This window comes from Lissotriton vulgaris, chromosome 6 (assembly GCF_964263255.1).
Source record: "Lissotriton vulgaris chromosome 6, aLisVul1.2, whole genome shotgun sequence".
Lineage (NCBI taxonomy): Eukaryota > Metazoa > Chordata > Amphibia > Caudata > Salamandridae > Lissotriton > Lissotriton vulgaris.
In genome coordinates this window covers 1,116,756,959-1,116,901,137 of record NC_141694.1, presented here as the reverse complement: position 1 = coordinate 1,116,901,137, position 144,179 = coordinate 1,116,756,959, and the positions used below count along the sequence as shown (strand labels likewise).

The window sequence follows — 144,179 nt, the reverse complement described above, 5'->3', positions numbered from 1 at the left end:
TGGAGTCTGATAGAAGAGGCCTTTGTTTACTCAACTCACGCTGGTAATGCTATTGCTAATGCATTGGTAATGCTAAGTAAAGTGTGTCTTCTTCAACCGTTGTATAATGTTCAGTACAACTTCAAGTTCATACTTACTTAATAAGTCTCACAGTACAGTGAGGGAAGTGTTCCGCTTCCAGCTAGTAATGTCAATAAGTAATGAATATAACTTACCACCGCCGACCGCTGCTGTTTCCTCCCCCACTGATGCTCCTGCAGGTGCCACATCTCCTGCCCCCTCCTGAATGGCAGCATTGGCATCGCCGCTGGCCCCGTCGGCACTGGTGGTTAGTATTGGTAGTGCACCTATAAAAACAAGTACACCTTTTTAGATGCCTGTACACCTTCCCCTATTTTACTCGTTTTTTCACCAGGAAGGAAGATTGAAAAAACAGGTAAAGTACAACATAAATCATCACTAGTCCAAATTACGTACTACAGTAGAGTCAGTAGACAGACATTAGTAGTATTAATTTATTGTATGGTCCCTAGGGTCATCTCATCTCTACTCCTACTCTAGTCTTTGGAAAGTTAGCCTGAGCCATGTAACCATTTTAGATTCAAGTCTACTGTTTTGCGCATGTTGTTACCTCACAGCTTGTTGCGCAGTAAGACGCCTTTGAGGCCAGATGAGTGTCATACAAGTGAAGAGGTTGAAAAACAAGGCACTTTTTTATGGAGTTTGGTTAGCCCCTATTTCTTAGCCATAATGTTACACTTTTTGGCATGACTGCAAAAAGCTTGCATAATTGTATTTTATACTGTCTAACGTGCCCCATTTTTCTCATAATAGGCAGATGAGAAGATTGCCTTCTACGAACCAGAGATTTGGAGAGCTTACGAAAGATGCATGTAACCAGTATACGGTCAACGGTGAGGGGTCTCCCACAATTCCCACAGTTCTCTATCGTGCTCTAGTTGTACAAATGTTTAGTTTTAATCTTATTTATTTTGCATGTCGGAGCTAGATGTATTTCATGGAACAACTTACAAAGCTTGTTATTATTATTTTTTTCACAGCACTTTTTATTAGTCTGCACAAATATAAATGCAAAGCCCCAGCCACCTAGTTTTTTTGCATACATCACTGAAGCAGGCACAGCAGTGTCAGACATTTTTATATAATACAAACACCCACCCACCCCCACTACCCCCCCACCCCCCGGTTGCGCTGCTAATATGCACCAGGTTACTAAGACCAATAAGAGAACCAATAATCACATGCCAAAACCGTCGGAGCACTACCATCGTGCTCCAGCACTCCCTAGTGATTAAAATGTCAGAGTGGAGTCATTTTCTGGGGGGGGGGGGTCAAGGTCCAGCCCCCTGTAGTCCGCCCACCTTTTCCAGATCCGAAAGTGCTTACGGGGGAACCCTCTGGCTAGGAAGATAGGCTGCTCCAATCCCATAGAGAAGTCCATGCCGTTCCTCCAGGTGGCCAAAGACGGGGCCAGGGGCGCCTTCCAAGCTCGTGCTATGTCCCGTTTGGCCAAGGTCAAACCCAGCAACAATAGGTGACGTTTATATTGATTGCCTCCAACCCCCTCCATAACATGCAACAACGCCAATTTCGGTTCCCTAGACAGTTCCCATGCCAATACTTCTGATAAACATCGAAAGACCCCGATCCAGAACCTATTCAGCCCCAGGAAATCCCACGTTGTGTGTAAGAGTGTGCCTACCTCAAAGCCACATCGCAGGCACTCAGGGGACCCTATCATACCCGCCTTCCACAGACGCTCCCTGGTGAAATATGTGCGGTGAAGGTATTTGAATTGTACAAGCCTCAGATGTTTGGAAATAGCCGCCCCCATGGGACTCGCCAGTGCCTCCATCCAATCCTCCTCCTCTAAGTCCCCAACATCCCCCACCCACGCCTCCCACAACGTCTGTAGGTCCGAGGAACAATGCAGCACCTGGGACTGGTATATACGGGATAGTTTTTTGTCAGGTAAGTCCCCCATGAACACAAAGCTTGTTATTATTTGAAAATAATATAAAGCTTTTGAACTTGCACATGGACTCTGTGGTATATTTGGAGTGTCTGTGGTGTTGTGGACTTACATGAGTGAGTGAGCGAAAGGGTGTTATGTTCTGGGTTGTGTAATAAAATCATTGGGTATCTTCGTGTGGGTGGTCGGGACAAATGACTAATGACTGAGACACTATAGCTAGTCGGTCAGTGAATTGTGGGTTCTGAGTTCTGTGACTGAGGTGTTAGTAAGTTCCAGTCTCCCATCACCAACATCCTATTTTCTTGTGCATAGTTCTGTATGTGGCTGTGCAGAAGACCACAACAGTAGTAGTAGTATGTACTACTACCCTAACAAAAAATACTAGACAAACATCTGGTTGCGCATTTTGTCGGTGGGAATTGTCAAAGCCTAGAAGAGCCTAAAAGAGGACAACGCAAAGGACAGGAGTGGACCCAGTGGCTACAGCTATTCTATCACAGCTTTATTCAAAAGAATACCTTAACTAAAGAGTGGCCAAGAGGGCAAGCTTTGCTACAGACAGTCTAATAGTAGTAGTACAGAGAGTCATAGCAGAGGAAGTTTGAAGGATCTGAAAGGCAGGGATACACAAACGTTGGAAAACAGATAATGGAGATCAAAGAAGCTTCTGTTAAAAATTGAATTAGGAGGAAGCTTAATTAATAGTTTGGAAAAAATAAGGTGTGTTAAAAGTTAGGGAAATATAATTGTTTGTAATATAAGCACTGTGGGACTTACTGGGGCCAGCAGCAGGATCCTCGGTAGAGGAACGCTCCTCTGGTGGCTGTTGTCCCACCGACTTGGACCCCGTCTTCTTGCCCCTGGGTGCTGATCATGTAAGAAAAAATGAAGAAAGAGAGAAACATTGAGTGCTGTGAAACAAAAAAATCATTTAAAAAAACTTTCAAACATTTTAGGAAACAACAAGTGCAATCAAATTGACCCATCTAAACGACTACTGGCTTTCAGGATTCATGGACCGTCTACTTATATGAACACTAATCAAATGTTCCATAATCATTCTGATTGCAGAATACTAGTCAGTCAGTCAAAAGTTTACTTTATTTGGTATTTCATAACCATAAAGCATACATATCCAAAAAACAATTTAAAATAGCAAACACTTAAAAGTTCCTTTGGTAAAAATGTCTTTTCTCGTTATTTTTCATTTACAAACTAACCCAATCATTATCAGAGATCTGATTCTGCTTTTTGGAGCTTGATCTCTACAGAATTCATAAACTTTACCCCGCGGCATATCAAGATGTTTGAACCTGCTCCCATCCAGCTGGTCACAGCTTGCCTGCAGGTACGGATCTGTAGCATATTAAAAATTGGTTTCAATAAAATTTTCCTTTCTTCTTTAGAGGACTCACACGTACACAGGAGGTGGTACAAGGTCTCACTGTGATAATCACATAATCTGCATCTTCGTTCCTGGTGAGTAACCTTCCATGACGGAATCAAGTCTTTTGAAAAATGGTTGCCCATTCTGAAGGCCATAAATTTTGTTTTTAATGATAGCCGGAAATGCGCAGTGAGATAAGGTTGAGGTTTTAGTCGTTTGTACGAATTTAGAATGGTCCATGCATGTCGACGTTTGGCCAAAGTCTTTTTGTCTTCTGCCAAAGATAAGGCTTTTGCATTTAAATTGCAAATTTTTTTAAAGGACGTTGTTTCCGGTGGGTTGTTCCAGATCTCCACTATTTTTAGGGTATCTAGTGATACTCTCAGGCCGTAACCCCATGAGTTGGGTTCCTGTTGGTCATGATGTTTTTTAATTTCTTGCCAACATAAGTTGTTTAAAGATCCTGTTTCCGATAATCTCAATTTCCAGCACCATTTCACTAGAGCTGCTTTCCTCTGGTAGATTTGATTTTTTAGACCAAATTCTAGCCTTATTTGGGCAGGAGCTGCTCCTTTGTATATATGAAAGACAGCTTTGTATATTCTTGTCTGGAGTGCGTTTAGAATAGCTGCTTCTTTCCCATGCCATATTTCCAGTCCATATGAGAGGGATGGTAAGACTTGGGCTGTCATTACTTTTAACAGGTGGTCATATGATGGGCATTTCAATTTCTTTTGCAAAACCTTGTAAGCAAAACTCAGCGCTAGTGCCTTTGCGGCAATAGATTTTTTATGATCTGTGAGGGACATGTTTTTACTTATTGTAACCCCCAGATATGTATAAGCAGTTGTTTCCTCAATGGGTTTTCCTTTTGTTTGCCAATTGAAGTATTTTCCACTGGAGCCCGTCAATCTCACCACCTTTGTTTTTTTGATGTTTATTTCCAATCCTTCTCTCTCAAAATAGTCTGTTAATCCCGATATTACTCTTTGTAGGCCTATTGGAGTTTGGCTTAAAACTACAATGTCATCCGCATATTGGAGGCACTGGATGCTTTCATTAGCCAGTTTAGGTGGGTGTCCATTGACATTCTTGAGTTGATCTTTCAAATCGGCCAGATATATATTGAAAAGGCTTGGGGAGAGCACGCAGCCTTGTTTAAGGCCATTAGTGATTTTTTGTTCAGCAGATATTCTTCTTCCATCGCCCAATGTTACCTTGGCCCATGTTCTGCTATATAAAGCCATTAGTGTTTCCATTAGTGCCGTTGGGAGACCCATGAGATCCAGTTTTTCCCATAGTCGTTTTCTAGGAACTCGATCGAAGGGGGATTTCAGGTCTATGTAGCAAGCTATTAGACTGGTCTTCCTTTTCCTTGCTCCTTCGATTAGTAAAGACAGGGCTGTCAGATTGGTTAAGCAGCCCATGCCTTCCCTAAAACCGGTTTGAAAATTGGGTATTATTTTGTGGTCCTTTATCCATTGTCGTAGTAAAGACAATATGCAGGATGAAAAAAGCTTTGCCTCCACTTCGATTAGGGCTATTAGTCTGTAGTTGCCAGGGTCCATTCTGCATCCACTTTAAAGGAGAGGGTGGAAGATGTTTCCTTGCCAAGATTCTGGAATCTTTTTTTCCCTATAAATATGGTTAAACAATGGAGTCAGGTAGGTTGCCCAGAAGTCGATATCATATCTGAATAAGGCATTAGGCATTCCATTTGGGCCAGCTGCTCCCTCCGCTTTTAACTTCCTTATTAGGCCGGTTAGATGTTTGATAGTTGTCAAGGCCGTTTGATCCTCTAGGGCAGTGTCTTCAGGCTGGATCTTTTTCCACTGTCCGAGGGTTTTTTCTTTTTGTTCTTGACCTTTTTTTAGGTATTTCGATGTTACTGAGTTAATTGGGGGGCTCTGGATGTTATACAGATTGTCGATGTATGCAGCCCATGTTTCTTCACTTATTCCTATGTTGTATTGAACACCTGCTCCTTTCGATAATTTATTTATAATTTTCCAAAAATCTCCACTGTTGGTAGTTTATTTGTTCTTAACAGTTCTATCCAGATTTCCTCTGTGTAAGATGTTTTTGCTTTTCTGCAATCTTCTTTATATTCTTTCCTCATTTTTTGAATAGCGGTATGATCTACTTCTTTTCCTGATTTTTTTCTGCGGCCATTTTTCTCAACTTTTTCGAAATTTCTCTTTTCTTATCTCTTAGGTTGGGATTATACCACGGATCTTTATTTACTTTGTATCCATAAATTGTCGGAGTTTTTACCGCAAATTTTTCTAGTACAAATTTATGTAAATTCTCCCAATTTGTTATGGGTGATTGGTTTATTATCACGTTCGTAAAATTTACGTATTCCAATACCGAGTCCATATTTCCTTTTTTATATTACCTTTACTTTGGATTTTCTTCAATTTGAATATCTCAGGGATCGCGGTAAGAAATTCTAAGTGAGTTTTCTCTTCGATGTTTTTCCTCATTATTATCTCTTGTGGGGAATGGTCACTCTCTGGTCGGGTTTGGATTCCAAAAGAATCTATGCTCTTTTTTAGTTTGTTGCTTATTAAAGTGAAGTCGATTATAGAATTCCTTTTGCCGCTGGTAAAGGTAGTTTTAGCAGGTATATCTCCCTCTGTGTTTCCGTTGAGAATTATTAAACCTAGAGATTCCAGTTCGCCCCAAATATTATGTGATTTATCCTTGGACATATAGGCTTTTATTAGGTTGCTGTTGAAATCGCCGGAAAGAAATATCTCATGTGATTGCTAAGTTTTGCGTAGGGATTTTATCAATTTTGCTAATGTTAGTGCTTTATTCTTTTTTGTTGTCTTATCTGGGTGGATATATATATTTATAATTATTAAATTCAATCCTGGACTTTTTTTACTTGCTTTTGACTCTATTTTAATCAGTTGTAACCAATTTTCCCCTGCATCGAGCGGTTCGGTTTTCCAGTCTAGGTTGTTCGTAATAAAGATAGACAGGCCACCCCTTGGGTGTCCAAACTTTGCCAGTCTTTCTGCCAGTATGTGATGTTCCTCGTATCCCATGATTTGCTTCGGGGTTAGATTCCATGTTTCCTGAAGTAGTATTATTTCGAAGTTGCTCAGGTAGTCTATTGTCTCTTGATCTTGGGACATTTCTTTGAAGCCGTGTACATTCCATGAGCAAATTTTTATTTTTATTAACCGTTTTGAGGTTAATTTGATGTTATGTTTTTGATTTTTTGGTACCAGTTTCACTACATCAGGAACGATGAGAATTTAGTGCCTGTGCTACCCAAGACCAGTCTTTATATTCATTCTGACGCTGGTATTCCTGCTTTGTTTTGATACTGCTCAGATCTTGTTCGGGGATTGTTTTATTTTTTGCTCCCATTAGGATTGATTGCGTTTTTTGCTTTGTATTATTAGATTGGGAAAATGTATTACTTAACAGTGGGAATGGATATTTTATTGGGGTGTAACGCTCTAGAGTTATTCCCCATTCTGAAAAGTGAGTCCCGGTTGAAAAAATGAGATCTGCTATTTCTTTGGATCCCCAGATGGTTCTACCTATTTCCATGTCTGTTTCTTTGTTTCCTTGGATGAATTCTAGGGCTTTTAGATCGCTTGTTGTTATACTCCTTAATTTTGGTATCACTTCAAATAATCGCAGGATGTTTCCTCTGTTCAGTGTATCTGTGTTTCCTTTTGTTTGATATTCCGGCTTAAACAATAATGTACATTCTGTTTCCATACTAATCGATTCACGATGTCGGGTTTGGTAGACTCTCCTTTTTCCCTCACTTGGAACAACATGAATATGCGATATGTTATCATTCTGGCAGACCATAGTTGTTGAGTGAGTCCGGTCGGATGTAATCTACCATAGATGCCTCTTTTGTGGGGTGCATTTCTTCTCGACTTATTTGTAAGTTGTTTACGTTTTGCCCTATTTTATCAGTAGGCTCATTTTCGAGACTATCTTTGCAAGTTCTTCCTTTATTTCCTACTGTGATGGTCAGATAAATATTAGATTCCCTCACTTTGTCTGCCTCTGTTTTTTGTCTTTGCTCGTGTTCCGTTTTTTTCTGGTTGAAAAGTGGATTTCCGTCTTTGTAACAACTTGATCCTTTTTCGGCCAGAGTTTCACAAACCGTTTCTTGCATGATATCCTGTATTTTTTGTTGTTCTACGGCTTCTCTACGGGTTGATTTTAGTGATTCGTTTTTATCATTAGTTTTCTTTGGAATTGGCTTTTCCTCATCTGTTGGTTTCCCTTCTGTGTTTAATGTTGTTTTGGTTTGGTCTGAGGTTGTTGTTTGTTCTTCTGTTTCCTCTGTGTTTTTTGCTTTTTTTCCATCCTCTCTGGTGGAGGTACCTGTAATCTGATTAATTGGGGCATCTTTTGCCTTTTGTTCCAAGATAGCAAAGAGTTTGTTTACCTGCTTACTTTTAATGGCTTTTTTTCTCGCTTTCCTTGCCCGTTTCCGTTGTCTATTAGTTAGGGGTTCTGACATGCCCGACGAACTCATTGTTTTGTTTTCTTCCAGGCCTCTCGTTGGTGGTTCATTTTTGTCTGTGTCATTTAAAGTGTTTTCTTCTATGATATTTATGGATCTCTTTTGATTTACAAGTTTCTTGACCTCTATGGCCTCTGAATTAAGGTTTTCACATTTGTTAGGTTTCCCACTTGTTACCTCTAATATGTCTTTCAAAATATCTGGGAGGGTTGCTAATTTATCTATTATTTCCTTGCAGACACAATTTTGGTCTGTTAGTTTCTTTTTCCATTGTTTTTCCTCCTCCTTTTCTTTTATGAGGTATAACGCAATTTTTTCCAGTTTCAAATGTATCCCTGATATGTGGGTTGCAATTAGGTTCATTAAGTCTACCTGCACATCCAGTTTGTTGGATTGAAAGTTCAGTGCACTAGTTGCTTGTTGTAGACTTTTTAGGAGCACATCCCCCCAGAGTGTAGATTTTCCTTCAATTTGTTCTGACCGTATCCCTGTTGTCCTGTTTAAACTTTCTGATGAAGAAATAGTTATAGGGTGTGCGTCTTTTATTGAGTTTTCACCTATGTCAGGGACCTGGCTTTTATTTCCTGACTGTTTGATTGGACTTGATGTAAGGATTATTGGGGAGGATATTGGTTTCATTTTCTGTCCAGTTATTTTCCTTGTATCAATGTTTTCATGAAATTCTAGTTTACTTAAGTTTTCAAGACTCAAGTGCGTTAAATCGACTTCCTTGTTGATGTTTTCTTCGAGCATTCTCCGCAATTCTGTTTCTTCGAAGATCGAGTATGATTTTGACCACTCTGTTTTTTGTGCGCTTTTCTGTAGATTTGTTTGAGATCCCAAGTTACTCTTCGTAATGTGTATTGGATTATTTTTGTCAACCTCATCTGGTGTGTTGTTTGGTATTGACTGTATTTCATTACATGGTTTGTGCACTTGGGCCGATGTTTTTATCAACCAGTTTTTTATTGTCGATTTTTCTTTGAGATTAGGGCTCGTACATATTTCAGAGTCGTTACTCATCTTGCGTTTTTTGCGTGTTGTGGTCAGACCAGTTATTTTATTTTGGCTTTTTTGAGATTTTGCGCCAATGCTATTGTTTGGTGTTATTCCCCCTCGCTCTTTTAAAAACTGGAAATTATACATCACTTTATCGTCTCCAAATTTGAAAGGCTCCACTGAGGGGGTATATGCCTGGTCTGACTGTTCATTCCCGGTTTGCTCTTTTGGATTGTTTTTATTCCCTAGTTCCTTTTTCCCCTTTACTGCCAACCTTCTTTTTGCTTTCTGGATTCGAGGTTGTCGAATTTTTCCTGACCACATCTTTGGTGCTTCAAATGCCGGAAAAGAGTTTCCTTCCTACTCCTATCCTGTGTTATCTTTTCCGAGGGCTTCCCTGGCCCGTCTGCCACTAAAGCGACAGCTGCCGTCTGGGTAAAGCACTTTAGGAATATGATCTGGGATTGGATTGGAAGGAGGGTTCTGTAGATTGCTCTGTTGGCGAGATCAATGAAGGTATGATTCTGAGTCATTAAACCTGGACTCGGAATGGGTAGTTCAGCTCTCAGTATTCCTTTATATCATACGGTGTCTTTGCTATCCGTAAAAAAGTGCGTTTCTCTTAGGTGCTGCTCCCCAGCTCAGCTGCTCTTGCTATGTTCGGAACTGAGTCGACTGGGTTAATGCAGGACAAAGACCAGGCGAGTGCCGATATTTTCTGCTGCCCCAGATGCCCCTGAAAGCTACCCCAGAAATTTCCAGCTGGCCCTTAGCTACTCCCAATGCTACTCCTTATGGGTTTGTCTGCCTCTTATGCCTCCTATGCCTCTTGTTAGTTAAGTCTTTGCTGCTATGCAAAACCACGTGGCTCCTCCAGCTCCAACACCTTCAGCCTTCAGCCACTCTCTACTCCTCTCCGTAACCAGAGTCTTGGGGTACACTGGGGATGCTTTAAACTTTTTACTTCACTTCGCTGACATAGCTAGCATAGCTTTACTCCTCTGCTCCCCTGCTGCTCTGTCAAACAAAATCCTCTTCTCCGGCTCACGGGCTCGAGGTCTCAGTGGTTTTCAAAGCGATCAGGGCACGCAGAGGGCTACCTGATGGCCAAAACCCCTCTGCCGCCCTCTTGGGTTGTATAATTGCTTTGGCTTATCTTGAATTGACAATATATCTGTTTGGAAGCATTGCAGCCGCTTACTCTTGCAACCCCCACATGGCAGCTAAATGACTCCACAAACTCCACAAACACTACAACTGCCAGCAGCGCTATCCCACGCTACTTGCCTCAGCTCTTGGCTCAGCTCGGCTCCGCTTTTTAACCTCCTCTGCTGGCTGCTGGATGTGGACGGCTTGGACGGCTTAGGCGGCTGCCAATGGACGCCTCGCAGTTTGCGGTGCAACACCGCTCCGCACCGCCTGGCGCTCCTGCCTGCCTGATTACTTAGGTGCCCTCTCCAAAGCGCCGCGACCCGTGACTTGTGAACTGGTAAGCGGCCTCACATGTACTCGGGCGCGGCAACTGAACAGCCCGCTGCCTTCTCCTCTACCTGCCGCCGCCGCCGCCGCTGCTCCCGAGCACTCTCTGGTCACTGCGAAAACTCGCTGATTCTGCTGATACAGCTCTCTGGCACCACCTTCTGGACGCAAATCAAAGGCAGTCTTCAGACTTGCAGAATACTAACTATCGAAGCCAGTACCACCTGACCTACACCACCTATTCCAGACGGGCCAATTGTTCAGTGAGTCAGCATTTCCATGTTATTTTTGCCAGCAAAAATGCATAGATGCGATGGAGGACACATGCATAAATTTGTGCAGACACCAAATTGTTGATTGGTTGCGTCATATGATGTTCTGCTACTGACTCAGTGACAATGCTATTGCTAAGCCTACCACTCACTAAACAAACTACAAAAAGGTTCTATGGAGGAATGGGGTAAGAAGCAGAATTCACTGACAGAGGAGGCGCCACGCAGATCGTAAAGAAAATATGAACTAATACTAAGTAAACCTATTATCCATCCACCACTATTTCACTGAAGGACAATGGAAGGACTAGACTCTAGCAATAACTAACTTCAGTTCTCTAAAGTAAATTCTAACATCAATAATCAGCCCAAGCTAGCGCAAAGTTAAAAACAAGTAAGAGAAGTGCCGAGCAGCACCTGTGTCATACAATCACAGAAGATTTTGGAACGGAATTGATCTGCAATGTAACTAAGCGCACTAATCGTGTTATTCGTCCAAGAATTATACACAATACTTATACTACTATATATTACTATATATTACTAGCTACTCACCAAGCCCCACAACCTTGACAACTAGCAGGTCCAATAGGTCCTGCTCCCGGTCCAGGATGTCGGACCACCGGTGGGCCAGCTGCTGGTGGGTGCGCCGGATCCCAGAGCAACGAAACACTGCCCGGTGCACTTTCCCCACCGCCGGTGACCGCTCCTGGATAAGGTACCCAGAGCCTGGCCTGCCACCTGCTGCCAAGGCCAAGGGGAGGTGGTGCTAGATGAAGAAAACCAGGGAGGCCACCTCCGCCTCCCCGAAAAGTTGCCGGCCTGCACCCCCGCAGGGCGCATTCTGCTGCAAGGCAACCGGCTCTTGGGCACAGGCGCCTTGCCCTTGGAGCCGGTACTGCTGCCCTTGGCCATGGTTCTGGGGTGGAGACAGAAAAGAAAAGAAGGTAAAAAGAAAGTTAGGGGGAAGAAGTAGGAGTTTGAATAAAGAAGTAAAATAAAACAGCAGAAAAGTAACAAAAACAAAGTGAAAGTAGAAATAAATCACAAAATATAAACTTAGGGACAGAGAGACAGAGATGATAAATAAAAAAATGAGAAAAACTGTGAAAATAAGTAAAGATTGCAAAGATTAAAGCTGGATAGAAAACTAGGCCCAGAACCATAGCATAGAGTGAAAAATAAGATAGCCGCGCCCATCTCAACCACGTGAGTAAGTTCGCGCGATATTTCTCGCTAACACACACTTGTCGTCGCGAACAAGTAAATGTTGTTCCCGAACATGACATGCACAACTCGAACACATTATACGCGACCTGGAACAGGAAATAAGGCAACACGAGCAGGTGGGACAATTGAAAAACAAGATGGCCACGCCTTTAGCCCACCGCATGGGTAAGTTCGTGAGCTACGATACCCCGAGCACGCAGACAGCGCCCCGAACACGAACAATGCGCTCCTGAGCAAGAAAAACACCTAGAGAACGGGTCTGACAAGCTATTACGCACGCTGATAAGGTCGTGTAGTGCGAGAACATATTCGCTTAGCTTTGCGTAGCGTGACTACGCGTACTACGCCCACCCCTAAAAAAATGCTTTGGACGAGGACAGCTGGGACCTAAAATGAAATCAACCAAATCAATGTCTCCATCTAAACGTGAGGGAAGTTCTCTCACAGAAGTTAATGATGAGTGTCCCAACCACTGTTGACACAATTTACCCACAGAATATGTAGTAACTGTATGTGTTTGTGGAAAGCGAGGGTCAGGGCTACTGAGCATAAATCTCTGTTAAATTTGAAAAACACAACTGACAAGCATTAGTACTAAGGGGCCATATTAACCAACCCAACGGGGAACTAGTGGATGAATTGAGGGTACTGTGTAGGACCATATCCTGTAAGTCCTCCATAGAATGATTTGTATATTGCTGCCAGTTGTCATAAACTGCTAATGACTGGAACAAAGGAGAATTACATTTTTTAGCTGTAGCCAAACCAAAACATGTAGTTTGTTGCACAGTTCGATTCATGAACAACAGCTGTGATGGTATCAAACATGCCCAAGGAAATGATTCAGTTCCCTCTACCTGTCAATTTTTGGTACCCCATATTGATTTTAAATCAATTGTGTCTTTCCAATAATCATAACCTTCCAAGGATAAATCGGTTATGAAAGTTGAAGAATATACCAATTTAGTATGGGTCAGCATGAATTTCGTGTGTGTTTGAGCACTCAATTTATAATTTTAGGATCTCGGATCAGATGGATTATAAGAAGAAAAGTAGACAAACTTATTTTTCTGTGTTTGCGAACTGCCATCGAATGGGGCAGGACAATGTTCCCATTGTTTATAATTAACCAGATTGTGAAAAGTGTTTGATGAACTCTCGAACTTTTTATCTGAACTGTCGACTGATTCATACTATGTGGTGGGTGGGGACTTTAACTCTCACTTTGAGCCACTCCCCGGCCTCCATGAAGGGTTCTTATCGGAAGAAGAAGCTAGGTGGGCAGTACCATGGGTTGATGCGCCATCTCCGAAAGCTTGGACCCCACTGGCACTGCAAATTACTGCCCTCACGCTAAGGTTTGGACTCAGAGCGTGTAATGGGCGATTGAAATCCGATATACCCAGCAAAAACACTTACAATCGACGGGGGAGAGAGTCTCATTTGGACTATGTCTTGGTCCAATTAGCGAGGTGGTCAACAATACAGGATTTCAGGGTGATAGACAGGATGGCAGTGACCACAATGCCCTCGAGTTAGACCTTGTCCACCCAGGCCCTCAGGCCCCAGTGACCCATGAGGAAGGGAATCACCCCACGCTCCTCCTAGATAACAGTAGGAGAAGAATTAGGTGGGAGCATATGGTCACAAACAAGGATAAACTCCCACTGCTTTATGCAGAGATTACTCCCATCCTGGAAATTGTTGGGACCCTTGACAGTGTGGCAAATAAAAAAGACATAAGGAGCAAATTGTTTGATGCCCATGAGGAACTCATAAAAGTTGCGGCACCCCACTTCACTCGCAATTTACGAAAGTCAAGGGAGAGGTGCCAAGGTAAAACACAATGGTACAATGCAGCCTGTAGACGGGCCAAAACAGAACTCCTTGGAGCAATTAAGGAGGGCACAGGAGGGGAACGCCTTAAGCAATGCAGGCAAGCCTACAAGAAGCTTCTTGCTCAGGCTAAAATAGAATGGGAGGAAAACCAGTGAGAAGAACTCACAAAGGCCCTTGCAATACAAGATCAACGCCTGTTCTGGAGGATTGTGAATGGGGGATCAGGGAGCCTCCATTTGGCAGTGGAGCCTAATATAGCTCCTGGAGTATGGCAGGCCCACTTCCAGTCCCTATATAGTGTTGAGTCCGGAGAACTTCCTGCGCCTATTGACCCGGAGAGGCTGGGCCCTTAGGCGGATCCAATAACACTGAGTGAGGTCACTGCTGCTATTTCAGGTCTGGCTTCGGGAAAGGCGCCTGGACTGGATGGGCTACCGGGAGACCTGTTCAAGCAGGAGCCCACCGTCCGAGCGCCTTACCTCGCTGCTCTTTTTAACAGTATCCTCGGTGGGATGGAAATCCCTAGTACTTGGCTGGGGGCTGAGGTGGTCCCAATTTTCAAAAAGGGATCCCCCCTCCTCCCAGCCAACTACAGACCGATTAGCCTGATAGATGTAGCACAGAAGCTGTTCGGCAGGGTTCTCCTGAACAGGCTTCAGGAATGGATAGAGGAGGTGGGCGCCCTCAGTCCCTATCAGGCAGGATTTAGAAAAGGGGTATCGACTGTGGACCAGGTCTTTAGACTGAATCTGGTCTATTGGAGGACAGCGAGGCTCGAGGGCGGTAGTTTGTACACGATTTTCGTAGACCTACGGGCCGCCTTCGACCTAGTGCCCAGGGGAAAACTTTGGATCATCTTGGCAGGGATGGGCGTACCACCAGATATTTTATTGACCTTGCAGAGGCTGCACCAGAATAATTATGCCCAGGTGAGGTGTGGGAGGTCGGGGGAACTGACTGATAGATTCCCCGTTGGCAGAGGGGTAAGACAGGGCTGTGTGCTGGCGCCGACCCTGTTTTGCCTCTTCGTCAACGGGGTAATCGCCCATCTTAACGCCACCGACTACACAGATGCTCCCAAATTAAATGGCAACAGGGTGCCCGCAATAATGTTCGCGGACGACACACTGTTGCTATCTAAAACACCCATGGGCATCCAAAGGATACTCGATGCCTTTGTGGCCTTCTGTCAGGATAGAGGGCTGGAAATCAATGCCACAAAAACCAAATACATGGTATTGAATCCGAGCCCCAAACAGCGCCCGAATCCCCAACTGGGAGCAGTGCGGCTGGAAAGAGTAGCCACGTTTGAATATCTCGGCGTGACGCTCAACGAAACTATGACCTGGGGGCCCCATCAGAGCAGGGCCAACCTTAAATTAATACAAATTACCGGGGGTATATCCCGGAGGATGACCGGCTCGTCCTACCGCCCACTGGGGGCCTTAATTCAGATATACAAGGCCCAGGCCAGGGGGGCGATCATGTATGGGGCTGAATTGTGGGGCCACATCCCATGCCGGAACCTGTCTTCCACAGAAAATAGGTTTATAAGACAGATAGCCGCACTTCCCCCTAGCACTCCACTCCTTCCTCTGAGGCTTGACTTAGGGCTACGGCCACTTGCCGACGAGATAAGTTTAAGACCCATTGCCTTCTGGCGCAGGCTATGGAGCGGCGATGATCTCGCCGATTATAGGGCGGAACTGGTCGAACTATTAAATCACCCTAAGGCGCTCAGTATTCCCTGGGTCCAAAACATCCAATCAATTTGCACCGATCTGGGGCTCCCTGAATTGTGGACTGAACCGGCAAATGCAGCACCAAGAATCTCCAAGAGATCCCTGGCGAATCTGTATCATGAACACAAAAGGGCAAGGGCCTTAGCTACCCAGACAGAGGGGTCCCTTTCTTCCATATTCCTGCAAACCAAGGATCTCTACAGATTTGAGAAGGCTTTCGATCCTATATATCCTATACTTACCAGAAAGTTATTTCTCCAGTGGAGATACGGTACATTGCCTTTTCGGTCCTTTTCAAGCACCTGGTCACAAGTCCCTTCCACCAAGCACTGTCCTCTTTGCGATGATAAAGAGGAAAATGACTTGCACGTGGTCTTTTTCTGCCCAGCCTACAAGGCAGCCAGAAAGCATTGGCTGCTTCCCTTGATTAAGAATTTGGGTGGCAGGGAATACACACCTATGTACAGGATTTTAAAATCCGATGTTTCCGGCCCAACTGTTTTTGCACTTTCCAAATTCTTTACGAATGTTTGGTACATGCGCAATCGCCTTTTAAAAAATGCTGGGTAGACTTTAGATTCGCTTTAATTCTTAATAACTGTTTTTATTGTCTGTGTTGATCTTAAAATCATGTATTGATGTTTTATCAAATTTGACAGAGTTCATGTGATTTTATTGTATGTGTATCTTTTATGACCAAATGGTCGAAATAAAGATTGGAAATGAAATGAAAAGTGTTTGACTTATGTAAAAAATGATGACCATAATGTTGGAAACAGAATAAATCAGCATAATTGGCAGAATTTAAATACAAATCTTCAGGTTTGAAAGCAGTATAATATTTCAAATCGGAAAATAACAAATGCATGGCATTAACATCCCAATCATCGGAATGCAGACCAGGGGTAATGACATCACCTAATGAGACCGGAAATACGTATGGCATTCGAATACTTTCTGTCGAGCCATAGATTTCTTATTGAACTTTATCCCAAACAATGCGATCTACCACTGGCACAAGACACACAGCAGAAATATTAACATGGGATTGAACTCTTTTCATTATATGTGAGGAGGTGAGCGGGGATAAAACCCCATCAACCAAATCTACATCACAGCTATCAGGCAAATAATGACCTTTAATTAAAAGGAAAAAAACTGTCACAAACCCAATCCCGCTTAAGAGGAATATCACTGTAAAACACATCCACATGTAAGTCCATGGAGGAACTAGTTAAGTTCTGTGAAACCACGAAAATAAAATAAAAATTTGACTCGGGGGGTTCCTCCGTAGTTGAACTTGATAAAGAGGGTGATGACGTTGAACAAAAGTTTCCTCTGTTCATGTAGTAACCCACAATTCCTATGTCATACAAAGGTTGTCGGTCAGCATGAAAAGATGATTGGAGTGCACGTGTAGGAATGTCCATCGTAAGCTCCATAGGCGGCGAGACTGGATGTTGCGGTGTACTGTCGAAGTTGATGAAAAAACGCCATCAATTGCGGTTTCCACTTCGTGTTCCTGGTGTACCTCACAAGAATGAAAACCTCTCTCGACGGGACGGTTTTGGGCATGCTATTCAGTATCTGCCAAATGGTGCAACTTGACATGTTCAATGGAAATGTAAAAAATTTCCGTGCAGCCAGCTAGGGGAGGCGAAATCACAGTTCTGGTGCCCTTTGATCCAAGAACAGGGACTGGTGTACGGTAGGAGGAACCAAATTCTCTTTTCTTCTCAATCTTCTCCCAGACCAAATCACCAACTTTAGGAAACCACCCCGTGACTGGGATCATCACCGCTGTGTCTTTAGACGAGTGCAACTCAGCTCTAGGAAGAGTGTCACGATTCCTTTGTAGATCCTGTAACATAGCACAATGGTTATCTACATCAAACGTTGTGGCAGCCGTCACAAGATCTAGACCATCAATGTCTGGCACAGAAATTTGGATGCCAAAGAGAATTTCGTATGGGGTACGCCCACCCAGAGATCTTCTCAGGAGATTGTTAAGTGCACTCCTTTTTAATTGATTTGGTGTTTTTATTATTAAATGTACCGTCCTCTATATATGTTTCCCTATTTTTTAATTGATGTAATGTGTACATAATAAATTGTTTTATACTTTACTTTTTTGCTAGAGTGTTTTCACATATATTGTAATGTTTACATTGCTTCCATGTCAGTAGTTTGTTTGTTTGTTCTGTGAGTATTTACGTACCTTTGCGAATTTACCCAAAGGGAATTTCTTTTTGACTTGCGTCATTCGTGGAACCCTATCCCTTTGGTTTTTGGGGTCCCTCTCTCTTTTATTAGAGATACAGTATATAAGGTACCACAAGCAAATGTCCTGATAAAGACGTGCAAGTCTCTAATGACATTTCGAGCGTCAGCCCCATGTTGCGGCCAAACCCAAAGGAATCTATTGCATGAATCCACTTTAACCAGAATATGTTAATAGGCAGTGTCGGACATCAAAGGACAGCAGTGTTCACGATAAATACATTTGAAGGGTTGATTCGAGATCTATAGCTGCGCGTGAGGTGGACGTGCAACCGTTGATGGTTTAATTTGTTGACAAATGTCACAAGACAGTACATAATTACCTGTCTGTGCATACAAACCATGCCACCAATAACGCTGCTGCAAAAAAAACACTGTCACTGAAACCCCAGCATGTGCAGATGCCTTGCCTTTGTGAGCGGCAATGATCAAAGGAAGCCTGCGGCCCTCGTTGGGAGTCAGCCGATCTACAACGGATGGAATGGATGCAAAGGGAACATGTTCCATGACAAATCATAAGAATACTTAGAAGGGAAACCTTGTGGGAACACCGTCCCATCCCTTGGAGCAGCTATAGCCGGCAGAATCTCATTATCAATTTTAGTAATGGACATTGTAACTGCTGCTACTGAACATGTGGCAACTGCAGATTTGCCTGCTTCATTAGCCAAAGAATTTCCAACAGCATGTGCTCCTACACGCTAATGGCTAACAGTATGTATAACATGTATGAGCGCAAGGTTTATTTAAGACCTGCCCGGAACCCAAAGTGTTTTATGCTTGATTGCGCTACCTTTATAGTCCCGATAATCGTTTTGAGACCCAAAAAATAGATTGTCATTAAAGGACTGTACACAATAGAGAGAATCACACACCTTAAGTGTAGGTACATCGGGATCAGTGAATTCGAGAGCCAATACTAATGCCCTCAGCTAAGCCAACTGAGCCGTGCAATCTCCAAAGGATTGTGTGTGAACCAAAGAAGACTTAAACCCACCATCAACCGTAGAGCCTGCCACAATAGCACAGGTGGCCGAGTAAGCATGTTTGGAACCAACGTCTGGCTGCGCCGATCCATCGGTATAAACAATACATTTGTATTGGTCAAGAGGAAGCAAAAACTGAGGTGCAGGATGAACTTGTACATATTGTAAAATCTCCTGCATCTGCAAGGATGGGTCAAAGATAAAAGAACTCACCCACTGAATCCAACGCGGGTGTAAGGCTTTAGAATTCAGTATGCTCGCTTTGTGACCGCCTCAAGAGTAGACACAGGCGATAACATAAGAATGCGTTTCCCCTGAGCCAAAGAGCATTTCTTCAGGATCGCCATCTGTACTGCTGTAACAATCTTCTCAATATGGGAAAACCACATCTCTGCTGATGTGTACAAATGTAATAAGTAGGCAATGTCGACTGTATCTCCGTAATTGAAAGTCTGGTAAGTGAAACCCATTGTACCTGGTACAATCCGTATCACTAGGTTAGTCATGTTGTCACAAATTATTAGGAAGTTGGTCGCAAGCAGATCAGACTGCAAAGTCCAAAGATTTTCTGTATGTTCCGGAAGCCAGCTGGAAGACAAAAAAGATGGTTGTATCAAAGCATAAAGTTGTTTGATACGCAGAGCATAATCAGGAATCTATGTCCTCCCAAAATTAAAAAGAAACAGCAAAGATTGTAATTTCTTAATAGTGGTAGGAGGCTGTAATTGTGCACATTTCTCTAGAAAGTGAGGCGCAAAGCCCCTCCCTTCATTGTTGAGTTCGTAACCCAAAAACAGAACTGCCAAGTAGCCTGTGGGAGGGAAGATCGGATTAACAGACGCAGAGGCTGAATATTTTTTCCAAAGGTGCGCTTTTTATTTTCAGTGATAGGGGCGGTAGATGGTACGACTGGTATTCCTTTTTTCTCTTCTCTCTATTCTGTCCTCATTGAGCTTGGTGGGAATTGGAGGTGGTTGGTCCTGGCTCCTCGGTCTTGTTGGTGTCACCCCGGAGGCTCATAAGAGAGGAGAAAAAGGGAGCTGTCAATCACAGTGGTGGGAATGTAACTAAAGTTTAACTGTCACCCCACCAGGAAGTATTTGCGTCTTTTAAGGGCTCAACACCTCTTTCTAAACCAGTTGTTCAGGGGATGTGGGTTCTAGGTATGTGAGGGAAAATGACTAACGCAATTGGACCTTTAACCAGGATTAGAGGTACAAACAAAAAGAAAACCGGACTTAGTGCAAATGACGATGTTCAGGACGTATGCCGATACTAAAGAAGGTCGTGAGATCCTTATTTCCTCTACCGGTGCCCTTTACTGTGTTCACCTTCCACCTCCCTCGCACCCTCCCCGCTGTCCCCAGAAATGCTGTCACTCACCGGCTCTGCCGCAACTCTCCTGAGTTGCGGCCGCTCTCCAGCCTCCTCCGGTGGACAACACCATTCCTCGCTCCACCGCGCTCGTCCAGTTCCTCACCCGCTCTAAGGGCGACTTTGTTCCTTGCGTCGTCCTCATCCTTTCATCCGTAGTCACTGTCTTCTCTCCTTTATCCGCCTTCTCGCTTGTTTAGACTCTGACATTGGTCTAAGACCCCTCCTCTTTGTGCCGCCCTCCTTTCATTGGACTCGGAGAAAGACTTCTGGGTTCATCTCCGCCTACTTCTGGTCTTGGGTTATAGTCCCGCTGTGGAGAGACAGTATAGGTAGGTGTGTTTCGTAGTTTTGCGCTGGCCTCCGTCTTCTGAAATGCACCTCTTGGGAATTGGGTGTCGAGAGAACCAAGGTTTCTATGGGGAAGGTCTTGATATGCAGGTAATAATGTGAACCCTACGTTCGCCTTCTCACATAGCCTATGTGAGATTTAGCAAAATTAAAGTTGCACTCCAAGTCTGCAAAGGACGTAATGATGCGGTCAACACACGCAAGATGTGTAATCAATTTGGCAACAGTCAAAGAAATGTTGTCGACGTAAGAGAGAGGATCAGGATCAATGTTGTGTAAAAGTGAAATAACACGTGCTGCAAACGTACCAGGGCTATCTTATAGCCCATGAGCAACCTTGTAAATCTTTTCTGATTGTCGACTGCAGTAAATGTGGTCCAGTCACTGCTCTCAGGAGCCAAATTGTGACCATAAAACCCATTAGAAATATCTAAAGTGGTTTTATATTTTTTACGGACAATATTATTTATTATCGCAGAGTTGTGCGTGATCTGTAAAGCAAACATACCAACATGACTGTTCAAATTTCTATAACACAAAACTATGCGATACGAACCATTCAGTTTTGATATCGGAAAAGGAGGATTAATTATTGATGAAACACAGGGTTCAATTACGCCCTGATATTCCGAAAGGGCTAAAATGTCACTAACGGATGCTTTCACCTCTCGTTCGATCAAATATTGTTCCTGAGGCTGTTGCATTGATCGCAAAGGAATCTCATGTGCCAGTTAAACTCTATCCTAGCCTACCTGATTACGATACACAGCTGTGCTATGGGTAAGGCCCATTCCGACGCATAAGCCTGTTTAGTTTCCTCAAATACGTAATATGAAAAACTCGGAAGTACCATGTCCTGACCTCGAGAAGAAGCCAAAACAAATGGAGGAGGCCAGTCCGCCTCCGCCAACAATATGCCGTATGAGGAGGTAAGGTTATTCCAAAAGATACCCTTAATTGTACATTGTACATCACTTTCAATTTGGAGGACAAGTTCATGAAGTCTATCTGGGGGTGCAACTCTTGTGTCAGCTGTTTCCACTGTAATAAATGTGTCAGTTGCTCTCATCTCCAGACAAGGACCTAGTACCTCCCGTACTATGGCAACTTCTGCTGCGCTTTCGGGAAGTGTTACAGCCCGTCTCCAATTGACCGGCAGGGTTCTCACCATCTAAGACATACTTTGCTGTTAAAGCGGCAACTTTTTTCTTTTAAAACGGAGCACAGTATGTCTGTTGTCCCTCCAGTTTGGCTTTAGCGTCACACTGCATGGCGGATCACGTCTTTGTTGCGTGGTCTTGCCTTGTCTACGATCTTGATGCTCTCCTCCACCGGACTGTTGATCTGGTGAGTCCTGCAGAGAACGAGGAGAGCGAGGATCAGGAACCTGAAATTTCTCTGGTGTCTTAATCTTAGAGCGGTCACGCAAATCATACCTACACTCAGAAGCGTCAGGTGTAGGAGAACCAGCATGCAAACCTTGCTTCTGCTGTTGTAGTTGCTGTTGTTGTTTATTTAACTGCCTCCCCTTTAATATTGGCTAAAATCATAATAGAGACTATAGGGAATACCCCCACCAGTCTCATCCCCAACTCCAGAGTGGCCTCCGCCCTGTGCTCCTCCTGAACATTCTTAACTTTTGAAAGCACTGTCATGGAGGGGGTGCCAAAGCATAGAGAATACAGCACAGCAAACACCTTCCCTCAAGTGATGCAGTCAGCTAAATTGGCAATCAGGCCTTTAGGTAAACTCATTGTAAGTATTCTGTGTTTATCCAAAAGAGTAGTATTAGGAAATACAGCTTTGAGATGCTCAAATCTCTCTGCTAACTAGAACAATAAATCCTCCCTATTTTGCGGACGCTTCGCCATCACTGAATTAATCATGATTGGGCTAATTACCATTCCTCCATGTGCCGGGTGCTGAGGTGGGGCCACAGCCGGAGCCACCTGGACCATTCGTGACACATATTGTATCGCGCTTCTGTGTATACGAACTAAAGATGCATGTAATTCTCACAGCTCTGTGTGTATAACACCACGATATTTTGGGTGTGTTGTAAATCCCGCTAAAACAGGCCATGTGGCCCCGTCTACCTATAAGGGGGCTAAAAGGACCACGGTAACAGGGTGAGGTAGAGCTCCATTTAACCAGATAGTGTGCTGCCAAGCTGGCAATCAGAACTTTAAGAGACTGATAAGGTATATACTCCCAGGGAACCACGGCATACTCATAATCATGAAACAAATTATCATTCCCATTCACTGCTGGAAACTTAATCCAAGAATAAAAAAACCAGCGTCTGCTTCTATCACAAAGATAATGTTTGCTCCTGCAGCAGGGCCTCCATGTTGAGTCAAATAAGCAGTTACTGCCGTGACATTATGATTAGCAATAGCGATAGCCATTATCTAAACAGAGTTGAGAAAAAGAAAAACTGTAGCGCAACACTGAGTATCAAAGAAGAAACAGATAAACGTTTACAATCCAACCTTGAAAAACCTCTAATCTCTAATCTAGGAGGTATATCCCTCACACCACAGACACGTCCGGTAAATAGTGAGAGGGTATTGTGGACAAGCACAAGAGCTACTCTGGGGTCTCGCGAATAAGTACCCGACCAAACATTGGTGGCACCATGTTACAGGGATTCTGCACATACTCAGAACTATGCGCAGGATTATGGGACCTCGGTGTATAGGGGCTAAACCTTCCAACCATCTTAGTACCCACGAGCCCAGGACTGACTAGCTATAGTGTCTCATTCGCTCTCCTACTCACAAATGGAGAAACCAATGATTAGACCCCAGGAACCAACACTCCTGGATCTCTCAGGAATTGCGGTAACAAGACACACCTTTTTGCTCATTCTCTCATACTTGTCCACAAAAAGATATGACAGAGACACTAAAATATTATAAAATATTTATTTTACCTAGCGTGCTCTAAAATGCAGTATACGAGCCACAACCAGCAGCAAAATGCATAATATCAATACAGTTAGCATTGTAGCAAGGTCATATATTACAAAGGGAGATGCCAGTGTATTTAGTGGATAAAGGAATATAAGGCCTAACCACTCTCCCCTTGGTAAGCAGAACTGTTATAATATAATACAATATCTCTGGGCCTTGTCATCAGACCCCATACCTCAGGCCTTCTCCCTGGAAAGGTCCCTCTCCAAGTGTCTGTTACCTAAACTTACATCCCATAATATTAAAGTATGATTCTCCAGCAAACACAGCTGCTGTGGTATGTTATGTCTAAATGCTAGGGCCTGAAAAGAACAGAATAACAATAGTCAGTGTTTATCGACCTTGCTCACAATGTTCAGACTAAACTCCAGGAACATTCAGAGAACGAGCACAGCAGAGTGTCCTCATGTGAAAGGCATACACAGAGTCTTGCAAAAATAACGAAATGCAGTGTTGTGCGCAAAAGCAGCATCATGGCTACTGGCTTCCTGCTAACTTAATGATGCCAATAATGACTCTAGCATGCACTTGACATATGTAAATGTAAATGTATAGGCATTTATATAGCGCACTACTTACCCGTGGGGTCCCAAGGCGCTTCGACCGCTGCGAAACCCTTCCTGGCTTCCCTGAGAGATAGTCCCTTAATGGGTATCTCCAGGGTGAGACCAGGCATCCCCGGCGGTCTGGTGGGGCCGTTAGTGAAGATGAGGCAAGCTAATGCCCAGAGTTGCCGAGTGTGATCGCTGATTAGAGTGGGCACCGAGGCGAGAGAATTATCGAGTCCGCTGACCCTGGTCCAGAAACCTGCCGCGCCGGGAATCGAACCCTGGTCCCGGGCCGTCCTCTGCTCTCGGGTCTGCTGCCTCTAACCAGTGAGCCACACTACTTCACATATCCCTCAGGGGCTCTACCTCAGTCCCAATGATGTTTGGCCCTTGTCTATACTTCGCCAGGATTGGAGGCAAAACGGCCAGAGCTTCAATATCCACCCTACCCAGGAAACTAAAGTAGCCTCAGTGTATCCTTTGGTCTCTCCAGAGTACACTTTTATCCCCACTACTATGCTAGCCAATCCCTTGGATTGTCCACTACTGGAGAACGTTTTGGAGTATGCTGCATCTCCTTTCTTATGACTGCCTGATGACAGTCATGACATAACCCAGAAGCATTTGCTGTATCACATTTCTTACCCTGATACTATTTGCTTTTTATCTGGGAGACGTCTGTGGTCCCACCCTCCTGAGAAGAATTTTGGGGACCTTTAGATCACTTTTTGTTTTTATCTTGGTTGTTGCTAACCTCCTTCCCCTGCTGGGAAGTCTGAGTACCTTTCTTGTGGTCACTCCCACCATGGGTCTTCCTGGACCCCCTGGTTCATGCCTATTTGTTAGCTATCTTCCTCAGCTCTGTGGGACAAGACATCTTGGAATTTTCCCAAATACTTATGCAATTTCTGTGTGGAACAATTAGTTTAAATGTGCTCCTTCATAATGAAACTATACAGCCCATCATAAGTGTCCACCACATTACCTTTTATCCAGCACTCTATTATTTTGACTGTAGAGTCAAAAAGGTTCACCAATGTCTGACTTTGACCTTTCTGGGTGTCCCTAAACATCACACTGTATTTCTCAGTAGTGAGTCCAAAACCTCTTTCAAGGTCTCCTTCGTATGCTGATAGGACTTAGCTCCCTCCTCATTCAGGGTCAGAACTCTATCTCTTCCCTTCACTGAGAATAACTCACAAAGTAGAGAACCCCAGTGCTGGTGACAAAACCTTCTCATTTTGCAGGCGCTCTCAAAGGCTGCAAAACATTTATAAATGCCATGACTATTCAAGTTATTGCTTTTCACCTGGCACTTTATAGCTAATGTACCTTGCTTTGCACAAGTGCCTCATATCACTGATCATCATGGTTGAGATGACTGACCAGTCAAGAACCTTACCATCCTACATTGTGCCTAAGCTTTAACTTGGAAGTTAAAACCTTTTCAAAATTTAGAAACCTGATTTAAACATTTTCCAAACTCACCTAAGTCTTTTAAATGTAATTATTGTAATGGGGGTCTACACAAGGCCCTAACAGTCCAATTAGAAAAATCAAAAACATTCTGAAACATATATTTTTGACGCTAAAGTGAAGTAAGTGAATTTCTTGTGCAAAATCACTTATGACCAAGTGGTTCTGCGAAACACAGATTCAAGATCCCCACCACTGCCACCAATATATGAAAGTGGAGTATTGTGTGGTGTGGGGGTTAAACCACCCCATGTAATACTATGGTCCTTGGATTCACACTAAAAAATCCTTAGCTCAGTCCTGTTAGTGTGGCAAAGAGCAGTCAGAGTTTACTAGATGAACATGCATTAGGCATGTCAGAATACCAACATGGCCGAGAAGTAATTGACAACTCAAGAGAAATCCGCCACTAATTTTTAAAAATAGAATGTTTTGAAGTAATTCCTAAAGGCACCTGGTGTCCTGCTCAAGAGTGCAGTTGGGCTGCTGTGAACCCACAGGACTGCTGCCTGCTATTGTGGTGGGGAGCTAGGACACTGTCAGTGGGCTAAAGCCATCTCAGGACACAACCACTGGGGACTACACGTCCCAGGATTCCTCTTTATACCTCTCCTGTTTCCCATCGGCTGCACCACTTAATGCATATAGAGCCCCTGCTCTGTATGCATTATATGGACGCACCCGGTTTCCTGCTTGGGGGTGCACTTGGGCTGCTGTGAACCCCTAAAATTGCTGCTTGTTATTGCGGCGGGAGTTGGGGCACTGTCGAAGGGCTGAAGCCATTGCAAGCAGTGGGCGCTGGAGACTACATCTCCCAGGATTCCTTTTTGTCTCTCACCTGTTTCACATCGGCTGCACCACTTAAGGCATATAGAGGCCCCGCGGCACTGAAAGGTGTGCTTTGTAGTCCTTCCTGAGGCAGCTGGACATTGCTAGTGTTCTGTAACCAATGTTAGCCTTTGCACAGATGTCTAACAAGGGTCCCCTGTTACTTGCATTTACGTCAAGGGCAAAGTGAGGAAGAACCTTTTATCACTTGAGTATAGAAGGAATTTAGAATAGTATTTTTTTCTATTTCTTTTTCTATGGCAGGCGATGCATGGTCAAGGGCTAGTTTATAACATGGGCATGAGGAAGCCCATGGCACCTGAGAAGGGGGTGCACTTTAATGGCGCCATGGGTGTATCAAGTAAGGAGATATTAATTTATATAATACAAAAGGGAGGGAAGAGGGCCCAAGGGGAAGTTTAAAGACCCCACACTACTATAACCCCTTATTACAAACTTTCAAAACAAAGAATAGTAGTGGGTCTATCAAGCAGTCGGCTCGAGTATGTGTCTGGAGATAGGCTATGAACTACATCAAAAGTAGAGCATCTTTCCTATGTGGAAAAATACCCATCAGCTGTCGATCCTGGGCGCCCTGTTCATCATATGGGTTTCCTTCACACCAGGAAGGTAGATTTTAAACCAATTAAGATTGTAAAAAAGAAAACCTATTATGTGTTTTCATGTATCAGGGTAAGGAAGGACAACTCAAGAGCAGTGCAAATTGTGAAGTGAAAAGGAGTGTAGGCTGTGATGTGAACAGATAAAATTGGGTAATAGAATGGAAAACTAACTTTAATAACCACCTTTCTATTTCCAAATATAAAAAGCGTGCAATGCTGGAGGTTTTAACAAATGGCCTCTAGACTTAATATGTGGTCATGTGGTTATTAAAGTTAGTTTTCCATTCTATTACCCAATTCTATCTGTTCCCATCACAGCCTACACTCCTTTTCACTTCACAATATGCACTGCTCTTGAGTTGTCCTTCCTTGCCCTGATACATGAAAACACATAATAGGTTTTCTTTTTTACAATCTTAATTGGTTTAAAATCTACCTTCCTGGTGTGAAGGAAACCCATATGATGAACAGGGCGCCCAGGATGAACAGCTGATGGGTATTTTTCCACATAGGAAAGATGCTCTACTTTTGATGTAGTTCATAGCCTATCTCCAGACACATACTCAAGCGGACTGCTTGATAGACCCACTACTATTCTTTGTTGTGAAAGGAGATATTAATTACCACAGAGGCGAAACTGGAGGTCACAAGTAAATTCGTCTCTGAGCTTATAGAATACTACCTTGAAGCCCCAATGAGGTAAATGGCTGAGGTCTGGGGTGGCCGTGCTGCACCAGTTTGGGGCAACTGCCCCAAAATGGCACTCAGAAGTCTGCTATATTAATTCCCTCCACCCACAATATTGGATCACCACCTAAAAGGTTGTCCAAGACAAAGCAGAAGGGGACACACGCTACTGCAGCTAAAGATGTTCCAAGACGAGACAAAGGGGCATACTGCCACTATAGGACTTTTATTGGGCATAGAAGAAGGCTTTTTTTTATCATTGTAAAGACAAACTTGCTACTATGGAGCAGCACTTGGTGCCCATGCTAAACTCAATTAATAACAGACTTTCTGTTGTGGAAATTCTGATGAACTCCTCCGCTGGTCCCTTGGACCACATGACTAACACTGAGCTTGTCTCAATTGGAATTGCCCAGCTCCCTCCACATCTGATAACACACTGGTGTCTGTCTCTATGAGGTGAGAACTCCAGGGTCAGGAACCCCCGTTACCAGCCTTTGCTGGACATAAAGAACTGGGTCAAGAACTAGGCCAAGGAAAGAATGACTGTTGATGTGATGACCATGTATTTTGGAATAATCAACTTTTCAGGCCCAAAGCACCAAGGATTTCCTGTGTAAAAGACACACAGAAGATGGACGGAATGCAGAGCAAATCAAACATTCTCCCCCAGTCAAGACATCTGGGTTAAATTAATTGTTCTTTAGCTCACTTTGCCACCCCAGTTTGGACCCAGCCATATGCAAATCAGTCTTGCCCTTGCGCCTCATGGGAACAGTCTAGCTCGAACTGCCAAGCCAGGTGGTCCCTGGACCGCAATCAAGCAACCTGGGACCGGTTTCGGGGCATCACCCCTCATTTTTATTTCATTTCATTAGGGTTTCCTGTGGGTCAGCTCTCAATCTGCCCCCAGAGCCTGCCCATTATTTATTATGTATTGGTCCTGGTAGGTGTTCTCCCTCTTACTGATAATAAAAGCAAGTCTTGGCAGGAACTCAAAGATTAATATGTTTAATGGCTATGTCCTAGGATAGCTTTAATTGGTATTAACACTTTGTACCAGAATATGGTTATGATAAGGAGGGTAGAATGGGTGGGGAATTCCACTAAGATAATTGAGGGAGATTGTGTGGTTGCGAATTTCCAGGATCCTGCTTTCACGGGGAAGATAATACAGTTGTGTGGAAGTAAGGTCAGTGGTGGCTGGCATCAACGGGAAAGGGGACGGGCACACGCTTAAATAAACTTACTCTAACCCAGCTGTCTCAAGCCAGCTTGGTTAGAGGTTTCAAAGTGCACATGTCTGGCTGGCTGTCACACGACGGCCGGTCAAAAAGTCAAGCGCACTTTAAAAAGTGCTGAGGCAACCCACCCTCCTCCCAGTGCATTCTGCCTTCATTCAGCAACGGCCAACCCCTGTCCTGACACTCGTTCAGGATGGGAGGGTACCAGGATGAAAAATAAAAAGGTAATAATGAATTACCATTTTATTTTTCATCTCGGGGCTCAGGGGCAATGATGTGGGCCACCACTCCTCCACTCCTACGGAAAAGCCACCCCTGAGTAAGGTACTATCATACATCGGTATTAATGTCTTACCTCTAGGTTTTTATTATAGGACTATATCTGACACAGTCCCATCCACCTGGATCAGGATTGGAAGTAATAGCAGAGACCCACTGGTTAGTACTAGGGGGATCCATGGCCATTAGACGAATCCTATGACTGGAGAACGTTGATTTGGCTGTCTGAGTGATTTTATTGCACTAGATTGACTGGCATATTGTGAAATTAGGTGTACATTTAATACAACACATCCCACTACCCCATTAATCGTAACTTCTCTCCTCGTGTGTAGAAGGGTATTTTGGGTAGTGGTGCAATGAGACCCCTGTACAGCAGATTATGAAAGAAAAGCATTGCGGTATTAAAGGACCTAACTATCAATTACAGATTATCTCATGGAATATTGCAGGATTACATAAAAAATGGTATTGGCAGAATATTCTAGCTGCTTATGTTATCATTTGTCTCCAGGAAACATAGAAAGTGCAGGAAAACTGTATTAATGGATTTCCTTTCTACCATACACACACCAGTCCCTCGTCTGCGGGCCGAGCTAAGGGAGGTTTGCCATATTATGAAAAGGATTCCTGGTAAAGTGATTAAATTCACTAACAGCACCCCTTTTTTCAATCAATTCTATGTAATATCTCTGAAGATTGGGTTTTGTTAATCATACGTTTTTATAATAAGTGCTTTGATGGAATGGCTCCGCAGGTTGTTGTGAATTTAATTGCGGCAATCAACCTAATATTTAGGGCTTACCTCCGCCTGCTTCGTATTTTTCCAGCAGGTGATTTTAAAGCCCATTATTGCCCTATTTCTGCTAAAGCAGTATGTGGAATAAGTAATTCTCAGAATGAACCATTGATGCATTCTAGGCATGATGGTTATGGCTCTGCCCTGAACAACTTGTTGGTTTTATTAGATCTGAGGACGGTTAATGTACTGGGGGACAAGGGAGAAATAGCACCAATATTCCTAAAGAATGTACAATCCTCTCCTATAGACTATATCCAAATCACTGAGGAACTAACTAGGAGGGTGGCAGAGTTTGATTGCAGATTCACTGTATATAGTGACCTTGCGGCCTTGACATTTAGTTTGAAGTTAAGATGTTCAGTTAAGGTTCCTCCATCTTTGGGATACCTGCCATAGTTGGCAAACAAGAATGGGTATACCATTAAATGAGGGAAGGTTGACCCCAATAGCTTTCTTGCCTCTAGACTGACACACACTATAGATGAGGTGTCCATCTGCCTGGACCCACAGAATGACCCAGTTGCAATTAAAAGAGCTTTTTTGGGTATTTTGGCCAATATAAAACAGTCATTGAGGCGTGCTGGTAGTCCTTCTAAGCCTGTCACCAGGAGCTGGTTTGATGCAAACTGTACCAGAGCATAGAGGGAACTCCACAGTGCTCTGCACATCAAGCCAAGAGTATTGGAACACATTAACGGCCACCTGCATCATTGTTGCCGTTTGCGATTTCTTAATTGCGAAAATTAAGGAATCACACTTAAGAAATCGCAAAAGGCTATAAATTAAGAAATTGCAATTTTTTTTGCGATTTCTAAAAATTCCTTAATTGTGATTCACAATTTGCAAATCGCAATTAAGGAATCCCTTCCCATTGATTCCTATGGGCCAAGAGGCCCATAGGAATCAATGGGAAGTCATTTTCAATTTGCGATTAGCAATTTGCGAATCGCAAATTGAAAATGCAATTTCAAGGGTGCAGGGGGGGTCCACAGGACCCCCCCTGCACCCCTGAAATATAACTTTAAGTGCATTTTTCACACACACATGCCCTTAAGGCACATGTGTGTGTAAAATGAAACTTTCAAAAATGCACTTTTGTGCATTTTTGAAAGTTTTCGCAAATTACCATGAAGGTCACTTCATGGTAATTTACCTCTCCCTATTTGCGAATTCGCAAATTTAAAATGTTCATGCATTGCGTTTAAGAAATCTTAAATTGCGATTTCTTAAATGCAATCGCAATTTTAGAAATCGCAACACGATTGCGATTTCTAAATTTGCGAAAAACATATGCATCCCAATTTTGTCAATTGCATTCGCAAACGGACGAAAATGGCGATTCGCACTGGTTGCGAATGCAATTGACAATGATGCATGTGCCCGACATTCTAGAGAGGGTGGAGAGCATGGCGGCCGCAGGCTAGTGCTGCGAGCGCGTCTGACCCAGTCCTCCGTCTCACCGCAGTGCTGCTGTTCTACCCGGAGCCTTTTTTGCGTCCTATGGAGCTGTGACCCGAGATACGCGGTCCGCTCACGGCAAGGCTTGCTGTACCGACATCGGCTGATGTACCGAGATGTGGCTATCGGTTCCCTCCCCCTTGAAACCCGGCCGCAGTGGTGCCGTGGAGCCGTGGAGCTGAGGCACGGCCGCTCGGCGGCTGCACAGGGGTTTTTTCGTGGAGGCTTTGGCGCTGGCTGTCAGCAAAGATTATTTGGCATTTCTAGCGCTTCCAGCGCAATCACCTGTGAAGAGGGTCCCGACAAGTCAGGGGGCTGTAGAGCTCCGGAGGCCGCAGTAGATCTCGCAGGTAGGCACGGGGGGGTCGGTGGAATCCCGTGACTGAGACAGAGACCTGTGGGGGATCAGTAACTGCGAAGCAAGCCTCGAAAACCGCAGTCAGGAAAAGGGAAACATCTCAAAAGAGCCAGAGAGTACGCAGGAAACTACAAGTCCCAGAATCCCTGGCTAAAGATAGTGACAAACATGCGGGTGGAATAACTATCCCAGTGGATTCTGTAGTCAACAAAGTTACTCAGAAGGCTAGCGTCAGTGGCGGCAAGGAAGTGGGTAAGAATTCTAAACCTAAGTGCAGCTCTCAGAGGGGGGTTAAAAACAAATGCACAAATAGTGGTACCAGTAAGATCACCCCCTCCCTATGTACCTTTTTTAAAGTACTGCCACAGGTGCTGGATTTGATACCTGATAAAGCTACAAATACCTCTGATCATTTGCCCATAACCTCCCTCAATACATCGATACCCTCACCGCTAAAACCTGTTACTAACAAACCCACAGCCAACACTATCGCACCGCCCTCTGAGATGGCTGACCTACCTCCCCTCCCTGAAGGGGGTCTAGGTGAGGGGGCAGAGGGGGGCAGGGAGGAGGACACGGGTAAGGAGGCAAATGAGGCCATGAACACACTTGAGGCTCTGGTATTATCAATAGCATCTATGAGGATGGAAATCAGGAATGATTTCCTAATATCTAAAAACAACCAGAATGAGATTAGAGCAGCATGTGACATTTTGGAGAAGAAAGTAGACGGGCTAAACAAGAGGTCAGAGAAACTTGAAGGTTCTGTCGGGCTACTGAAGTCCAGTCTAGAGATTGCTGAGTCTAAGATACATAACCTACAGAGAGAGGGAGATGCCATGAGGGAGAGAGTCGAGTCGTTGGAAAATCACTCCCGAGGAAACAACCTCAGACTCTTGAAGATTCCGGAGGGAAAGGAAGGGGGGGATGTTAAGGCCTTCGTAATTAAAATATTGAAGGACTCATTAAGTCTTGAAGAGTCTGTAGCAGAGCTTGATAAGGACATCCAACGAACACATCGGGACCCATTCCGCTTGAACCCTGGCAGGACAAAGCCCAGGAAAATCTTGATCAACTTCCTCACATATTTCCTGAAAGAAAAAATCCTGAACCTCTCCTTAAAAGCCAAAATGTTAAAGGGCCCCGATTTCACCTATGAGGTACGGTCGGACCTCTCTAAAGTCACTTTAGACAGGCAATGGGAGTTGAGCCAAAGGATGGAGAGATTCAGGTCGTTTGGCGCTACTGTACAGATGAGGTTTACCGCATTCTTGCGGATAATGTACAATAACAAAATGCACAACATAAGATCTCCCTCGGAGGCTGACGAGCTGCTGGAATCTATTGGTATCTACTCTCGGGTGGAATTTAAGGAGTTAATTCTAAGCCTATGCATCGGTATTGGCCATTTCGTTTTCTTTAGTTGGATATTCTAACTTCTTCAGCTTTGACTACTAATCTACTAATCTTTAAGGAAATAAAAAAACAAAAAAAGGGAAAGTAAATGGGGAAAAATTGAAAAAAAAAATAACAATAAAATATATAAATAAATAAACAAATAAATAAAAGAAAAGGGAGGGGGATAAGAGGCCTATATATACCTTCTTTGCTTTTTCTCTTTTTCTCCTTTTTATCTCTTTCTTTTCTTCACCGGGGTCTCCCAGATAGCACCTCAATGTAAAGGTTAGCTCCGGGAGAGAAGTCATGGGGCACTAGTGGTGTAGAGTGGGGGGCTGTCAGAAGACGCAAATCCGGCTTTTTTTTCTGGCCGGAGTAAGCAAGGGGGTGTTCTCCAGGGGAGGGTGGGATGGGAAGGAAAGTAAAAAATCCTCATGAGTCATGCCTTCAGAAATCGGTCCTGTGTCCTAGCGATAATTTTTTCTCACTTTGGGTGAGTGAGCTTGCTGGTTGGTCGGATGGGTGGGAGTGGAAGGTCGATAAAGGATGACCTCTGTCCAATTTGTATCCTGGAATGTCAGTGGTCCGCGCGTGAGGAGTAGAAGAGAGTGCATTTTACAATATATAAGAGACTCTCCAGAGCAGATCATTGTCATCCAGGAGACGCATCTTTCTAAAACAGAGGCAACTGCACTCCTAAAAAAACATAGATGGGTGGAAAAGTTTGTATCTACAGACCATAATGCCAATATAAGAGAGGTCCTTATACTATGTAAAAAATCTGCGAAAGTTCAGATTTTGGAACACAGGAAAGACCAGAGTGGGAGATGGCTCCTTGTGATAATCTCTATTAATGGGTGGGTGTGTATATTAGTCGGTTACTACGGGCTGAATATCGATGACCCGTCCTATTTGGAGATAATCAGGAACCATCTGATTACTTTCCAAGACCCTATCATTTGGATGGGGTATTTTAACATTGTACTTAACCACAAACTAGATAAGTCCACCAGTTCTAGAGCCTGTATGTCTTCTAAATCAAGGCAAATCCTTGTGGGAATTATGACACAGCTGGGATTGGCGGATCTATGGAGAGATAGGGTGGGCAATATTTTAGGAGTTTCCTTCAGGAACCTCAAATACAAACATTACTCAATAATTGATTATGCGTTTTTTAGCTATTGCCTTAAGAACTCCCTATTTGGAATAAACTATCTCCCGCTCCACCTGTCTGACCACTCTACTTTGTTATTCACTCTCAAACTAGAAGCCCAGACTAAATACCCATCCTGGTCATTTGATCGTACTTTATTATTGGATGATGATGAAGTCAATTTCCTGGTAACTGAGACCACCTCATTTCTTGATATCAATCTTGAATCTGCGGATCTGGTTACGGTCTGGGAAACATTAAAAGCTTTCCTGAGGGGCTGTATCACAAACAGAGCCTCGCATCGGCTTAAAATATACCGGGAAAAGATAAAAAGGCTGGAGCAGGAAATTGAATTGATTGAGCAGGGGCAAGGTCCCTCGTTAGGGTCACCAAATGAGCAAGAGAAACTAAACCAGTTGAAAAATCAATTAGAGAGCATTTTACAGGAAAGAGTGATTAAAAGATGGGAGGCCAGGAAAGATTTCTCATTTTGAGTTCGGGGAAGCAGCGGGCAAGGTACTGGCATGGAAGGTTAAGGCTGATCAAGCCCAAAACTATATTAGAGACATTATGGTTGAGGGGGAGAGTGTAGCCAGGACATCCAATCATGAGATAGGCACAGCCTTTAGGGAGTTCTTTGAGGAGATTTACAGGGAAGATACACCCAACAACAAACCGGCTAGGGATTTATGGTTGGATCAAGTTCTACTACCAACCCTAACAATGGCACAGAGTAACTGCCTGGAAATGGAAATCTCAGCGGCTGAAGTGAGTAAAGTTATCAAGCAACTTAAGCACGGGAAGGCAGCAGGCCCTGATGGGCTGCCAGCTGAGTTATACCGAGCCCTGGGTGCCGCTATTGTCCCCACACTTACCGCCCTTTTTAATGGTATTGTTAGGACGGGGGAAGCCCCCCAAATCTTGGTGAAAGGCGACCATAGTCTTGATCCCCAAGCCAGGGAAGGACCCCACTGAGTGCGGGTCTTACAGACTGATTTCACTGTTAAATAGCGACTATAAGATCTTCGCTTCCATCATGTCAACAAGATTTGGTTCAGTTATAGGTGAAATCATACATCAAGATCAGAGGGGTTTCATTAAGGGGCGACAGTTATCTGATTTAACATATGACCTGGTGGGGGCAATAGATATAGCTTCAGCTTTCTCTCTTCCTTTGGCTACACTCACCTTAGATGTGACCAAAGCTTTTGATAGGGTCAATTGGCCCTATTTAGGAGGGGTCTTGAAGAAATTTAATTTTGGTTTGAATTTTTGTCGTGCCATTACTCTAATGTATGACTCACCAAAGGCAAGGCTGTTAATAAACACGGCCTTGATAGACTCGTTTGAAATCATGAGGGGGACGAGGCAGGGCTGCCCGCTCTCTCCCCTTCTCTTTAATCTGTATATGAGCCATTTGCCCAGCTTTTGCGGGGAGACGTGAATATTCCATCTTTCAGGTTTGGGGAATGGGAGAGGTGGGTAGCGCTATATACGCAGATGATATCCTTATTTTAACATCGGATCCTGAGGTAGCATTCCCTGTGGTTATTAAGAGGGCGGAGGAATTTGGTCGCATATCAAGATATGAGATAAATGCTAGTAAATCCGACATCATGGCATGGAACATCCCTAACTTACATCTGGAGGTGACCGACTCCATGCGCTATCTTGGAATACGAGTGACCCAGGGAATTGGGGATATCGCCCAAGTTAAATCAGAGAGATTGTACAAGGAAAGTAAGAAGCTCTCAAAATCCTGGGCTAATCTCCCGCTTAATATATTTGGTAGGGTGAGTTTGATAAAAATGACTATTCTCCCCATATTCATATTCATTTTCAATACCATCCCTCTGGCCTTTGACCTTAAAACCTTAGATAAGTGCCAGAGAGAGATAAACTCTTTCATTTGGAAATATAAGTCATCCAGATTGGCATGGAAGAAATTGAGGAGGAGGAGGGAGAAGGGGAATCCCCAGACCCCACAATCGAAGTCCAAATTCAAGAGGAAATGTGGGTGGACTATTTCTCTAGCATATATAATGTGGACAATAGTGAGCAGGCTCCTTCTGATGACATCCAGGGTGCTGACAGGGGGATTTGTACTCATTTGATTTTTGATTTAGGGGTGCTACAGAGGGCCCTGAAGGAAAGTCGTAGGGGGAAGGCCCCGGCCCTGAAAGGGTCTCTTATGATGTATTTTGTGAATCCTTAGACCTGGGCACCTCTGACTAGAAATGTTTTTAATGCCATCGCCAAAGTAGGACCACCATTAACATGGAACACTTTAATTTCAATTCCTATTGGTAAAAAAGGTGACAAATCCCTTCCCAAAAACTGTAGGCATATATCTCTCTTGGATTCATCAATGAAGGTGCTGGGGCACATTTTATTACATAGATTGGAGGATTGGGACATGGTAAATTATTATTTTAACAGATACGCAGTATTGTTTTAAAAACGATTCAGCACAGTGGGCCAATGATTGAACCTATCCTTACTCATAGGTAAATATACTGTTGCAAAAAAAGGCACAATGTTTCTTTCATTCATGGATGTGTCTGCAACTTTTAACTGTGAATCACACTCAAACTCTGGTCCTTTATGGCAGAATTCGAAATAGAGGAGACAATCATTAACTTAATCAGATAACTTTACAAAGCCTCAAAGGGGTGTGTTCAATGTGGGCGAGATAATGAATGCACAGGACACTTTAAGATTATGAGAGTAGTAAGACAAGGGGGCGTACTCCCCCCCTTTCCTTTTTGTCTTGTACACGATTAGAGTGGAAAAAGTATTGAGTTCAAGGTTGCAGGATACACCGTACATTGGCTCTTGCCCTCTGTCCATTCTTTCTTACATGGATGATGCAGTGCTAATTTCACAAACAGGTAGAGGGTTTCAAGGGCTGCTACATGATTATCTTGATTTTATGCAAGACCTTGATCTACAAGTTAATGCCTCCAAAACCTTTACAATGATATGTGGAGCAAGGCCCAGTAGAAGACCTGTGCATATTATTAAAAATACTAGAGTGATGGAGACTGCGACATTTTCGTATCTTGGAATTTCATTTGATGATGGATATGCCTGGAAACCCATGATCCCAAATAGGGTGGTGGTGTTTGACCAGGCTATACAGGGAGCACACAGATTTGTGAAAAAGTTGGGTTCCAAACCAGTTAAAGAAATTTTGAAAATCTATACATGTAAATGTGTGTTAATTGTTTCTTATGGGGCTGGTATCTGGGGCTTACGGAAGGTACAAGGTATGCAGTCTGTAAAAAATGTGTTTATGAATAATCTCCTGCCCGTATCGCTAAGTTGTTCAAATGCCATAATTTACGATGAACTCCGAGCCCCTGATATGACAGATAAGATTATTATGTCACACTTGCGACTCTGGCATTCTCTATAGAGAAGGAAGGAAACAAATTGACCCTAAAGGATTAGCATGCAGCTCAGAAAATTCCATGGCTTGCCTACATAAAGTCAATATGTGCAGAGCTTGGACGCCCGATTTGTACAGTGATCTGAGTTCCTGTTCAAACGTTTCCAAGCTTTCTTTGAAGCATATGTTTTTGAAAAGGCATAGTCAAAAAGGTTTGAACGAATAGGGTGAAATCATCAGTAGTTGCCTATAATATTTTATATTCTCAAGAGGGTCTCCCACCATACTTGTCACAAATAGAGATTATACAACACAGCTACATGTGACAAGATTCTGTTCTAACCTTTCATCTTTTATGATTGGCTACCCAGCAAATTGTTTTTCTTTTGCTGACTTGGTCTAATGGGTCGCTTGATTCTGCCAATTCCAATGTTCTCCAATCCTGTGAAGGCCTTGGCCTTTTTCAGCAGGTGTCCAAGGTTACTCATAAAGGAGGGTATGTGCTTGATTTAATTTTTGAAGAGGCTAATCCCCTTTTTGGGGAAATGTTGCCAATGGACTGGACTGATCATTTTTTTAATCACATTTTTTGTGGATATTGCTACTTACAATTCTCGGGCAACAAACTCTGTGCGCATTTATGTGAACAGAGATTGGAAGGCCCTCTTGCGTATGAAGGGCAATGTCCCGTTATTCAAGGTAGAGGAGTGTTTCTCCTCAGATAGGCAAGTTGATGAGAACTATGCTTCCTTCTGTAGGGAGATCAACTCAACCTTGGATTTACTAGCTCCCTAAAAAAATCATTGTAACAGGGGTAGACCTTCGGCTGCTTGGTTTAATGAAAACCTTAAAAACTTGAAACTGGAATGTAAGCACGCTGAGAGGAGGTGGAGATGTGGCTATAAGGACGATGACAAGTCTATATGGAAGTCCAAGATTGCGGGATATAAAAAGGCGATTAACAAGGCCAAGGCAGACTATTTTTCCTCCTTGATACTTAAGGCCCCTAACAGTTCAAGAAGTATTTTTAACATCTTGAACAGCTTGACCAGCCCCGAATGTTCTAAGAATGTAATACCCTCCTCTCAAGAGCTCTGTGAGGACCTGGCCAGGTACTTCCATGTTAAAATCACAACCAATATTGAAGATCTAGGAAGAGGTCAAGAACTACCAGGGGTGGTAAATACTGAAACTATTGGCTGTGACGATACGGTGGAAATTGGCTCTAAGGCTTCTGATGCTAGTGTAAAAGGAGAGGCTGTCAACCGCCTTTCTGAGTTTGCACCTCTGGGAGTGCAGGACTTTAATAGGTTGGCATGTGGTGTCCCCTCTGGGTCTCCTCTTGATCCTGTGCCCTACAAAATTTGGATAGAATTTAAGGCAGAGCTGTTTTCCACTCTTTGGCTGATCTGTAACCAGTCTCTGTCTAGTGGTGTGGTCCCGGACCGGTGGAAACAAGCATTGGTGACACCCCTGCTAAAGAAGCCCTCACTTGACCCGGAGTGTCCTAAGAACTATAGGCCTATCTCTCTCCTGCCCTTTCCAGCTAAAATTGTGGTGCGAGTGGTGAGTAGCCTTCTGTCTAAGTTTTTGGAACAACATAATTTGCTGGAGGAGGTTCAGTTCGGTTTTCGGCCGGCCCCTTGCACTGAAACTGCACTGGTGACCGTGATGGATGAACTTCGGATGCGGGCAGACAGGGGGCAGGGAGCTGTTTTGGTTCTGCTTGACCTGTCTGCCACCTTCGATACGGTCAACCATGCGATTCTGCTGACAAGACTGAGAGAGGTGGGGGTGACGGGATCTGTCTTGAGGTGGTTCCAGTTATTTTTACTGGACAGAAAGCAAGCGGCATCCCTTCCCCCTTTTCAATCTGCCTACACCAATATCTCGCAGGGCGTACCACAGGGCTCGGCTATGAGCCCCATTTTATTTAACATCAATATGAAACCCCTCATTGCTATCATCAAAGAGCACAACATTAACATCGTTAATTATGCGGATGACATGCAGTTGATTTTCTCCCTTGAGGGAGACCAGTCAACCCCGTTAAAAGTATTTCATAATTGCCTGTGTGATACGGCACTCTGGCTGAAGGAGAACTCGCTGCACTTTAATGTGGATAAGACAGAGGTGCTTTATTGTCCTACGGATAGGATTCCCTCTGTCTTGCCTAGTAACTTCTGGCTTGCCGCTACCTCGTCCATGGTTCAACCAGTGAAGAAGGTCCGCAACCTGGGCGTCATGTTTGACTATAAACTTACAATGGAAGCTCAGGTTTTGAAAACTGTGACTTGTTGTCTGGCCATTATTAGATCACTGCGGAAGATCCTCCCTCTGCTAGCATCTCATGCACGTGCATTAATAGTACGCAGTACTATTCTTAGTAGACTTGATTATTGCAATGCTTTGCTTTTCGAGTCTCCAAAATGTTTGCTTCACAGACTGCAGAGGATTCAGTCAACTGCTGCCAAGGTGGCCCGGGGTTGGCCCAAAAGATCCGCTTCTCCGTCGGCCTTAGCAGAACTGCATTGGCTTCCGCTGAGACAGAGTCCAGTTCAAGTCTCTCTGCATAGTGTTTAACCCCTTGCATGCACGGGGAATTTTCGTGCTGTACGGCCATTTTAAAGAGTGAGGGGGATCATGACGGCCCCCAGCTGTCATCAGCACACGCCCACCGTGATGCATGACGGCCGAAGGCTGTCATCAGCATGGAAGGGGTTAAAGCCTTGCATAGTTTGGGGCCTGTGTCTATGCAAAGAAAGTTTGAGTGGTATGCTCCTGTGAGAAGCCTTCGCTCTTCTTTGGCAAGACTTGTAAAGATTCCCAGATTAAGGAAAGTTAGGGCAGGTGGTAGATCCTTTGGGAACACTGCTGCCAAACTTTGGAATCAGCTCCCATTGGAGCTTAGACAAGTTAGTGATCTTCCTGTCTTTAGAGACTTTAAACCTGGCTGTTTCCTAAAATTTAGTTGGATGTTGGTACTGGAGCACTCTTTTTCCTTTCTTTAATCTGAGCTGTCAGCGCCAGGATGCCTTTTTGGTGACAGTGCGCTTTATAAATTAAATAAATAAAATAAATAAATAAATTGTTTGCCCTTGTGATGAAGTTTCCAATCAATCCACCTTGCATATCATGGTTTTCTGTATATTTTGATTTTCTATATGAATTTTGTAGACAGGCTTTGTTGTTTTCACAAAAACGATACAGCCCTAAAATATGTTATGCAGTGTCTTCGTTTATTTGGCAGGCATTTAAATTAGGAAAGTGTGCTATTTCCTGAAATAATGATTTCCACTGATATTTAAGTGTCATGCTGCTACTTCATTCAATACTGTGTGTATGTTTTTCAAGTCCCTTTTAATAGTTTTTTAGCCTGGATGCAATGTGAGGATCCTATTTCCTTGATTTGCAATACCTAGAACTGCTACTGTCTTTTTTTATGCACTTTTGTTATCTTTTCTACTAGTTTTCAAGTATTGTGCTAATGATCTTTTATACCTATTTATTCCTTGTTTCATAAGATGTAATATGATAGGTCTTATTTATGTATACATTATTTTATTATAATGCCCTCTTTTTTATCTGTTTTGCTTTCATGCTGCAAAAAAGTGGTGAAATAAAGCTCTTTTGTTTGAGTGATTGATTGAGTTTATTTTTATCTCAGTTTAGATGCCAAAAGGAACAGAACAGCATACATCTAACTAGGGTAAGAGATTTTTGAAGCAATATAAAACCAATGGAAAATAATACAGTGAAACGTTATCATTGCTGTCAATGGGCGAAACCACTACTGCGATTCGGTCAATTGCAGGCAGAGTTGTGGGGTACCGTCACAAGGTAAAGGTGATACAGGTCCCAGGACCAAGCCACGACAGTCAGTTCAATTTTACCTGGGCCTGTGGAGCCGGGTTGCTGAGTTATCCTGACCGTGCCTGGTGCCGAGCAGGAGCCGAGGAATAGTTGCTTTTAACACTAAAAACTTTGCTGCTGGGGAAAGATGCAAAAGCACAACAACCGGGTGGTTGTTGATGTTGGTAGAAGGTTGGATGGCATTCCCTCTAGGTGTATCGTTGAGTAAAGGCATTGGTTGCCAAACATGTGACAAACAAGTCCTGGCAGCAGTAGGTACGGCAAAAATTTTCTTTGACATCCAGTAGTCCCGGGAATGCGGTAGCACCCTGTAACTTTGTGTAAGGCAGGACTACAGTTCCCACAATGCACTAGATCATCTTGGTTTGGGTGATCCCTCGGAGGGCGCAATGGCCAGTGATTCTTTAGATCCAGAGCGCTGTTTTACCTGAAGTCTGCATGGGACTAATGCCAATAGCCCAGGGAAGTCTGAGATGGCTTCAGGATTCCAGAGGAGTCCTTCTGTCTGGGGGGACCGATAGATAAGCTAGGACTAGTCTCGATCAGGCAGTTCAAGGAGCATTGCCACAGGTGCAGGTCATCCCTCTTTTGCTTTGCGCGAGTCCTGTTTTCGCTGACACAGGTCTCTTTTTCCTTCCTCTTTGATGAAGGTTGTTCAGAACTGGGGTTCTGGTGTGCTCCTTAAATCCTAGAATTAGGGGAGTCAGGGGTGTGGAAACAATTAGCCAATGGGCTGCAAGTCACTGTAGCTACTCTATCTCTGAGGTGACCATATCCAGGGGTAAGAGTCACCTTTTCTACCCAACACCCTCCATTCTGCCACTTTTAAAGATGGCAGAAATCTAAATTTAGTGTACAGACCAGACTGCTCACCCTGGCAATGTGGCTAGCCTTCAGGGGTGTACACCTCCTTGACTAACTAATTTCCCACCTGCCCAGGTGCAAATGTGCTATGGGCAGGGAGAGGGCTGTTTCCTTCTTTGGAAATCAGCCCTGATGCATATCAGAGGCAGTGCAGCCTTTGAAGCCCAGCGCCTTGATGTGCCACATTTCTAGCCTGCTTTGGACGAGGGACATAAGACCTCCTTCATGCCCAAGCCTTTGTTCCTGACTCCTGGGAGCGATCACCCTTCCTGGCAGGCGGTCAGAATCCTTTCTTGGTGGCAGCAAATGCAGGAAATGCGGGCTTGTCAGCCAGAGCACAGAGAAGCTGGGGCAACCTCTAAGGTAGCTGCCTTGATACATGCCACATCACCCTCAACATGAGATTCGGGTCAGTGGTGAGAAGGCACATTGGGTGCTGTCAGATTATTTTGATTATGTCTACTACATCAGTCATGTATTCCTGTAAAAACCTAAGCATGCAGTAGACTGTACTTTTTTCATATCACTATCAATATGTGACCAAAGATCATCACATTTCTTGCCCTTGGCATCATCACTAAGCACAAATTCTGTAAACGGTCGCCACATGGGTGATGTAGCATTCACAGCCTCTAGGACTGAGAACAACTGGTTAAATGATACAGTTAGGATTACTTTCTTTGATGCCACACAAAGCACAAAATGAGAAATATTTGCGTTATAGTTCCTGAGCATACCAAAACAGTGCACCAGAATGGACTACAAAGTCAATAGCATTCTTCATTAACTCAGAAGATTGTGAAGGTGCTTTTAGCATACCATCTAGCAAGTGACAAGGACCTCTTACAGGGAAACACTGCTGCTCAGGTATCGATTATGATGGTTCATCATACAACTTTTTCATATACGTAGGCGAATTACTGTAAATACAAAAAATATCACTCCAATCTTTATTGAACTTTGTACAAATGTTTTGCAGAAGCATTAAAAGTGACACCGCGTTCCATGTTTACCAAACATCTTGTGTCATGTTTTCATCACTACCTCGGATGCTTGGTGACAATACTCTTTTCTACATATACCTGTCACTACACCTTGCATTGAATGTTTCAAGCCTGGGGTATTTGGCAATTCATCTACAATCAATAATGACTCGCTAGAAAAGGGGGCTGATTTATCGAAGGATTTTACCCATGCTCTGTCTGTGGGTAAATGTGATGGTATATTTTGGAAAAGATATAGATGAAACCAGCCATTATACCTATCAGTGAAATCAAGTGTAGCCAAAAATATCAAATATGATTTTGATATTTCCTGATTCTCTACAGTTTATAAAATAACAAAAAAAGGCCTAAACATGCTTCTAAACACTGCATCTTTAGACCGAAGACCACATAATTGAATAAAGCGAAGGGAAGAAGAAACATTATTTTAGTGACATGCCTAAACAACAGAACTCAACCAGAATATTGTTAGTCCAGTTTTTCTTTCTGCTGCCTTGTATAGCAAAGTTACATTGTATTGGCCCATTCAGGAAGGAATTACAATGAATATTTCACTCATTTTTTCCTTTCTTTGAAGGGCATTTAGGTTGTGGTTGTGAAGGTGTTTTTTCAGTGTGTATATGTTTACACTGGTGATGCCTATTTTCCTTTTGGTGCGGTTTTATCAGTGATTGTAGGTTTAAACCTAAAACCAGATAGCCTAAGTATGATGTCAAGTGGAGTATTCCCCTAATTTATTACTGCTCCTGTGCTTTGTTTTTTAATAACATTCTGTCCTTCCTTCAGAAGAAGAATCATCAGTAATAGAAGTCTTATTATGGAAAAGGGCTTTAATTGTATGCTTAGCGGGAGTGGGCCATTTACAATTTGTCAAAGATTTCAACCTTCCCTTATGATACACTTGAACAGTACATATATTCCAATACATAGAGCAATGAACACCAGACTTTTCTTCAAGATACCCCAAGCAAATGACCCAAGAGTTTCCTAAAGCCATGTCTAAATATCCAATTTTTTTTATCATCATTCTCCTTGTAGACCTTTTTACAGAGGTTAGAAAAATTAACAATGACATCAGTCATAGTAGCATTTCCATTCGGTATAGATGTACAACATTAGTCCCCAGTAAGATGGCACACCCCTTCGTTCTTAGCTAATATGTTGTAAAATTCCAATCAATATTGTAAGTTCACCAAAGTTATTGATTGTACCTCCTTTGAAAACATGGGGATTCCTGTAATCATAGAATAGGCCACATTTTCTAATTCTAAAGCAATTATATCAATATGATGGAGATTATTTATAGGACCAAAGAGGGGTATAACACTAACAAATATCTTTTCTTAGCATAATACTTTCTGTTCACCCACATAATGTTTGTATGTAGTGTTTCAGCAACTCAACTATCGATGAGAGAGACCAAGATAAGAGTTGCTTTCACAAACCCAGCAGAGTCCTACAATGGCAAGTCCTACAATGGCACCTATTTCCTCTAAGCCTGGAACTGGTTTGGAGCTATTAACAGAAATATTTACAAGCCCAATGTTAGATAAAGCTAGAATATTGTGAGGTCCAGCAGGAATTGCACTGGACTGGGATGTAGTGGATGACCACTTTGCAAAGCAAACTAAAGACTCAGAGTAATCAAGCCACATAGAACTCTTTTTATGTAGTGCCCATAGCACAAGGGGAACATATCTTGACATTTTTCTAACTACCAGTGGAGCAGGAAAGACACAAGGAATGATCTTGTTTGATTTTAACCCTTTACAAGCATAACTGCAAGAACTATCAATGTGATGATTTATTGTCCACTCGGGATCAAAGGCAATATAATCAGTGGATACACAAAATGTACAAATAGTAAAAGTGATAGCTAAGGATGTTCCCATATACTAGTGAGTCTTGTAGTAACAGTCCTTTCAGCCCAATACCATGTAGCGCATCAGAGGCTACCAGCACATGGGCACCTTGGACATGATAGTGGCTTGTCAATGATGTTAGGTGGGTCTAAAGAGGTATTCCTGGGCTTTATTAGAATGAGGATTCTTGATATGCACTATTTGTAGCAAATGTGGTAGGCACCTGGCTGCAGCTGCTCTGTCAGTGGCTGGGCACTCTTAAAGTGGCTACTGTGGGTACAGTCTTTGTGGCCTGCACCCTTACCTGCAATATTCATAACCAGAAGTATTTGCACTTGAGCTTTCCACCGCTGTTGTAGGCAGTGGCTCCTTTGGAAGTTTTTGATGTGCTCTCGTCACCAGGCTGTAGACAGTGTCCATGTTTGGTCAAAGGTTTTGGCCCGAGAGTCCTTTAAATGGGTGTCTAAGAGGCACAACTGTTTAGTCAAGGAGATGCAATAGTCTCTCAACAACTCATCAGCAGTGTGCAATGTGGCACCCATTTGTGGTTCTGCCCATGCAGGCATGAATCTTCCAGTCACTATTTCAAGAGGGCTAAGATTTATTGTCCCATTGGAGGTGCTGGCATTCAAAAAAGGGCCAGTGGCAGAGTATTAACAGTGTCAGATTTCTTTCCCCTCATACCATTCCTCTCCTTCACAGTACCCACTGCTTCAGGATGATTGGCACAGTAGAACCTTAAAGTTATGCCCAATTTTTTAAATCTTTGGGTGACAACTTAGCTCATAAAATGAGTCTCTTGGTCTGAAAATAGGACCGTTGGGACTCTGAACCTCAGAATAATTTCCTTCAATAAACATTTTGCCACAGTTTGTGCAGCATTGTTATTTGTGGGGTATGCTTCCACCCAGCTAGAGAAGAAACAGACAAGCAACCAGGGCATTTCTATGCAGTAATCAGCAAATGTTCGAAAGGTGCCTAAGGTGGAATACAATGTCCTTGTTCAGTTGTGGTTCCTTTCGCCCTGTTAAACAAACTGCACACTATACAATTTCTACACACCTCTTCCTCGAATTTTCTGAATTGTTTGTTTACCAGAATTGTGAAAAGTTTCTTATTATAGCATGGCAGTCTAGATATACTTGGCCATGTATGGTAAGTGCCATATCAGGGCGCGAGACGTCGAGAAATTATTCTGCACTACTTGAACCCCTGTATATGCCCTCAACCTTTGTTCCTTCCACTTCCCACCTTTTTAATTTTTCTGTCACTTTCCTCTGTACTTCTTGAGGTCTTAAGTCTAGGGGGTCCATTAGGATGTCGGGCGGTTTGCCTCCGCCAGGCTGGCGGTGGCCACCGTCGGCCTGGCGGAGGCAAACCGTCCGACATTGCAAGCCCAAATCCCCCCGCCATATTAGGATGGCGGAGGGGAAGGTGGCGTGCAAAATACCGCCCGCCTGTTTTCCGCCCCGGTCGCCTTGCGGCCAGGGCGGAAAACGAGTAACATGCAGGCGGTGTCTGTCAGACACCGCCCGCAATATTACAATGGGCTTTTGTCAATGCCTTTTAATGCGGCCACGGAAAGGCATGCGGTGTTCACTCTGGGGGCCCCCTGTGGGCCCCCAGAGTGAAGGCCAAAGGGGGGTGGCACACAGGGGGTACCTGTGGTACCCCCCTGCCTTTGCATACTCGAAGAGGCAGGCACCGCGCGGTGCCTGCCGCTTCGATTGTGCAAAGGCGTGCTTTTGTTTTTTAACATTGTGGCGGGCGGAGCAGTGAGCACCGCCCGCCACAATGTTAAATTGAGGAATGCACCCGCCACTGTGGCGGGCGCATCCTAATGGCAATGTCGGGACCCCCGCCCTTTAGGCGGGCGGTCCCGAGTTCCGCTAGGGTGGCGGGCGGGCAAAGCCCGCCCGCCATCCTAATGTGCCCCTTACTATTCAATAATGTAGTCACCTTCCTCAACTGTTGCTAAGCACATTATGTTATCTGATGCTGCTTCTGTTTTTTTGCCATTCAATTAGTAAAAATAATTTCCCTTAGCTCCTGCTTCTGCCAGCTTCTGTGGGCTGCACCCTTAATTATGGTCAATATTTTAGGCATAGCCAATGCATTCAAAATCTAACACCCAATTCACCATGTTTTATCTTTTCTCAGTTCAATGTCGAAATCCATCTTTCTTACCATAATCTACCAAAATCATGAGCAACCCCAAAAGAGTAATGAGTATATGTGAGTATGTTTACTATCAAACCTGAGTTTATTTCACAGGCTCTAGGTAAAGTCACTATTTCTGCCATCTGGTTTGATAAATGGAATATGTGGGTTGTTTCAACAACTCTCTATAGTGTACATATAGCCAAAGCTGCTGTAATCTTTCCTGATGGCAGTTTAAAACAAAACCCATCCATCCATAAATCCCAGAGTCTTTCAATGTAGGCAGTGTCAGACTAATCAATACTCCCCTTTGTGTGTTGCTCTCTCAATAAAACACAATCTTATGGTAAACAGTCAAAATATCGAGTAAAAAATATCGAATGGACATAATATCGAGTGTAAAATATAGAATGGACAAAATATCGAATGAACAGAATATAGACATCAAAAATATCATTTTTAAGGTAAGTAATGTAATATGGAATGTTAAAAATATAGAAAGTAAAAATATCAAAGTATATAATATAGGTTATTAAAATTATCGAATTGTTAATAATATCGAATTTTTTTATAGTGTTTTTTATGTTATATGTGTGAAAAGTGTGTATTCATGTTATAATCTATTTTAATTAAGGATTTTTTTTTACTTTTGCGTAATTTAATTCTGTAGCGGTTGTGGGTTTATAGTGGAATAGGGTGGGAAGTAATTTAATTATAATTAATTAAATATGTAAATTTATTTATTGGTATTCATTTTTAATTAATAGTTAATTAATTTATATTTGGTAATTAATTAAATTGTAATTGGCAATTCATTTTAATTAATTGATTAATTGCTAATTATGTAAATTGTACTAATTTATTTTCTGTAGCGGGTTGTGGGTTTATAGGGGAATTGGGTGGGAAGTAATTTATTTATAATTAATTAAATATGTAAAATTATTTATTGGTATTTATTTAGAATTAATTGTTAAATAATTTGTGATGGGTAATTAATTAAATTTTAATTGCCAATTAATTTTATTTAATTGATTAATTGCTAATTATGTTAATTTTACTAATTTATTTTCGTTAGCGGGTTGTGGGTTCATAGGGGAATAGGGTGGGAAGCAATTTATTTATAATCAATTAAATAAGTCAATTTATTTAATTGTATTTATTTTGAATTAATTGTTAATTAATGTTTAATTGTTAATTAGTTGTTAGTTTGTAATTAATTTGTATTAATAGGTAACTAATTGTAATAATTAATTTTAATTTGTACTTTTAATTGATTAATTATTATATTATATTAAATTGGTAATAACTTTTAATTATTTTTTATAGATATTAATTTATACTTTTTTAAATAATATATGAAGTATTTACTTTCCCTACTGTTGCACTCTCTGGAGTGGGAATAGTAATTTTTACCCCTACGCTATCCAACGCTTTCCCTACCGTTGCACTCTTTGGAGTGGGAATAGTAATTTTAACCCCTATGCTATCCAATGCTTTCCCTACTGTTGCACTCTTTGGAGTGGGAATAGTAATTTTAACCCCTACGCTATCCAACGCTTTCCTTACTGTTGCACTCTTTGGAGTGGGAATAGTAATTTTTACCCCTACGCTATCCACCGCTTTCCCTACTGTTGCACCCACTGGAGTGGGAATAGTAATTTTTACCCCTACCCTATCCAACGCTTTCACTACTGTTGCACTCTTTGGAGTGGAAATAGTAATTTTAACCCCTGCGCTATCCAACGCTTTTCCTACTGTTGCACTCTTTGGAGTGGGAATAGTAATTTTTACCCCTACGCTATCCAACGCTTTCCCTACTGTTGCACTCACTGGAGTGGGAATAGTATTACCCCTACACTATCCAACGCTTTCCCTACTGTTGCACTCACTGGAGTGGGAATAGTAATTTTTACCCCTACGCTATCCAACGCTTTCCCTACTGTTGCACTCACTGGAGTGGGAATAGTAATGTTTACCCCTACGCTATCCAACACTTTCCCTACTGTTGCACTCACTGGAGTGGGAATAGTAATTTTGACCCCTACGCTATCCAACGCTTTCCCTACTGTTAAACTCTTTGGAGTCCGAATAGTAATTTTTACAGCTACGCTATCCAACGCGTTCCCTACTGTTACACTCATTGAAGTGGGAATAGTAATTTTAACACTCTTGCTATGCTACGGTAATATTGTATATTTATTTATAATATTATGTTAATATATATATATATGTTTTAACAAATATATTTTTTTTAATAACTTAATTTAATTACTTAATAATTTTAAGGTTATTTAAAAAATTTTAAGTATAGTTTAGTCATTAATTTTAATAAATTCGATATTTTTATAAAGTACATATTTTTAAACGATATTTTTATTCAATATTTTTGTACTTACCTGTTTGTAGATAGGACTTTGATATTTTGGTAGTCGATATTTTGGAGTCGATATTTTAAATGCCTATATTTTTGTAGTCGATATTATGTCAGTGATCCCAATCTTATAATCTCAATGAAAGGTTAGGCAAGGGCATCAATGTGGCTGGATTTAACATGGTGCATCTATGAAGAATCATATTGTAGGTGGACAATAATATTAGTTCATATATCCTCTCATACTAGTGACAGACTCATCTTTCTTTTGAACTCTCTGAGTTACTTTTGTCCAATCTGTCTTTTTCCTAGGTACTATAGTATTTAATTCTGTGAAATTTTTAGCCACCTATCATTTTGTTTCCTCTGTTGGCACCCTGTGCCTTTATTCCTTTCTGGTTTCTCCATGGCCACACTAAGTAATCTTCTGTTTTAACTGGGTCCATATTTCTGTGGAAATAGTCATGGAAAACATGGTGTCCAAATATTTCCATAATAAATCATCTAGCTTCAATGTTTGTTATATTCCAGTATACAACATATCAGGCTCTTCTCCAAAATTATAAACATAATCTTTTGTAAAGGTGTACGGGTCTTCCTTTGATCACTGCACATTTATATACTGTGCCTGGTCAGGACTTCAAGACTAGGACCACCTTCTCATTACTGGATGATGGTTGGCTACGTCTTGGTTGTACAAGATCAGAACTAATTCTGAAATAATCTAATACCTCATAATGACTAAATAAATGCTCTAAAGATTTTTCTGCCCCCTTCTCCCCAACCTGTACAGCTGGGCCATTAATTCTATATTCCTAAAGGGCTCTGTTCACTCTGGTGAGGCAGTTTCCATCTTATCCCTCTGATAAAAATCCCATACTTGCTTATGTTTATTGTATTCCAGTAACATAGCTTGCATCACTAATCCATTTAGATCCCTTTCACCTTGTCTCAGCATGAGTTTCCTAAGACCTGGACATAGTAATGCCTCTTTTAACACCTTTCTCCAGTGCTCTTGTTCTTAGCCAGTCACCCTTTCAATCCTTCCTTTCATTTCCCTTAAGCCTCTTTCTTTTGTTTTTTCCTTTTATTTATCCTCTCTTTTAGTGTTTGTATGAATGTATCATAAACGATCATATCTCTCGAATTAGGACTCCATTAACGCCCTGGCTTGAATATTTGTCAGATTATTCCCTCTGGTCTTGAAAATAGCATCTGTTAGCCATTGCCTCCATTCAATCTTAACAGTCACTTTCTTCAATTGACAGGCTTTTTGGTACTGTTCATAGGTAGTGAGGTCCAGAATATATGCCCTGCCATTTAGTTCCTTCTTCCCACTCTTTTCCAGTTCACTTCTATATTACCTCCATATCAACATCCGTGAAATGGTGTGACCCCAAGTTTCTATTTCTTCCTCTGCCCTTTCATGGTCCAATCTATTTCTTATAGCCTCACTCACAATATTACTCTCATCACATTACGGTGTCACACTCTCTCCCCCTTTCACACCTACTATGTCTTCCCTGTAAGGAAGAGGCTTCCTATTCACTATCAACTTTCAAACTTGATCTTCCTTCTCCCCATCTTATTGGGCAATAGGAACCATGAAATAATCCCTACCCCTTCTATTGCATTTGTCTGCCACCAACATTTGTTTTTTCACTCTTGACACATTCTTTTTGGCTCCTGCCTATTCTTGTTTTACAACATATCTCACTGTCCCTTTGACTACACTCAATTTTACATTTCCATTTTTTTAAAGCTTCCCATATTAACACTTTCTTTCCACGCAAAGCCAAACACTGACACAAATAACTCAATTCCTGCCGATCAAATGTCGCATCCAAGGGAAACCTTAAATGCACATTACTCCCTTTGTATTTATGCCATTGCCTCAAAAATAATCCTGTCCATATTGATACCTTAGACATAATCTAGTATGCTAGAGACCCATTAGGCAGTGCCGACTCGGCTGGTGCCTCATTAATGAACTCTTGACCCAGAACCACTAAAGGAAAAGGAAAATAGAGAAACATATTGAGTCACCTTTGAAACACCTAAAGTAGTGTAAAGCCTGTGAACAATGGGAAACCAATCCCTATAGGAAACCCAATCCTCAACATGCTCAGGATCTCTTCCCTAGAAAAACAATCTGTAACTGATGAACCCCTCAATAGTTCTTTGAAATAGAGCATGGAGTCACTGACCTGTGTCATGATTAACAGAGAGCTCCCTACAGATTTTGACTCAGGAAATCAGTCCCCTCTGAGTGAATGCTCCAAGATATGCAGAGGGACCCATTGTTGAGCCCCTTTACCGTGGTCAATGTCACTGTCTGCAGTGACTGCAATATATCTCAGCAGTGTCTCTATCTGATTAAACTAAAGTCATATTACACCACCAAGTGAAGAAAGAGGGACCCACGAGATCTCCAGTGTAAACCTTCTATTTGTTGTGCTGCAGAAGGGCTCAGTGAACAAAGCATCACAGAATAGTCACTGTGCTTGTGAGGCAGGGTTTATATATGCAAACATCAAAGGCAGCATAAATGAGTCAAAACACAGTTGCAGGATATAACAGTTAAACCTTTGTACAAAGGGAGAATAAGTGGTCAAGGACAAGGTTCATGAATAATTAAACAACTTGCTAGCAGTGAAATAATTTGTATCTGAGAATACTCGACCCCCCTTGTTTCTAGCCTTGAACATAGCTTCTTATTAATACATATTCCCCTCTCAGCCTTGAGCAGAAGAGTAATGTGCACAAACAGTTGACTCTTTTCCAGTACACCGAAGGGAGATATTTTTCTTTCCCTTTTCCAATCTACCTTGGGTGCGGTTAATCCAAATTTTTGTCTAATATACTAATGCAATACAGTTACATGTAAGCTCTCTCAATATGTACTGCTCAATGGATCTGGGAACAGTAAATGCAGGCATGAACTCACATTGGCACTAGGAACAGCACATTAGTGAAAGGAAGCTAGGATGTTTGAAGCTGGATGTCTGACTTTCACTATGTTCTCCGGCCTGAGATTGAAAAGGGAGCAGACACCCTTGGGCAGGTGAATACAGTGAGTACTGCACCTATCTGCAGTCGGAAACTTGGGGAGTCCCTGGGACCCACTGTCCCCCATTTCAAGGAGCACCCTTGAGGGGAGCACATATAGTGCAGAAGTAATCTGTACTAAAGAATGGACCCTTCTGTAATACCATAGTGCCCCGGAGTGTGAATAACTTGTCCACATACCCGTTGGCAAGTCTGTGGTACTTTCAATAACACGGACCATGTGTTGCATTGGAATATAGGCAGGCATAGCACTTTCTGTCTGTGTTGCTATCTGACTTAACAAAAACAGTCAGATGCCTTTTTTGGGTGCCACGTTTGCAATGAGATATCTGCAGTTTTAGGTTTGCTTGAACAAAACATAATGAAAATATGATCAAAACACTTCTAAGCATAGTTCCATTATTTGTACGCCACATTAGGGTCATATATCCTAAAGTAAAACACACATTTGACTGTCAGTTTGCAAATAGGATAGGGTGATACTACAACTGATGATCAGAGATTAAGGAAGTTAGTTGGAAGTTTTACATGTCTGAAAAACATGAAAACCTTGGTCACGTTGTTTGTGGTCTCTACCATCGTGCATCCAATAGTTTTCTTGTCATTGTTCAAATGTTTCTTTAGCATATTCCCCTTTCACAATGATTCTGTAATTTGTTTTTTTGTTAAGTATTTTCCATAATTAGTAGTGCAGATGGTAATTTGCATCCAGCTTCCCTTCTCTGCCTCTGGCTATAAATCCTATCTGCAGTTATGTCCTAGTGTATCCTTTGCTGTCTGTTTGCAATACTGCTGGTGTGGTTATACTGGGAGTGGTGGTAATCTGGACTGTTTGTTCACAGTTTAGCGAGCTGGTATTGCAACTTGGGGGAAAAAAGGTTTTCCTTTTTCATCTGTTTTTCTTTTAACCCACTCTTTATATCTTGCCGCTCTGACAAATACATTTGCTTGGTTACAGCTCGCAGACCGAAGGCTGACTATTCCAAATATTAGCCATACATCGTTTTCATTCTGACAGACCAGAGGGCCTCCGTTGTCTCCCTAGAAAATTAAAACATTTCAAAATTAGACGTGTTAGTTAGTTATCATCTCATTGTGCTAGCCACACATTACAGAATAGATTAAAAAAAGCTGGTTTTGGGGTATGCTACAGGTACAAGGCCAATTTAAATTCATCAGTACCAAGGTAAGTCCTAGACCCAGTCCTGAGGCGGAAGCCGGGTGCTGGAGGCACTCTAAAAACTGCATATTTGCCCATTATTTTTAATCCTTTTGTGTGGTGTCACTTACTTGATTATCTGTGAATTCTTGACGCTTTTATAAGCAAATTTAGCTCACTACTGCACGCAGCCGATCTAAACGCTGTCGCGCATTGTGTCATCCTTCAGCCGCCGCCATCAGCCCAGGCGTGCGCGCTAAACCACGCCCACCTTCTAGGCCACGCCCACCAGCCCGCCTACAAATACGCTGATAACAAGCGTTCCCTCATAAATCCTAGACCCAGTCCTGAGGCGGAAGCCGGGAGCTGGAGGTACTCTAAAAACTGCATATTTGCCCATTATTTTTAATCCTTTTGTGTGGTGTCACTTACTTGATTATCTGTGAATATTTGACGCTTTTAAAAGCAAATTTCGCTCACTACTGCACGCAGCCGATCTAAACGCTGTCGCACATTGTGTCATCCTTCAGCCGCCGCCATCAGCCCAGGCGTGCGCGCTAAACCACGCCCACCTTCTAGGCCACGCCCACCAGCCCGCCTACAAATACGCTGATAACAAGCGTTCCCTCATAAATCCTAGACCCAGTCCTGAGGCGGAAGCCGGGAGCTGGAGGTACTCTAAAAACTGCATATTTGCCCATTATTTTTAATCCTTTTGTGTGGTGTCACTTACTTAATTATCTGTGAATACTTGACGCTTTTAAAAGCAAATTTCGCTCACTACTGCACGCAGCCGATCTAAACGCTGTCGCGCATTGTGTCATCCTTCAGCCGCCGCCATCAGCCTAGGCGTGCGCGCTAAACCACGCCCAACTTCTAGGCCACGCCCCTTTTCCTCCTGCCAGAAATGTGCATGCACAGGAAGCGCAGCGGACGAGCTGAGCGGGAGCGCCGTTTGCGCGCCGAAGGCGCGCCTAAGGCAAGCCCGTCTGCGCCCGTCCGTGCCAAGACTGCGACAGGCACAGGAAACTCTGCCCAATCTTCCTCCCACATCAGTTACCTGGCCAGTGACCTCTATCGACTACAAGGCACCAAGCACTGTCCCTGCAAACTAGACCCAGCTAAACTCGCTGGCACAGTCAGCTGCAAGATCTGCCGCTGGACAACTATCCAACACCCAGCCGACATACCCGCTTCCCTATCACCCCCCAAGGCTTCCCCGCCTCCCTTCAAAGGAGGTCTGATCAATGCACGCTCCATGTGCAAGCATAATCAAGACATATGCGACCTCATTTGTGACTCTGATCTTGACTGCCTAATGATAACCGAAACATGGCTAACGGAAGACAGCAATCCTGATATTGCCGTCTCCCTACCCCAGGGCTTTTCATTTTTCAGACAAGACAGATTGAAAGGCAGAGGCGGAGGTGTTGCCATTATACTTAAGAACACCTTCCCTTGCCATACATTCAATCTAGAGCCCTTAAAAAATACAGAAGGCCTAGGTTTCTCAATTAAATTGAATGAACATACCTCCTTTTCAGGTGGTCTTATCTATCGCCCGCCTGGCAATGCCTCTGAGTTTCTTGACTCACTGTGCGATTCCTTGGGGCACTTCTTACTTAGATACCCACACTTCACCTTACTCGGGGACTTCAACCTACATCTTGAGTCTAAATCCGATGCACAAACCATCAACTTTTCCCAAACCCTCGAAATGTTCAACATCCAGCAACACGTCACTCTACCTACGCATTCGCTGGGTCATACCCTCGATGGTGTGTGCACCAACCTTTCCTCCCTAACCACCCTGCCCCCTCTTCCCCAAATCTGGACTGATCATAGCCTGATCCCATTCCATATCAAGAATGTGCGTCCATCTTCCTGCAATAAAGCTAATTCTCACCTTACCAACTCCGTCAACTGGAAAAAGGTTCAAGAAAGCATCATTCTTAAACCCCTCCTTCAACCCCAATCCCCCACCTTATCCGGAAACGTCAAACTTGATGCTGACCTCTTCCATAACTGGATCTCACACGAAATGAAATCTAGAAACCCTCCCAAGCGTCTCTGCACCTCTCTTAAAAAAACCAAAACCGATGCCCCCTGGTTCACACCCGATCTAGCTACCGCTCACCTACTATGTAAGAAGGCAGAACGAAAATGGCGCAAGACATACGACAATGATAACCGTCTTTCCTATATCCGAATAAGGAAAACTTATCTTTCAAAAATTAAATCAGCCAAAAAAACTTTCTACGTTAACGCCATCAAAGAATCCAGTCAAAAACAAAAGACGTTGTTTGCAATAGTAAAATCGTTCACTCAGCCCAAAGCACTCCTACCAGAAATACCCCCATCACAGGATTTGTGCGACAAAATCTCTGACTATTTCGAAGAAAAAATTGCCTCCATCCAAAGTAACTTCCCCACCCTAGATACTTCTTTTGTTCCCCCCCCCCGGACTCTCGAGTCAGAAAACTTAGAAGTTTCTCTCCGGTCAATTTGGCGCAAACCAGAGAAGTCATCTTGGCCTGCAAATCGGGCTCCCCGTCTGACCCCTGTCCCCCCAAAATACTTCACCAACTAATCGATGTGGTGAATCCAACTATCAACGACATAGTTAACTCGTCGCTCCTCACAGGATCCGTCCCCCGCCGATGGAAGAAGGGAATTGTCAAACCTCTCATGAAAAAGGCCAACAAATCCCCGACAGACTTGTCCAATCTGCGCCCGATCTCACTACTCCCGGCTCTGGGAAAAATAACTGAACAACTAGTCTATAGAGAACTCAAACGCTACCTGGAAGCAAACAACATTCTCCATCCACAACAATCGGGTTTCCGTCCTAAACACTCGACCGAAACAGCGCTGATAGAACTTTCTGACACCATTAAACTGCCACAAGATCAGCAGAAAAACTCAATTCTCATCCTTCTCGATTTAACTGCGGCGTTTGACACCATTTCCCACTCCATCCTAATCAGCAGACTAATGGACATATAGATCTCGGATTCCACGTTATCTTGGATAAAGTCATTTCTCACTGACCGATCACAAACTGTCTCTCTTGGCCCCTTCCATTCTAAAGAGAAGACGGTCTCCTCTGGTGTACCGCAGGGGTCCATCCTGAGTCCCCTCCTTTTCAATATCTACCTCATCCCACTCCTGTCCCTGATCGAATCATTCGGCATACCTGTAACCTCGTATGCCGATGATACACAACTCATCGTGCCACTAGAGGACAACTCTACTGAAGCTGAGCTCAACCTCAAGCCTAACTGAGGTCTTCCGCTGGATGGACATCAACCACTTAAAATGCAACTCTAGCAAAACAGAGATCCTCCCGATTGGTAAAAACACCTCCTTCTGCACAGCCCTTTGGTGGCCAGACGACTCAGTCGCTCCCCCCAGACAGTAACAACGGCCAGGAATCTTGGCGTCATTTTCGACTCAGACCTCTCCTTCGATCAACATGCCAGGACTGTAGCCGGCAAATGTTTCGGAATAATAAAATCACTAAGAAAGTTCTTCGACTTCCTCCCAATCGACGCCAGAAAAACTGTGACAGTAGCACTCATAATTTCACGCTTAGACTACTGCAACGGCCTTCTTGCAGGGGCAAAAAAAAACACTCTATCGAAACTCCAAAGTGTGCTTCACACAGCCGCTCGACTGGTCCTCAAACTACCCCGCAGAGCATCTATCTCCGCAGCCCTAGGATCCTTACATTGGCTGCCCCTTCACAAAAGAATTATTTTTAAAATATTGGTCATCGCCTTCCGAGCTTTCAACAATTCCGGTCCAAAATACCTCTCCAAATGCTTTCCCCACTACACCCCCAGTCGATCCCTCCGCTCTTCCCATGACAACCTCATCCTCCCCGCTAAGTACAACCTGAAGACAAAGGGCGGAAAAACCTTATGCTTTCTGGCCACGAAAGCCTGGAACAACTTGCCCAAAAAACTTAGACAGCAGACCCTCGAAAAACCCTTCAGAAAGCTCTTAAAGACCTGGATATTCAACCTCTCTGATGACTACTCCAAGGCAGCCATCTAATCCCCCTTCATCTCTAGGACCGGTCATCCAGGATTCTCAGCGCCAAGATGCTCCCTCCAGAGCGAACGTCGCGCTCTAGAAATACCCTCACAAATATCACAAATATCACAAGGAGATGGAAACAAATTGTCCCAATCCCAAGCTCCAACAAGCTAATGTTCATATACAATTGATCATTTTAAGAAGAAATTCCTTTTGAAAAAGATTGTTCCAGGTTAATTTAATTGGAGTTGTATGCAAAATCTCATGCATATGTTTGATTTAATAAAGTAGTTTCATGTTTGAAAACTATCACTTAAAATATTCTGAATTCACTGATATAATCAGATATACTAAAATGAAACTGTTCTACATGTTAATGAAATACAATTTGGATGAGTCTTTGTAATATGTGTATGCTTTTGCTGCTAAATGTCTTTAAGATGTAGCTAAAGTTAATTGGTGGACTCCCTAGTTACTTGTTTCTTTAACATCAATTGACCATTAAATAAATACTTGCCTATTTATTCAACATTTTTTAAAGTTTAGTGCTACTTTGAAGATGCTTTCCCATCGAGAGATTGGATCCTATGAATGTTCAGATCGGTTGACATCTGCAAGTTTATATTCAAAGTGAAGAGGAATCATTTGGGTAAGTCTAGGTCTTGCTGCAACATGAAATTGAGTATTCAAATCTCAATAAGGAATTGAATACTTAGCATTGAATGAACCAGAAAGTACAGATATTGTTAAAACTAATATGTTAGTGATGGACTATCCCAAAAGGAGTCCTCATCTTGAAAACATGAGTCCTCATCTTGAAAACATACGTCTCGATGAAGTACTGCAACATTACAGTTTTAAGAGAAATGTTACAGAAAATATAAATGAAGAAAAATATGCAGTAATTGGATGTGATTGATGTTTGGTAAAACATGCCAAAGGAAATCTTATTAACCACAGGAAACTCAGTTGTGAAACTCCAGATAAAAGGGAATTTTTCTATTTAGCATGTCTGCAACTCTTCAAGCCTTGGCGTAGTGAAAGGGAATTACTTGGAGATTTTGACTGCTATGGAGATTATTTCAATGCATGTAAAGATAGCATTCAATGCACAATTTTTCCAACTTATCTAACAATGTTAAATGAAGAGACTGAGCAAGAAACTACTATTGCCGCTGAAATAGCTAGAGGCTGGTCTCAAGATAGTCGAAGTTCTGCTCCACTAAGCAAAGATCCACTAGGACAACCAATTCTTGAAAATGAAGCATCCATAGTCATGAATGAAGTAGAAACTGCAATGCAACAAGCGCAACAGGATATTATTGAGTTGGGAAACATAGAAGAAAAGCAAAACTAAATATTGAACAAAAAGAAATGTATCAGCAAGTGACACAACAGATGCAGCATGGTTTACCGCATGAAAAAGAATTGCCAATGCATATAATTTAAACCTATACATCAGTGGGCAAGCTGGAACAGGAAAAGGTTTCTTAATTAAAGTTTTGACTAGTTTTCTACTCAAAACCACGGAATCACATTTATCTTGTGTTGTAACCCCCCCAACTGGGTTAGCAGAACACAACACTATAGGGATTACATTACATTGATTACTCATGCTATCATTTGAACATGAAAATAAGTTGGAATATCACAAGCTATCTGGAGAAGCTTGTTATTAAGTCTCAAGAGTACTCAAGAAAATAAAACTTCTAATCATTGATGAAGTGAGCTTGGTCTCAAACGTAATGCTTGCCTTTGTACATTTAAGAATACAACAGATTTTAAAAACAGATTATGTTGTTCTGTTTGGAGGAAAACATGTAATTCTATTCGGCTACCTAACACAACTCACTCCTATAAAAGAACAACCTGTTTTTAAACACTTCTCCATGAAGACACTAAGACATCTTTGGGTAGTTTTGGAAATGTCAACATTTGGTCTCATTTAGAATATAAGGAGCTTAATAAGAATATGTGACTAACAAGTGATGAGTATTATGGAAACATTCTTCACAATATAAGAACTGGTGTTTTAACAAAACATGGAAAAGAAGTTTACAAAGTCTTCTTTTAATGAACTTGATTCTAAATAAAAACATAGCACCTGAAATAATATACACAAAAATTGGAGAAAATAAGTCTGTAGTTTGCCTAATGCCTATACTGCAAGAGTGTTCCACGTTCAATCAAGAACTTTTGAAATTAGATAAACATTCAATACTGAAAATTGAAGCTATTGATAAAATGGAACAGAAAGGAGTTACTATTCTTCTCTCAGAGAAATTACAGTCAAAATTGGATTCTTTGGAAAAGTCGGTGTTTAAGACTGCAGGTTTAAAAAATACTTTAAATGAATGTGTAAACTGTCGGGAAATTTTACGGCGTTGAAGAAGAAGGTTTAGTGAATGGAGCAATTGGAAAAGTTGTTGGTTTTGTAAATGTTAAGAAGAGAGATGGAATTGAATTTTTGAAGATGACATTTTATCAGATTGAGGAGGCAAAACAGATTGGATGTTTTACTGTTCGTTTTTTGCTTATATAAGACTTGTATGTTCATAGAAAACGGTTCCTCTTTCTTTACCATATGCTGTAACCATTCATAAATCTCAAGGTTTAAGTAAAGACAGTGCTTTGATAAATATTTGAAGTACAGTGTTTAAAGAAGGCATGGCAAATGTTGTATTGTCTTGAGTATGAATATTGTCTGGTTTGTATTTGATTGATTCTGATGAGAAAAAGATTAGTGCTGATGTAAATTGTGTAAGAGATTATAATTGGTTTAAAAGACTTTATGCTCCTAAAGTAGGTGCAGATCCTGTATATGAGAAACGTCTAGTGTGTCCAAAATGGAAATATGACAAATATTCCACTGAGATTTAAAAAAAGAAAACAATTCAAGAGAATGATGAAACTGCAAAGAAAATGAAATGGACACTGTCAATGTTATTGTAGGATACCAGTTAGAAAATAGTTCAGGTATCAACTGCTATGCTAAAGTCATTGTGAATGTTGTGTTTTATCTAGAAGGTCTTTGTTGGACTTGGCCCTTCTGGCAGGTTCACCCCTGAACTTTTTGCCTTTAAGTGTTACATAATTATAATGATTTCTGGTCTTTGCGCACCTTAGCTCTGTGGTGCAGTGTAAAGTGGGTGAGCTCTCTGAGTGCGTGTGTGAGATTGGCCTGCCCTCCCATAGGAATGCATGGGGAATGTGTGTGTCCCTGGTAGTTCCTGATGCATGGGGAGTGCAGATGCGAGTTTGGTATGTGTGGACTTGTGTGATTAAATGCTGCGCAATGATGTGTGCGGCGGTATTGTGTCTAGTGTGGAAGTGCCACTTCTAGAAGTTGGCTTGTCTGTGCAGTGAATGTGCTGGCTTGTGATTGGCTGGGGTTGGCTGGTGGTCCTGATGAATGCTAAGCCAATCTCTGGCTATCTGTAGCAGAAAGATGTTGACCCCGAACTCTTTATAGGACTTTCCTGGTCCAAATTCACACGACCAGGGCAATGTCCGTCTTGCACTAACGTTTTTAATGGAGTTAGAGCTACCTCTGTATTAAATAATTTTTCTTCACTGGAGAGTAGCCAGGACTCCTTTTAAGTCACGTTTCACTACTGTTGGATACTATCCCATCTTCTTTTCAATAAGAGCCCAATGACGACAACTGGCAACCGACTTTTTGTTGGTGCGTGAGGGCTCTTTTCTTTAACACTGTGCATGTACCTGTCTAGTATTCTTACTTTGGTGGTGGAAATTTTTCCCCTCTACGGTTTACCTACTGCTGTTTATTTTTGCTTCTTATGTTACTCTTCTGTTGATTTGTACTGATTGCCGCAGAGATGTGCCCGATCCCCAGCAACCAGCCCGGTGAGTTTAGAAGGGCTGGGGGGGGAGTTGAGTCCAGGCACTCGCCACTCCGCCCGTGCCTCTCCCGAGACGCTCTGCCTCTTTGGATTACTCGGGTCCGGAGGGGCCCATGCTTAGTGTGTAGAGGTGGGTGGAGGGGGTGATGTCGGGGCCAATTGTCGGCCCGCCCTCTATGCCTATCTGGGTGATGAGCGGCCCCGCCAGCTAGAGGGCCTCTCCAACAGTTGGCACAGTTGTCTCCCAAACCCCAGTGGCTCCCACAGCTTCTGTGTTTAGAGCCTGTGCGTGGCTCCAACGACGTGGACACAATTGTTTTCTGAGAGCCTAGAAGGCTCCCCTGGTTCCAGATATGCTGTGAGGGCCCCCCGTGGGGGTCCCAAGGCCCGAGGGTCACTGCCACCCCTGAAGGGCATTTTCTCAGCTGCCCCAGGTTGGCAGGGGTCAGCTGCGACGTTGGGCCTTATTTACAGTGCTTGGGGCATGTTTATTTCTAGAGCATAGAGGGCTCCCACGTTCTGCTTATTTTCACTCTAGAGCCAAAGGGCTCCAACGTGTTGGGCACAAAGTTCCTAAGGGCCAGTGGGGGCCCATGCCACAATTCGCTTCCCAGCTGCCCAGCAAGTAGTGGGAAGCTGCACCGTTTAGGTTCTCCTAAGGGACTTGTTCTTTGGACTTAGGAGTGAGTCGCACTCCTTCATCCCTACCTTGGCCTCCCCCAGCTGCGCAGCACTTAGTGCCAGCTGCAGTGTTTAGGCCCTGTTCTGTCCCTGTCCTCAGCTGCCCAGCAAGTAGTGGGCAGCTGCTACGTTTAGGTATTGGCGCAGTGGCGCAACCTAGACTTTGATGTGAGTTATGTGCTACATGTGATTTCTGAGCTAAATGTGATTTATGTGATATTATGATTTATGCACTAATGCTTGGGTGTTAGGAAATGTACTGTGTGTAGTATGTTTGGTGCAACCTGTGTTCTGACACCTCTGAATGTGTTTTTATGCATCATGTGTAAAGTTTCTGAACTATACCCTTAAATGTAGTTTTATGCTTAGGTGGTTGTTTTTCCTAGTATAGTTATGCTAGTGAGTTCATGGTTCCCTGCGTGATATCTTCCTAAGGTGGTTAGGGTTGCGTAGGTTGTACTTACCTTTTACCAGGGGTTACTGGTTGTGTGCTACATTTGCTATTTTGTGCTTAACACTATCTCCAAGGGCTTGATACTGAGCTCGCCCCCTGACCAGAGTGCCAGGACCAGTGGACTCTATTGTGCCTTCCCTGCCAAGTTTCTGGGACTTGTCTGACCTCCAGGTGCCGCTGGAGCCCCGCCTGAAGTGTGCCTCGCTCGCCCCCCGTGGCAGCTCGTGCCTGGACGCCCCGCCTCGAGCCGCACCGCTCCACCAAGAGCCGTGCCCCGCTCAGCAGGGCCGCCCGCATCCTGCCCCCTTGGCAGCTTGTGCCTGGCCGCCCTTAATGCCTCAAGCCGCGCCACTCTCCTCTGAGCCGCATCCGCTTCGCTGGGCCGCCTGCACCCTGCCCCCTCCTCCTCAGAGTCGCACACTTTGGTCACCCCAGCCTCAGAAAAAGCCCAGAGCCCCTTCGGGAGGCGAGAAATACCCGCACGCTTGTAGCGTACCGGCCGCCTCCCACCCGCTCCGGTCTGCCGAGGAGGTCACCCGCATTGTCCCACGCCACCAGAACGGAAGGCACGGTCTGTACCAGCCGCCAGTTATTATATGTTCTGTGTTCTAAAAGTGTTACTTCTACAAAGAGCGATTTCTAACAGGTCCTAGTTCTAAAAGTGCTTATTCCTGACGGTGGTCCATGTGGCCCTGTCTTATGTATATAATCCCTTGTAAATATTGCCCGTGCCAGTTGGCACAATGGACATCCTGTGATTATGATTCTGATGTCTTCTGATAATACAAAGGTATTTTTTTATAACCTTGTGTGGAGTTCCTTTTGTGGGGGGCCTGGGATGTTGGTGCTGATGGGTGTGTGCGTAAATACTTAACTTACATTGCCCCGGGGATCAGCCTTACTGCTTGTGTCACGTTGTCAAGGGGGTGAGCAGGGGTTATCTTTGGAGTGTAGCTTCCTTGCCCTAACTAGAGTGGTGGTTTCTGCCTGGCTTTGGCGCAAGCCTCAGCCAACCAGAAATCCCATTTCTAACAGTCTTCATCATGAAATTATGGAAATTCATTAAAAAAGGTTCTGTTCTTTTCTACATTATGTATTTCAAAAGTTGGTAACTGACAGAAGTAACATCCATACTGCTTATGGCATTTAGCATCTTTTGGATATATGTACTGGTTCTTTGAAATATACACTTAATATACATCAAGATGCACACACATTTCTTTTTTTTTTTTAAACCTTTATTATGAAGAAAAGGAGTACAGTTACAAACCTACAACCACAGAGGCAGGTCAGTAGCAATAAATATCAAAAACAATACACAGCTCATCAGCCGACAACCCGAGGGCCCGGCAGCGATAATGCACGACATTGTAGAGAGCCTGTGGCGATAGGAGGATAAATAAAAGGTTTCAAATTTTTTTTTTAATAAACAAACAAAAAGAAAACACAAAAAAGTTTGACGCGGGAACTATACAGTGTATTGGCTGTCTCATGCGGTAGGGGGGAGCTAATTGATCAGGGAGCAACTTTATAAAGGATAAAGATCTTGAGGAGGGAGGGGGGGGCCGAGAGCAAGCCAATAAATCATAGACAACAGAAAGCAAATAACCTGAAAGGCACAGTCAAGGGGACAGGGGAATGTCAGAAGCTTCTACAAAAGGGGGAGTGCAGATCTCTCCTCGGTACGAATTCCATTGACCCCATATCCTTCCCCATTTCTTGGGCCTACCACGGGAGACATATACAATTTTTTCTTTGAACATGCACCAGTCCATGTTTTCTTTCCAAGTTGAGACTAAAGGTGCCCTTTGAGACCCCCACAATTGAGCAATGTCCCTTTTTGCGATCATGTTGCGGAGGGTGGCCCACTGAGTCTGATCAACACTGCAATCATTCGGTTCCCAGATGTTCAACAAACAACATCAGGCCTCAGGCAATAACTCCACACCCGTCACCTCTCCCATCACAGCATGCACTCGGTTCCAGAAAACCACGACCTCCGGACATTCCCAGATAATGTGAAGGAAGGTAGCAAGCATACCACAACCACGCCTACACAGCCCATCCGCAGAATAACCCATACGCATCAGTCGTGGACCCGTGACATAGACACGGTGCAAAATCTTTAATTGCGCCAGTCGGAGACGCGCCGGAATCGCGACCTCTTTGGGGGAGGATATCGCAGCCTGCCAGTCTTCATCGTCCAACTCCAGTCCATCGTCGGTCCAAGCCTCACGAAGCTGTACAAGGAGGTCCGAGCGGTCGTTAATGAGTTTTTTGTAGATGAGAGATATGGTGCTATTGGGGACATACCCGTCAAGCACTCTATCTTCCAAGGGAGAGGACTCCGGAATGGCAGACCCGGCCAGGAAGACCGATTCAAGCGCGTGGCGGACCTGGATATATCGGAAGTATTCCCTATCACTCAATTTGTATTCATGTTTTAATTCGTCAAAAGTCTTGACTCTGTCCTTGACCCAGAGGTCACCGACCTTACTGATGCCAATAAGGTCCCATCTATCGAACCCCTTTGTCGTCCATAGACTGCCCAGTCTCTCCGCAGCATCAAAGGGGGTTGCTCTAGTTAGCTTGTCCGTCCAGCCTGTGGCCATAGTCGCACTACCCCATACTCGTACCGCCACCCCAGTGGAGCCCGTCAGATTCTTCCTGGCAGCTCTGGAGTAGAGCACCCTATTATAGTCGCCCCCGGGTAGCTGCCACCTATCCATCTCGAATGCGGGATTCGGAACTGGACCGTACATAGCATGATTGACCGCATTCAGTTGGGATGCCCAGTAGTAGCATTTGATATCAGGCAGCGCTATACCACCATTGTACCAGGGCAGAGTCAATTTGGCCAATGCTATGCGGGCCGCCCGCCCCATACCAGCTTCTTCTGGAGGCTCTCTATCTCGCGGAAATAACTGGCAGGCACCAGGTCAAGTGTATTTTGGATGGCATACAGGAATCGGGGGAGAGACATCATCTTAAAGAGGGCCGCTCTACCCAAGTGGGACAAAGGCAAGCCACACCACGCCGCGACATCAGATCTAAGCCGGGCAAGCGGAGGCAGCAAATTCCTCTCATAGCGTACTGTGGGGTTCAACGTCATGTAAATCCCCAAGTACTTAAAGCCGACACATGAGACCGGTATCAGGCAGATGCGGGGCAGAAAGGGCAACTATCCTGTAAGAGAGTAGATACAGGACTTGGCCCAATTGATGACCAAGCCAGAATTTTTCCCGAAGGAACTCAAAACGTCGAACAAGACTCTCAATGACTTACGAGGAGAGGTGAGGTACAGCAAAATATCTTCCGCGTACAACAAAATACGATCCTCGAAGTCAGGGGACCATCGAATGCCCTGGAGCGAGGGCTCCCACCGGAGCCACGCGGCAAGGGGTTCAAGGGCAAGCGCAAAGAGCAGCGGCCACAAAGGACATCCCTGCTGCATGCCGCGTCCGAGAACAAAGGGTTCCGAGGCCCTGCCGTTGACCACCACCTGGGCCAGCGGTTGCTCATATAGAAGCCTGACCCACCCGATGAAGTTAGGGCCAAAGCCAAATTTGGCAAGGGCTGCCCACAAATATGGCCATTCCACCGTGTCGAAGGCCATCGAAGCGTCAAGTGAAACCAAGATGGCCGGCTCACTAAGAGACCCCGCCCTTGCTAAGACGACGTGAAGACGACGAAGATTAAGCGCGGTGTTTCGATGGGGGATAAATCCAGATTGGTCCGGGTGTATCAAGTCGCTAACCACCGTTATCAGCAGATTCGCCAAAAGCTTCGCCAGGATCTTGGGCTCCACATTCAAAAGCGAAATCGACCGGTACGATGAACATTGTTCGCGGGGCTTTACATCTTTATAGATGACCACAATGGACGCCAGTCTCTGATCCCGGGGAAGGGATCCGAGATCTTGCGATGCTGAAAACATCCGACGAAGATGCGGCGCCACTTTGTCAGGGCACAGCTTCTACAGCTCAACCGGGATGCCATTCGGGCCTGAGGCCTTCCCCGAGCGAAGGGAGCGGATAGCGAGCGCTATTTCATCGGCGGAAAAATCCGCCTCCATAAGCTCCTTTACCCAGTCCGACGGCCTAGGCAACGCAATATCCTGAAGCAGCAAGTGCGAATCCTCCTCTGGCCTATCCGAGACCGGCGAAAAAACCTTCTGAAAGTGCTGGGCAAAGACCTCAACTATCTCAACTGGGTCCACCACTCGCGTTCCAGCCACCTTTTCAACAACAGGCACCACCCGATTCAACCTATCCCTTTTGTCTAACCAAGCAATCAACTTTCCCACCAACATCATACAAACGCCCCTGTTGCTCACGATTCATTGCCTTGGCCGCATCAGTCACCAGAGCTCTGTAGTCAGACTGTTTAAGGGCCAAAGAATGTATATCCTCGGGTGTAGCCCCAGACTCCATCCTCTCCTCCAATGCAGTAATGTCATTTTCCAGACCAACCACTTCCGCGTTCTTACGCTTCCTCTCGCTAGCAATCAAGGACAGAGTTTGACCATGAATCACAGTCTTATAAGCCTCCCACAAGGAAATGGGGGAGGACACCGATCCCTCATTCTCGGCGAAGTAATAATCCATGCACTTAAAAATTTCGGCTCTTATTTTAGGGTTACGAAGGTGCCAGGGGTTAATCGGAGCAACCCGGCCCCCGGTTTCCAACTGTACGTCAATAGTGAGCCAGAGTGGGGAGTGGTCTGAGATCCCCCTAGCTAAATGCCTAATTTCCCTTACAGAGACCATTTGCACCGCCGGTATAAGGATATAATCAAGCCTCGAGAGACTCCCATGAGCTCCCGAGTAAAAGGTATACTGTAGCTGTCCGGGGTGCAGCTGCCTCCAACAATCCGCTAGACCCAACGTTTCCAAAAAGTTGCCCAGCCATAGTTGCGATGTCAGTAGAAGTCTGGGGGGGCTACGATCTTCATCACCACTGACAACCGAATTAAAATCACCACCCACAACCAACATGCCCTCAGGGAACCCCAGAACCACCCTATCCAAATCAGAAAATGTAGTGGACTGTAAGCCGGGTGGGACATACATAGATAAAATGGAGATCGTCTTCCCCTCCCAGCAGCCCGTAATGGCCGCATATCGGCCTCTATCATCCAGCACAGTGTCATCTATCTCCAGGGGGAGGGAGTTCCTAACCAGGACGCCCGCCCCCCCTCGACCCAGTGGTGAATCCAGAGTGAGCCGCCAGGCGGTAGCCCCGTCTGTTCAGTGCATGGCACGTGTTTCCTATTAGATGCGTCTCCTGGAGTAAAACAATATCTGGGGAGCAGCGCTTCAAGTATTGCAAAACTATCCTCCGCTTTATCCTATCGCCCAGACCATTGATGTTCCAGCTCAGTACCCTCAGCCCCCTACCCCCATCCCAGAAATAAGAACAACGTCCCCCGCCAAGAAACAGGCACAAGAGATAAGATATGCAACAAAGCGCAGCCTCGAAACAAACAAGAAAGTAAAGACCCCCCTCCACCACCCCCAAGAAAATACCCAAAACACACCCACCCACCCTGCACCCCTGCGGTAGACCAAAAAGCCACCCCAACTTGCAGTGTGCCTGTCGCCCCATTGAACTAACCTACAAGAAGAGAGAAAAAAAACCCAGAGGAAGAAGAGTCCCGATTCCCCCCACCCCCGGGTATTCACATCATATATACATAACAGTCATAGAGCCACTGCCATAAGTCCATAGAGTTGGCTCGCCGGCGCAGACTCACTGCTCCTGTTCTTCCAGGCCACCTTCAGCACCCCTCGATCTTTCGGGGCTGGTACGATGTGTCGGCAGAGTGTCAAGCCAGTCACTGACTACCTCGGCACGGTCAAAGAAGAGCACACGTTCCTCATATTCAATCCTCAGGCGGGCCGGGAAAAGCATGGCGTACTTCAGTCCCATGTCTCTGAGGCGCCGTTTCACCCCCGTGAAGCCCATGCGTTGTTTCTGCACCGCCTGTGTAAAGTCAGGATAAAAACTGATCGACGCGTTTTCAAATTTAGTGGGACCATTGGTGCGTGATGCCTGAAGAATAGCGTCTCTGTCCCGAAAATTAAAAATCCTGGCTATGATAGGCCTCGGAGCGGCCCCCAGTTTGGGCTTCCCGCCAGGGACTCTGTGAACACGCTCCACCATGAAAAAGTTACTGAGGCCATTTGGTGCCAAGTGCTTTAGAACAAGGTCCTCCACCAGAAGCTCTATGGATAAGTCTACGGAGTTCTCCGGAACACCAACAATGCGAACGTTGTTGCGCCTGGCCCGGCTCTCGAAATCATCCAGCCGACGGGCAAACAAGTCGTTAGACGCTCGGAGATTGCGGACTTTGGTCTGAAGATCCGAGACATCCGTAGTAAGGCTTGCGGTCTTGATGTCCAGGGACTTGACCCGCTCATTGGTTTTTCCCAAGTCCGTCCTGTTAAGATTGACTTCGATCGCCACAGTGTCTATCTTAGCAGCCAGCGTTTCGTACTGCTGGCCCATAGATGTCTGGACACTTGCGATGGCGCCCATAACGGCCTTCAGTGTCAGCTCCTCAGTCGCAGGAGAGCCATCACCAGTCTCATCAAAGACTTTACTCACACCGCCAGGGGATCCTCTCGGGCGGGTGTAGCGATCTATAGTGTGGGATTGGACAACCCCCCCCTCTGTGTGCGCCTCTGGTTGCACGCTTCTCGGTATCCGCCTTGCCCGCCATAATGAGCGAGGAGCTCTGACGGAACCTATGGGATTTGGTCAGAATGGCTCCCTCCGCAGCAAACTCGTAGAGGCGAAGGGACGAGGGCAAAAACAAGCGTAGAGCTGGCAGCAAGGATCAGATCAGGCGTGTCGACCGGCAGCAAGTCGCCGTCAACAATGACCAAAAGCGAAATCGAAAGTACCACAGGGGCAGTGGACGTGTTGCACAGGCCGTTGTTGTTCAATTGCCACCTGGGTACCTCAGGGACTCAAGTCCGTGGATGGTCTTCGGTGTAGGCCGCAAGTTTCAAAGTTCTGTAAGTCCGGTTCCCGGCGGCCAAATCGAATTTTGAAAAAGGATGTCGTATCAGCAGGGCATCCACTAAAAGTACCCGTCGTCCAAATCAGGATACGTTGCAGGATAGATGCGGGAGGTGGAAAGGGTCTCGGGAGCCCTGTGCTCACGCGTCCATCTTGGTTGCGCGCAAAGCTCCTCCTTCCGCACACACATTTCTAATCCTTATGCTTGATGTATTGGAAAATGATGGGATAGAAATTGAAAATGTATTTGGGCTAAGTTACAGATGGGATCATAAATGTGAAGAGTATTCATTTTCTTTTACCACTGAAATACAAGCTGAACGATTCTTATACTAGACAATACCAGATTGCAAATCAGTGTCTGTTAACAAATTAGTAAAAACAACTAATCATGATATGAAATGTTCTCATTGTAAATCAGAAATGTTGTCAACATTATTTATAGAAAGATTTGGACAATATGTAATTTTAATGCTACAACGTTGTAGAGCAGATGGAAGAAAATTGGAAACCAAAATGTAAAATTTTGTGGCAAGTCGAGTATCAATTTCCGGCAGATCTTTTTTGAAGCAGTGGCTATTATTTTCCTTGATGGACCTACTACAACATCCGGACACTAAACTGTGAATTTAAAGTGCAATAAAGGATGAGCACATTGCAATGATGCTCATTTGGAATTCAAAGGTAGGTTGCCTTACAAATTACCAAATTCATATCTGATATTTTTGATGCCGAAGTTTTGAAAATATCATTAGGCCTATTGGGAAGATGGGAACATGAATTAACAAGTTTATTTTGGATATTTTCAATGCAAATGGATTTTGAAACATTATTCAGTCTAATGGGAAGATGTGAGTAATTACTATTTGGATTATTGTTTGTGCTAATTCATACAGCATTTGGAAAATTGTGTGTGAAAGAAGTAGTTTATATATTTGATCTTCATATTATACCCAATTTAAATGAGTGTATATGTTACAAAATGTACTTGAGAGAAATAAAACACCTTAAACATGCACTCCTTCAATCACTCAGGCAGTACGCATGCACTTATAAAATCACCCAGGCACTACCTACGCACTCCTCTAATCACCCAGGCACCACCCATGTACTCCTCCAATCACCCAGCCAGAACCCTTGCAATTATAAAATCACCCAGGCACTACCTATGCACTCCTCCAATCACCCGGGCACTACCCCTACACTCATGCAATCAGCAAGACATTACCCCTACACTCATGCAATTACCCAGGCATTACCTATACATTCCTCTAATCCCCTGACATTACCCTTGCACTCATGAAATCACTTAGACATTACCCCTGCACTCATGCAATCAACCAGACATTACTCATGCACTCTTCCAAACACTCACACATTATCCCTGCACTCATGAAATCTCCCAGCCATTACCCAAACACTTCAATCACCTACGTCCTACCCTGGCACTCTTCCAATCACCCAGGCACTACCCCTACACTCATGCAATCAGCTAGACATTACTCCTACACTCGTGCAATTACCCGGCATTACCTATGCACTCCTCAATCCCCCAGACATTATTCCTGCATTCATGCGATCAGCAATGCATTAGCTATGCACTACTCCATTCACCCAGACACTACCCTTGCACTCCTCCAATCACCCAGGCACTATCAATGTGTTCCTCCACTCACTCAGGCACTACCCATGCACTCTTGCACATACCCAGGCATTACCCATGCACTCCTTCAATCACTCAGGCACTACCCCTGTACTCTTTCGATCACCCAGCCAAAACCCTTGCACTTATAAAATCACTTAGGCACTACCTACGCACTCTTCCAATTACTCAGGCAATACCCCTACACTCATGCAATTACCCAGGTATTACCTATGCATTTCCCTAATCCCCCAGAAATTACCCCTGCACACATGCAATCAACCAGACATTACACATGCACTCCTCAAAACACTCACACATTATTCCTGAACTCATGCAATCACCCAGGTATTATCCAAGCACTTCTTCATTCAGCCAGCCACTACTCATACACGTTTATCACCCAGGCACTACCCTTGCACTCCTCCAAAAACCCATAACCAACTCATAATAAAGGCGAAATTCTAGACCTCATCATCTCCAATGGTCAAACCATCTCGTTGGATACCATTACCCTGTGCGATTGGTCCGACCCCCACTGCATCCTCTTTTAGATTAACAGAGAGGTTTCTATGACAAAGGCTCAACCATCGCAATCAAAGATCTGGAAAAGGGACCTCAGATCCATCAATTCTGATGAACTAGCAGCCCACTGTAAATCTGCCCTCTCCTCCAAAGCTGACCTGGTTGAGGTTCAGTTACTCACTGACTTGTACAACTCTGCCACCTCTAACATCATGGATGACATTGCACCACTCCAACAAAAAAATGCTTCAACACAAATATCGAAACCGTGGTTCAATGACAGTTTAAATTCTGAACACCATAACCTTAGGGCAGTTGAACATTCCTGGAAATCCAAACCCTCCTCAGACTGCCTAAAGCTCCTTAGAGATGTTAGGAGCTGCTACAACAAACAAATCAAGAGCGCTAAGGCAGATTACTTTAGATACCAACTTGACCAGGCTGCTAATCGCCCCAAGAAACTTTTTGAACTGGTTAAATAACAGTCAATGGTAGCTCCAAACCACTCGTATTCGGGAGGCAGCCCACCCGCATGCGACAAACTGGATGCTTTTATCACAGAGAAAGCGAGTCTCATCAACATTGAGCTCGCTTCTAAAAAGGCTCTATTGCCATATTCGGGGTCCGCACCACCTGCTGCCCACTTTGAGAATCTCAGCCTGAACACCACGAACAATGCATCATGGGGGACTTTACTCACTTCAGTGAAAAAGACATCAACAAGATTCTTCAGAGTATCAACCCATCTAATCATTTCAGCGACCCGTTGCCTCCTTCACTCTTCTAAGAAATCACGATTGTCCTCATCCCCACCTGGACACAGATTGTAAACGCTTCTCTGTCACAAGGCTCGATCCCAGAGTGCCTGAAAACAGCTCAGCTATCATCCATCCGAAAAAACCTAATGCTGATAGGGCTAACTTTAACAACTTCTGCCCTATCTCCAACATCTCCACCCTAGCCAAACTCCTAGAAAAATGCGCCCAATCCCAACTCCGTGTGCACATAGAGAATTTCCAACTCCTAGACCAGCATCAATCCGGCTTTCGGAGGGGGCACATCACTGAATCAGCTCTCATTCATGTTCTGGATGACATTTTAAAAATGCTAGACCAACATGAATCCTGCCTCCTAATCCTACTTGACCTTTCCTCTGCCTTCGACACGGTTAATCACGATAACCTCATATTCATTCTGAAGAACAGGATGGGCTTCTCTGGTCAGGTGTTACAATGGTTCTCGTCCTACCTCAACCACAGATCACAAGGAGTCAAGTCGAATCACACTCTCTCCCAGCCCTCTCCAGTACTTATGGGGGTTTCCCAAGGGTCCGCCCTATCTCCTATACTCCTCAACCTGTTCTTGGAACCTTTAGCTAATACACTAAATTCCACTAACATGCTCTTCCATATGTATGTGGACAATACACAACTTTATTTGAAACTCTCCTCCCCGGATCACAACATCTCACTCAACATTATCCTAACAGAGGTGTCTCCAACCAGTAGCTCGCAGCTACCAGTAGCTCGCCGATACCCTGTGAGTAGCTCGAGGCACCAACATCTATTTTAATGCCTTCTAATGAACTGCATTAAAAGTAGACAAAGACTGTCTTTATTAGTGTCTTAATTTCAGGCCTCATGCAGCGTTTGCCCACCGATACCTAAAGCAGCTGCTCACATAGACTAAAATGAATTTGGCTGGGGCAGGGCAGAGCAGGTGAGGTGATTGCCAAAATCAGACATGAGCAGTATTTGAGTGCCCACCAGGTGCTACACCACGGCCCTTCAGCTGCCTGACACAGCACTTCAGGCCTGCATGTACAGTGTAGCAGGTGTGGCAGCCTTACTTTGTTTATTTACAACAATAAAAATAAAGTATCCCTGTGAAATGCTACTTTAATTACAGCTTGCTGTCTGTTTGTGTTCAGCACTTTTAAGGCGGGATGCACTAAGTTTTCTCTCTGGCCTTCCAAGGAAGCTGCAGCTGCTACCCTCTGATTGACACTGCCATTGAGAGCCACCCTAAACACCCTGGTCTTGACCAGATCATGCCTTACAAGGTTTTCAAAATCACGGCGCACTGAGGTGTTGACGGTTTTCTTTAAATGTTGGCGTGACCCTTGCTTTTTACGAGATCTGTGGCATGTACCAATCTAAACAGTGGCAAATTGACACTTAGACTTGTAAACGCGACACCATTAGTGCCACACGGAGGTCTATCATATGAAACTGTGTTCTAAAACATGGACTAATTCTTTCGTTCCACCCCTTCTGAAAAAGTAGTAAATGCTAGGACAAAAAGCTTTCAGGATGCATGTAGTTAAATGGCCATTCATTTGGACGACTCAATGAACAGACCACCTCAAGGCATTGAATGCAGAAGTTATGGTTACAGGAGAAAACATGGTATGGACCTTTTAAATATGGCAGGTAAAGTAGGCCATGCTGGAATTAAAACCTGTTCCTTTAGATCTCGGGAAGGAACCTCAGCCAATTGAAGTGCCCTACTAGGCTACTAGAGCCCTCTACAGGACACAGCATTATTTGAAACAGGAATGTTTTAAAAGTGCGTGCGTTTTATACACTTTAAGGTGCGTGTGGAGGAGAGCTGTCATAGGGAGAAAGGAGACGTGAAATTTGAACAGTACTGTACAGGAGCCTGCCAAATCATTTTCGCTTTATTAAATTGCAATGTGCACCTGCAGGTTACGTAAATTTACATTTGAATGAATATGAAAGTACTGGAATTTGCCCAGAATCTAACAATTATTGGTTACATGCAAAGCTGCGATTCAAACTAAAGTTTACAATTTGCAAAATTAGATTTGAAGACACCAGGCCACTTTTCTTGGTATTGGGAAATTTATCCATAGAAAGTGTACATGTGACTGATGTATCAGCACTTGACTGTTTTCCATCACACTTGAACGAGGGCACCACAAGTGCTCAGAGAGCCCACCATTTGTAAGTGTGCCTCTCCCCCACAAATTACCGTCGCACCCAAACTAAAGAGCATGAAACACATTTTTCATATTTATTAGTAGATCGAGATTTAAAATCTAAGGAAATGCTAAAATGCACACATCATATGAATTGAAAGTGCCTTTAAAAAATGTGCTAGCTGTGTGCATGAACAATGAATGCTTTGGACACTTCTATATGTAACAGTACAATAGAATCGGAGGTCTTTTGGCAGAATGCCAGCAAATGTACCCTGAGGCCTGTGTTTGGCCGACGCTTCTTTACTTACATAAATAGTGTGTACCTAGGGATATTCTCTACCAGCAAGTGGCCCTGTTGCTCATTTCCTTAAAACATGGATATGTTCTTAAAGCAGGTTTCATGATTTTCAATCCTCGAAAAATGTGATCATGATTGTCTTTTCAGAATAAACAAGTGATTCATTCTCATTTAGAGCCACTCGTACCAGATTTTAAGCTCATTGCACTAAGAATTTGACTTGGGTCAAACCATAGCATAAGTGGAGAGTGGGGCAATATAAAAGGCGGGAGAGTGATGGCAAAGCCATAGTCCTTTTATTTATTATGGCAAGTGGAAATGGAGGTGAGAGAGCGCAATTTGAATGAAAATCATGTCTGCATCATATTCACAAGCCTGTAGCGTAAAGTTAGCCTATGTAACTTAAGAAGTGAGAATATGTATCTGTATTTACTCTAGAGTGTTTATTAGAATTAGAAAGGCCCGTATACATGGTGGGCTAATGTAGAAATGTGTGAAATGCTTAGGAACATTTGAACGTGCTAAACGGAATCTATGTATGCAGTTACTAAACGGAGAAAGAGATGAAATGTAAATTGAAGAAACGTGCAGACCACATAGCACTGTGTAAGAATGAAGGGGTACCATTGTATCTTTCATGTAACATGGATTCGATATTATTCAATGATTTGCTTTTATTATATATGTGTGTGTTAGAAGCCATATCTTATAGAAGAGTTTGTATAATTATAAAACGGTATTAACATGTTATTCTAAGCTAAAGAAGTAAGAGTTCACAAAGTGTAGTCCACTGCATATAATTTAGTGGGCTTGGAGAGATAGCGGATAGCTTTGATCTGCACGTGCGAGCCAAGAGTCAAAAGTCTCGTTAAATTAAATTGCCAATGCTGGTCGAAGTTTTATGGCCTAGTGAGATAAGGGACGCTTGGAATTTGGGGCCCTGTTTCGAAGTGTCTGTTTCCAGGTGCGAGGGGGGTACCAATCACAAATGTAATGCATAGAGCTTTGTTTGAGGAGATAGGCTCTGGTCTGGAGGAGTCGACCGGAATGTCATGGGGGTACCAGCACGATGGAGACGGCGCCTGGGAAGCAAGGTCAACTTAACAGACGATTCGAAGAAACGAAACTGTGGAAATTACCAGAAGCAGGACCACGTGAAATGTGTACGTGGTGGGCGTCTCAAAGGGGCGTTCCACCCATACTGTGATTTTGGATTAGGGACAGCACCCCTGGGAGAAGACAGAGCAGATGGCCTGAGGACTCTTAGAGAGCGGATGGGTAGGCAGAAAGGGTACTGCTACGCGACATAGGTTTCCATCAGAGTCTAAGAGGGTTTGAACTTCTTCGGAAGTCAAACGGCTGACACCTTTTTAGGTAAAGATTCGCTAAGTAGGGATGTCATCTAGCATAGAGTAGGGACAGTTTAACCTGTTTCATTTTTTTCTGTAAATGACGCTTCAGATCCACTTAGTGTCAATGATATTCAACTTGTTGATTTTCGAATTAGTTTTGATTGTTTTCTTCTGTAGATTGAGATTTCTGAGGGAATTCATGTTCCTTCTTGTACCTGTATACCTGTTGAACCTTATATTGAGGTGCTTGTACTTGCAACTGATTTTGGTTTTATAATAAACCTTTAAACTTTTACCGTCGTAAGTGGTTCTTTAGAGTTGCGTCAGTCTATGGGGTTGATTTAACCTATGTGGGTTTGCCTTTTACTCAATGACAGTCAATAACCGATCCAAAAAGGGATTCAATGAGATAGGTATCTAGGTGATCAGATAATAGATCAAAATCTCATTTCCCGCAGAGGAAACATGATCAACGAATGCTTGCCCAAGCATTACGGTGGACAGCATGAGAGGGTTAGCAACAAGATGGACAGCTGGAGGAGGGCAGGAGGGACAAGCAACAAGGCAGACAGTGGGTAGGGACAAGCAACGACAGAGGGGCAAGCAACAACATGGAAAGTACAGGGAGTGGTCAGACAACAACATGGACAGCAAATAGAAGCAAGCAACAACCCTTTAGGGATAAGCAACAATATGGAGAGGGTAGGGGCAAGCAAAAACAAAGGCAGCGGGCGTGGGGAGCAATAACATGGACAAATGGAAGGGTCAAGCAACAACATCAACAGAGGTAGAGGGTTACCAACAACACAGAGGGGGGCTAAAGTACAAGGGTAAGAGAAAGCATCACCGAAGGGGAGAAAACCACATGCGGGAGAAGGCCTGCAAAGACACACACTCTTATGGAAAACTTCAGAAAAGATAAATCTCTAGTTTCAAAAGTGCAAGTAGTGGAAGGATGCAAGTAATTGGGCAATGCTACAGATTTGGGAGAATCCAATGATAAGCAGTGGGCAGCAGTTGCTTGGCCTGTAGTAGCTCACAATAATTTTCACTGATCAGAAGTATCTCCTACTACAGAAAAGGTTGGAGACCCCTGTCCTAACATCTACTCAAAACTGGTTAACCGAGTCATAGTTCATTCAGAAATAACCTCAGGGTCCGGAGGGGTGGGCATCCTGATTAGGAAACAATTCCTTCTTGTTGTCCATTGCACTTTGCAAGACAATGAAGGTGGATTTACAGTGGCGGCGGTACAATGGGAGGGCCGCCTACTTAATTTTGTAACTGTGTACATCCCACCCGCCTTGCATTCGATGGCCTTCCAGGATCTGGGCACATTCTTGCTAATACTGCCGGACAGAGATTTAATACAGGGGGCGACTTCAACATGACGTTAGATGATGCACTGAACCGTGCACCCGCCCGACCACAGCACCGTCTCAGATCACACCTGGCATATTTTCTAGGCACATGGCTTGCTAGACACTTGGCGATTCCAAAACCTGCACATGAGACAATACACCTTTCATTCAGAGAAACACAACAACCTGTCCCGCTTAGACTATATTATTACAGCAACGGACAACATGGGAAGATTTGGGTCGGTCTCACACCTACCAAGGGGAATCTCTGACCACTCCCCAGTGATGGCAGAATATAGATCACGTGCTCCCGCCCAGCACCGTATATACCCCACATATCCAGGATTCCTTCACAATACCAAAATTAGGAAAGGTCTGCTAGCGACCCCCACACAATACTTCACTGAAAATGAAGCCTCGGCCTACTCACCACTAATTCCAATGGAGGCGTACAAATCGGTCCCATGAGGGCAAGCCATCTCATTAATTGAGGGACATAAAAAGACAAGAAAAAAGAGGTGGAAGCATTGGAACAGGAAGTACATCATCTAGAATCCCAACACGCAGAAAACCCCACAAATGGCAATGCACATAGACTGTGCGCCAAAAAACAGAAATATAAGGAACACCTTTTGGCTGATGCTAATACCCGCAAAACAGCGGTTCAGCACAGGGTATATGAGGCAGGAGACAAAGCTGGCAAACTCCTTGCTTGGCTGGACAAGAGGGAACGCGCGACTAAGTGGGTGGCAGGACTGGTCACAGAATTGGGACACAACCATAAACCCGCACAACATTGTGGCTGCACTAGCTGTGCACTTTGAGCAGGTATACCCCACCAGGAATACTACCACAGTGCAGGAAGCACAGGACTTCCTCAGAGACGTACACATGCCAGGACTCAACCCAGCAGAAACCGACGAGCTAGAGGCTAACATCACAGTCGAGGAACTAAAGGGGGCCGTTCACAAACTACAGTTGGGCAAGGCCTACGACCCCAACGGCATCCCTGTTGAACTGTATAAACATCGGGCAGATAAGATCGGCCCCTACCTGTTACGAATGTACGAAGCAAGCCGAATTCTGTAGCCATCCATAAGCCTGGGAAACCTATAGAGGAGTGTGCATCATATTGGCCGATATCGCTGATCAATGCAGAGACCAAGATCTTAGCCAAGGCGCTGGCACTTAGAATAGCCCCATATCTCACTAAACTGGTTCACCCAGACCAATCAGGATTCATGCCTGGTGGAAATACTGCTTTGAACCTCCGCCGCTTCCATAACAATCCAGGAGGACGCAGCAGTCCTATCTCTTGACGCAAAAATGGCCTTTCACTCAGTGGAATGGGATTTTCACTTTGCTGTCCTCCAACACTTGGGGATTGGGCCTAAGTTTTGCTCATGAGGACGTCTCCTATACACATGTGGTAACTAATGGACACATATCATCGGAATTTTCCCTGGGGCGAGGGACGCAACTGGGCTGCCCACTGTCGCCACTCCTATTTGCACTGGTTCTGGAGCCACTGACTGCATGGATTAGAAGAGACCCAGTTGTCCGAGGATTAAGGTGGAGGGAGGGATGGGATGACCGTATTTCTCTCTACGCAGATGATGTTCTGGTGTATATAGCTTCCCCTGCAAGATCTCTAAACGCACTGCTGGACATATGCTGGGTGTTCAGATCAGTGTCAGGACACAATAAATTGGGAAAAGTTGGTGCTCTATATTCTGCATGGATCACCTCCTAAATTGCCCCGGGGTTGAATGGTCAAGATAGTAACTGACAGCTTTAAATACCTTGGGATATATGTGACGTCTGACCCAATAAATTACCAGGTGCTCAATCTTCAGGCACTACTACAAAGACTGAGAAGAGATAGTAAGCACTGGAGGACACTGCCATTCACCCTACTGGGCAAGGCAGCACTTTTCAAAATGATGGCTCTGCCTCAATTTTTATACGCCTTCCACAATAAACCCTATCATATTTTAAAGCAATAAGCTCTGAAGTTACTAATCGCCTCTGGGACAATAAACCTGTGAGGATAACCATGTGCAAACTGGTCAGGAGCTGGTACGACGGAGGCATTGCCTTGGCCAACATCCATTATTACGAAAAACAGTGGTCCGTAGGATTAAGTTATCACAAAGACAGATGCACATATAGACTCCAATCAGTACTATATTGATTCTTGTTTTCAGTACCCAGCCGGGCCTGAAATTTTATTTCAAATATAAACAAGTTTAAAAGACCATCAGAGAGGTCTAATGCAAACGTTGATAGGGTACAAGCCTGTACCTATCCAAAAGTACACTCCAAAAGGATTGAAAAATAGGGAAGAAAGCAAGGAAAAGAGGGTAAAGAATATCAGGCAAAAAGAACATGGGAGCCAATTGTCCCTTGCATCAATAGCATATTCGCATAGCAAGTTCAGACAACAAATTCATGTAACAGTTTCAACACGATGGTAAAGTTACAGAATTTGGAAAAGTGTTGACGACGTTTCGATCCCCGGCTCCTATTGAACTGGGATCATCATCAGGACATAAACAATGTTTTGCCTGTATGTGCTTTTTTTCAAACTCTGCAAACGATCCTCGCGAGTGATACTAGGAGAGATGGTGGGGTGGAGGCTGATGCCTCGATGTCCTGTTATGATACGTATAACATTGTGGCCATTAGTTCCTTATCCAGCTACTGGGAATCCGCTGTAAGGGGCCAGTATACTTAAGCCAGACCGCTTGAAAGTATGCGTTTTGATACTGTTTCTTCACGTAGAGTCAGTGCTCCTTCACTCGCGATCCGAGCGAAGAACGGGCGGTGTGCTCAATGGCAGTCCGCCGGCTTCCCGATAATGCGGAAACCGCATCGAAACGTCGTCGACACTTTTCCAAATTCTGTAACTTTACCATCGTGTTGAAACTGTTACATGAATTTGTTGTCTGAACTTGCTATGCGAATATGCTATTGATGCAAGGGACAATTGGCTCCCATGTTCTTTTTGCCTGATATTCTTTACCCTCTTTTCCTTGCTTTCTTCCCTATTTTTCAATCCTTTTGGAGTGTACTTTTGGATAGGTACAGGCTTGTACCCTATCAACGTTTGCATTAGACCTCTCTGATGGTCTTTTAAACTTGTTTATATTTGAAATAAAATTTCAGGCCCGGCTGGGTACTGAAAACAAGAATCAATATAGTACTGATTGGAGTCTATATGTGCATCTGTCTTTGTGATAACTTAATCCTACGGACCACTGTTTTTCGTAATAAGTGATTGCCCAAGGTCCTTAGGTACTTATTTGGGTCCCCCTTGTTTGTGAAAATATACTTGGCCAACATCCAGGCATATTATTGGGCCTCACAACTGACGCCAGTCAATCACTGGCTCCATGTGCCTGATACTGACCCAGCATATCGCCTAGACAAGGTAGCCCTGGGATCTGGGGAATGAATAGAGTACTATACAACAACAGGAAAACGACGGGGCTTATAGAACCAACAGCACATACCATTCACATCTGGCACACAGCGACGCAACACCTCGGATGGGCCAACAAGCTCACGCAGCGTACACCTTTGTGGGACATTGGTAGACTAGGCACCCTGGGAATGTGCAAAGCGTTTCAGAAGTGGGACTTAATAGGAATCTCCTGGATAGGGGACCTATGGAAGGAAGGCAAAGTGGTCACCTTTGCTTATCTGCAAGAACACTACGAGATGGCTCCTGGAGAGCAGTTTCCATACATTCAGGTTAAACACGCACTAGAATCAGCAATTCCAGCGACTGACGTACTCCCTGAATCATCGCCCTTAGAAGACCGACCACTGACTGATTATTAACACAAGAAGGCGATCTCCCTTACATACTGGAAAATTATTAATAATCAGACAGATCCCCTGACACGACTCCTGGAGACCTGGCAGGCGGAGATTGAGGACGTGGATGACTCGGACCGGCAGGACAAAATAGCTTCGTCGAGGGAGGTAGCGGTCTCCTCCAAGATGCGCCTCATCCAACTAAAAATACTACATAGGACATACTTCACAAGAGTGACAATTCACAAGATAGGCAGAGCCTCAGACCCGTACTGTTTGCGCAACTGTGAAGGATTAGGCACATTTTACCATATTCTGTGGGAATTTCCAAGGATCACATCATACTGGACAGCAGTAATGGATATCATCACAGAAGTTAGCAGGAACATAGTTCGGCTTTCTCCCAAATGCTGCCTGTTAAACATATGGGAACCAACGGACCTCAACCACGCAGGTAGACAGTGGGCAACAACGGAGATGATAGTACAAAGCGAAACATTGCTCGGAATTGGGGAGCAGCACAAAACCCAACAGTGGTGTAGAGACATGGATCTGATCAAGGTGGCTGAAAAAGCTTCATATGGTCACAGACGGTGCCCCAAAAAAGGGGGGAGGACGTGGGGCAAATGGAATGAATACAGAGGTCATATATATACCCCTCCTGTTGTAGACCATGGCTCAGATGATGAGATGTAATAAGCGTATCTGTATAACCTGTCCATCACTGTAGATGTTATTGCTCGATAAAATGTTATCCAAGTATTCTCCCCTGTATGAGGAATTTATTGCAGATCCTGTATGAAATAAAATAAAATGTTTTTTTTTAAAACTGGTTAACCGAGAACCACCTCCTGCTCAACACCTCTAAAACAGAATTCCTTCTTATCTCTCTTCCGAACCACAACCCCAAGCTAGACCTTTGGTTCAATCACCTCACTGCCTTCAACTGCTCCCCCCTCACTATAGACTCAGCCAAATCTCTCAGGGTGATTCCAAATCTCTCTGAATCACCCTGGACAAACATCTGAACATGAAGAATTATATAGGCAATGTTTGTAAGGGAGTTAATCACTTGATGAGGACACTCAGAAATATCAAGCCATTCCTTCCAAAATCTGACTTCAAGCAGGTGGTCCAAGCACTTTTGTGGCCTCCCCAAATATACCTAGGCTCCACTAAGGGCATCACTGAATACTGCGACTAGACTGATTACAGGTACCTAAAGGAACAAGCACATATCCCAAATCCTAAAATCCCTTAAATGGCTGCCTTACAAAGCTCAAATTCAGCTAAAGATGGCTTGTCTGGCAAACAAAGCCCCCCATTTCAAAACCCCCAGTTACATAGCGCAAAAACTTGAACTATCAGGGTGTGGTAGACCCTCAAGAAGTGCAAACTCTTTCCTCTTGAAACCACACATCTATAGCAAAAGAAAAACCTGCCACCGAGCCTTCTCTGGCGCTGCTCCGAAGATCTGGAACTCTCTTCCACCGAAAGTACGCAGAATCTCCTCCACAGCTGCTTTCAAACTGGAAGCCAAAATATTCCTAATGAATAAGTTCTTACCTGAAAAGGGTTATGATCATACGCTCTAAGTCTCTGATCCTACAACTGTTAAACCACCATTTGATGCTACTCTTCTTTACCTCAGCCTTTGCCCCTTCTTAGCCCACTATGTATTATCTGTTGTATTATTCTCCTATGACCCCTTTATACTGTAATTATTCATGGTTCTTATTCTTTTTTGATGTTGATATTGCATTTATTACCTTCCTTCCATCCTTTTGTAAAGTGCTCTGATATCTTTGGGATCATGTTTGCGCTATACAAAACTTGGTAAATAAATAAATAAATAAATACAGGCACTACCGTCGTACTCATACAATTACCCAGGCAATACCCATGCACTTATAAAATCACTCGGGCACTACTTCTACACTCATGCAATCACCCAGGCACTAGCTATGCACTCAAAGAATAACCAAGGCACTACTCTAGCACCGCTGCAATCATCCAGGCACTATCCATGCACTCCTACAATCATCCAACCAGTACCCATGCACTTATAAAATCACCCAGGCACTTCTTATACACTCTTCCAATCACCCAGGCACTACCACTACAGTCATGTAACCACCCAGACATTACTCCTGCACTCATGCAATCAGCCAAAAATTACTCATGCACTGCTCCAATTACCCACACATTACCCCTGCACTCATGCAATCACTTAGGCATTACCCATGCTCTCCTACAATGACCCAGACATTACCCCTGCAATTATGGAATCACCTACGTATTACCCATGCAGTTCTTTAATCACTCAGGCAGTATTCATGCACTTTTAAAATCATCCAGGCATTACCTATGCACTCATGCCATCACACAGGCACTACTAATGCACTCCTCGATGCCCCTAGGCATTACCCACACACTCCTCCAATCACCCAAGCACCATCCATGCGTTCTTCCAATAACCCAGACACTACCCATGCACCTTTCAGCCACCGTAACATTACCTATGCACTTCTTTAATTACTCAGGCACTATCTATGCACTCCTCTATCATTAAATCATCCACCCACTATTCATGTACTCTTACATTCACCCAGGCATTACCCATGTACTCATGCAATCACTCAGGTAGTACACATGCACTTCTCCAATCACCCAGGCAATATACATGCACTCAAGCAATCATATATGCACTACCAATACACTTCTCCATATAATACACTTGCCACAACGCATACAACACTTACAAAGTTGTCTATTTTTAACCAAATAGGCAGTTCTAAAAAGAACATTTTTTTTCTTTTACAATTTTTGGGTGTTTTTTTAAAAAAAATAAAAAAATAACAGAACCAACTGTGAAAACTATGCAACTACAAATTCATTGCAAGGAAAAAAAATTAGTAATGGTGTTTTTTAATAGCAACCACAATGACATCCACTGTTTACATTTTTTTTGCATTTGACACAATGCTGGTTCACTCTAGCAAATTCAGAAATTATGTCTGGTCTTGATGTTAATGAGGAACCAGATGATGTACTTGGTCCAGCACTGTCGTCCTGACTTGCCTGTTTCTGTAGGTCTCTTCATTGTTGTTCTCCTGCGCAACAAAGTAGATGCATTGTTTGTAGATGCTTGCACATCGAAGAGGTGCTGCATGAATATGTTTGTCGTCTTATCCTCATGACAGGACCTTCTCACAAATTGTGCACATAACCTTTTGTGCATTTACTTTCTTTTCCCCAGCTGGAATTAAGAAGAAGAAGAATGCCCAAACTATACTCTTGAATCTCACTTTCACCGGTTCTTCCAACATTGGTACACAAATCCGGTTTAAAAAAAAATGTGAATTCATATTTTAGAAAAGAGAAAACATCAGATTATTTTTATAATAATTAAAAAAATTAGAAAAAGCATTTTTGGGATATTACATTTAGAAGTTAGCATTTAAAAAAAAATGAAATTCTCTTAAAAAACCATAGCTTTCAGAGATGTTATAGCTAGAAATTTTCTTTAAAAAACTTTAGAAATTCACTGAAAAAACCATGGGTTTCAGGAACGTTATGGTTAGAAATGAGCATTAAAAAAAAACCTTTGAAATTCACTGAAGAAACCACAGGTTTAAGGGACCGTATAGTTAGTTGGACATTTCACATGCTCAAAACCAGAAAAATGTGGCTGTTATAGTTAATTGAACTAACTATACTTGCGCACCAGAAATGTACTGCTGATGACATCACATATTACATCACTCATGATTTGGTCAGTGACATCACTGATGACATCTCAAATGACATCACTTATTGATTCACCTTTTGCCCTGGTTGGAATTCACAAGTACGGCTTTTTGGTCATACCAGTGCTTCTGGAGCTCCTGGCTGGACTAAAGGTTTTTGGAAGGTTTTTCAATGTACTCTGCCATTTTGGACGTTAGGCCTAGTGCATAGTCCACAATATCTTGTTTGGGTTCTATGAGAGGCTTCTCCTAACCCTATTTAACAAGCCAGAATGGTCCTCTAAAAGGATGGCAAAACAGATGTGCTAAGGGGTAAAACCCTACTCCCTTCTGAGTCACGTCTCTGTAGGCGAAAAGCAAGCAAGGCAAGAGGACATCCCATCGCCTTTTGAGTTTGTCAGGGTGCCCCATGATCATACCCTTCAATGTCTTGTTGAACCCTTCAACAAGACAACAGGTTTGTGGGCGATAGAGTGTAATCACTGAACTCCATACTCTTTCTACATGTTTGAGGTATGCAGACATGAAGTTTGACCCTCAGACTGACACAAAATCCTTAGGAAACCGTACCGTGGTAAAGACACCAATGAGGGCCTTGACTACTGTAGGAGTTATAGTAGTCTTAAGGGGGATTGATTGCCTTAGGTTACCTGGTGGCATGATCCACTACCACCAGTATAAATGTGTAACCTGATGCTGTGGGAGATTAATTGGACCCACTATGTCCACACCTACCTTTTCAAAGGGAACCCCAACCACTGGTAGTGGAATTTAGGGGGCCTTTGGGTATCCACCTGTTTTGCCACTGGCTTGACAGGTGACTCATGAACTGACAAACTACTTTACCTTCTGGGACATCTGGGGGCAGTAAAAGTGGCTAAATAGCCTTTCACAAGTCTCAGCCTGGCCAAGATGCCCAGCTAGGGGATGTCATGCGCCAAAAGTGAGTACAAACTCTCTGTACATTTGAGGCACTACCACTCTCCTAGTGGCACCAGGGTTAGGATCTCTGGCCTCAGTATTCAAGAGTCCCTTCTCCCAATGGCTCGGTGGGTACCAATTACATCTCCCTTTTCCTGTACAACAGTGTGCTGCTTCTGGCTTTAAAAGAGTTGGACAGGTCTGCTACCCAAGGCACAGATGTTCCCTGGGCCTAAGAGCTCAACCTGGAAAGGGTGAAGTTCCATGGGCTCAGTTCCCTCTGGGGGATCCAAGTCTTCTCCCAGAGGAGAGGGGTCCTGAGTAAGGGTGGGCGAGCAGCTACGCTCCGTGCACGGAGTGTGCGTAGTGCCGGCTTCTACGCATTTTGCGTAGCAGGCGTAGAATTCGGCACTAGGCACGCTCCGCAGACGGAGCGTAGCTGGCCGCCACCCGCCTCCCTCCCGCCCTCCCTAAATCCTTTAATTTAAACGTTAGTAATAATTAAAAGGCACTTACCTTGCGCGCCGCTGCCCGCCGCATCTCCGGGTCTCCCTTTCTTCATCTGCGCCGTCTTGGGTACTAATGCGCATGCGCGGGCGGCCGCGCATGTGCATTTCTTGTGAGAAATGCGCATGCGCGGCCGCCCGCGCATGCGCATTTCTCACGAGAAATGCACTTGCGCGGCCGCCCGCGCATGCGCATTAGTACCCAAGACGGCGCAGATGAAGAAAGGGAGACCCGGAGACGCGGCGGGCAGCGGCGCGCAAGGTAAGTGCCTTTTAATTATTACTAACGTTTAAATTAAAGGATTTAGGGAGGGAGGGAGGCCTGCGGTGCGTAGTGGGGCTACGCGGAGTGCGGAGGTGGGCGTAGTTTCTCGCCCACTTCACGTAGCTCCGCGAAGCCCCACTACGCCCAGGGCTAGTCCTGAGTCTTTTGCTGCTCAGAAGTTGGTTTCCCAGTCTTCTTACCATTTCTCTTGGTGGGTTGGGCCATTCTTTCAGACTCCAACACTTCTTTTTCACCATGCTCTCAGCTCTGTGCTCTAGTTTTGACGAACAAATTCAGGGATATCCAGCATTGCTGCAGGGTTTTCAATTCTACCTCAGCCCATGCTGAGGTTACCAGGTCATTTCCAAGCAGAGAGGCAGCTAGAAGCTTTAGAGAGACCACTGCCTGTTTCAGGCCAGCAACCTCGCTCCCCAGTCTAAAGTCTCTCTATAGCCATGGCATTGTTTTTAGTAACACTGTTAGCGTTGATGACTGGATAAGATTTTCTAATCAGGTATTGCTCTGGGGAAACCAGTGTGTCTCTCACCATAGTGACACTGGTACCTGTATCCCACCGGGCTTCTATTCTAATCCCATTTATCTAGGGGTATTGTAAATTCGTCTTTAAGTTGAGTGGCCACACAGCTAAAGTGTCAAACTCAACTTCACCCTCAGTGACTAGAACTGCTTCAGTGTGAACCCAAATTTATTCTAGGCACACTGTCCATCTGGAGGTTAGCTACACCAGTACTAACTGGAGGAGGACTAAAGGGCTTCTAGCTAGGAAAAGTAGCATCGCCAGTTAAGTGTCCAGACTTCTTACAGTTGAAACACCAGGCCTTCTGAAGATCAAAGTTCTTCCCTTTGTACCTACCATTGGACTGGGAAGAGTTTTGAGAACCAACCCCCCCCCCCCCCCCCCGAACAGGGTTTTGGGGCCTTTGAGAAGACTCTGTATTTTTGTCTTCGGGTTTCTCACCCCCTTTCCCCAGGGGAACTTTTGTAACCCCTACCTTTTGGTCACCCCCAATGGTTGTTTTGTTTACCTTGGTCTTGACCCAGTGGTCTTCCTTCTTTCTCAAATCTTGGAAAGAAATTAGACCTAGGTCTACCAGCTGTTGACATCACTTTTCATTCGGACAATTACTCAAAATATTTCCTTTCATGAAAATATTGTAAAGTCCATTGAAATTATGCACACTGTTTCCAGTCAACTATCCATCTAGTGTTTTAACTGAGTAGTCAATTAAATCAATCCAGGATTGGTTTTGGGTTTTGTGAGCCCCCTGAATCTAATTCTATATTCCTCAGATGTGAGTCCACCACCCTCAATCAGAGTGTTCTTCATGAGGTTGGAAGACCTATCATCTGCCCATGTAAGGATCAGGAGTCAGTCCCTGCAGTTACCAATGCACAGTTCCCACAGGAGTCCCCTCAGTGTAACTTCCTCACTTTCCTCATTTCACAAGCCCTCTCAAAAGCTGTGAACCATTTGGTGATGTCATCACCTTCCTCAAACTTGGAAACGATCCGTTTGCAGATTTTGGGATTATAAGATTGCTCTCTGTCCCTATTTATTAAGTTGCTGCCACCGTTTATGGGAGATAAGCCCTTCTTTTCTCTTTCTTTTTTTCCAGAGCCAGGATTCTGCTCTTAATATCTAATCTTTTGGTTAACCTCACTAAGAGGTTGATCTCCTCATTGAGATTTTCCTCAGTGGACTGAGAAGCACCTGGGCCACCTGTGTAGGAGCCAGACGCTGTGTGGTGTATACTTGGAGTCAGGGGCACAGGAACCCTGTTCTTCCTAGGACGTAAGGGGGGGTTGGAAGGTATCCTTATCTACTCCATCATCTTCCCCATGAGAGAGGTCTTCACCTTGTTCAGAGGTTTTTTGTGGAGGGATGGGACCCCATGGTAATTTTTTTGAGTTCACATAGAGATCTTAACTAATTAAATGCTAAATGGAGATGAGGGGTGAGGTCGAGCTCCTCAACCACACTTTCTATGTCATTGGCTATGTTTTCGCTAACAGTTGGGTTCTTGTTAGGAGATATTCGAAAAAAAAGATTCTCCCCTCTTACCCCTAACTATAGTGGGTTTTTATTCTTCTGAAATTGTAAAAGGTACTTAACCAGGGCCCTAAGGAGACTTTTAGTAATCTGGAAACAATTTTCAATCAGTAAAAATCTGAATTTCTAAAGACAATTTAGGAGTTCTGTCTTGTGATCAGGGGTTGACCAAGTCAGTCTAACAAATGCAAACTTCTATATCCCACCGCTGATCCACCAATGTAGGAAGCTGGCTCTATATATACTATACAAAAGTGAGGTACAGTGTGCACAGAGTCCAGTGGCTCCCCACAGGTAAGCAGAGGTTAAAGTTGATAGTACCTTATTCTCTATTTGTGATAGTGGGGGCAAGCAGTAAGGCGTTATCAGAGGGAAGTGCTAAGCATTTATGGTATACACTCAAGCGAGAAATGAGTACACACACTCAAGACTGAACTTTGACCAATTTGTTTTGTATAAAAATATTGTTAAGGTTCGGTTATTTTCTAGAACCAAGCCAGGTCTGGTACAGGTAAGTATAAAAATACTTTGCAAGCATATGCAGGTTAAATACAGTTTGAATGCAGTGAATCGAGTTACAGAATAACTACTTTGTATTTCCAAGTAGTCAGAATTACTTTTCAGCTACTTTTCTTACACAGCCAGGTATCTCTAGGTACTGGGCTGGTGCATTTCCTGCGGGAAGGAAAAAGGAGATAATGCAGTTGAGGGAACCCTCCAGTTGTTGGCTGCAGATTTGGCTTAGGGGCTTGTAGAGGTTCAGGGGACACTGGGATCCAGGCTAGGATTGCCCGCTGGACCACCAGAGGATATTGGGTCACTCGGGCTCGTGCTCAGAGTGCCGGGAACACAGCGTTGGAGACTCACAGAATCAGCCAGAGTCAGAGTCAGTTAGTTTTGAGCAAGTCGGGTGCCCACGGGAGACAGCGTCTGTTTAGTTGTAAAGGCAGTGCAAGTCCTCCAGGCTTTTGCAGGCTGCTTGTTTTTTGGTTGGTTTTTTGGTCCTCCTATGCGACAATCCAAAGGTGTTTGTTACAGTGCATGTTAGGTTTAGAGAACACAGTACACACATGAATCCTGCCGGATGTTCTCTTGCCATGATACACCAACTATAAACCTTTTTTTTTTAGGTAATGAGGGGTCCCCTTCAAACCTCCCATAGGATTTGAATGTCTTAATCCTTGGATCGTTTTAATCCTTTATTAACTATTTGAGTTTAAAGCATAACTAGAAAGTGATTCCCATATACTGACCCTCTTCATAGAAGCATTTATGCAGTCTAGTCTCCCATATGATCTGGCAGTGTTTAGCCAAGCTGCGCAAGACGGTGGGCTGCTGGAAATCCAATGAACACAAATTTCTCTATGAGCAGTAACAATTAGAATTAATAACAGATGTTCAAGAGCTTTCTTCTTTTTCTCATTAAACGTATGTTTATCTAAAATCCCCAAAATAATCAAAGATAGGTTTACCTCTATGTTAATTTTAAGTATTTCCGTCAGTATCTTACCCACTTCTAGCCAAAAAGCGTTCACGCTGGGGCATTGCCAGAACATGTGCACATCACCTGCCTTTGGCAACCCACATTTCGGACAGCATTTTATTTCTCCTCCTAATCTGGATAACTTCTTTGGGGACCAATAGACCCTATGCAGAGTGAAAACGTGATTTTTCCTTAAAGGTGCATATTTAGCAAATGAGCAAAGTGTGTTCATAGATACTTGTCACAGGGTTGTTAGATCGACGTCAGGAAGGGCCTCTTTCCATTTTTCCTCCAGTGGGATCATATTGGAGTCGTCTTCTTGGACTAACATCCAATACCATTTAACAGTTTCCTTTTTCTGTATAGGATTGTTGTGTAGAGCTGTTTCCCACTCATTTGAGGTTCCTACTGATGGTTGGCTTTGGGCCCAGTTTGTTAATTGCAAGTATTTGGATTTTGATAATGAGGTATTCGTCTTTTGTGATAGATAGTCTTATGAAATTTGCCTCTGTTCGTCCATTAATTGGCCCCATTTTTCAATCCTGACATCCATTAGTGGGATGGATAAGGAGTCATGTAAACAAATAGGAGTCCCAGGGGATTTCCAGATGGGAACTATTTGGCTATAATAAGGTCATTTGAATATTCTCCTAACCTGAATCCAGAGTCTGCATGTTCCGCACCTTTAGGCGAATAAAAAAGAAAATGTGGCATGCCCGTATTTAAACAAGAAGTGGTTACCTTGTTCTTCCAGGTTACTAGTTAATGCTTCTAAACAAGGTCGAATTAACTGGACGCGTTTAGTTAAAAGTGATCTGATGTTTTGTAGCTGAAAAGCCCAGCAGTATAGCAGAAAGTCAGGTACAGCAAGCCCCCGTCTATCTTTTTTTTATGAAGTTTTTTCCAGGCAATTCTTGGATTTTTATTAGCCCATATGGAGCTTGTCAGGTCACCTTGTCATTTCTTGAACCATTGTAACTCAAAATATAACAACAGAGCGTTAAATACAAATGTAAACTTTGGCAAGATCATACTTTTTATCAGCTTCACCCTGCCAATAGTCGATAATGGCAGGGTAGACCAGGTGTGCAGCTGCTTTTTAGTTTCTTTCATTAGTTTAAAAAAAATTCTGTGTCATTTCCTCCAGGGATTTAAATACCTGAAGTCCTAGATACCCTATTTCTGTTTTCACATTTTTCCTCAGAATAAAATCAAAGTGGGTATTCCAGGTCATTATCTCTGTTTTTCATTCATTTACCTGATATCCAGCAATCTTGCCAAAATCTTTTAATAGGCCCATTATAATTGGAAACGTTTCTGTGGGATTTTGCTTGTATATTATTAAATCATCAGCGTAGAGAGCCTCTTTTTTAACCCAGCCTTGATGTTGAAATAGCTGAATTAACGGTTCCTTCCTAATACTGCTTGCTAAAGGCTCTATATAAAGGGTAAACAACAGAGGGGGTAAGGAACAACCCTGCCGCGCACCATTGCCTATTTTCAATTGTTGAGTAAGAGCGCCATTAATTAGGATTCTTGCAAAGGGGCACGTACAGATGTTTTTTATAGCGTTAATGAAGTTGCTCTCCAACCCATTGTGTGATAAGACAGCATGAAGAAAGGGCAAGCTGACCCTGTCAAATGCCTTGGCAGCATCGACCTTCAGAATGGCTAAGGGGAGGTTTTATCTGTGGCCAGATCTATAGCGCAGACGAGATTGCGTGTAAGGTCAATCAGCTGTCTGTTTTTCATAAACCCTTTTTGTGACAGTCCTATTAGATCTCCCAATATTTTTTCCAACCTTTTTGCCAATATACTTGTAAATATTTTATAATCATTGTTGAGTAAAGATATAAGGCGATAAGACTCACCATTTTTAGGATTGTTATTAGGTTTTGGTATAAGGGTTATTGTGGCTGCATTCCAGGATTCTGGTATATGTTCTTTATTTATGTAGATAGAGTTAAATAACAAAGTTAATGACTGAGTCATTACCTCCGCTAAAACCCTATATAGTTCACTGGGAATCCCATCGGGTCTTGGAGCTTCCCCATTCTTTGGATGTTTTATTGCGAAAGATACTCCTTCAGATGTGATAGGGTTAATAATTAGAAATTCCTTATCTGGTAACAATTTTGGGAGAGGGTCGCTTAGAAACCAAGCAATCAGCTGTTCGTTAGATACTGAGATCTCTTCCTTATATGAATCTTGAAAAACATTGGTGAAAGCGACCCCAATATCAATATCATCTGAACAGCTTACACCTGAGCCCTCCAAGGTTATCTCCTTTATTGAATTCCTACCTAGGTCAATTCTGGTTTTCCATGCCAATAACCTCCCACATCCCTCGTTGTACTCATAGTATGCCAACTTGCTGGCAAACCACTTTTTTTAACTATGCCTTCCAGATGCTCCTCAAGTTCTTTCTTCCCCTCAATAATTTGTGACTGGAGCTCATTCGACACTGCAGAATCTTGTGCTACAATGAGATATTTTTGCCGGGAGATTATTTTCTTCTCTATTCTTACTATTTATTTGTAATTTTCCTTTTTTCTATGTGTAGCATAACTAATTATTTCTCTCTAGTATAGGATTTGTGTGCATCCCAAATGACCCGTAATGTAGTGGATCCCGTATTTAGTAGTCTAGCGTTTCTTGTTTCAGTTTATCCTGAATTTTCTGTTCTCCTATTAAAGACCTATCCATTGTCCATATAATTTCAGGCCCCTTTTATTCTATAACTATCTCTAAACTGACTGCTGAATGATCTGATAAGTGAGCAGGATGGTGGAAAACTGTTTTAACTTTACTACCTAATCTTGACTCAATAAGGTAATAGTCTATGCGGGAAGCATGACCGTATTTTTTATTATGATGGGTGAATTCTTTCTTTCTTCCAGCTCTCATCCTCCAGGGGTCTATTATTCCTAAATTCTTCATGATGTTCTGTGTAGCAGCTCGCATTTTAGGAGTATTAACTGTTGGTCTAGTGGTGGATTTATCTAGTACAGGATCCATTAGAGCATTAAAATCCCCTGCCATTATAATAGGATAATCATCATTTAATATTTGATGGAATAGGTCATGCAGTGGTGATGAGTCATCTACATTCGGGCCATAGTAGCTTAACATAGAGTAAGTCTGGCTATAAATCCTCACAGTTGCAATAACCCATCTTCCTTTAGGGTCTGAAATTACTTTAATTATTTTTGCGTGAGCGGAGTTTTTAAACAGATTAGCAACTCCTTTAATATTACAATTCCAGTTGGTAAATGCTAGTTGGTGTAACCACGGGGAACAACCTTTATAACGCAACTTTTAGCACGCAGTGCTATTATAACGCAGACTTTAAAATGAAAACCATTACAACGCATTACACTGGGGGGCGCTCTAGGATAGGGAATAGTTTTAATTTACTATCCAACACCTTCCCTAGTGTCCACGGGGACTGGTGTTGGAATAGTAAATTAAAATATTCACTATCCCGCACCCCCAGTGGAATGCGTTGTAATGGAATGCGTTTTAAAACTTGCGTTGTTACAGCATGCGTAGTAAAAGCATGCGTTGTAACAACGTACATCCGTAACCACTTATGACCTTTAAGTATTGGCTCACATTCTTTTTGTTGTAGATGCGTTTCTTGCAGTACTATGATATCAGCCTTAGATTGTTTCCAAAATTGTAGAATTCGTCTTCTTCTATCTGCTACTCTAAACCCATTTATGTTCCAACTAAATATTCTCAAAGTATGTTCATTGTCCGTGTTGACCATATTTTAATACCAATTTCTATTTTCTTAAAAGATTTTTGCTTATGAGGACTTTTTCTTTTTTTTTCTTTTTCCCGATGCTCCCAAATCTGTGTGAAAATTACATAATATGTACAATGTGTTTTAACTCCATTTTTATAAAGCCTCGCCCACCCTCCCTGGGGAACCCTTCCTTTAACAAAAACAGGCATAAAGTCTGCCCAGCAGCCTTCCTCTCTTCAGCCCCTTTTCACATTTTTTTGTATTATGTGCTTATGTGTGAATGCGGTCTTAACCTATTGTGAGTATTTCTAGGATTTTATCTGCTTAATGAGGTTTTCCACTTCCTCTGGATCTCTAATGTGATACATTTTGTTATCTAACTGAAAAGCAGGCCCTGCTTAGGGTCTGTCCCCCAGGTCACAGCATGGAGCGCCAGTGGTGGCTTGTGTAGTTGTACTCGTTGAATTAAATACATTATGTTATTCCACATTATTTTTAAAGTGGTAGGAAACTTAATTTGCGCAGTAGCTCCTAGAGATTTGAACCCTGGTATGTATTGGCCCAATTCCCACCGGCGCGTCTGGGTTTCCTTTGACAAATCCAAGCGGATATGGAATGTCCATCCATCTTTAGTATGCGACCCAGCTTTCAATGCAGCTGAGAGAACTTTTTTATTTTTTATTAAAGTTAATTAGAAATTTCCTGGGTTTGCCTCTATTAGGGTTTCGCCTAAATGGGTCTCTATGAATTCTTTGAATATCATAGAGTGGATCTAATTCTCCAGCATCTGGAAATATTTCCTGAATCAGATTTACAACAAACCTTTTCAAGTCCTCCCCCTCTTTCCCCTCTGGGACATTCAAGAGTCTTAGATTGTTACATCTTGAGTCATTCTCAAGTGTTTAAATTTTTTCTTGGAGGGCTTTTTCAATATCTTTACAGTGTTGGATCTCTGTACGATTAACCGTAACTTCCCTTCTTATATCTTAAATCTTCTGAAGACGTCTCCAGATGTTTGATTCTGTCAGTCAAATATGTAAGCTTTTTTTCCAGACTCTAACAAGCATCACAAATTTTTACTTGGTTCGCTTCTGACATTGCAAATCTGGTTGTTATTTCCTCTGATAGAGTCTGTAATAATGTCTCTATATTTTCTTGTCTTAGAGGCGGGGCAACGGTAGGCTAGTGGTTTGCTGTAAGTCTCCAATCAATTTCAGAATGGATCCATAATGTTAGTGACTCCAATAGATTCCGACACCTTTGTAGCAACAGTTGGTGAGTTAGCTGGACCACCTGAGGATACTGGGTCACTAGGGCTCGGGCTCAGGGTGCCTGGAACACAGCGTTGGAGGCTCACAGAATCAGCCTGAGTCAGATTCGGTTGGTTTTGAGCAAGTCAGGTGCTCACGGGAGACAGAGTCTGTTTAATTGCGAAGGCAGTGCAAGTCCTCCGGGCTTTTGCAGGCTGCTTGTTGCAGGACACACCGAGGTTCTTTTAGAGGAGTCTGAGATTGGGACAGGTTGGTAGGGCTGGGGCCAAATCCGTGGGTGTCCCGCTCTGCTTGTTTCAGCGTGGCTCTTTTGGGTCCTTTTTCTTCTTGCTTCTTCCTGTCAGCCCTGGTCTGAGAAGGCTAGGTTCAGGGTTGCCCCTAAATACTAAATTTAGGGTTGTTACAGGTAGGTACAGGTCGAGTCCAATGGGTCTCCTCCTTGGGGAGGATACACCCCCTATTATGCCACTTCCAATAGGAGGGGGCATAAGCCTTACTCTGGTTGGCTAGGTCCGCCCATATGCAAGATGGCAGGGACTGAGAGTTGGGCTTCTGAGGGGTGGGGTTGGCAAAGGAAGGCACACCGCTCCTCCTAACTTTGGTTTTCCCGACAATTTTCCTGCCAGAGTCAGAACCGGTGGGACCCAGTTGCTAGGAGCTGAAAATGGCTGGGGTAGCTATCAAAGGCGGCAACCCCTTGAATCTTTCCCTTCGTGGACCCTGCCCATCCTGGGGGAGGAGGCTTGGCACCTCGTTCCAGGATGTGCTTTGTTTCAGGACCCTGAGAGCAGCAGGCTCTCAAACCAGGGGTCCAGAAACATGAATGGTGGTGGCAGCTGGCATTCAGCTACTGAGCTAGGACAATAGAGTTATGTCATTTTTCAGAGGGCACCTCTAAGATGTCCTCTGGGTGCATTTTTCATTAAATCTCATACTGGCATCAGTGTGGGTTTAATGTGCTGAGAGGTTCGGTACCAAACTTCCCTGTGTTCAATAGGGCCATTATGGTGCTGTGGTCTTTGTAATGACAAACTTTACTCTTTATAGCACTACTGCACTTATAATGTGTAAGAATTGACTTAGACACTGTAGGGGTACAGGGCTCATGCACCTGTGCCATCACTGCTGGTATAGTGCACCCAGCTAGAGGGGTGGCTTACCTATGCCAGGGCAGTGGACTGTAGGCACAGCACACAGGGATGTGTGTCCTGTCTTCTTTTCACTTTGTTCTGTACCAATACAGGCAGCCTGCAATGGCAGTGTACCCTAAGGTAGGCACAATAAGTACTGCAGCCCTTAAATGGCTTCCCTGGTCACAGTGCCCTTGGCACCTATGGTACCTTTTATAAGGGACTTACATGTGGAAAGAGAGTTGCCAATTGGGTTTTGCAACAGTACAAGTTTAGGGAAGGAATCGAGGCCCTGGGTACCTGGTTGGCAGGAACCCAGGGCACACTTAGTCAAAATACATCAACATTAGGCAAAAAGTGGAGGCAACCATGCAAAAAGGGGCACTTTCCTATAGTTACAAAGAAAGAGAAAAAGTAACAGGGTAAAGATAGATGGAAAATTATAGCATGATAGAGTAGGCATAGGGAATGAGTAGAATTGAGTAGCTGTGAAGGCATCTTAATGCAAACCAGTAGAGTTAGCCGTATAAATTACATTTTTTAATTTCAGAGTGAGAGTCCGGACAAAATTCAGTGATAAGGGGACTAAGTTGTAAGTAGTTCAACCGATTCCAAACATTGTTTCTAAATGGAACTGTTTGGATGTTTATAAATATTAGAAGATGATGTATAGCAAGAGGAAAAAGCACACACACACAGTCTTGGAAACAAAATAAAATTAAAAATATTCATGACAGTTTTGAGAACAGAGAAGTATCACGAGCTGGAGAAGCTGAATTGCAGTTTATAGGAAACGAGTGAAAAGGATTTGAAGAGTTCCCATTGATAACTAGATGGAATTATCTTTTTTAGTTTTAAGGCTTGGTTGGAAAGTATAGGCTAAAAAAAATGGTGATCAAAGTAGTTTACAGCCAGAGGACTGGTAGTAGTGATGCAATAAATCTAATGGCGTTGGAAGAGAACACCAACACCTCCGCCAATGTCATGGATCCTATGAGAGTGCCACAAAGGAAATCTATAAGACATCAAAGCAGCAACAATTTGAGAGTGAATGGAGGTACAGTTCTTGTAATACATTGAAAAGAAAACTCCATTTACAAAACAAATTTAGGGTAACTGCAGATAGACCAAATAGAAGGCTAAAAACTGTTTACATCAATCAGTAGATGTGATGCCAAAAACATACCACAATTTATAATTATGAAAAACTGCAAAACTGAATAATTAACAAGCAAAGCAGTGTATTGGCCTAGATCTGCTTTCTATTAACAGATATAAACAGGTGACAGGTTTCCTGTTTTTTTACATGATTGTTTAACATCTTCTCTGTACCCCCATTTGTTAGTTTGTACTGTTCTCTACTTTTAATATCTAATTTTGATTCACGCTTACAAAGTTTGTACCAATCCCTATAATTTACCCTTATTTGCAAAATTGTTGTCTTCATGGAACTTTTACCCAAGTGTTCTATTGATGGCTTTATCTTGACATCCTAAGGGGTTGTAATAATTCTATATTTTTAATAGTGTAGTGCTGTTGTTTCTACCTGCTTGTCAAACTTTTCAGTATGCCCTGTACAAAGTTAAAACTAACAGCATCTAATTCCTCTCACATCTATTACCTCTCTCTCTGTCTCAAATTCCAAATTCCACACTAACCTGTTCGTCTTCCAAGATGTAGACTATAAAGATCTGAACTGAGCGGCCTTCAATGAAGATAAATAAACAAGGGACTTCAGATTTACATTGAGAAGTAAAGTGGTGAGGAATTTGAGTACAGTACAGAGCAATTTCTTTTTTTGCTTATTAAAGAGTTGGAACATAAATTATTCCTACCCTTTAGAAAGGGATGCGGGCCTGATTTAGTTTGCCTAATGGTTTACCCTGTCTTAAATGTGCCAATATCTTGTTCACCATACTATAAGTGAATGATATCTTATGACACTTGTAATAAGGCAGATGGGATATCGGTCACATTTGTGATGGAGTAGCGCCCCCTCCAAACTGTAAACCTGGTCATTAGAATCTGATGTAGATTTTGGTGGCAACTGAAAATTCGCAAATTTCTGGAGGATTTTATAATCAGGCGGAGAATACTCTTGCAATGGGATAGAATAGTGTGGAAACTTCCACTGCAGATGCTCTGCAGGATTGAGCACTTTCTCCAGAAATGCCAATATACCTAAACATCATATCTTCAAAAGCTGTTTTAGATATAAATATTTAGAAATAAGAGGATATTGTTATGGCTACTGGACTTTAAACGCTTGTTGAACGTGGTTCTTGCTTTAGGTTCCTTTATGATAGTGAAAGGGAAATTGATCACAGTCATACCGTGTTTTCATTAATATTTGATTGAGAACTCTTCTGTGCGCAAATCATGTTTTTTGTTTCTCCGAAGCAGCAGCTTATTGTATTGTATAACTCGGCCTTTTGTAGAGCAGGTATCTTGACTGATGTTTCTGTTGAAGGAGAGATAAACAAATATATGTATTGGTTTCTATTACCATGTCAAAAGAGGCTCAAAAAAGATGTCACCACATATGGATTCAAGAACATGGATGTTAACAATATTATACAAATACTGTTTCCTCTTGCCTGATGCACTATTCTAATATGTAGGAGAGGAAGTAGGGACAGGTGACAAAGAGTCTCTCCATTGGACAGTGGATGGGGCGGATGAGACAAAAGGAATGTGATGGGAATGAAATCTGTAATGTACAAAAAAAGAAGCTGCTAAATAAGCAGTTGGAGAGGCAAATGACTGCACACAGACTATGGTTTAGAAAGAGAAGGTGTACATAATAGGCAGCTGGCTGGCCAGGGAGATGTGACAGAGAATAGGAAATAAAGGATAACAACAACAGGCTTCCAGGTAGACTAATGATAAGAAAAGAGATGGAAAAAACAATTGAAGATGAAAAGAGGGGACTGTGGTTGGAAGAGCCCAGAAGACTATTGATGAGAGACTGGGGGACACCATCAGAAAGAAGTAAGAATGAGGTCAGTGATAGAAGCTGGACTGCTACGAAGAAGGGGCTCCGTTGATTTGAGTAACATTTCTTTTCTGAAGAATTTACTCAGTTTAACAACCATTTTTCAACCCTTGCATCCAAGGTGTATAATACAATGAATAAGCCTCATGAGAATGCATTGAATGCATGCATCAATAACACGGAATGCAACTTTCATGCAATACTGAACTCAGAACAAGTGGTGGGTCCACCGTTATGGCAAAGGAGAAATGTCCCTACTGCTGATCCCCAGTTGAGGCAAATGTAAATAATAAAATGATAATAAAACAATATTCCTATCATTTTATTGTTCACTTAGCCAGAGCCCACCGAGTGTTAGGGCAGGGAGGGGCCACCCTTATGCAGAGCAGAAGGGAGGAGAAGTGGTGGGAACATAAGTGTGTATGTTGGTTTGTCCAGCTGTCTTAGTATGGCCAAACCGACATGCTCACTCAGCATTTCTCCAACTTGAGCTGTGTTGTAAAGCCAGGTAGAGTACAAACACAGGTTCCCAGGCACTATTTGAGCATCAAACCAGGACACTCAGACCAATCCTAGTGCTTTTATCATGCTGGGTAATAGTATTCCCAGTATGAGAGCAGCATCTGGATTAGCATCTGGGAGCCTGCGCAGTGTGCACCAGCTTCTGGACTACCATCAGAAATTGGAACAGGAGCAGAGAAGCAAGGAGATGGCCAGCAGATACGGGTAAGTACTCTTATATATATATATTTTTCATGATTTCATTAGCGCTTTTTTTGTAATTCCCCCAAGCTGCTCTGCCACTTAGCATTGAGAGAAGCCGCCACAACTCAGGACAACTCCAAGATCAAAGAAAGGTGTGTCTTTCTTTTAAGAAGGACCGGCATGTACCATCCAACTCTCCTTTGATTTTCCTTATCGCTGCTTCAGCAAACGTTTTATGAGAAAGTCTTGTTAAGCCATGTTCAATGCAGAAAATAAGGACACTATTGCTCCATTTCAAACAGTGTTCAGGCAAATGGATCTCAATACTTTTTATGGATTTGTGTGATACATTTGAGTATACTAGTAGGCCATTCGTTTGGGATGCTCTTTCTTCATATATATTAAAGTTCTTGATATCTTAGGTGCATTCAAAATTTACCCCATAAAAGTTTTGTCAGATCTGTTATGGAAAAAGGGGCCCATTCAAAAACTGCATTTTGTAGTATATAAATATGAGCATTGTGGTGTAATATATGGTATGGTTTAGGACCTTACCATGTTATACACTGGCAAAACTATCTCGGTTCCTGCCAGACTTGTTTGTAAAATCTTTACCTCAACTCTGGATAGCTGTGATTTCGAGCAGTACAACTTAAACAAAGGAACTCTCGTAAAGCATTTTGGAGCCTCAAACAACAAAATAAAAAGTCACGCAACATGGAAGAAATCTGACACCAATTTATTGAAATAGATTATATGTTTATACATTTTTAGACAGCAAGATGAGCAGAAACCACTGGATTGTTCTGGAGATATAGAATTTTAAAGAAAATATAAATCTCAGCATTTAAGTCCAAAGTGCAAACAAGCCTTGGTAACTGTAAAGTTTGAAAAAGTTTGAATAGTTTGAGAGTTGTGTTCGGCTATCCCGGCCCGTGTTGGGCAACCATTTTCTGACAGGGTGAGTGGGCCAGGAAGGTGGTTTGGGACAGTTACCTGGTCACCAAAGCAGTCTCCAGTCCAGTTCCACACTTTACATCAAAACCACCATAGACTTCAATGGAGTGGTCCTGATGGAGGGGATGCAGGATGCTAACAAAGCTGAGGATGCTCTGGGTGCTGTGCAGTCATTAGGGGTGACCTTGCAGTTATTCCTTGGTCCATGGTTAAAGTAGGGGAACTTTGGTCACAGGAGTCGTGACTCTCGAAGTCCTCTTTTAGCCAGTTGAAGGCCAGCAGAGGCTGGGCTACCTGTCTCTATACAGAGCAGGTCCACACTTTCCTTTGGTTAAGGCTGGTGTCAGTCTTTGGCAGCCAATCTGGACTCAAACGATACTCTGAGCAGACTCAGGTGCAACTTTTGGCCATGAGGATCAGTCTCTTCGATTGCTCATCAGCAGTCAGCTGCGATTCAACAAATGTTGTTACTGACTTGCTGGAATGGGGAACTTAAGCTTTGCTCGCCCTGGTGCTGGTTCCAGGGGGTCAGCCTAAGATGTGGCAATAGCAGTCCAGCAGCCAGTGCAGCCTCTCCTGCCAGGGCCTGTGGTCAGACGGGCAGTCCTTCATCAGTCCTTTTTTTCACTTCTGTTGTGATCTGAGGTTCAGGGTCCCAGGGGTGCCATACATATACCCTGAAAGTGCCCTGAGGGGATGATTTGGGCACTAGCCAATGGGCTGCAGGATCTCTCCCGCACTCTTTCATGACTTCAGGCTATGTGTGACATCTATCAATCCCAGAGTTTACAATTCTGCCCACTCCCAAAATGTCTTATCCCTTCCTTGGATGTTGGGAGTTTGGTAGCGCACCCTAGATGTGTGGCTATCTGTGGGTTACACACCCCCAGTGAAAACCGGTTTGGCAACTGGTGTCCTCTCTCTGTTACTGCCACCAGCCTGTCTCCCTTAACAAAGGGACAGCCTTCCAAAAGTGTGGTTGTCATATAACCACCAAAGGCAGCTTCCAATTTGAAGCTCTCCTTTTGGGCTGACACCCTGTTTGGCTTTCTGCATGGGGGTTGTGACACCTCCCTCTGTGGCAGGTCTTTATTGTTTCTGAGCCTGGGAGTTGTTGGTCAGCAACAGTGCAAGGCCAATGGACAAACTGGGACAACAAAGTGGCAACTTTCTAAATTGTACCTTTCCTTAAAAGTGATATTAAATCCAACCAAGGCATTCAGTCTGGTTTAGTGCCACAATTAATTGGATACCATTAAATACGAATTTTAGTAGTTCTAATCAGACGTTAGCTGACTGAGAGGTCAGCCAGTAATTCTGTGTCCCCCAAAGGAGCTACTAACCCTAATCCATATGCAAAAACGACAATTTGGACGTTTTGCTGTTAAGACATATTAAATGTATATGTTATACTTGGTAATATATAGTACCTGCCTTAGGGCTATATATTCCTTCCTTAAGGGCAACTTATATATAAGGTTAAGGAAAGTGGGGTCTGTGCCACTGGGGCAAATGACAAATTAGCAGTTTTAAATCTGCTCTTCCAGGCTACAGTGGCAGGCTGGGAGAAATGTTGTACTTTGTCACACACAGGGAGGGAAAATCAGTGCCCTAGGTGGGCACTGTGACTTGCAAGCCCGAGGAACCCTTGGTACCATATACTAGGGACTTATATGTAAGTGAGCTATGCCAATTGGGATAGCCAATTCAAATAGCTTTTGTGAAGAGTTAGAACTCTAAATTAATGAACATTAATTACACATACGCTTATCAATATCTACCACATATCAAATAAAAATAAAAATGGTAGTGAAGATATATTTTTTATAATTGTTTAAACATCATTATTTATCAATTAAAATAATATAATTGAGTGACCTTATTTTTAATACACATTTAAATTGACAAGTTAATATGTGTGTAACATTTTATCTCATTAGTTCTAGGTGAAAAATAAATATTTTAAACTAATTCACATATATAATATGCATTTTAATATTTACATTTTTTTAAAGAATGGTAAAGTTTAATAATTTCACCTATACTTTCCCCAAAATTAGTAGATGTCAAACTAACTCACCAGAATCCAGCCACTGAAACTGTCTGTACATGTTGATGGCATAAATCAGTTTCTTTATGCAAGGCTGCAGGTTTAAACCCCTTTGTTCTGTGCATTGTGTTTTCCCTTGCTCTTTGAGGCTATGGTGTTTCTCCCACTAAAAACTACTTGACTTCTCTATCAGCATTTTTATGGCTTCCTGACCAACATACTTTTTTCAAATCACATATAATGGTACATTTCTTGAAAGGTTTTCTGTATATATGCCAACCTATGTCTCTTGCTGTTCCTTGGTAGACTTAGAGCCCGATTTAGATCTTGGCGTGACTCCCATTGACCTCCACATTGGAGTTTACAAGTATTTGAACCAAGCTGATGGAATTTAGATGTGTGCTGGCTGAATCTCCGTCCGTGTTGACAGAGTGTTTACTGTTGAGTGAGTGACACACCACTGCCAAAGCGGCAGACTCCCCGGCTGTATAACATTACTCTATCACTGTCGGGGTGGCAGGATTGCGCCGAGCATACTTAGATTTCACGGTTGTGCTGGCGCTGGTTGAGCTGCGGATTGCCAATGGAGGGATGCAGTCATGGGACTCGTTCAACATTTGGCTTTTGGATGGATGCTAGCATCACACACCTGATGTGTTTTGGCTAATTAGTCTCACCTGCATACCACCCTATAAAACACATTCCGTTCAGACCATGATCATTTTCCATTCCACTGCAGCACAACATTGTCAAGCAGAACGTTTGTCAGTGAAGTCAAGTTTTCTTTTGCCATTCTCTGTTTCTTGTCCCTTTTTTCCTCAATCATTTATTTTTGTGTGGTTCATAACATTTTTTTTCATTGTTTGAATAATGGCAGGGAGGAGAAATTCCTGATTCACGGAGGGAGAATTGTCAGTCATGCTGGATGAAATAATAAAGTAGAGCCACAATTGTTTGGAGCCCAAGTCCAAAATAAGACCATAGCCCAAAAAAGGAAAATGTGGACCAGAATAGTTGACAGAGTGAATGCTGTAGCAAATAATCTGCACACACAGAAGAAAATTAGGAAGATGTGAGAAGACCTGCAGGGGAGAGTGCATTCCCTGGCTTCCAAGTATCAAACTGAGGCCCAGAGGACTAGTTGTAGTTCTCCCAGCCCACTTACAACTTTTCCCCTGGGAAGAGATGGTCCTGGAGATACTACATCCTGAAGGCTTGACAGGAATCCCTGGTGAAGTGCAGACTGGTAAGCGAGTCGTTTAAATGTGTCACTACACCTAAATGTCGTGCTGCTAATGTGTTTTGCACCTTTTGGAAACATCGAAACCTATACATATTTCTCTCATTTTTCTTGTTTTTTGTGTTTGTTTGAATGTATTTTCTTGTATTCAAAATTACCGGTTTCAATCTCCATTACAATTCTCATGATGTAATAGTGCTAGTGTTTTTACACTAAATAACATATTTCAGACATGTGCTTTATATTGTAAATGTCTGTTCTATTTGTACTAAATATTTACCCTAAGTACATTTAACTTACAATTTTGAAAGTGTTGTTAATGTGTTACTGAAATGACTACAATTTGCATGATGCCTTGATTAAGGTTTGTGAAAATAATGTTGCAATGTCATCTTGCTCAGTTCCTCCTCTCTATCATAATTCTCACAATTGTTAAACAGTTATGTATTTATCAATCTCTATTTCCTGCCATGTTTTGAAATGTGTATGTGTTTAATTTTATATGTTGTCCTATCCTTGTCATTTCATTGAACTCATGTTTTTGACTTTAAATTGTTAAGGTATGCCATTTTGTATGCTGAATATAAGTGTATTTTCTATATGATGACTAATGCAATATATCCTTCTGAGTTGTGTACTTGTCAGATTTTAGCCTGCCAGGCCTTGGAATTGTTCCTTTCAATACTCTCCTCTCTACTGTGTTGTGTTGAATCTTTCGTATATTTCATGTATACTTCATACATTCTTATTCATTACAGAACATCTTTTTACCTGCTTTTTAAAATTAATATTGTGTACAATTAAGAACTGTTTGCTTAATTTAATTTATTATAATACCACAGAAAGATACAATCAATATAGTAATTTGGATGCACAATCAATCATACTTTAACAATTTATATATATTTTTATTTTTTCATTCATAATATGTCCAGCACCCAAAGTGTGTGGACAACCATCTGAAAGAAACAGCTTAGTATTACATTTCTTACCTTAGAATACCCCCAGGCATCAGACTGGATCCGGAAACTTTTGCGTAGCAGTACCCTTGCGCGTCGATACGTGTCGTCAGCAGCTCTTCGTCCATCGTCAGCATCGTGGGCGCCGGGATGACGTCGCCGGAGTGCGTACTTAGACGCCGCCCTTGCGCGCTGACGTCAGTTCCTATTTTTTCCGTGCCAGCAAGCTCCGATCCGGGAACAATGGTACCTTAGTCACGTTTTGACTAAACTTTTTGGATCATTTTTGATCATTTTTCGAAGCAAACGACTCCGACGGTGCCGATAGGGATGCCCGGGTTTAAGCCCTGCGTCGACTGCAAACGACTGATGTCGTTTACCGACCCCCATCGCCGGTGTTTTCATTGCCTGGGGCCCGACCACGAGGACAAGTCGTGCCCCAACTGCCGGGCCTTGATGTCGAAGGCTAGGCGGGAGCGGTCCAGCATGCGCCTCGAGCTCCGGCAGTCGGCCCGCACCGTTCGAGGTCCCCGTCCGGTAGGAGGTCGAGAGACCGGTCGTGGGGCCGGAGTCATCACGGCTGGGAGGATCGACACCACTCCTCAAGCTCCAAGTCCTCAGGTAAGAGGCACAAAAAGTCAAAGAGGCGACATCGTTCTTCCGACTCCCCACGACGCTCGCACGACGCGGCACGGGGTTCGGGCACCACTGCTCACGCGGCTCCGCCAAAGCCGCAGGCGTCGCGGCCTGCTCCATACCCGCCGGTCCCTGGGCAGCACGCAACGCCGGAGGAGTACGAGGCATCAGGTTCCGCGGCACCTTCTGGCCAAGCGGCCCTAACTGGGTGCCCAAGCGGGCCGGGTGCTTCGGCCCCGGCGCCGTCGGGTGCTTCGGCCCCGGCGCCATCAGCGACTTCGGTCACGACGCCGCAGGGCCCCGCCGGATCTGCTTCCGGATCCGAGTCGTCGCAGGTCAACCTTACTACCTCACCGGCGCCAACCCTCCAGGGCGTTGCCCCCGGCGCCGTTCAAGGACGACGTCGTCCCCGGTCCTCCCCTCAATCTGGGTCTGGCGCTGGTGCAGCGCTGCTCAACGCCACTCTCAACGCCAATGGGAGATTATTACTTCTATGACCTGGCCCCATCATTTGACCCTTAGTACCAGGAGATGGGTGGCGAGACGGATTGGGAGGGGTCTGAGGTCCCTGTGGCACATGAGTGCCGGGCCTTATCATCACTGGGTAGGTGAGCTAGGGGACGCCAGTGGTCTGGACACTTTGCCAGACACTGGTTTTGTCTCCCCTCCTACCTTGGCTTCGGAGGAGGGGGCTGCCTATAGTGTGGGGCTGACGCGGGCGGCCAAGGCCTTATCCTTTGAACTCCCCGTCATGGCCATGAGGACTAACCTCCTCACTGAGGTCCTTAAACCGCAAGCAAGCTCTTCTGAGCCTCTGTTGCCATTTAATGAGGCCTTATCTGACGATCTTTTGGGCACCTGGTCCAGGCCCACTACAGGTCCTCCTGTAGATAGGAACGTGGCCAGACACCACCGCCTGGCTCTGGGCGACCCTTGCTTCCTGCCTACCCACCCCACCCCAGAGAGCCTGGTCATACAGGCCTCCAACTCCCAGACCGCATTCCCGATGGCTCTCCCGATCGGGAATCCAAGAGGTATGAACAGTAGGGCAAAAAGATGTTCTCCTCACTGAGTTTGGGGTTGCGGTCCGTTAACACCGAGGGCCTCTTGGCCGTTATACCCACTCTCTGTGGGACACGGTCACGGACGTGCTGCCACAATATCCGGAGGAGGCCCGGCTTAAACTCGCCCAAGCCCTTGCGGAGGGTCCAGATGCGGCACGGTACTCCATTCGATGTGGGCTGGATACAACGGACTTGCTAGGTAGAGCGATGGCAACGACGGTGGCGATTCGTCGCCATGCCTGGGTGAGGTCCGCCAACTTTTTGGCTGATGTCCAAAACACCCTTATGGACATGCCGTTTGATGGCTGTCGACTTTTTGCCAACAAAGCAGACAGTGTGCATGAGCGCTTTAAGGACTCCAGGGCTATGGCCAAGTCCTTGGGGCTGTCGGCCCCGCGCCAACAACCTGCCGCCTTTCGCTCCTTTTGTGGCCAAGGAAGGGGCGCCCCCACACGTCCTGCCAGCCACGGGCCACAGACTACCATCCAGCACGGGTGGTAACCGCCGTGGCGGTGCCCGGGGACAGCGGCGAGGCCAGTCCACATCCACCCGCAGCATCCGCCTCAAAGCCCTCCTAGTCTTAGCCATCGAGCGCGTTCCTGGGCCAGAAGTAGGGTGTGGTTGTTACTCCCACTACTTTCTGGTTCCCAAGAAGGGCAAAGGGGACCTACACCCTATCTTGGACCTGCAGAACGTCAACGGCTTCCTCCGGAAGGAGAGGCTCAAGATGCTGACACTGGCTCAGATCTTAGCTGCCCTGGAACCGGGATACTGGATGGTAGCGTGGACTTGCAGGACGCTTATTTCCATATCCCCGTCCTGCCAGCCCACTGGCGCTACCTGCGGTTCACAGTAGGCCACAAGCACTTTCAGTTTACAGTGCTCCCCTTCGGCCTTACCAGCGCCCCACGGGTGTTCACGAAAGTGATGGCGGTGATCACAGCTCATCTGCGCAGGTTAGGGGTTTCAGTCTTCCCCTACCTCGACGACTGGTTGTTGAAGGCGGGCTCGCCCCAGACAATCTTCAGCCACCTCCAGACTACAGCCAACCTCCTGCACCTGCTGGGGTTCTCCATCAATGTGCCGAAGTCACACCTGTGTCACTCTCAGAAGCTCCTCTTCATCGGAGCAGTTCTAGACTCGGCGCAGTTTGGGGTTTATCCTCCCGAACAGGGGGTTCGGGATATTCAGGCTCTGATTCTGATCTTTCAGCCGTTATCCCCAGTCTCGGTCAGGTTGACGCTGCGGCTCCTGGGGCTGATGGCCTCCTGCATCCTTCTGGTGCATCACACCAGGTGGTGGATGCGTGCTCTGCAGTGGGACCTGAAGTTTCAATGGGCCCAGCATCAGGGCAACTTGTCTGACCATGTCTTGATTTCAGAGGGCACTGCAAGACAGTTGCAGTGGTGGCTCACGGACCGCGATTGGGTCAGCAGCAGATCCCTCTCCCTACCCCAACCGGAGCACGTAGTTGTGACGGACGCGTCCCTCCAGGGCTGGGTGGCCACATTGGAGAGGCGGAGATCAGAGGCCTCTGGTCTCCGGTAGAGTCCCGGCTCCATATCAACCTTCTGGAGCTGCGGGCGATCCGGCTTGCACTGAAGGCATTCCTCCCCTCTGTCCGGGAGAATGTAGTGCAGGTGTTCACGGACAACACCACCGCCATGTGGTACTGCAACAAACAGGGCGGGGTGGGGTCGTGGACCCTATGCCAGGATGCTCTGTGCCTCTGGCAGTGGCTGGAACATCAGGGCATGACCCTGGTGGTTCAACACTTGGCAGGTTCCCTGAACGCCAGGGCGGACGAACTCAGCCGTCGGTGCATGATGGATCACGAATGGCGTCTGAACTCGGACGTGGCACAAGGCCTCTTTCAGCAGTGGGGAGAGCCGTGGTTAGATCTATTCCCCACTAAAGAGAATGCGCAATGTCATCAGTTCTGCGTGTTGGAATTTCCAAGGCGGCACTCGCTTGGAGACGCTTTTCGTCGCGAGTGGAGTTGCGGTCTATTGTACGCCTTTCCGCCTATACCACTTCTGCCCAGAGTGCTGAAGAGGATCAGGCGTGACCAGGCCCAAGTCATCCTTGTGGCTCCGGACTGGGCACAGAGGTTCTGGTATCCCGAGCTACTCAGCATGTCTGTCGATCCCCTGATTCGTCTGCCCCTTCAGGAGGACCTTCTGTCGCAGCAGCAGGGGACGGTCCTCCACCCGAACCTGTCCAGTCTCCACTTACATGCGTGGAGGATGAGCCGCGGCAGTTGAGGCCATTTGACTTGCCTCCTGAAGTCTGTAATGTCATTCTGGCAGCCAGGCGTCCCTCCACAAAATCGGTATATGCCTGCAGATGGAACAAATTTGTGGCATGGTGCACAGCAAAGGCTGTGGATCTCCTTTCTGCCCCTCTTTCGGAGGTTCTCCTCTTTCTTCTTTCTCTTGCCCAGCAGGGCTCTGCTCTGGGCACTCTGAAGGGCTACCTCTAGGCCATTTCCGCCTTCTTAAGACTACCTGATCAGTCCCCAGTTGTAAATAGGTTTTTGAAGGGCATCACTCATATGTTTCCTCCAGTTCCTTTCGTGATGCCTCAGTGGGACTTGAACCTTGTTCTAACTTTTCTGATGTGCGCTCCCTTTGAGCCACTTCATAACTGTCCTCTTCACCTCCTTACTCTGAAGACCGCTTTCCTGGTTGCCATCACCTCTGCCAGGAGAGTGAGTGAGCTCCAGGCCCTTTCTTCTAAGCCTCCTGTCCTTTCAGTCCATCCAGACAAAGTTGTGTTGCGGACGCGACCCTCTTTCCTGCCCAAGGTAGTCACAGCCTTCCACATCGGGCAGTCCATCACTTTGCCCACCTTCTTTCTGCCTCCGCATCCCTCAAAAGAGGAAGAGAGGCTCCACCGTCTGGACCCAAAATGTGCGCTCTCCTTCTATCTGGATCGCACACGCCAGTTCCAGGTGGATGACCAACTCTTTGTTGGTTACGTGGGCGCTAAGAAGGGACGGGCGGTGCACAAACTAACCATTTCTCAATGGGTCGTCTTGTGCATCAAGGCTTGTTACTCTTTGGCTCGGAAGGAGCCTCCTGTGGGGCTTTGTACTCATTCCACGCGGGCCATGGCGGCTACTACTGCCCTGGGCCGGGGTGTCCCCATGGAGGTCATCTGTCAGGCAGATACGTGGGCCGAGTCGTTCGCAAGACACTACTGCCTGGACAGCCAAGTCTGGAGAGATGGCTTTTTCGCCGTTCCGTTCTCCAGGACTTTCTGGTGTGATCATTGGTTCGCAGACCCACCACTGAGGTTGGTATTGCTGGGGTATCTATTCTAAGGTAAGGAATCTAATACTAACCTGTTTCTTTCAGATGCACAAGTTACTTACCTTTGGTAACGATATATCTGTAAGAAACAGTAGTTAGTATTAGATTCCTTACCCCCCCACCCATCCTCCTCGTTCTGCGAACCGATATCTAGGGTTAAGGTCATCCCCTTTCAGGGCCCAAGTTTCATGGCACCAATGTCGGTTTTTATAAAGGCTCATGGCACATGGCAGGCAAGTTATTGTTTCCTTGGTACAATGTAAGTAATAGAACTGGCCAATTTCAAGAGTTTTGAGGTTTTACTTTGTAACCACAAAGCCCTTTAAGTCTGTCCTTTAAATGGAATTGTTGTGATTTTCTTATGCACAGAAATTATATTGTGGGCACAGAAAACCATGACTTTCAGTTAATTAACACCTTGGCTGCTATGGGTTTTCCCGCTGGGTGCTGGATTTGCAGATTTACCATTGTTCATGACAAGGTCAACTCGTCATAAGCACAGGGCAGGTAAAACCCATGACGAGTTGACCTTGTCATTAGCATGGAAGTGGTTAAGGGTTTTAGTGAATTCAAGGTTTTTTTGTTCATATACTACATTCATCTTCCATGAAAGGAACACTCACTGTTTTTGGCCTTTAGCCATGAGTAGTAGGCGTTGAACACATGGCCTGCTGTTATAGCCAGCTGTTGCGAGGTTTATATGTTGTAAAAGGCCCTGAACCTGAGTTATAAGCCCACACCATAAGCAAACTGAAACTTCGTCCAGAAATGGAAAATTTTGAAAGTGTGTTTTTGATGTCACTACGGATGCTAGTGAGCTCTGTCTGCGTTCGGTCAGTGTTTACCTTAGTACTGTGTGCAAGTTATTGTACATCAGCTAATGTTTTGAGTATCATTTCCAATGTGCTGTTGCAGTCTGACTATTTCCTTCCTAGCATGTGAGGATTTGCAGTTTTGCTTTGGTACATTTCGAATGGGATTTTTGTTGTTTGCTTATCATTTTGAAGCTCATTTGAAGAGGTTTGGTGAAATGGATGTTTTGCATCTTATTTGTGGTATATAATGCATCTACTGCTAACTCGAATTCCTTTGATAGATCAAAATATTGAAATTGCTATCAACACTCGGTGCATGTCTTATTGGTTGATTGATTCAATCCAAACCCAGATGGACATGGATTTTGTGAGTTTCTTCAGGAGAGCAGTAAAATATATTGCTTTTTGATTAATCTTCCACAGCATACAAATATATTCAGAAAACATCAGCGCTCTTATACTGACATTGCTAGTAATTTTATGTGCTCAATTTTTGATGGATCTGATCAACACCTAGTACCTAACACATAACACATAAGTTGGTAAAGGGTTTGAGGTATTCCCAGTTCCTTGGTTCAGCGGTAGGACACAGCCCTCCAATCCCTGGCACACTTCCTGAGTATGAGTTGGGTGGCATAATGTTAGTGGTTTCCACTGTACAATTTAATTAGCAGGGGTGACTGACTCTAAGTAAGGATCTTCTGATGTGGCACCACACATATCATCTGTGGAGGATGTCTAGGTTTGCTTTTTAAGTGTCCTAGCCTGCACTAGAATGTCATTGCTCACATTTATGATGCAAGTCAGCCTTGAAAGGACTTCACAGTTAGTGTTTTTGAAGACTTATGTGGTACTAGAGACACCAAATAGGGCCTTTTATATACTCCTTACATAAGATGAGTGCAAAACCTCATATTGTACTTGGAGTACTAGTCTAAAAGGAGCCTTTGGTGGTCAGAGTTGAGACTTTCTAAAAACCAGCAAGTGCCATTCTCCCCCACAATTACACTGCCTACCAGTTGGAGTGAGGTAACTTTCCCTTTTGATCATAGTTCTCTATTCATCGAAAATGCCAAAGGTAGGTTACAGTACACATATTTTGACCTTAATGACATTGCAGGAAGTGACGTCTTAGGACTTTTGACTCTGAATTTTCACATGACCTTAACTCTGATGACATCACAACAAGTGACAGTGCTGAAATTCCACAATGACTGCACGATTAATATAACTGTACAGACACATGTCTATTTTAGATACCACATAAATAAGAGTGCTGACAAGATTGTGAAAGTCCTGGGGTGTAATATTAGCCCCGCATTATGGCAAATGAGTAAAGCGACAGACATCTTCCAAAAAGAGCTCAGACACTCCTGCCCCGGATAACATTTTTCAAAAAAGGGGGTCAAACAGTGCCTTTTAAATCACAACTTTCACATACATTTGTTAAAAGCCATGGGACCTGAAAGGGCAATCCTTAAATCCCTTCAAATCCTTTCATAGTGTGTCTAGCCAATGAAACCTGATATTTCCCAGGGGTTGATATATTTTCTTCAAAATGACCTCCATTTGCCAGGGCCAGCATTTTGGAATAGGTGCCCCTTATGCCAAAAACTACATACAATTTATCAGAGCGAGAATTTTGTCATTAATGCCATCCATATACCATGGGTGACCCTTATGTCAAAGAATACCTTAGCGTGTCAGGCCAGCATTTTCTCCTGGTTGTCCCCTCCAATATGCCACAGTTGACCTCCTGCCTGACACTAATTACCTAGAATGTGCAAGTAGAGAGTCTTCTAGTGACGTAGAGTGGCGTGGATTAGAAAGGAGTCGGTTATAGTGGAGTTCAGTGGAGGGGTTTAGAGTGGAGGGGTATGGAGTGTAATGGACTAGAGTGGAGTGGATTCAAATGGAGTGAATTGGAGTAGATTGAATTGAATTGAAGTGGACTGGACTAGATTAGAGTGGATTGGATTGGATTAGAGTGAATTGGAGTAGACACAAGTCAAATGGATAATAGTGGAGTGGAGTAGAGCGCAGTACAGTGGATTCGAATAGAGTGGACTAGAGTGGACCAGGGTGGAGTGGATTTGAGTGGGGTGAATTTGAGTGCAGTGGATTAGAGTGGAATGGACTGGAGTGGAGTGGATTTGAGTGGAGTGGATTGGAGTGGGGTGGATTAGACTGAAGCATAGTAGAGCGGATTAGAGTGGAGTGGATTAGAATGGATGTGTGGGGAGTGAATTGGAATGGATTAAAGTGGTTTTGCCAGAGGGAATGTTGGAAAAATTGACAAAGTCTGTCAACATATTTTAGGTATTTATAAACATTTCCAGAGTTATCTAGTTTGCACACAGCTTAAAGTCAAACACAATTTTGGTGATTTTTCTAAAAAAAGATTTGTAAAAAAAGTCCAAATTGAATGTAAAAAACACCAAGTTACCCCAAATCATCTGTCACTGTAGGGTAAAGGATTTCCCCACATAAATACTCATTGATTAGGTGGATAATAAAGTGAATGTACTTTTGTGCCTTAGTTCAAACCAAAAACTGGCATATTATACAATGGAAGAAAAAATTTGGTAGTTTAGAATTAAGCATACAGCGATATATGATTTTCCCCAGATTTAGCAGTGTGTGTTCAAGGAGTTTTGTTCATGTCTCAACTGTAGTTACGGCACAAAAATTATAAACTTAACTATGACTTGCAAAGGTACTCTTTTTTGTGTATCAGCCCCAGAAAGTTTTCACCTTGGCATTATAGAACACAACCATTGATAAGAGACTTATGCTACTATACTCCTATACCCTAATATCTCAGAGTATGAAGTGGAGAACCTTTGTTTTTGTCTTCCCCGTAACCTCTAGCACTGAATCTAAAGTTGGACTCCCAAAACTACTTCATCTCTTACAGTTAGTAAATCATGTCTTCTGTTATCTAGCTACATAAATACTAGTATTTCCGACTCTTTGTGATGAACAACTGTCATAGATTTGTTTATGGATCATAATTTACTTCACGTTTTATTAAAGTGCTTATAAACGGAAGACAACAACTTGTTATGATAAATATGTACTCACTGGTCAGTGCCCAAGCTGTGATCCTGCAATTTTTCAGGCTCTTCATCTCTAGCCTCAGATCATCTGGGTAACAAGCTGGTTGGACAAAGTCATTAAATGTGATGGATTCTCGTGTCATCAGGAGTGCAATATCATTGGTGTTGTTCTCTTTGTTAAATCCTTTATATATAATGATGTGCTTAATATCGTAAATCTTATTAGTCGCTCCATTGGGCTTCATTTCTCCAACTTTGATCCTTACATTGTTTCTCCTAAAGATAACATACAATAATAATAACATAGATAACATGTATTATAGTTGGCAGGCTTTATATTTTAAATTGACAGCTATGTCCTTGTATACTTTAGATCATTAAACTAATAGAGTAGTTCACCAGGGTTCAGTAACAGCGACTGATGGCCCTGGCAATGGGAAAAAATTGCTGTTGGGTTGTTGAGTAGTAATGTGGAAAAAGACTCCTCAGAGAGTGTCAGAATGTAAAGGGAAATACTTGCCAAAGCCAAATTTACTTTCAATAGTATTCTGTCATTTGCTACTCTGCAGTAGCCCAGGGAGAAAATGTATGGGCCTCTAGGAGAAGTATCAGACACAAGCTGAACGAATGAAGCAAAAGGCCATTCCTGTTGCACCCAAAAAATAATTTTTGGGCCAAAGCTTGTTCTTTCATGCAATAAGTGGAATGCATTAGATAAAACAAATATAACCCTTAAAATCTGCCCTTTCGGCCATAACCCAGCAACAATACCCGTCTTGCTGTGCTTTTGCAGACAAGCTGGGTTGGGCAAGTAGTTGAAGAGTGAAGCAGCACACGAGGGACAAAGCTAGACAATACATGCACTCACAGGGATAGATTGTTCAGTGAAAAAAAGGAGTTCCCTAAATGTGAGCAGAGAAAGGATACAAGTCAAGCAATGCAAATGATTGTGAAGAGGACAAGCAGGCGCCTAACACAAAAGGACTAAAGCAAGCCGTTGAATAAGAAGCAAGCAAATGAAAATGACAATAAACCTAACAAAATGTAAGAAATTGTATACATCAATAAATGAGTTTTCCTAGATTTTGCAGTGCGTATCCAAGGAGTTCATGTTATTGTTACAACCACGGAAAGGCATCTAAAAAAGCCCATGTTAATATGGCTGGCGGTGTCTATTAGACACCGCCACCATATTAGACCTTTTCGTCCCGGTCGCAAGGCAACTGGGGCGGAAAAGCGGCGGACGGTCTTTCGGTCCGCCGCGGACCCCACACCATCCTAATATGGCAGGGGGTCATTTGGGTGAGGATGGCGGGCGGATTGCTCCCGCCTGGCCGGCGGTGGCAATCCGCCCCCTTAGTCTCTCAAAACCACTTCATTTTCTGACAGTAAATCATATTTTATTTTATGCAGTTATAAACATACTAGCATTTCTTACTCTTTGTGATAAACAATTGTCATAGATTTGTTTATGCATCATAATGTACTGAACAATTTATTTTATTGCCTGTAAACAGAAGAAAAGAAAATGTTGTAATAACATGTACCATAAAAGCCTTTGTGGGACAACGCTTGTGCCTTCATGCTATAAGTGGAATGCATGAGATAAAACAAAAACAACCCTTAAAATCTGCTTGTCAGGAGGAGACCAATACCACACCCTCCAAAATACTCAACATACCTTTGATGGAGACAACGCTCTCTCAAACAAGGAAACATTTGGGTGCTGCTGAAGCCAAATCCAGGTTCGCAACCTCTTTCCCACAGGACGAAGGAGGTGTTCTTGAAAGGATGAAACAATCAGATGATCTGTTGGCTGGAGAAAAGACAGTGCCAGATGTAGAGGGACATCAGGAGGAGGAGATCAGAAGGCAGAATTCGGGAGAGTTGCAGAACGTTGGAGCCGAAGGAACCGAGGAGACGCTGATGAAGGAAAGCGAGGAAACCAACAATGACCAGAGCGGTGACAAGGGGGTCAAAGAGTGGTCCGAGGAGTGGTGGATTCCCGCAAGGAGGAGCGGAAATGCCGCCGCAACTCAGGAGAGATGCGGCCCGGATGGTGAGTAATCCATACACGGGCCTGGGGCGGTTGCCTCTGGGGGGGGTGACCTATTTCCGAAGTAACTGACAGTCCAGTTGTGGGTTTCTGTTTCCCCATGTCCAAACCCCCCTCAAATTTTTATGATTTCTTTACTACACTGGATGACAGCCATATTTGTGTTTATTTTATGCAACAGGGAGATGATACCCTGACTTCTGGGTGTTTGACCAAAGCAGTATTATCACAATCTAAGGGTTGCCAGTTGGGAGAAAGGGAGGGGGTTGACAGTCATCCCCAGCCGGGGTCAGACCTGAAGAATAAGAAAGCAAAGTCTAATGAAACAGGGCACTAGACCACAACCGGTTTAAATTCTCCCATCGTAAATAGTACAGCACCTTTCTTCCCACTCTCGGTGTGGTGGCAGTTTCTAACCTAAACATAAGAGGAAGAGGCCCTTCAGGAATACTTACCGTCTGATTTCTCTTTCTTTGAGCTTCCTTGGGGACGACCAGCCACAGAGTTCACCGAAAAACCCAGCGCAAGAAGGACCAGATGACGACGCCCTAAGTCCAAAGCCCATACCAGGAAGACTTTTGTTGTTTTGTCTGAGGATCCCTAAATAAATCATAACCTTTGATAAACATATCAAGCTTCCTAGCTTCTATTTCTGCCCATCCCTCCAACACTGCTCTTCAACTATAACCCAGCAAAAATACCTCTCTTGTTGTGCTTTAAGAGACAAACTGGGTTGGCTGGATATTTGAGGATTGAAGCAGGACACAAGGGACAGCTAAAAATACACACACTTTCAGATACGAATTGCACAGAAAAAAGTAGTTCCCTGAATGTGAGCAGTTAAAGCATACAAGCCAGGTAATCCAAATGATTGTAATGAGGACAAGCAGGCGACAAACGCAAGAAGAGGAACACAGGCCATGGAATGATAAGCAAGCAAATGAGAATGACAATAAATCCAACTAATTGTAATCAATAGGACTAATGTATGCTCACAATAGGTCTTCTGCAACCAGGCAGCGTAGTCTAAAACGAAAAAGGATGAGAGAGCTGATGAATAGGGAGAGAAACAGCACAAAAATACCAAAATGAGACTGCAAAATAGATGAAAGAAATAGGGAGGTAGTACAACTAATGGAAGCACTGACAGCAACATCAAAACCAAAGCACAAAATATGAGCAACTTATAGTGCAATGAATGAAAGAAAAACATTGTACGGTTATTGCAGTATTATTCAAATAGGTTTTGTCTTGACAAGTTTTATTTAATGTTTCTGCTAGTTAAAGGAGCTGCATAAATATCAGTTGAGGGTAGCCAGCGGTAGCAAGTGCTAGCACTGGCTTAATGTTTGTTTATTTGTTTCCTTATTTAAAGAGTTATTTAAAGCACTAATATGACCCAAGGGGATTAGAGTACTGTACAAGGTCACCAGTAACACAGAGTTGTCATAGTAATAATACAATGATAGCATGAAGTAAAGCTAATGGTAGCCTAATAAACTGTAAAGAGTGTAACACTGACAGAAACATAGGTTAACAAGCAAAAGTCAATGGAGAATCAGGCACAGACCATACATTGGACTTTAGTAGACCACCACTTAAACTCCTGTTGTGCTGAATGGCAGATGGGAGGAGACCAGCAAATGTATAATAGCCCACTGTCCTGTCCTATGAACTACAGAATACCATTGTCGCATCAGACCGAGATGAGCTCGTATGAGACAGAGTTTCAAGGTGTAAAGAATTTGATCATCAAAACTGCTTTAACCTCCCTCTTAAATGTAAAAGGCAATGGGTTAGGCTGAATCTTAGGTGGAAGGGAGTCCCAGAATCTGGGAGCTGAGGCAGAGAAGGTAAAAGGATATGTCTTTCTCTTCTCAAATCTGAGTAGATCCAGTAGACAGAAGCTAAAGCTTTGTAGGGAGCTACTTCCTCCATCCTAATGACCCCCTACTAAGAGGGTCATTAGGTTGATGGGCGGACTTAGTCCGCCCGCCATCCTATCGGATAATGGGACCGCCCGCCATAAGGGCGGGGGTCCCGTGGGGGGTATTAGGATGTGCCCACCACAGTGGCGGGCGCATCCTGCATTTTTAACATTGTGGTGGGCGGTGCTCCCAGCAACGCCCATCACAATGCTAAAAATGCATGTATGCATTTGCATACACATAGCGGCAGGCACCGCGCGGTGTCTGCCGCATTGCGTATGCAAATGCAGGGGGTACCACAGGTACCCCCCATGTGCACCCCCCACCTCACCTTCACCATGGGGGCCCGCAGGGGGCCCCAAAGTGAATACCGCCTGCCTTTAAGTGGCGGCATTGCCGCCACGGAATGGCATCTGTTTTGGCCCATGCAAATATGTCTAGTGGTGTCTGATAGACACCGCCACCATATTAAACCTTTTCCGCCCCGTTCGCAAGGGTACCGGGGTGGAAAAGCGGCGGACGGTCTTTCCATCCGCCACGGTCCCCCCTGCCATAGTAATATGGCGGGGGAAAATGGGTGGCGGGCGGGTAAGGATGTCTAGCGGATCGCCACCGCCCGCATGGCGGTGGCGATCCGCTAGACATCCTAATGGGCCCCTAGGTATTTATGGGTATGAGTCAGACAGGCTACTTTGAGCGTGCTGTAGCTGTAGAGGTAATAAAAAAGTAGAAATGTGAATGAAGCATCTACCACTAGTTAACAGCATTCCTGCGGCATTGAGCGTTGCCTTGAGAGGAGCATGGTGAGATTTTGGTTACCCAATTAAATTAGCAATCCCATAGATCACTCTGGATAAGACCAGAAATTGCACTGCATTCTTGAAATCTGGTTTATGATTTGACTATCTTGTAGAAACTAATTTGGAATGGGGCACTACATGTGGATGTGCTGATGTGGGCTTGCTTGTTCACGTTTTTGCCCAGGCTGAACCATAGAGATTTAGTGGAATTGACAATGATAGGTTGGTATTTGAAGGCTTCCAAGAGGTGAGCAATTCCTGCACAGCAGGGGGCTTTGAAGAGGAGAGATGAGAAGGAATACAGTTGGAAGGGAGCTCAGTTTGGGGTAGTTCAGGCTAGCCAGGCTTAGATCTTTGCTGGAATGGTGTTCAGATGGGAGGATATTTTCAAGTAATGTTGAGTGCCATCAGTTTACATGTGGTATGCAAGATTGGAGTGATAACAAATCACAGTCAATGGTTCCATGTAGAATTGAAAGAGTGTGGGAGAGAATGTGGAGTGTAAGGGGACTCATAGCCTAAATAAGCATGGGTTAGGCATGGAGCGCTTCATTATAATTTGTTGTGAGTGGGTAATTAAATAAGAGGAGACCAGTTGAGCCAATTTCCTACATTCCCCATTCAGTATTTAGCATCTTCAAGGAGGGACATGATTGACGGTGTCAAAAGGCAAGATTCGAGCAAAGAGAATGAGAAGGCAGGAGTTGGGTTGTTCAGGATTTTGAGTGCATCATTCATGACAGGTATGATGGCAATTTCTCTACTGCAGACTGGTCTGAAACAGACTAGAAGTTGTAAAGCATATCACATTTTTCATTGTGTTGACAGAGTTGTTTGAGGTCACAATTATCCAGAACTTGCACCAAGAAAGGGGTGGAGTTAGTTACTTGACAAAAGTTGTTTAAATCTGTTGGGTGAGCTCCTGATTTCAAAAGGGGGAGATGCTGCTATCCCTGGCACTGCCCCTATTATCCCTAGTCTCAAAAAGTCTGGGACAGGAACACACCAAAAACCTGCATGTGAGCTGACTAATTTATATATGTCAGACCCCATTAATGGGCCCCACTGTGGTGACTGAGATCATTTGTCACCGGTGTCCAGTGGTCAGTCCAATTATGACTATGCAAACCGGGCCATGTATAACCATTTCTGCACTAACTCTCATGGCAGTAATAGTGATGAGTCCATGCATACCCCCTATGGAATACAATTAAACTAATCTTTGGTAGTTCTTTGAGGCTGATGCAAGCAGGCATGCTTCTTCAGCAGTTGCATACCCCTGGACCGATGCAGACAAATGCTTGTTTTCAGCCCTCAGGCAGATGCAAGTGGGCACTTGCCTCCTGGCTGTTGTGGTCTACAGGCAGAATTGGTACTTCCACTGAAGGGGGCCCTCAGGGGTCATTTTAAGCAATAGGCCTTCTTTATTGATGCAGGAACTCTGGTCAGCAGAATGGTGTGTTAGTGAATGTCTCTTTATATAGCTCACAGCCAGAGCTGCAACGGGAGACCAGAGGACCTTGCAGACTTTAGGTCAGGACCAGATTCACTCCCTTGCAGCTACGTCCAGACATTCCACACCACTGGGACATGCTGAGCTACTCCTCCTGGACAATCATGCCTCCTGCATGGTCCAGCGCTCTTCTTCCCTTTCTGAGCAGGCAATCAGATATCTAGTAAGCATGGGTGAATTTTGCGAATCTGGCGTTCGCGAATTTGCGTATTTGTGAACTCGCATTCCGCAAAATCCGTGAATTCTCGCGAATTTGCGGATTTCTTTGTTTTTATAGTGTTCGCAAGAGTTTCTGCCAGTTCGCGAGGATTTTGTACCAGTTCGCGATTGCGAACTTACTTGTCGGCTCACAACGGTCGCGACTATGTTGTTTCTACGTCTGGTTCATCATCACAGGTTCCCAGAACCCTCTGTTTCAACACTGTCACCCTCTGTTTCACCCATGCCACCCTCTGGTACATCAATGCCACCCTCTGGTTCATCATCATCACTGTAGATTATGGGGGGAAAAAGCAAGCACACCTGCCCTGCTTCAACTGACATGAATTAATTTGGGGTTGATTTATTAATGTGTCACTGTTTTAAAATTCCAGTCTGGCACCTGCTTCCTTATCTGTAATTTGCTTTCTGTTGCAGTGCAATTTTTTTCCAGGACCTTTGTGGCCTACTTGTAGCTATTCTATGATCCGGCTGTGAGGGTCAGAGCAGGGTCATACAATTGTTGCAACTAGCAACTGAACTCTGGAGGGGCCCCAGTCCGGAAGCACTACAGGGAATGGTTACTAATGATGAATTTGAACTTTTGCACCTGCTGAGTGCTTTCAGTTTAGCAAAACTCGTTTTTCTGCAGAACAGCAAATGTAATGCCCCAAACAAACTTACTTGTGAATGTTGATTTCTAATTCAAAAGTGATCCAAAGAAAGTCAAAAGGCCTCAAATCCAAAAAAGGGCAGGCAAATGTCAACCTGAGGAGTTATTCTGATAAAAATCATCATTTTGAGAAGGTCTATGCTGCTTGCTAGTGGATTTCTTGTGCAGAATTGCAAATTTTGTAATTTCGCGAGTGCGAGATTGTTGCTGCCCGCCGCACCTACATGTTCGCAATTGCGAACTTACCCCGCACGCCGCAAAATTGTATCACCATCACCAAGAAAAAAAAATCCGCTGTTTGCGAATTTGCGGATTTTTGGTAAATTCGCGAGCGTTCGCGGATCGCGAATTTACCGAAAATCCGCAAAATCCGCGAGCGGAACAGATTTTCCGCCCATGCTTAATATCTAGGCATATCCCCAGCTGCTCTAACTAGTTGCAGACTTCAGGTGATGTCAACTCAGCTCTGGGAGACCGGATTTATGAAGTGACCAGCCCAGGTTACCCAGCAGTCCTTTGAATACTCTGGGAAGTACTTTCTTTTGTGGACATAAAGAACCTGGAACTAGAACAAAATGGGTTTGTTTGGATTCCACTTTTATACACTTTTTCCAGCCCAGGGATATGGATGCACCGTCTAACACTTCAGACTTCATCTGGGGTGGTTCTCTTTAACATTTTGTTTTCAGGCTGCCTCCTGACACTTATGTGCTAAGTGATGGTTCTCACAGCAGGTAGCAATGCAATGGCACAGTAATCAGGAACAGATTAATGGGGAGTCCCTCCTGACAAACATCCTCGTCCTGAACAACAGAAACTGTATTCTCACCCGAGCATCTACCAAATGCGAGTGCTCAGGAAGTCCTTTGCTAACAAGACTCTTATTGGATTTCTAAAAGTACCCCAGTCTTCATCCTCCACACTTCAGTGTTTGGGTCTCCACCCTCCAGACACAGGAATGCAGGCAGTGCATTTCCACTGTCTGCGGGAAACTGTCTTCATTCTTTAGATCTGTGCTGTGCTACGCCAGATTCTCAAAAACAAAACAGAGGTCTAGAAAGTGAGCTAATCTTGATAGTTTAAAATGCTTGATGTTTTATTCATTTACTTATATTTTTATCATGGGACCAGTCCTTTTGTATTTTTAGAAAAAAAAATTTAAATAATATTTTTGGCCTTTCAATTTAAACATTAGTATCCAAAAAAAGCTTTCATCATTGTAAAGGGAAAAAAAGCCAACAAGCGTTTTTGTGACTTGAGGTATTAATTTGCTGCTTTCTCAGATCTTCTTGTCTTCGCATTACTAAAATCATATTAAATGTCATAAGACAATGTTGATAAGCGATCATACAATAGCATAAGATATTAAATGTAGGCAAAACAGATTTAAAAAGAAAATATCAACAATATTTTGAAGATTAAACAGCAGAATTCTGCAAAATGAAATACACATTCAAATGGTTGAATTATGTGTACATGATACTGTGATACCATTAGCTATCTCAATATTTCTATTGTTTTCTCATTATATAGGTAACAAACATGAAGCCAATATTTAGTGGTGTAAGCCACTGTGCACTATGGGCATGATCTTCACGAACCATAGCGCTCACAGTTGTCCGATAGGGACTTGGAGGTCATGTCCACAGGCTAGCATCAGACCAGCAGCTGATGTTTGCTGCTCCAGTGCCCACAATTCCCTTGTCACAGCCCCCAGGGTCTGAGTTAGAGACTCTACAGCTCCAATCCAAGGAGGTTACCTGGTTTCTCTGGGTGTGCTAAGGAGCTTGAAACAGCCCCTTTCTCCTTGCTTCTATGGAAATGCACCACATGGGAGGTATCTTTAAAAAACTTAGAAAATCAGCTTTCCAGTAATACCTCCCTTTCCTTGCAAAGTGCCAAGCAATCACAAGAAGATGTGTTCACTACACACAGGGATGTTTTTTGAAGGGGGACTGGCTCTTTCTGCAAGGGCCACTAACTATCCCATCCACCTGACAGAATTAGTCTTTTTTCTACCCACAGGGGCGGAAGGGGTGATTATCGCCAATAAGGCTCACTAGACACCGTGGATATGTAGCAAAAAAAGAGATGTGGGCAGCCCACCATACACCAAGGCCAAAATGTGCACAGCAGTTTTGTAACTTTCTTGTAGGGCCGATTTGGGGGGCTTGCCCCCAGTCTGCCTCCGGGGGATGTGGGAGCAGAAAGCCCACCAGACACCAGGGACATTTTTAAGTAAAACAGGTTACAGGGCTGGTGCAGCCTTCTCTGACCCTCGTGGTTGTTGATAGGGTGATACCCCTCAATCTCTCCTCCCAAGTGGGGTAGAAAGGCCACAAGACACCGGAGATTTTTCATTTAGGCAAAGGAAAGGAGTGTGGATGTCGCATCTTGGCACTGACACATGTCCCCGTCTGAAGAAGGATCAACCAGACATTTTTCCCCACTGGGGCAGAGGTGGAGTTTGCCATAGTGTGCACCATGAGTGGGGGGGAAATTGCCACTGGATGCCAGGAATATTTTCTATGCAAGAATGGGGCGGGGTCTGACCCATCCTGTCAAACCCATCCCTATAGCCTTCTAGTCCCCAATGGATTAAATCATCCCCATCCTTGTGGCATGCAAGAAAAAAAGTAAATTATTTTGGGCGTTTTCTTGGGCCAGGAGAGTGGGGCTAAATTCAAATATTGTCCCACTTGCTGGACTAATGGGCTCAGATTGGCCACCACTTTAGGCCAACTACCAAACCCAGGCATTTCTAAAAATTAGACACAGAAGAGAGTCCTGGGTGGTGTACCTCACAAGGATCACACAACATTTTCCTATACACAATTCCCTGCAAACCTCAAACTTTACCTAATGTCGCACATTTTCCTTGCATTTCTTTTATGTAGACTTACGGAATTCCCACCACCCAGCATTCCCACGATTGCCCCGATGGAAATGCGACTCAACTTGTGTGGCACAGCCTAACTTCCCTTCGATAAAAGGCCCCAAAACCCAATGCAGAGACATCGGCAGTAGGGGTAGCTGTGGTAATTGAGCCGGGGCTTTGCCCCACCTAGAGAAATCTACCAAACCCAGACATTTCTGAAAACTAGATAGCTGAGGGAGTCCAGGGTGGAGTGCCTTGCGAGACCTCCATGACAACTTAATCATTTTAGGCAAAATGTGGGGTTTGCAGGGCTTTGTGGGTAAGAACATGTCATGATGTTCTTGCAAGTCACAACACCCTGAATTCTCCCAGGTGTCTAGTTTTCAGAAATGTCTGGGTTTGGTAAGTTTCCCTGAGTATCAGGTCAGCTAATGCCCAAAATCCACAGCTACCCAAATTGCAAAATAGGGTTGAGTTTTGAGCGTAAAAATATGATATTTCTATGTTGTATTTTGAGCCCTTTCCTATCAGATGTGCTATGCTCCCTCACACAGGTGGGGATCCTTTTTTAGGTCTCCGCCTGCAAAAGACTGCGCACATGCGCAGTCTCGATGGCGAGACTTTATGGGGTAGAGAGAACATCACTAGCCAGGGTAAGCCCCGCCCCTCTTCTCCATTGGCTGGCCTCCTAAACGGTGGCCAGCCATTGGAAAAGAGGTCCTAGTGACGTTCTTCTTTCAAATTCTTTCTATCTAAGCCCGTCCTTTTCAGATTGGGGGGCATGTTTTTCACTGTTGTTTACAACAGTCAAAAACACTCCCCCCAGTCTGAAAAGGACGGGGCTTACAGCAAAAGGCTGTGTGCAAACATCAAGTGCAAACGGTTCTCAGCCAGGACCAGTTTCTCCGAAGCTGCTGGGCGTGTTTTGAGCGGTGGTTTCCAGCGCTGTTGTTCTCCGTTCTCTCAGGGCTCGAGCACTGCTCTTGTACAGCTGCCTCGCGCGGTGACTTGCCTATTTCTTCACCATTCAATGTGACACCGTCTGACGGTTGTTTTCCTTTGAACGGAATTGGAGTTCTTTTTTCGGGTGTGAGATTACCACTTCATCACAATAGGCAAGCACAGACATCATTGAGTACATATTGGGGTCTGCGATGTAAATTGAATTTAACACAAAGAATACAGCCTGCGTGTGTGGGAATTTCACCAATAACCAATTAGGAGAAAGAAATGTAATGACCACGCCTTCTTGGGCTACCTACACTATAATGTAGCCGCTTTTGGGAAGTTTCCCCGCCCATATTTGCCTCAGCATTTCGGTAGAGGGATGTGAAGAATGCAAACTAAAGAAGGACTAACGTGGAGAAAGGCTTCCTCGGAAAAAGAGCGTGAGTGGGCATTTTAGAGTGGTAACTGTTAGATAAAATCGAGTGACAAGATACTCTCAAGAAAGCCTAAAAGGAGGTTGATATGTAAATAAATAGCAATCATTGTCTTTTCCGCTTCCAAAAATGGTCAATTACTGCAGTTTCCCGCAGCCGCAGCCTGCTCTCCTCTACCGCTGGCTCCGCGGTGCTGCAGCCGGCCGACCGGGAGTGGGTGCGGGTGGAGCGGGGCCACGGCTGCTTGCACATGTCCCCCTGGCCCCCAGCGTCTGTGGGCCCGCGACCCGTGCTCAGCACCCTCAGCACCACGGCTGGGGAGCTGGCGTGGCGCCTGCTCCCGCCGGCGGGCCGCTCGGCGGCCCCGGGAGCGCTGCGTGTGCCGGGCCCCGGTGGGGGCAGTGCCTCCTTGTCCTCCAAAGAGCTGTACCCGGATGCCACCCCCAGAGGGGAGCCGCCCGCCCTGTATGTGCAACTCCACAGGGAGCTGGCCCGCCGCCTGCTGCCGCACGAGCAGCCCCTGCACCTGCAGAGCCGCTACCTGCAGCGCCTGCGCTTCCGCCAGCAGAGCCTGCTGCAGGACGAGGGGCTGGAGCCCGACATCGCCTGCCTTATCCGCTTCTACGCTGGTACGTCCTGAGGGGAGCTGGGACTCTTAAGGCACTACTGTGAGAAGGTGTAGACTCATGTGCTTGCATACTCAAGCATAGCTGAGGAGTTCGGCAGACACTGTTGAGGTGGTGGTTCCTAAGTGAAAATGAATAAGTTGTCCACACTATTTAGTTCTGAAATGCAATGCGTAATGCACTGGTGGAGTGTAAATTCTGTCGATAACTTCGACATTAGACTCGCAGTGTGAGTACTCTGAAGAATGGTGCTGGATATTGGTGGCGAGGAGTCTACCGGGGTGCACACAGGTGCTGGCCTGAATGGCGCTGTGAACTTGTTGGGCTTGGTTCCTTGTGGGAGGCTAAAAGATACTTGTAGGTGAGTATGCACACTGACTATAAATAGCACTATAAACTCACGAGTGTGTTTTGGAATGTACGGTGCCGATACATGGGTACTCCGTGGTGGGTGGCACCGTATACCGAGGGAAGGTTTCTGTCACTACACAGAAGCTGTGTTTCTATTCTGTTGGGAAATGCGAGGTGCTCTACTCCTTAGAGGTGCATTATTATGGCTATACTATTTTAAACTTATAACCAGCACAGAGATGCAGTTACCTCAGAGACTTAGATGGTACTGTACTGTTGCCTTAAGGAGTACTGAATAGAGGGCCAGCGATTTAGTTTAATATTTTTTTGTGCAGTGGGCTCACTGCATTTTGGAGACATCAAAACTAGTTGTTGCCGAGCTTTCCCGGAAGTGGCATGGAAGTCAGAGTTACTTGTAGTCTAGGCTTTGCTACCTTAACAGCAGCTGCACATTTAATAGCTTGTGCTTGGTGAATCAGTGTAAACGTCAAGGTTTTTGTGTAATTAAGGAACCTATATACTGTGCTGGTCAAATAAAGCTGTGTTTATTTCGGGTAGAGTACTTAATGAGAGGCGAACTTGGGCTCATTACATTAATCTATATCCATAAAAATATAATCACCCAGCCTCGATTTACTCCCACGCACAGGCTAGCTATACTAACCATACTGTGCCACTGCTGTGACTCTAGTATGCTTTCACTGGTTGCTTTGTCTCTTCAAAATCACTGGTTGTGCTATGGTGTTAGTCATGATGATGTGAATGTACAGTGAACCTCCCTGCGAGTGTTGCATAACATATGATTAGAGCATACATAGCTCTTGGATTGTCATTTGAAGACATTAGACCAGCGCAGCTGTGCATACTTTCGTGGTTTGTGTGTGTGTGTGTCTGTGTGTGTGTGTGGCTCTGTGTGTGTGTGTGGGTGTAAATGCAATAGGTCTCGCATTTGCTAGAGATTAAGCTATTGGCATTGTAAATGACAATGCCATTTATCTGTTTTCAAAACCAACACATAAATAAAAATGTTGTCATTTACAATGCCAATAGCTCTAACTTTTGCCAAGGTGAGACCGTTGCATTGTAAATGCTTGTTATTGGAAGACATGTGGGAACTTTAGGTGGGAGCGAATTGGTGGATCTGCATATTCAAGAACTTTCCATCACAGAAATGTGAGGAAAATGTGTGTTGTTAGCCAGCCAGATGTTTGCAATGACTTCAGTTTAAAAAACAACCCGTGAGAGCATCCAAAGTCCCATCACCCTTGACTCGCCAGGTGTCTAGTTTTTGGAAATGTTTGGTTTTAACAGATTTCTAGGGTCCAAATTTTGCAGGCATACGAATTGGAAAAAAGGGTTGGTTTTGAGTGGAAAAATGATGTGTGAAGATGTGTTTTGGGTTCTTTCCTGTCGAAGGCGCTAGGCCCACCCACGCAAGGGGGGCACCATTTGTATCAGGAGACATGTAAGAACTCTGGGTGGCAGGAACTTTGTAGATCTCCACAGATTCCAGAACTTTCTTTACAAAAATGTAAGGAACATGTGCATTTTTAGCAAGAGTGTGAGCAATTGGGGCATAACGACGGAAAATAGATATTCTGCCCTCTCTGATCTCAATGAGTGTGACTGACTGAAAGGGCGGATGAGTATAGTCAAGGGTAACATAGCTGAGATCCAAGAGAGGGGAATTGGCATTGTTAAGAAGCTTATTGTCACTAACTCTAGTAATAGGAGGATACCCTGTTGTACTGGGAATCATTCTTGCATTAAGGGACACTTGATTCCCACTCCCCGTACCACTGAAAACTGCAGGGCAATTAGCTTCTCACCCATTCTGGCTCAACCCCCGTATGCCCAACATGTATCATCAATGAATGGGAGGGCCAGCCTGCCGAAGGAAGGTCTTAAATTCCTATCCTGGAATTTGGCAGGAATTTCCCACAAACTAGAGTCCCCAGAATGGGGCGAATTTGTTGATAGCCACGATGTAATTATGTTCCAGGAAACCTGGGCAGTGATTCCTGTCCATCGCCAGGGTTTTTTAAATTTCTTTGTCCCCGCAAAAAAGAATCCAAAAGGACGGCCCTCAGGGGGACTAATTACATGGGTACGCCAATCACTTCAATGCCCTATTAGAGCGAGACCCATCAGCAATTGTGACTTACTCCCAATTGTGATAACCTGGGCTGACGGCCATGAGATGGCCTTCTATAACATATACGCTAGGGGAACAATAGGGGGCAAAGCCTCAGAGGTGATAGTAGCACTAGATAACTATTTAGAGAATCTTCCAACGCATATCACCATCCTAGTGGGGGGTGACATGAATACAACATTCGAACCACTAGGTCAGGAGGATAATGAAATATCCCTAGAGGAAGATACTAAATGGGGAGTCCCTCAATTGGATTTACCTTTGGCAAAGAAATGGTCTGAAGTGGCAGTACAAATAAAGAGCTTGTGTTTGGCTAGGGGATTGAGGGCAGCAAATGGCCGCACCCCCTCAGACCTTCAGGGTGTTCATACCTTTGACAACACAAGGGCAACCAGTCGGATAGATTACATCCTTGTAGATGTCAGAGATTGGCATAAGATGATAGATATGAAAGTGACACCTAGATTGGAGAGTGACCACAACCCGTTGTGCTTGCTCTTCAAATTGGACCAAAGAGTAATATTGTCAAATCCTGTAAGGGGCATCATCCCACTAGACATTATTTCATCTAATAACCTTCGCCATGTTAAATGGGCAACTCTGTTGGATAAGCCAGGGGAAATGCAGGATCTATTGGAGGTTGTTGTAAAAGAGGTTAGTAGATTGCAGGATCATTGTAATGAACCTAATTTTAATAAATTAATCGAAGAGTCACACCCCAAATTCTTCCTTAACATACAGGGGTTCTTTTAAAAAAAAGTCCAGCAGGGAAAGGGTGCTTGTCCTCAGAGAAAGAAAGGATGGTATGACCATTCTTGTAGAAAGGCACGGCAGAATCTCAGCCTAGCGCTGAGGAGTAAAGAAGGAGTGTTAAAGGCCAGGGACAATTAAAGAAAGGTTCAAGCTAGGGCAAAAAGGCTGTGGGATTAAAATCAATGGTTAGATCTTAAAAAAGCCTGCGCAGCTAAACAGCAGAAAGAGTTTTGGGCTATCTTAAAATGGGGCAGGGGGGGAATCGCAGAGTGCCCAAAAAACCATGTGCCAAAGGAAGCATGGGTGGATTTCTTTAAACCGCAATATGCTGACAATTCACCTTCGGGCTTCCACCCGCCCCCCAAAATGGTATTTTATAGCCATGAAGTATTCACGCGTGGGGATGTAAATGTAGCATTGGATGGGGTGACAAGAGGTAGGGCTCCAGGAATTGATGGAATACCGGCAGATGTATTTTTATCTGACCGGGCTAACTGGTGCCAATATTTTGTTTGGCTTGCAAATTCCATCGCTCAAGGAGCTGAGATACCAGCCTCATGGAAGGGCGCGGAGATCATTCCAGTTTTTAAAAAGGGGGAAAAGGCTTTACCAAGTAATTATAGACCCATCAGCCTTATCGACTCAGCACAAAAACTGATGGGTAGAATGATACAAAATAAAATACAAGCCTGGATAGATGATAAGGATATCCTTTCCCCGTACCAAGCTGGTTTCCGCCCCCTAACTAGCTCGGTCGACCAGGTATTCCATTTTTTAACCCTTTACTGGAAAAACGTGACCTTGACAAATGGCCCATTATATGCCGTTTTTGTCGACTTAAAGTCAGCATTTGACTTAGTACCTCGACAAAAACTATGGATTGTTCTTAGCGAGCTTGGAATTAGCCCCGAACTATTGACCTTGTTAGTGCGTATGCACGAAAACAACTACGCCAGGATTAGGTGGGGTACACAGGGGGACGTCACTGATTCCTTCCCCGTGGAGCGTGGGGTGAGGCAGGGATGCGTCCTGGCCCCCGCCTTATTCTCTCTTTATATCAACGGCGTAGTAGACTATTTAAAGAAATCACCAACTGATGCCCCCACGCTAGATGGGGAGCGGGTCCCAGTATTAATGTTTGCTGATGACACTCTACTGGTCTCGCGGACCCCTAGAGGATTACAAAAGACAATTGATGCATTTGGAGATTTCTGTCGGATTCGTGGCCTGGAATTAAACACTACAAAGACCAAGTTCATGAATTGTAATCCCGCTAAGCGATTCAAGGGCAAAATAAATTTCAATGGGTCTGCTTTGGAAGAGGTGAACGCTTTAACTTACCTTGGAATTTCCTTGCAGGGCAGTATGAATTGGAAATCACATATTGATTCCGTGGTTTTAAAGTTCCATCAGCTGGCTGGGGCCATAGCACAAAAACATAAATCTTCATTAACAAAACCCATCCAGCCTATTATGGAGATTTATAGCATGAAAGGGCTGGGCGCCTGTCTTTATGGATCAGAGCTATGGGGCTTTGCCAATCTGGGTGTCTTGGCTACTGCAGAGAACAAATTCCTTCGCCGGTTGGTTGGTGTCCCGCAGAGCACCCCATCGATCCCTCTCCTATATGATCTTGGGAGGAAAAAGATCGAGGATATGGATTGATTGCGCCCACTTTTATATTGGAGGCGCATAAAGACAACACTTGAACTGGGCCATTATGCATCTGCTCTTATGGATATTATTAGCTCTGATCGGTTCCATAAAATAACTTGGCTTGAAGAAATCAGGAACTTGCTACAAAAACTGCATTTAGACCACCTATGGACTGCTACTGACCCTTCCGCCTTTCCACCTAAGGCGTCGATGAAAAAAATGTATTGGGACATGGTACATCAATCTGTTTTAATTTCAAATCAACCCTCTATGTTGACAGCCCAGTATTTGGAGTCCAAATTAACCCCAAATTGTGAACAGTACTGGGATCTGATCACAAAACCCTTGGACAGAAAGCTGTACTTCCAGTTCAGAGTTGGCTGCCTACCTCTAAATGCTTTTACTTTAAAATGGTCACCAAGTAATGTTAATACATGTTGTTACTGCAAGGTTCACGTTGAGGATATTCCACACTTTTTGTTTGTATGCCCCTTGTATGCTGCTCCAAGAAGTAGATGGCTAAAATCAGTGTGCAAGAACTTGGGTATAAGAAAATACCTAGAAGCACTAAGAATATTAAGATCAAATTGCGCCCCCAATCTTGCAATTGCCCTAGCCAAATATTTGGGATGGGCCTGGATCATTCGTGCCTGCACTTTAACTGCAATTAACTATGAATGATGAAAAGTATGTAGTTTTAAGCTAGACTTACTCTTTATGCACCAGGCATAGATACCCTGATTTTTAAATTGTATAAATCCTTTCTAGTGTAAAAAATTCGCCAGCAATTTGTATTTAATGCACATCTTAAATTGATCTTAAACTTAGTATAGTATTTATTTATGTTTAGAATAGGGAAAAATGCTTTTATGACAACGCTGTCGAATAAAGTATTGAAACTTGAAAATAATCACCCAGCCTCGATTTACTCCCACACACAGGCTAGCTATACTAACCATACTGTGCCACTGCTGTGACTCTAGTATGCTTTCACTGGTTGCTTTGTCTCATCAGAATCACTGGTTGTGCTATGGTGTTAGTCGTGATGATGTGAATGTACAGTGAACCTCCCTGTGAGTGTTGCATAACATATGATTAGAACATACATAGCTCTTGGATTGTCATTTGAAGACATTAGACCAGCGCAGCTGTGCATACTTTCGTGGTTTGTGTGTCAAGTCAAGTCAAGTCAAAGAATTTATATAGCGCTCTACATACCCAGAGGGTCTCAAGGCGCTTGAGGAGGGGAGGGGAATTACTTGTCAAATATCCACGTTTTAAGTTGCTTTCTGAATGCTAGGTGATTCTGAGTAAGGCGAAGGTGAGTGGGAAGGGAGTTCCAGGTTTTAGCTGCCAGGTAGGAGAAGGATCTACCTCCCATGGTGGTTTTGTTGATGCGGGGTACAGTGGCAAGGGCTTGGTTGGATGATCGTAGCTGGCGGGAGGGGGAGTAGAAGGACAGTCGTGTGTTGAGGCATTCTGGTCCGATTTCGTAGAGTGCTTTGTGTGCGTGGGTTAGGAGACGGAAGGTGATCCTCTTATTGACGGGTAGCCAGTGGAGGTTTTTCAGGTGACCAGAGATATGATCTTTACGCGGGATGTCTAATATGAGCCTGGCTGAGGCGTTTTGGATTCGTTGGAGTTTTTTCTGGAGTTTAGCGGTAGTGCCGCCGTAGAGGGTGTTTCCGTAGTCCAGTCGGCTCGTGACCAGGGCGTGGGTGACCGTTTTCCTAGTTTCGGTGGGGATCCAACGAAATGTTTTTTTGAGCATGCGAAGAATGTTGAAGCAGGATGAAGAGACGGCGTTGACTTGTTTGTACATCGAAAGTGAGGAATCCAGGATGACGCCCAGGTTCCGTGCGTGGTCTGTCGGGATGGGTGCTTTTCCAAGGGCTTCTGGCCACCAAGAATCGTCCCATGCGGAGGGGGAGGAACCCAAGATAAGGACTTCTGTTTTATCAGAGTTCAGTTTCAGACGGCTATGTTTCATCCATTCGGCAACTTCTTTCATTCCTTCGTGTAGGTTAGTTTTGGCGGTGTGAGGGTCATTGGTGAGTGATAGGATCAGTTGAGTGTCGTCCGCGTAGGAGATGATGTTGAGGTTGTGTTGGCGTGCGATGGTTGTGAGGGGGCTCATGTATACGTTGAAAAGGGTGGGGCTGAGTGAAGATCCTTGTGGAACGCCGCAGATGACTTCAGTGGCCTCTGACTTGAATGGTGGAAAGCGGACTCTCTGGGTTCTTCCGGTGAGGAACGAGGTGATCCATTCTAGAGCTTTTCCTTGGATTCCGATGTTTCTGAGGCGCTGTAGAAGGGTGTTATGGCAGACTGTGTCGAAGGCTGCGGAGAGGTCGAGGAGGATGAGGGCGACTGTGTCTCCATTGTCCAGTAGGGTTCGAATGTCATCTGTTGCTGCGATGAGGGCGGTTTCAGTGCTGTGTTTGGCTCGGAAGCCGGACTGTGAGGAGTCGAGGGAGTTGTTGGCTTCGAGGAAGGTGGCGAGCTGGTTGTTGACGGCTTTCTCGATGACTTTGGCCGGGAATGGAAGGAGCGAGATGGGACGGTAGTTTTTGAGTTCGGTGGGGTCCGCTGTGGGTTTTTTCAGAAGGGCGCTGAGTTCTGCGTGTTTCCAGTTTTCCGGGAAGGTGGCGGAGTTGAGGGAGCAGTTGATGACGTCTCTGAGGTGCGGTGCTATGATGGAGTCTGCTTTGTTGAAGATGTGGTGAGGGCATGGGTCTGTGGGGGATCCTGAGTGGATGGAGTTCATCAGGCGGATAGTGTCCTCAGTGGAGATTGGGTTCCAGTCATTAAGGGTGTTCGAGGGTGGTGAAGGTCCAGCAGATGGTTGGGTGGAATGGTCTCCGGGTTGGTTGTCGAAGCTGTTGTGGATGTCTGCAATTTTGTTGTGGAAGAATGAGGCTAGGGAGTCGCAGAGGGCTTGAGAGGGGGTGATGTCGTTGGAGTTGGCCGAGGGATTGGTGAATTCCTTGACGATGTTGAAAAGTTCCTTGCTGTTGTGGGCGTTGCTATCTAGTCGGTCCTTGAAGGCGGTTTGCTTGGCTTTTCGGATCAGTTGGTGGTGTGTGCGAGTGGCGTTTTTGAAGGCTTCCTTGGTGCTGGTGGTTGGGTCTTTTTTCCAGGCCTTCTCCAGGGAGCGGCAGAGTTTCTTGGATTTCTTAAGATCATCGTTGAACCAGGAGGCTTTCTTGCTGCCAAGTTTGATTTGTCGTTTTTTCAGTGGTGCTAGGATGTCGGCGCTGTTGGATAACCATAGGGTGAGGTTGGTGGCGGCTTGGTCGGGGTTTGAGGAGTGGGCGGGGGGCTTTTGAATAAGCGATGAGGAGATCTGGTCGATGGTGATTTTGTTCCAGTTTCTTTGCAGAGTTGGTTGGGGGTGGTTGTTGGGTTTGGGCTTGTTGTAGGTGAAGTGGACGCAGCTGTGGTCGGTCCAGAGGAGAGCCGTAGTGTGGCTGAAGGAGACATGGTTGCTGGAGGTGAAGATAGGATCGAGTGTGTGACCTGCGATGTGGGTGGGGGAAGTGACCAGTTGTTTAAGTCCGAGGTTGGCGAGGTTGTCCAACAGGGTGGTGGAGTTATGGTCGTTGTTCTTTTCAAGGTGAAAATTGAGGTCTCCCAGAAGGATGTAATCTTTGGATGGGAGGGCGTGTGGAGTGATGAAATCTGTGATGTCTTCACTAAATTGTGCGCGGGGTCCTGGAGGTCTGTAAAGGAGGGTGCCTCTGAGTGTGGTTTTGGGGTCGGTGTGAATCTGGAAGTGAAGGTGTTCAGAGTTGGCGAGATTGACGTCAGAGCTGGTTGAGATGTGGATGGATTTTTTGTGGACGATAGCGATTCCTCCTCCTGTGTGGCCGGTACGGTCCTTGCGTATGATCTTATAGTCTTCTGGGATGGCAATGGTGATGTCTGGGGTGGAGGAGGCGTTCATCAATGTTTCTGTTAGGAAGGCGACGTCCGGAGAGATGGTGTCTAGTAGATTCCATAGGTCAATGGCGTGCCTGTGGACCGAACGGGTGTTAAGCAAGATGCATTGTAGGTTGTTGGGGTCGGGAGTCTGTGGGGTGATCGTAGCGGAGTTGTTGACGGTGCCGATGAATTTGCAGGAGTAGCATGAGAAAGGTCCGTGGGTGTGTCCAGGAGCGGCTTGGACGAAGTTGGGGGAGCGGCCGGGGTTAAGGGCTAGGAGGGTGGTGGCATCGTAGGTAATGCGGGAGGGCTGGGCAATGCGAGGGCCAGGGGGTATGGCGCTGGGCGCGGTCCAGGCGCGGACGGGCGTAGACGGGCTTACCTTTGGCGCACCTTCGGCGCGACTGGGGCGCGATCGCTGCGCGTGAACGCTGCGCGCGGGAACAACTGTCATATATGGGTAGTGGAGGGGGAGGGGCGAGGGCGGCTCAGCTGGGAGGCGGGGCGGGCTCCAGAGGGCAAGCACAACAACCAAAATGGCAGCGGAGGGGTCAGCGGAGCGGAGCGCTTGGGGAGAAACGCGCAATAACAGATACAATTACAATAGCGCTTTAAAAATGCTATTAAAGTAAAGCGGCAAGCAGGGCAGACTGCAGGCAGCAATAGGAGGCAGTTATTCAAGAAAATGCGGAACAACAATACCACAGGTCGCCAGGGAAGCAGGGGAGCGACCACTCAGCTCGAGAGCGAAGCGAGTCACAGCGCGTTCAGGTAACGGAGCGCTGTTTGTAGGCAGTGGGAGGGCGGCTCAGCTGGGAGGCGGGGCGGGCTCCAGAGGGCGAGCACAACAACCAAAATGGCAGCGGAGGGGTCAGCGGAGCGGAGCGCTTGGGGAGAAACGCGCAATAACAGATACAATTACAATAGCGCTTTAAAAATGCTATTAAAGTAAAGCGGCAAGCAGGGCAGACTGCAGGCAGCAATAGGAGGCAGTTATTCAAGAAAATGCGGAACAACGATACCACAGGTCGCCAGGGAAGCAGGGGAGCGACCACTCAGCTCGAGAGCGAAGCGAGTCACAGCGCGTTCAGGTAACGGAGCGCTGTTTGTAGGCAGTGGGAGGGCGGCTCAGCTGGGAGGCGGGGCGGGCTCCAGAGGGCGAGCACAACAACCAAAATGGCAGCGGAGGGGTCAGCGGAGCGGTGCGCTTGGGGAGAAACGCGCAATAACAGATACAATTACAATAGCGCTTTAAAAATGCTATTAAAGTAAAGCGGCAAGCAGGGCAGACTGCAGGCAGCAATAGGAGGCAGTTATTCAAGAAAATGCGGAACAACTATACCACAGGTCGTCAGGGAAGCAGGGGAGCGACCACTCAGCTCGAGAGCGAAGCGAGTCACAGCGCGTTCAGGTAACGGAGCGCTGTTTGTAGGCAGTGGGAGGGCGGCTCAGCTGGGAGGCGGGGCGGGCTCCAGAGGGCGAGCACAACAACCAAAATGGCAGCGGAGGGGTCAGCGGAGCGGAGCGCTTGGGGAGAAACGTGCAATAACAGATACAATTACAATAGCGCTTTAAAAATGCTATTAAAGTAAAGCAGCAAGCAGGGCAGACTGCAGGCAGCAATAGGAGGCAGTTATTCAAGAAAATGCGGAACAACGATACCACAGGTCGCCAGGGAAGCAGGGGAGCGACCACTCAGCTCGAGAGCGAAGCGAGTGTGTGTGTGTGTCTGTGTGTGTGTGTGTGTGTGTGTGCTCTGTGTGTGTGTGTGTGTGTGGGTGTATATGCAATAGGTCTCGCATTTGCTAGAGATTAAGCTATTGGCATTGTAAATGACAATGCCATTTATCTGTTTTCAAAACCAACACATAAATAAAAATGTTGTCATTTACAATGCCAATGGCTGTAACTTTTGCAAAGGCGAGACATTTGCATTGTAAATGCTTGTTATTGGAAGACATGTGGGAACTTTAGGCGGGAGCGAATTGGTGGATCTGCATATTCAAGAACTTTCCATCACAGAAATGTGAGGAAAATGTGTGTTGTTAGCCAGCCAGATGTTTGCAATGACTTCAGTTTAAAAAACAACCCGTGAGAGCATCCAAAGTCCCATCACCCTTGACTCGCCAGGTGTCTAGTTTTTGGAAATGTTTGGTTTTAACAGATTTCTAGGGTCCAAATCTTGCAGGCATACGAATTGGAAAAAAGGGTTGGTTTTGAGTGGAAAAATGATGTGTGAAGATGTGTTTTGGGTCCTTTCCTGTCGAAGGCGCTAGGCCCACCCATGCAAGGGGGGCACCATTTGTATCAGGAGACATGTAAGAACTCTGGGTGGCAGGAACTTTGTAGATCTCCACAGATTCCAGAACTTTCTTTACAAAAATGTAAGGAACATGTGCATTTTTAGCAAGAGTGTGAGGTTTGCAAGGGCTTCTGTGTAAAACGACCTTGTGAGATCCATGTAAGTCACACCCTTTTGGCCTCCCCCGAGTATCCTGCCAGGACATCTTAAGGATTTTGGGGGCCGTAGGCCACAAATAACTGGGGACACCATGCTTGGGACAAGTATGAATTTATTAATCGTTTTCAACACACTAACGCCCTCTGAAACTATGGTTGGAACATTTACAATCATCTTCAATGAACAGTCTACATCTGGCATCACACCATGTAACAGTCTTTTTGTGGCTGGCTGGCACTAGACAAGCAAAAAACGATTGGCAGAACAAGTCTCCTGCATGTGGTGTTGTGGTTAGGTGTCTCACCTTTTGAACCTGACTTCAGTCCCATCCCTGCTCTGTGAGGAACAGGGATTCTGAGACAGGTGGTACTAGCCTCTGATCACACTGGCCCAGCAGCAGCTCCAAATGGACAGTGCAATCTTGAAGGGAACATACAATGTTGCTCTGAACTACACACTGACAAGTGGCCTATCATCAGGCCCATTTGGCCCAATTGGTCTCTACATAGACTGCACCAGAAAAGCAGAAACACCAGTGGTCTGACCCTTCTATCCACAAAGGATGATGTAGCTAGCGTGTCAGAACTATCTGTGTATATGGTGCTGAAGGATGCTTTTGTTTATTATACTGCCTATGCTGCATGGAACTGCTATTCAGAGTCAGGTGGCAGCAGGACTATTATGACAGCAGTCTGGCAGCAGCTTCACAAGGACGGTGCAGTCGCAGAGTGAGTACACAATGCTAGTCATTACTGCTTTACAAGTGACACATGCTGCATAAAGGCAGAGAGCTCTCCAGTTAGGCTGGTTCTATGCACTGTAAAATGCTAAAGTGCTTGCTGAATCCAATCTGAATCTTTTTAGTTTTTAATTTTTTTATCCCAAATCATTTTTTATTGTATCATCATGCCATGGCAAAGTCATCATCAAATAATACATTCAAGTTTTTATACTATCTTAAAGGATCAGCAATCAAAAAGAGATAAAATAGTTTCATAATGCAAGTCCTGAAATATAGAAAACAAGCTAAGGAGAAGTGAGAACAGTAGGGAAAAAATAGATAGAAGAAAATAAAAAAGACCAGAGAGGAGCATTACCCTGCTTCTCTGCTAAGTTGACTTGTCTGGTTTTACTCTATCCATCTTGTTATAGGAGCCCAAATGTTTGGCCCCAATTCTCATCTCCTGGGTCCTCTTAACCTATATACTGAGGATTCAATATTGTATATAGTTAATATCTTTGACCGCCATTTGATGAAAGTGGGAGAATCAGGGCTAATCCACTGGGAAGTGATACATAATCGCACAATGGCCATGGCAATGAATACAGATCCGATCTCAAACCTTGTCCTAGCATTTCCCTCCATATTATATTCTATGCCCTAAATAACTAAATCTGATGTCAAAATTACCGGAATACCTAACAGCGTGTTCAAAAAAGATTAGATGTCCTGTAAAAATTTTGCTAAACTAGGGCACGCATAGAACATTTGTATGGCATCAGCGGCCTGAGTCCCGCATCTGCTACATGAACCACCCTGTGTGCTCCCCCATTTGGCTACCTTTGCAGGAGTATAATAAAGATTGAAAATGGACATATAGGGGCTGATTCCGATTCTGAAAAATCGCTTACAAATAGCCGTACGGAGCATATTTCCCGTACGAATTGTACCCTTAAACGTCCCTGTACGTATGATGAAGTACGATTCGGACCCAAAGCAGATCTCCATATGAATTGTACGAAAGACCATACGACTTAAAAATCCATACGAATCGCATTCAGAACAGCAGTACGCGGCGTCCGTATGGATTGAAGCAGAATTTTTCCGACCCAGCAAGTACGATTCGTCTCGTCAACACTCCGTACGACTCCTTTTCTACGGGAGCTCAAAACGTCCGGAAAAGCAGATTTCGACTCGAACCACGTACGAAACAGACCACCCCTGGGAACGGCTCATATACCCGATGATTGCAGGGGTACGGTGCGTACACCCCATGATTGCAGGGGTATGGTGCGTTGGGGTACGGTGCGTATACCCCATGATTGCAGGGGTACAGTGCATAGGGGTACAGTGCGTACACCCCATGATTGCAGGGGTACGGTGCGTATGTGATTGTGTGGCTCTCTGTACGAATAATTCCCCGGTCCGGTTCATACTTGTCGGGTCGTACAGCATGTTTACGATTCGTACGGTTCACTGTGAGGGTCCGTGTCGTACAGATTTTCCCTTGCTTTTCGTACGGTTCGCAACGATTTGGTCGTATATATTCCAAACGAATCGTACTACGTGATTTGGATGGAACTGTACGAGTCATACAGAAAGGGCTACGGATTCGATTCGGTCGTACGATTGGTTTACCGAATCGGAATCGGCCCCATAATGTTGGGTCCTCAGACTTCCTGTTATTAAAATCTGATTAGATAATTCCAGTGAACCCTCTATATTTATTCCTTCCTTCCCGAACTTTCTCTCCGACTTTGTATTCTGACGACATATATCATCTGGAATAGCTTCCAATAAAATTTGATAAATTTGCCCAATCCAAGATCTACTTCGTATTGTTTCCACCAGACCTGTTTTTCCCAGATTTGCATTTAGCCCATGCATATTTCTGCTCAAAAAACGTCGAATCTGCAAGTACTTAAAAAAATATCTTCTGCAGAGCCCGAACTTCTCTTGTAGTAGAGTAAATGAAGCTATTTGACCTTCACTGCATACATCCCCCAGAACATTAATTCCGGCATTCCCCCATCTAAAAGTAGTTTGGTCTTGGAAAATTGATGGCAAAGAGCTGCAAGCCGAGAATAGAGAATATGCATTTATATTTGAGATCTTCAGTCTGCGCCGTATCTGTCTCCAAATCGAATAACTGTCTAAATTTTTTGAAATCTAGTCATTTTATAGTAACTGGGTTCTAATAGCCTAACTAAGCATTGCCCAGCCTCGTCCCCCAGTGCTATTTCATATATGGTTGATCTAGATACCACCGGAATTTCAGCCTTAGCTCCAACCACGAGTATCCCTATATGTTGCAGAAGTGACGCCCAATAATAAAGGAGGAGACTGGGAACACCCCATCCCCCCAGCAATCTTGGAAGTATCATCCATTTGGCTGCTCTTCTTGATCTGTGATGCCCCCAAAGAAATCTAAAGCACACCCTTTCTGCCTTTGCTAAGCAAGATGCAGAGAACTCCAGAGGGATGGTCCTGAACAGATATAACAATTTTGGAAAGACCAACATTTTAATAACGTTATTTCGTCCATGTAGTGATAAATGTAAATGATCTGACCTCTCCATTGTCTTATTGACAATATCAATCAGTGGCATAATATTTAATTCCAGTATACGTTCTACTGCTGCTGTGATCTTAACCCCCAGATATGTTGCTTCAGAAACATTTGGAAGATCTACTGGGAGTAAAGTATCAGAATACAAAACCTGGGTCTTATCAACATTTAATTTATACCCTGAGAAGACCCCAAATTGTTCTGCCAGGGCCTTCACTGCTGGGAGAGCTGATCTTATATCACTGGTAAATATCACAATGTCATCAGCATACGCCAATGTCTTATACTCCATGTTGTTAACCTCCACTGATTTAATATTCATGTTTGTGTCTAATTTATTGAGGAAAGGATCAATGTATAAAGAAAATAGCAAAGGAAAGCAAGGACACTCCTGCCTATTGCCTCTGCTTATAGTCAATGATTTTGATTCTTGTCCCGATACCCGAATCCGAGCTTCAGGTGATATATAAATTGCCTGCACTGCTTGAATAAATTCAGTACATAGCCCCTTCCATCGCAGGACAGACCACAGAAACCGCCAGGAGACCCTGTCGAACGTTTTCTCCGCGTCCAACAGGATCAACCTGAGCGGTGACGTCATAGCCTGAGCCCAGTCGAGAAGGGCAATTACACGCCTGACATGATCCGTCGTATCCCTCCCTGGGATAAACCCATGTTGGCGAATAGAGACCAAAGGAGTTATGATCTTTCCTAACCTACAGGCTATTATTTTTGATTAGATCTTACTATCAGCACTAATGAGAGAAATGGGTCTATATGATGATGGGTTAAGTTCAGGTTTGTCTTTTTAAAATTGTTTTCACTATGATAGTCTCTCGCCAAGAATCAGGCGTCTGACCCCTGTGAGCGAGTTGGAATAAAGACACAAGATCTATCCGAAGTGCTTGTCGAAATGTCCTAAAAAAATTCTAAGGATATCCCATCTGGGCCCACAGCCTTACCGGCAGCTAACAACATTATAGCACTTTCGATCTCTTCCCATGTGATCGGGCTGCAAGGATCTTATTTTGATCACATGTAACCTTCATTGTTTCCTGATCTTTGAAGAACTCCTCTAAAGGTTCCCTGGTCCCATCTGCTTCAGCGGTGTATAGTTGCCGGGAGAAGTTCAGAAATACATCCAGAACTCCTGTTGGAGGGATGTATGACGTTACAGCGCAGGCTATTATGACGCCTGCCTTTACAACGCGGTTTTTACATCGCATACCTTTACAACGCATAGCGCTTAGAGGTGCTGGATAGTGAAAAGTTTAATTTTCTATTCCAACTCCAGTCCCCGTGGACACTAGGGAAGGTGTTGGATAGAAAATTAAACTTATTCCCTATCCTAGAGCGCCCCCCAGCGCAATGCGTTGTAATGGTTTGCATTGTAATGACCACGTTGTAATGGTAGTGCGTTGTAAAAGTTTCATTGTAAAGGTTGTTCACCCTGTTGAAGAGTCCTGGAACAGATCAAGATGATCTTTGATCCAGCAGATTCTCCGTTGTGGGCGTGTGCGTTGTGTTGGGGGCGTGTGCATACAGCGATGGGCGCGGCAGTCGTCCAAACCAAGCTGTATTCCACTGCTTGCGAGAAGCGTTCTGGGTGGGACTACTGTTCCAATACCAGTGGGCGGTGCATTTGTCAATTTATGGTGCGTTGGACGTATCACTGGGGTGGTTCCTGCCAATGACTGCACAAGCGGACGCACATGTTGCCCAGAAATGTACACCTACCGTTACCGTCTATGCACAGCTGAAATGAACAGGTAAAAGATGACGTACAATATCATTGTTAAACAAGGCTGCTGATCTTCTACTAAAACTAGGTAATGGAGAAGTTCCTAACACAAATGGCAATATTAACATACAAAACTTAGGTACGCCAGTCTGTAGCTTACATGACCTCATACACTATGTATACTCTGACATTCAGCATATTCTCACAAAAGACTACAGATGGATTTGCCAAAGAGCTATAGTTGCACCCAGAAACTCGACTGTCAACAATATCAATGAACACATCCTACTACAAACCCGGGTGACGCCAAGGTCTATAAATCCATTGATACAGTATTAGACGTGCATTATCCTCAGGAATTCCTAAACTCACTTAACCCTTCCGGACTTCCACCTCATACACTCCAAATTAAAGTCGAATTCCTGTCATGTTATTAAGGAACCTACATCCGCCCAATCTATGCAATGGGACGCGCATACAAGTTAAAACTCTTTTGCCATATGTCATTAGAGCGACTATTCTCTCTGGCCCAGCTGCAGGACAGTTAGCTCACATTCACTGCATACCCATGATCCCTACTGATCCACCATTTCAATTTAAAAGCTTGCAGTTCCCTATTAACATTGCATTTGCTTCCTCCATTAACAAATCACAAGGTCAAACATACAAAGTCATAGGCGTCGACTTATGAGAAGACTGCTTCACTCATGGACAGTTATATGTCGCACTCTCTAGGCCCGGCAATGTCGAAAACCAATTTATTCTCCATCCCGACTCGCATGAAACAAAAAACGTGGTATACCGTGAAATTTTGAAA

At 44.2% G+C, this 144,179-nt stretch overlaps 1 protein-coding gene across 1 annotated transcript; it reads right to left on the bottom strand.

Moving 5' to 3' along the window:
* Positions 1 to 53,711: 53,711 nt before the first annotated feature.
* LOC147708515 (inactive serine protease 54-like) lies at positions 53,712 to 116,438 on the bottom strand. Its single transcript, XM_086925745.1, has 4 exons — positions 116,416 to 116,438; positions 115,003 to 115,253; positions 99,517 to 99,644; positions 53,712 to 53,909 (listed from the first exon to the last, which is right to left on the bottom strand). The coding sequence occupies exons 1-4, from the start codon at positions 116,436 to 116,438 to the stop codon at positions 53,712 to 53,714; spliced, it is 600 nt and encodes a 199-aa protein (XP_086781871.1).
* Between the last annotated feature and the right edge of the window lie 27,741 nt (positions 116,439 to 144,179).

Bases quoted from the DNA above. Each gene is read 5' to 3' on its own strand.
- LOC147708515 (XM_086925745.1), bottom strand. From the start codon at position 116,438: ATGACAATTGTTTATCACAAAGA. The intron at 115,254-116,415 runs GTAAGAAATGCT...TGTTATCTTTAG, and splicing joins ACAATTGTTTATCACAAAGA to GAGAAACAATGTAAGGATCA. The intron at 99,645-115,002 runs GTGAGTACATAT...CTCCTTCAACAG, and splicing joins CACAGCTTGGGCACTGACCA to AAACATCAGTCAAGATACCT.